The following is a 117,027-nucleotide window of genomic DNA, read 5'->3' as shown; positions in this document are numbered from 1 at the left end:
CCTCCATATTATTCACATCACACTGAGGTGCTATTCCATAGGATTCAGATTCTCATTTCTAATTTCAATATAACAAGAAAACTAAAATCTGTTTGATTATCAGTAGACACACAAACACATGCTCACACACACACACACACACACACACACACATACACACCAGTCCACTTGTAATCTTCTGAATAATCCACCATATACGTGAAAATCATTGCCAATATTAACATCTCTCCACTAGTCTTCTCCATCTTTTTCTCAAAAGTATTATTAAAAACAGAACAAAACAAAACAAAAAGGGGCAGCTAGGTTGTACAGTAGATAGAGGACTGTCCCTGGAGTCAGGAGGACCTGAGTTCAAATCCAGCCTTAGACACTTGAAACTTACTAGCTGTGTGACCCTGGGCAAGTCACTTTACCCCAATTGCCTCACCAAAAAAAAAATAGAAAAGAAAAAGCAAATCAAAGGTATTGTTTTCCAATTCTTCATTCTTTGTTTTTGTGGCTTTTCTTTGAATCCTCCTTAACTTTTGCTTGTTTCTCCTAATTTATAGAAACTCATAGCAGACATATATTCTAGAAAGAATGGGATAAATTGATCTTACCTAATTCAAAGGTCTAAAAGTTTAATCTGGGTGCACTAGGTCACTTCGAACTCACAAGACCTCTTGAGGGCAGAAGTGACCTGTCATTGACAATCAGACTCATAAAGTGACTCAGACAATGAGACATCAGACTCATAAGGATTCATAACCCATAAATATAAGAAGCATCTTAAAAAACTTAGCTGAAGAGGGAAGCAATAGTATCAAAGTGTTGGGTCTACAAGATGGGTAAGAACATAGCTGGGACAGAAACCACGAGTTAAGGAATGAGATAAGGTAGGTATTTTCAGTATAAAACCAACACACCCAGGGAGGACTAAGTGGGGATCAAGAGTCAACTTTGGCTTTTGATAAAAGATCTGGGTAGAGCCAAACTCTGCCAAAGTGAAAAAATAAGGGCAACAAACAAGACACACTACCTAGCTTCTGAAAGAAATGATCTCTTTTTAAGAATTGCAGTGGGGCTGGAGAAGAATGTAATGGCAGCTCTGTCTCTATTTAGAAAGGCCAGAACTGTGAGCTCCTCCAACCAGTGGGCACAAGGTTGCCCACTGACCACCCCAGCTCCTTTCTATCTTAAGGTTTTTAACTTGCCATTTCAAAGTTCAACATGAATACAGCTGTCTTCTTTGACAATGGCTTCAGAATGTACAAAGCTGAAAGTTGGCTTTGCTGGAGATAATGCCTCTGGGGCTTTTGACCCTGCCATCATTGAAAGCCTGAGGCAGCAGGGTATGGAGGTGGGTATGAACCAGAAAGGGAGAAGGCCCAGAGCAAAAACGGTATCCCACTGTACATGATATAGTCACCACCGGGGACGACTTGGAGAAGATCCAGCACCATGCTTTTCTACAGTGTGCTCCATGTAACCCTTGAAGAGCACCCTGGACTATTCACAGAAAGCAATTCAAGATGTCCAAAGACAACAGAAGAAATATTCCATAGATATTCAAGAGCTTCCATATCATTTATATTATCCAGACTGTGCTGCTGCTACCTCTAGTTATAACACTGGCATTGTGATGTCCACTCTTCATCTGCAGCTCTGCCTGGTTTCAACTCCACGGAATAAGAAGCCCCCATGCTAGGTCCCCCCTGATGTCTCCTCCCTCCCCAATTTCCAGCTTCTTTTGGTATGTGGTCTTCCTCCTTGGGGGGACAGGGACCGTTTTTCTTTCTTATTTGTATCACCAGCGTTTAGTAAAGTGCCTGGCAAGCAGTAGACACTTAACAATTGTTTATGGAATTGAATCGATATGATACAGTGATGGTGTGACCCACATTGGGCCTGTCTATGAAAGTTATGCCCTTCCCCCACACCATTCTTCATCTGGATCTGGCTAGCCATGACCCAAAGGACACACTTATGAAGACCTTGAGAGATGTGACAGCTTCACTAACATAGCTGAGAAGGAAATAGTACACAACATCAAGAAAAGTTGTGTTGTATGGCCATAGACTTTGCACAAAAAAGCCCATCTAGCTCTTGTTTAGAAAAGAACTTTGAGCTCTCTGATGGTCAGGTTATTACTATTGGTAATGAGAGCTTCCCAAATGCAATTAACACTGCCTAGAACTTAATAAATGCTAGTGATTGACTTATTCTTAAGGATAGAGTCTTGTGGTATCTATGAAGCTGCCTTCAACTCTATCATTTAGTGAGATGTTGGCAGCCAAAAGGATATGTATGCCAATAATGACTGATGATACCCCCAAGTACCCACTGCTGACAAATAGAGATTAAAGCCCTAGTCCCCAAGCTTTAATTTATTAATTAATAATTAATTAAGCAAGGTTAATGCTTTCACACACACCCCTGTCCTGAGCAGAAATCTAGAAAACAGGCTCCAACCTGGCCTCCCAGAACACTTTCCAGCAGATTTCGATCACAAAGCATAATAATAAATCCAAGCCCCCCAATGTCCACTGCAAATGCTTCTAAATGGAGTATCCTGGATTAGGTTTTTTTTTGGGGGGGGAGAGAGATGTTGTCTTTGTTTTTTTTTTTGTCAAAGAGTATAATATGATAATTGTCTCAAAAAGAGAGGTAAGTTTGGTATGACTTTATTTTGTTTTTTGGTGTATGATTTAGGATTAAAAACAAGAACAATGAGGGTTGCAAGGAGTCCAACTATGTTGGAAGCAAACATCCTCAGAGTTCTCCAGCATCTTCAAGCATCTGATTGTACATTTTTTTAAAAAGAGTTTTGCCAAATATCATGTAATGCCTTAACAGGAAGGTGCTTGCCTCTATGAACTCTGCCCTGCTCTATAAAAGAAGTGAATTACTTAAATCCAAACTAAAGAGGTGATAGTACTGACTACCTATAAATTATGTAATCCTAAAAAACAAAACAAAGCTTATTGTATCTTCTGCCTTAACTTGCTCCTTTTTTTTTGAAAATATAATTGTCTCTTTTATTATATTGGCTCTGTTTATCCATAAGCAATCAATATTTTCCCAGTTGTTTACATGTGACTTTATTTGTGTGAAAAGTATTTCATAAGTGTGTTCATATAGTTCCCAACTTTGTGTTGGCAGGTAGACTCCCAAATATTTTATATTGTCAATAGTCATTTTAAATGGAATTTTTTCTCCCAGCTCTTGCTGCTGGACTTTGCTGGTAATATATAGAAATGTTGATGAGTTGTGTGGGTTTAGTCGTTTGTTAAACTCTGGAGCAATATTTAGTCTTGTAAGGTTTTTAAAGGGTCATTGGTTATCATCTGGGCTTCTTCCCAAGACAAACCTTTTTTTTGTTGTTTTTGTTTTTTCCCAATGCTTAAATGAGGCCAAGTGCAAATCTTCCTTTTTAGTAGCTGAAGAGTCTTGGCTGGTGTCTACTGGGTGCTCCTCCAAGTCCAAGTTTCCTGTACACCATCATATTTGCTAGCCTCACTCTCTTCTTCCTCTGCTTCGTTCTTCTCACCTACCCCTCTCTTGTACTTATCTTTCTCCTCATCCTTGTCTCTAGCTTCCAATATCTTTGCAAGAAAACCCCAAATTGGGGTCATGAAAAGTCAGACACAAGGAAAATGACTGAATAACATCAAGTTTAAATAAGTCACTTAATTTCTGTCTGCCTCAGTTTCCTCAGCTGCAAAATGGGAATCATAATAGCACCTACTTCCAAGTGTTGTTGTGAAGATCAGTTGTGAAATGGTATTTGTAAATTGTAAAGCCCTGTGCCTGGCACATTCAAAGTGTTTGATAAGTGTTTGTCTAATCCCTTCTCTCTTGGTGACTAAGGGAAATTCAGGTTATAGAACATGTTTAGGGGGGTAAAGGTGAGCAAAGAATGCTACAGTGTCTTTTAATAGACAAATGCCAGGTGGGGAGAGTTGAAAAAAAGCAAAGCTTTTCTTCTGATGTCCCTCAGTCCTTGAGGAGGTAGATACAATTGGTGGCAGTAACTTGAGTCTTCTGCTCCTAAATGCTCTTCAGGCCAATGGCCCTCCTCAGCCTCCCCCTGCCCACCATAGCCCAGCCCTAATTTTTCTTTCTTTTTTTCTTCTATTCCCTCCATCTCTGTGGAGCTCAGCTCATGAGATCTCCACTCCTTCTTCGGTACTGCCATACCCCTTATTCTCTGGGTGCCAAACTTGTTTGCTGTTTTATACCAAACCCAGAGGGCATGGGTGGGTCTATCCAGCCAATCAAAACACGACTTCCTGTGTGGTATCTTAATCAAGGACTTTTTGCACTTGTATGAAGCCTACATTGATTGATTTCATAGATATATTTATATGTGTTCACATTTAATTCACACCTCTGCATAAGTATTGAAGCAGCAGAGCAAGACAGCTGTCATGCACTTTTCAATGAGTATTCTCAGCTGTTGATGATGAATGGAGTAAGACACTAGACTGCCAAACATTTGGTAAGTGTTTTATGCCAGGAGCAACACGGGATGATACCTACAGGGGACGGATGAATCGAGCGAGGGTTTTTGGAGGATGAAGGAGACATGAGAATGTTTGTATGTGATAAGGAAGCCACCACTTCCTTAGGGAGAGATAAAAAAAAAGTGAGAAGGAGGGGATGAAAGAGGGGTGGTAGTCTGCTGGAGATGGGATGAATAGGATCTCTTGTGCATGTAGAGGGCTTTGTCTTGGTCAGAAGGGCATGTGAGAAAAGGATGAAGTTAGGGATATTGGTAGAGGGCTGGGGTATCATAGGATGTCTAATACCAGTGTAATTGACAATATCAGGGTTAGGGGCTGTCACTGTATCAGGTGACACAGTGGATAGTGTAGAATGGGAGTAAGGAAAACCTAAATTGAAATTCTACCTCAGAAACTTTCTACCTCAGGGACCCTGGGCAAACCATTTAGCCTTTCACAGACTCAATTTCTTCATCTGTATAATGGGGATAATAATAACACCCACCTCCCAGGATTATCATGACAGTAAAACAAGATCAAGTTTGTAAAGTGCTTTTCTCACCTTAACATTTCATATAAATGTTAGCTAATATTACTAGGGTAACTTCAAATGATGGAATCAACAGTATACTTGCAATTGTGCAAGGAAAAGGAAACAGAGAAGGAAGTAAGGATAAAACCTAAGTCAAAACATCAAAAGGCTAAGGATTCCTGAAAAAGCTAGGAATTCCTACAGAAGGCAGGCTTAGTTGGCCACCACATCCCAGACCAAGAAAGACCTGCCCACAGTATCCAAGAGTAGTGGAGAGAGCAGAGTTTAACCCAAGCAAAAAGTCCCAATCCAGAAACTGAGGCTAGAGTTATGAATGAACAGACAATGCCAATCACAATGAAGAACTATAATGAACTGAGGGAGGCCTGAAAGGTAAATCCAGAAGAAAATTGTAACTTCATCACATGTCCAGATAGATCCTGGAAGAAAAGAGTGACGACCCCAAGAATTGTGAGAGTGTCTAGAATTAATGAAGAAGTACTGCAAAATGTAATGTTAATAAAATGAGAATCATGGAGAAAAGAATGGGAAAGAGAATTAATAGCTTTGAATAGAATGCAATAAACTTTATCTAGGAACTGAATTGTATGAAAACAATGACTCTGTGTGACACCAAGAAATATTAAAACAAAACAAAATAAAGAAGTTGAAAAAGCAGGAGAAAATTCACAGCATCATACTCCCCCAATGAGATATGTTCTCTTGTTAGGATAATTTTGATCTTTGACCCTTTATAAGTAAATCAGGTATTAAAGTAAAAAATGCTATTTGACATTAAGGCAATGTATTTAGAAACTGCAAAAATAAGTTTTGATGAAAATATAATTTGATCAAAAATATTCTATACTTGTCTTGAATACAGTAAGTATAGAATGCCAAAAGTTCTCAAATGGGAGTGATGTTCTTTGTAAGATCATTTGGAGGTTCATTCAACTGAAGTGATATCATTTCACTGGCACTATGTTTTGCTTCATGTTTTAAATCCATAATGTTATATATGTTGTTATTCTGTTTCAAAATTTTCTTCTACTGTGAATTTTAGAATTTAAGAAACATTAAGAGAATGATGCAATTGTATCATTGGAAAATTTAACTTATTTTGATATGATTTATTGCATGCTATCTTCAAAAAAATTCCATGCTGAAAATATATTTCAATATTTTCCATATTGTAAAGAATAACCAAATAAAGTTTCTCATATCCTACTTATGTGGTAGGTGAAAGATGAAATGACTGAGGAAACAAAGGTTCTAGCTTCCAAGCATACTGATTTGTTACAAAATACATGCCAATTGCCTAACAAATTGGAACCAGGCCCCCAGATACAGGGGAAAATAAATTTTTTTATGCATTAAAAGCAATCAATTAAATAGCACTGGCTAATTGAGAGAAAACAATTAACCAGGATACAAAATTGGGTAATCTGATTTCTAATTGGAGGAAAGATTAGGACTTAGGAGAGCAAGAGCAAATACAAGCAATTCCCTGAAATCAGAAAAAGTGTTGTCCTCCTCCCTCCTCTCCAAGTGTCAAATAATCAAAGTACATAGGAAAGATAACTGATTGATCAGTATGGGGCCAGTTTTCAGATAAGATATGTATTGATATACTTGAGATGTATGATTGTGATAAAACTCCATGCATCAATCTTTGGATCTGATTGGGTTTCTGGTCAGCACAATCTAGGTCTTTTGTTAAGGATATCTAAGCAGCAGATACGGATGGTCCACCTTCCTAGTCACAGAGGGATAGGTTTGAGCAATGCAACAAAACTTTCTCCCAATTCCTACAATTGAATAAAGTTTTCTCATAAAACAGAAATTGGACTAGACCCATAATTGAATAGAAATGGAACTGAGCTAGCTCCAGAATTGAATCACAAGATGGAGTCAGCACGATTCATTCAATTTCCACTACCACTTGTTATTCCATTCACTCTTTCAGTGCAAACAGATGGCAACTTTAACTTTCCACCCATTCCTCTCTCATCTCTACTTGCTTAAACTTACCTCTTCATTTCTTTTTATGTCTGTCTCAGTGGACTTAGATTCAATCCTTTCAAAATTTGCCCTTTCTTGTTTGCATGTTCCAATCAAACATTTCACTGCCTTTACTTTCTTGATTTCTCTAGTATTTATTTCCCAATCATATCCCATACTATCTAGAAAATTAATCTTCACTCCACTGAATTTCTCCTTCACAATTTAGCTCGTTTTTATTGTACAATAACAGTTAATTGCAATAGTGTTATCTTTTGAGTTGTTAAAAGTTTGCAAATGCATATTGTATTCCAAATTCTTTAGATGACTTTGCTTTCAGTTTACCTAAACAATTGAATTCTATTATATCATTGCCAGAAGAAAATACTGTGGCAAGGTAAGACATTTTCTCAAATTAATTTAACTTACTTTCAAGGTGCTCCCTCATTTAAACAAGCCTCTCTCTCTTCATGGTCAAGAGAAGTTAATAATAGGTGGTTCTTAAGCAGCAGATAAATTTAAACTGCAGACTGAAAACCCATCTATTTAAAAAAACTTTTAGATCTCATTGAGAATACTTTAAAACTCACTTCAGTTCTTTTTTTTTTTTAGTCAGTGAAATAACCTTTGGATGGGATGATGGTGATGGAGTATAGGCCCTGAAAACCTTCCCCTCTCCCAACTTCCTCAAACTTTCCCACATGGTCAAGTCTCTGGCAAATACCATGTAGGAAAGTTCAAGGAAGTTTGGCCCAGAACGGGGAAGTGGTGTTTCCAGGGTCTATATACCCTATCAATTGGACCTGGACCCTGAATTCTCCCATACATTTCAGTAGCCCAGATCACTGGTGCCTCTGCCCAAGGCATCTGGTTCACCAAAGCCCACCTGGATTACTTAATAAACTCGCTAAATCCTATCTAGATTTTTTCACTGTTGCACCTGCACTCCCAGGCTCTTTAGCATTCCTTTATTCCATCCAAATCTGAGTCTTTTTTTCGTATGTAAGTACCAATCTTACCACCACTAAATTGCTCAGATTCACTTAGAATCTAGCCTGCTTCTATTGGCCTCACAAATAAACCTCAATACTTTATCCGAGACAACGCTTGAGTGGTCAAATTCTTTTGAGGCAGACTCCTGTTCCCTTACATTTTGGGGTTCCCAGCACCCCAAACTGCAACACTTCCTCTCTTTCATTGAAGCAATAGTTGTCACTCTCCAGGGAAAGAAAGAGAACACCTAAATACTATTTTTGTGTAACTTTCACAAAGTTTTGTTTTTATTTTTCCTTAAAACAAATTCTAAAGTAATTCCCCAAAACTTATTAAGATATTGCTTTCAAACCAAATTTTAGAAATTCAAAGTAGAGAAATTACGTTTCAGTCACAAATTGAGTCTCAAGTTTATAATGCCTGCCATAATTTGTGCAGACTGGGGGAAAAAGATTACCTTTTTTCTTATCTGTCTTGTCTGCCATCCTAACTTGGCCAGAGTTATAAAAGAAGAGAGAGAGAGAGATGCTCTCTTTTTGGCAGGTTTCAGAAATTCTGTGGGAAAGTTTTCATCATTTACATCCTTTTCCTTTTGGCTGATCAGGACACAGGAAAACCTCAGCTGGACTTACCCACACAAAACACTGACATTGCTAACATAGTGGATATTACACAAAAAATATATACTTCTAGTTTCAGGCTACTAATTTTTTGCTCTTTCTAGTCCTGCTTAACATGAAGATCTTAAATTTTTACTATAGATGAACTTGTCAGAACTGAAACTCCACCCCCTGCATCCTTGCAAATGTCAAGCCCATTTTCTGCCTTGTAGCCATCACAGTGAAAAGTGAAACTGAAGTTAGGGAGCTTATCTCAGTCCCCCTATAGCTGGCTTGGCTGAGGTCACAAGTACATTACCTTGTCAAGGGAAGCCACTCCTAGGAACTGCTCCAAACATTCCTAAAGTCCCTCTATGAAGAAGGCATCCATACTCCATGAGGTCTGAACCATTGGACCCCTCTATCTTTGAAAGACATGGGGAAACTATGGTCCTTAAACACACAGGAGTCCTCTGGAATTTTTGCCCTCAGAGATGACTGTTAAAGTTCATTCTAAGTTATGTGTAAGTTCTACAAGTCCTGAAGCACACAGAACTCGGGAATGTTTGCCCTTGAAGGTGACTCTTAATTGTCACCCAAGTCTGCACACTAGGGTCTACCCTAGAACACCAGGACTTGTAAGCTGGAAAGCAGGCCAAAAACCAGGCAAGTACTATGCCTTTCAAACAACATAAGTCTTCACAGGTGATTGCCATAACTTTTCAAGTTTCTCTTAAGGCTTCCCATGAAATTTTCCTTAATGACTTTAGGTTACTGAGGATTGTTTGTCCAAATGGACTGCTTGCATTGTCCATATTATTCCAGCACCCTGCTGGCTGTCCCAGTTGTTTTGAACCAGTTCTCAGACAGAAGGGAGTCCCTCCCTGGAGGATGTAGGGTTCCCCTATTTACGCTGGCTTTCTACAACTGCCATATGCCTCCTGTCAGTGTGGCTGTAGGTGTGTACAGGTACCCAGTTTATGTCTAAGGAAAGACCAGTGGTCCAGCTAGAGATGTAGGGACAAACAGCCCCTTAATGAGTTCAGTGATCAGAATAACATGTAATACAATGGGACTCAATTCAATGCAAAATTTTATTGCAAGCAATGGGGAAGACAGAAAAGGGGAGAGAGAGGAAAAGGGGACCAGATATACAACTCAGGTACACATCCTAACATACAGTATGTCCCTTAAAGGCATCACTGAGTTGGGACACACAGAGACACCAGTCCATTCAGCAGAAGGGGAATATTCCAGCAGGAAGGTGTGCACCTGCTAAAGGGGATTTTGTTCCCCGAAGTACTCTACTGAGAGTGAGGTTCTTACACTTTGGCTTTGGATGGCTTCCCCAGAGTTGGCCAAATTGCATATCAGAGGACAGGGCAAAATATTCTTTTGGGGGTTTACATATCAAGGAGAAAAAACAAGCTGGTGGCAAACAAAATATAATTTGGAGGGCATAACTGTATCAACCTCCAAAAATGTTACTTTATTTTGCCATGAATGAGTTCTATAAGCTTACAGCCTCCATTACGGGGACACTGTCAGAGCGGTCTTAAGACCATTAGCCCTACTATTAAAACAATGGTTTCCATGCATAGACTACCTTAAGGGGAAACTGGTCCAATCTTAGAACAGCATATAATTTTTAAAAGTCCACCAAACAAAACTGACCTGGAAAACAAGACTCAGGATCATCAGACTACCTGAAAATCATAGCAAAAAATTCTGTTTAAACCTGTTTCCAGAATTGATAAATGAAACCTGTTCAGATCAATTAAAACCAGAGGGCAAAGGGCCAATTGAAATAATCCATTGGCTGCCTCCTGAGGGAAAAATAAATGAAAACTACCAGTAATATCATAGTCAAAATTCCAAACTAATGGGTCAAAGAAAAAATATTTCAAATAGCCAGAAAGAAAGAGTTCAGGTACCAAGGAACCATAGTTAATATGATATAAGACATGGCAGCTTTCAGAGATATCTTGGAATATGAAATTCCAAATGCAATGGATAAAAGCTTGCAACCAATAACATATTCTGTGAAACAGTGTAATTTTCCTATGGAGGAAAAATGGGCCTTTAATAATGTGCTTGGCTTTCAAGCATTACTGACAAATAAAAAAGATGAAAAAAAAATCTAAAGATTAAAATTTAGATAATTTAAAATTATTAATGTAAACAGACATTGAGATAACCACAAAGTCAGGGTGAGGGGGTGGCCATGGCGCTCAGTACTCGGTTTGATGCGATGGACTTTCTCGGAGATCACCCTCTTGCTCCGGACCTCTTCTAGACTCCTCTGTACAGCAGCAAAACAGAAAAATAATGGCCAAACTTAGAAGACGACTTGAATCAAAATGAACAGAAGACAGACAGTACCTCTACAGAAAAGACACTAACTGAAGACAAGGTCAGATTAGAAGAATAGCTGCAAGAAACCTGGGAGAAGTACAAGCGAGCCTTAGCAGATTTGGAGAACTTGCAAGAGGAAGTCAGAAATTAGTAGAAGAGGCAAATTCTATGGCGTTCAAGGTTTCTGTAAAGATTTAGTTAGAAGTTGCTGAAATTTTGGAAAAGGCAACAGCAAGTGTCCCAAAAGAGGAAATAAAGGAAGAAAACCCTCATTTGAAGAACCTGTATAAGGGTCTTGTCATGACTGAAGTCCACATTCAAAAAGTGTTCAAAAGGCATGGTTTGCTCGAACTAGATCCTGTTGGTACCAAATTTGATCCCTATGAACATGAAGCCTTGCTCCATACTCCAGTAGAGGGGAAGGAGGCTGGCACCATTGCACTAGTAACCAAAGTTGGGTATAAGCCACATGGGTGAACCTTGAGACCTGCTTTGGTAGGTGTTCTTAAAGAACTGTAGCAGTCTAACTTTCTAACTCTTTCTTCCCCACACTCAAATGTATACAGCTTATTAGATGGATATTTTCTCCTTCAAACACTTCTAACATTTTCTCACTCTTCATGGAAGTAACCAGTGGCTCAACAGAAAATTCACCCAGTCTTGAAATTGCATTGTTTAATGAATTGGATAATTTGGAAAGTTTGCACAATTGATTTAAGTATTGCATATCTAAAGAACAGAGCCTCTGAGGCAATCTTGTAACTGTACAGTATGTTCAATGATGTTTTTACTGTTAATAACCCTGGCTATTTGAAAGGTATGTTCAGTGAATAATATGTCTCCAGGAATTCTACAGTGTGACTGGCCAGACAGATTTATGGGGTTGTTTTTGTTTTCTATTTTATCATTCTGGAGGTTTTTTTCTTTTGTACTATGAAAAGGTTATGAGAAAAGCTCTTTGAAATTGATAAAATGATTAGATCAAACCAACAGATTTTCTCTCCGCAACAAATTTTATAATAATCTTTGAGAGAACTGTACTTCAGTTCCTTGTTTATGTTGCTGTCTTGCTGGCAAAAATTTTGGTGGCTTCTAGCTTTTCCTTGGGGTACACTGATATGTATACAGTGCTGTTTATTCTGAACCATTATGTGAACTTCAAAAAAGAAGCTATTTAAATGACATCTAAGTATGACATATTATCCAACTATCACTAATAATTTCTCCAATATTTGGGTTTTGTTTCAGACCTTTAGGTAAATAAACCATTGTTAGTAGTCCTTTTCATGTTTACAGTTATCATTTTGCCAGTTAAGTAATTTGATTTGGCCCTGAAAATCTGGGGAAATGTTTGCAGCCTTTTGAGTGTTATATTTAAAAGTAGAAGTACATTGAAATCAGTGTCTGAAATAATCTCAACAAATGGATTTAATTTTACATTCTTTGGTAAGTTCTACTTTCCCAGAGTTTAGGAACCAAGTACTGGGTGAGATTTTTAAAACATAGTTTAAATTTATTATTTAAAAGGATTAAAGCCCTAATTTGCACCAAAAAAAAAACCAGAGATAACCGCAAAGGTAAATAAATCTGAACTTTGGAAGGGAACACACAATGATGAAGTGTTTATATCCTATTAAAGAGACAAAACAAATATTCTTCCAGGGTTCCAATATACTCGATGGTTATTGAAGGATTTAAATGAGACAGAAGGTCTGCATGATTTTATTCTCTTTTGATGGTCTTAGAACACAGAAAAAGGGAAAAGAATGTCATGGGGAAGAAAGGAAGAGGAAGAGGAAACTTACTATCTCACATAATACGCTGCCTGAGATGAAAAATATATTGAAAGAGAGGGAAGTTGTATGGATACAGACGACCCATGAACCTCCCTCTCATCTTAATCCGGAAGAAGGATTTTACACACACACACACACACACACACACACACACCTTACTTGTATTTGTAGCCCCACTGTTTAGCACATTGCCTGGCCTATTGTAGGCACTTAAAGCACTTCATAAATGCTTTCGCTATTCATCTCTGTAAAAAAAAGAGGCAGGCCTTTGACAGCACTCGTCCTAACTCCAATCATCTTCTCTATCCAGTTAACCATCAAGCTGCCTCTTGAGAAAATAAAAGGCAGTTAAAAATTAAACTGCAAAGTAAAATAAACTTTAATCTGGAAGAGGTAAAGCCAAAGTATCTCTAATGAAACTGAAGTTGTTACATGGTGAAAGTTGTTTTCCACCTAAATCCTGTATGATGCTGAGAAAATCTCGGTGAGAAAGAAGGAGCATTTGGTTCTTCCTCAGGTTTGTCCTTAATATCTTCTGATTAAAATGTCCATTTTGGACTAAGGGGACCTGCCCCATCCTCTTTATCTAAGCAATACCTAATTAACTGAGCCTCTCTGATAAAGAACTTTATTCAAAGGTGAGAGGAATATTATGCAGCTGTCACACAGATTCCTTATATTTTACCCCCTCAAAGTAGATAAGAGGTAAAATAGGACAGGGAGTGAATCATTATTGTCATGGAGGTCAGGGGTTTATAAACCACAGTGATCTCTGGCTTAGAAACATCTCCAGAACACATCATAAAACTTGAAGGTCACTTTTGGCTATTAAGTTCTACTTTCAAAATGCCAGGGTCTCCTGGGATGAATCCTTTAGACCCTAAATGACCCCTGAAAAAGTGTCTTTTTGATTGCCGAGAGAGATTTGGAAGAAATAGTTTGGTGGGGGTGTAGGATACCAGACAGCCAAAGTGTGGTATGCGCACAATGAATGTGCTTGAGGTTGCATAATTAATAAAATTGATAATGATAATGATGATGATGATGATGATGATGATGATAAACTAGCTTTTACAAAGCACTTCAAGGTCTCAAAGAACATTACAAATGTAATCTCATCTGAACCCAGGGACCTGAGTTCAAATCCTGCCTCAGATATGTATTAATTGTGTGCCTAAGGGCAATGTAGGGAGGGAGGGAGGGAGGGAGAGAGGGAAGTAAGCATTTAAAAATACCAGGCACTGCCCTAAGTGTGCTTTACAAATATTATCTCATTTGCTCCTCATAATAACCCTTCAAACTAGGTGCTATTGTTATTCTCATTTTGTAGCTGTTCATGTGTTTTCAGTTGTGTCTGACTCTCCAATACCCAATTTGGGATTTTCTTGGCAGAGATACTGGAGTGGTTTGCCATTTCCTTCTCCAGATCATTTTACAGATGAGGAAACTGAGGTTAAGCAACTTGAGGTTAAATGACTCTGGTTAAGTGAGGCAAAGAGGACTAAGTGACTTGCCCAGAGTCACACAGCTGGTAAATGTGTGAGACCAAATTTGATCTGTGATCTTCCTGAGTCCACGCCTAGTGCCTGCTCTACTGTGCCATCAGCTGCCTCCAAATAACTTAAATTTCAAGTTCCTGGATCTTTTAAAAGGTAGAAGAAGCAACACCCAAAAGAGAGTCTACACCTGATCTCACTTATACTGGCCAGCAGGAACTGACCATTGGGGTGATGAGCTGAGGCTGGTGAGGGGATCTGATAACAAAAGGGGAGTGGGTACCTATGTTAGGAGAAAAAGGAGGCCCACAGAACATAAAAAGCCTCTACCTGCACAATGGGGTAAGAAATGACAACAGAGTGATAGCAGAGGTTCTCAAAGCTTATTTTATATCTGTTTTGGCAGCTGAAAAGTGAATAGCTTTTGTACCGGAAATGATTGTGCAAATTTGTAATACCTAATGAAGGAATCCATCCTACAGCAGCCCTGGGAAGTTCTAGTCCCTACTGTTGTTCAGGAACTTTCTGTACTCTGTTTTAAAGGTCACGATTCTCTGTTTTAAAGTACAATATTGGTATCCCTGTTTATTAAAAGCTGCCAGAATCATTAGTATAAGGTAGAATCTGGTGGTGATCAGGGCACCTCTTACAGGCCCCACAAGGGAAACCAATAAAGTGTTTTATATGGAAATCTTGCTATTTTAACAATAGCAATAACACAGGTAGTGATTTTAAAATTCTACTGCACTAGCTGGAAAGGGAATCAGAAAATGGACAACTGAGATTGGAAGAGGAACAATAGCCTTGAAAGAAATGAAGAACCAGCACCATCTGGCCATTATGTAATGAAGAGACTCATGATATCAAAAATAAGAGGAATACCGCAGAGAAATGTGATCTGACAGTCATAAACCAAAGTCCAAAAATGAGACTCTCTGTCATTACCTGGAGCATCTAGTTGGTGCAGTAGATAGTGTTGGGCTCCAAGCCAGGAACACTCACCTTCCTTGGTTCAACTTCACCTCAGACACTTACCTGCTGTGTGACCCTGGACACGTCACTTCACCCTGTTTACCTCAGTTTCCTCATCTGCAAAATGAGCTGAACAAGAAAATAGAAAACCACTCTATTATGTTTGCCAAGAAAACCCCAAATGGGGTCATAAAGAGGCAAACAGAACTGAAACAAATGAATAACAAAAACTAGCCTGATCTAAGCAAGCCATGACAAAGAGAAATCCAAAGGTGAAGGGAACCTCCTACAAGTACTTAGGATGCAAAACTGCCCAAGGCTCTTAGAGCTGCTGGCTGTCAGTCACGTTCAATGTCAGGGAATTCTACTTGTCTCTTGATTGCCTGGGGCCAAAGGTTTTAACCCTGGAAGTGTGAGAGGATAATCTGGTTCAATCCTTTCATTTTACCCAGAAGGAAGATGAGGACTAGAGAAGAGTAGTGACTCCTATAAGGTCACAGGGCTAGCAGAGCCAAGCCATGTATTAGTGGTTATATGGGCCCCTTGCTGTGCCTTGAGCACAACACTCTATATTCCAACTCCAGGTATTTGTCCTGGCCATCCCTATGTCTGTAATGCTATCCCTTCTTACCTCAGTGCACAGGCTTTCCTGGCTTCCTTCAAGTCTCAAGTAAAATCTGAGCTTCCCCATGAAGCCTTTCCTAACCCCTCTTAATTCTAGTGCTCTGTTATCTCCAATTAATCCTGTATATACTCTGCATATACACTACTGTCTCTCCCATGAGATTATAAATTCCTTGAAAGCTGGGACTATTTGGGGTTGGTTGGTTTCTTTGTTTCTTTAGGGACTGGCCTTTCTTTGTGTGTCCCGTCCCTGGAACACAATAAATAAGCATTTAATTAATGATTGTTGACTAACTGACCATTTGCACATTTAGAAATGGCAGTTCAAAGAAACATGCCCAAAATAAAACAGCCTCTGGAATGATATTCATACATATTTAAAGAGGTAGAGGACAGCAAACATCACAGAGGTGATTATAATTTACATGATTATCAAAATGCATCTTAAATGTCACAAATATGAATTTTAAAAGGCCAGCATGTGGGCTTTTGTGATGGTGGACAATGAGGATGATTTACAGAAAAGTACCCAGATACCTGACTGAGCCATGAGAAAGTTATATTTCAGAACTGCAGATGTCTGTGGACATTGTTCTTTCAGGAGGTGAAAGTCAACCCCTGGGAAAAGACCAGCGTGATGGATTCTTCAGACAATGCCAGCTCCTGTGTGATGGAGAACACCAATCCGCAGGAAGAGGATGGAAGAAAGCAGCAGCACCCAAAAGTGAAAAGTAAGGTCATAAAGTGCCATCCTCCCCACTCAAGCATGTCTCCCTGAAGAGCTCTTGAATTCCATCCAATTCATTTCAACAAATTTGTTGATTATTTCCTGGATGCAAAAAACTCTGCTAGGAACTATGGAAGATGCAGAGAGGGATAAGAAACACATCTTGTTCTCATGGAATTTTACAATGGAACGAATGAATAAATGAAATCATATTTGTGAAGTGCTTACTATGTACCGAGCACTGAGCTGAGTGCTAGGGATACACATACAATGTCAAAGGCAGGCCTTGTCCTCAAGGAACTTACATATTATTGGACCAAGGCAACAATTAAGAGGAGTACTGGTAGGAAGAGTATTTTGGTTTGGAAATGATCACCACAATGGCTAGCACTTATATAATGCTATAAGTATTATCTCATTTAATCCTCACAACCTTGCAAGTTTATTATCCCCATCTTAGAGCAGAAGGGCTGAAGGGGTTAAGTGACTTGCACAGGGGTCGCATAGTTATCTGAGGAAACATTGGAACTCAGGTCTTCCAAGTCTAGCATTCTATCCACTATGCCAACTAACTGTCAGATTTAAAGGGGATAGTTAAATAAATTCCTGAGTGTAGATTGACACACACTTCACAGAAATAATGGCAGTAAGAATTTGACTATGGTTTCCTGAACTAGAAGGCCAGTGGGTTAGAAGGGTAGCAGAGAGAACACTCAAGATTCTGTTCTCTCAGCCATGGTCTCAGGTCTTGGTGGCGAAATAAATGAAAGGAAGACAGAAAGGAGTAAAGTAGGAAGAAAAACTAAGATAGATAACAAATAACCATAACAGATGAGACAAAGTATGGTAAATGGATATAGTAATGGATCGATAGAGATAAATGCAAATAGTAATAGATAAAACAAAACATGGTCCACCACACCACTTCCCAAATATCTCTATCCTTTCCAGCATCTGCCTCAATCCAGAACTGAAGGTCCCACCCCTGTGGTTCTGGATTCTGATTGGCAAGGTCCTAGCCTGGCGCAGTCTCAGGTTCATGGCCATCTTCATACCTTTTGGTGGTGGATATACTCCCATCACCTTCTCACGAGCCTTTCCACTCTACCTCTAGAACAGCAATTAAATGCACGCTACCATTTCTGGGAAGGACACATCAATCAACCTTACCCTTACTCCAATCATCATTGTCTCTTGATTTCAACCTCCAAAACACCCATCTCTGGCTATTTCTATGCCTTGTTTCCCATGTTAGAATATAAGTTCCTTCAAAGCAGGGAATGTCTTGTTCTTCTGTATTTAGCCCCAGTGCAGAGGCTGGCACAGCAAGAGCTTGATAAATGCTTTTCTCATCCATTTATTCATTCACTCATAAAAACACAATTTATGGCATAGTATAAGTGTCTGAAGAGAGGTGCAAAGAAAGTACTTTGGGGATTTCTTAGATCATCCCCAAGTTCTATTACTACATTCAGGAATTCCAAAATTCCATTATCTCAGCACTATTATTGGTCATCTATCTCTCCTGATGTGTTATGACCTGTAATCCTATTTTTCCTCACCATAACCTCTAACACTTCCTGCCCCACTTCTTTCCCAGGACATTGCCCTTACATTGGCTATACTATTCTCCCTTCCCTATGCCCACTTCTTCATGTATGAATTTACCTCTACATAAATATCTACACTCAAATCCCTTTCCCCTTTCTCTGACCAACAGTCACACTTGCCAAACCCAAACTTGGTTACTGACAACATCATCATCATCATCATCATCATCATCATCGTCGTCATCTTCTTCATCAATAACAAAATTATAGCTAACACTTATGTAATGCCTAGTATCTGCTAGGCACTGTGCTAAACACATTACAAGTATTATCTTATTTGATCCTTACAATAAACTTCATGACAATCTGAGGTGCTATAATTATCCCCATTTTACAGATGAAGAAATAAGGCAAAGAGGAGTTATGTGATTTGCCCAGGTTCACACAGCTAATAAGTGTCAGGAAGATATCTTATTGTCTCTCCTATCTTCTTCAACCCCTCCTCGGCACTTTATAAAAGCAGGGGTTTGAGAGGTAAACAAATAAAGAGTTATTATTCTATCCACCCCAATGCTGCATCTGGTGTTGAGTATGTATTATGTGCTCAGACAAGTGTAGTGACAGAAATTTATCTGATTGATGAAATAAATTAATGACAAGGTTAATTAATGATGAAGTTTATTAACAACCCTAGTTTAGTGTTTTTTTCATTCATCTCGAAGTTATTAGGAATCATCACACAGGCACTTCTGTCTGCTTAGGATTAGTCCTACAGTTTCCAGAAAGAACAGAAGGAAGGACACTCTGAAATCTAGCTCTTACTTGAAATAGTGTGTAAGGAAGGACACATTCAATTCAATAAGCCCAAAAGGAAATCATAGATCCATACAAAAAAGTTCATTTGTGAGAAGCCCCTATCCCCAAGACTTAATGTGGCCCCTGTAAACTCAGAACTTTGTGGACAGAGAGAATAATTCAGGAAGGATGTATGAACTGTGCTGTTGATGTGTGTGCTTACACCTTCTATCAACATCTTTCGATGAAAGAATAAAGGCTTTATCTTTTAACACTGAAAACCTTGACCAGCTACCTCATGGTCATCCGCTCTGTATTAGTATAACAATCCACCCATTCCTCCAAGTTCTCCAGCTCTGGTGACAGTGTGTAGTCACAATGTAATGTTATTGAGCATCTTCTAATAGTAAGTGCTTGGTGCCTATTTGAAAAAGGAATGGTCAGTTTATTAGCAGCTAACCACCGTCAGCTTTCCAAACCTTTTCATCCCTCCTCAGTCCTCTTCTGGCTCTCCTTTACCACATCTTCCGATGGGAAGCTTGTCTCATATTTAACTGAAAGTACTGGGGCCATTTGCTCAGAACTCATTCTCCCCTCCTCTTCCTCTCATATCACTCAGATGTCTTCCCCCTCTATTTCCCCCTCTATCCCTCTTTCACTTGAAAAGGTCATCCTACTCCTTTTCAAAGTAAGACCCTGTAAATGCAAAAGTAATTTCCTTCCATCCCTTCTTCTCTACCAGATTGCCCTTTCTATCTTCCCCATCCTCTCACTTATCTTTAATATCTCCCAATCTACTAGGTGCTTTCCCATTGCCTAGAAATCACTTTCCTTCTCTTTACTTATCTTGCCTCTCTAATCCTCAAAAAAAAAAAGATCCACCTATCCCTGTTAAGTCATTTTATCTCTCCTTCCTTTTATAGCTGAACTCCTTTCCTCTCACTCTCAACTACCTGGAGAAAGTCTTCAAGCCTCATCATTCAACTAACACTGTTCTTTCCAGAGTTACCAATGATGTCTTTAATTTCCAACTCTAAAGGCCTTTTCACAATCTTCATCCTTTTGGACCCTCCGCAGCCTCTGATAAAGGCAATAATCTTCTCCTTGATATTCTCTTCTCTCTAGGTTTTTGTGACAGTGATGTCTCCCTGTCTGACCACTCTTCTCAGTGTCCTTTACTGGATCTTCATCCAGGTCATGACCACTAACTATGTGTGTTCTCCAATGCTCTGTCTTGGGTCCTCTTATCTCTATATACTATTTCATTTGACTCCCATTTCATCAACTCCCATGGATGCAATTACTATCTTTATGAAGATGATTCTTAGATCTATTTATCCAGTCCTAAACTCCAGTTTCATGTCTCCAACTGCCTTTTGGACATCTTATAGTCCAGGTGACCAAAACTAAACTCATTATCTTTCCCTTAAAGTTGTTTTCCTCTGTCTAGCTTACCTATTAATGAAAAGGATGCCACTAATCTTCTACTCTCCTAAACTCAAACATGTAGGGAGTCCTTGACTCCCTGCTCTCTCACCACCACCACCCCTGCATATCTCATCAGTTGCCAAGGCCTATGAATTCTACCTTTCTAACGTCTCTCACATATGTGCCTTTCTCTCCTCTGGCACTGATAGGACCCCCTTAGTGGCCCCATCACCTCATGCTTGGTCTATTTGCATAGACTGCTGCTTGATCTCCCTGTCTCAGGTCTCCCCACTCTGGTCCATCCTCCCCTCAGCTGTCAAATTCATCTTTCTAAAGTACAAGTCTGACTCTCTCTCTCTCTCTCTCTCTCTCTCTCTCTCTCTCTCTCCTCTCTCTCTCTCTCTCTCTCCTCTCTCACCACACACACACACACACACACACACACACACCCATTCAATAAACTAGAGTATCTCCCTATAACCTCAAGGATCAGGTATGAAACCCTCTGTTTGTCTTTTAAAGCTCTCGATAACCTGGCCACTTGGTACCTTTCCTTTCTTCTTAAACCTTTCTCTTGCCTTCTCTACAAACTCTGTGATCGAATAACTCACTGGGCTCCTTGCTATTCCTGCAACATAACAGTACATTTCCCATCTCTGAGCATTTTCATTGACTCTCCCCCATATCTGGAATGTTCTCCTTCCTGATCTCTACTTCCTAGTTTCCCTGGCTTGCTTTGAATCTCATCTACTCTCACCTTCTGTAAGGAGACTTTCCTGGCTCTCCCTTAATCTTAGTGTCTTCAATCTGAGATCCTCTCTAGCTTTTTCTCTCTTTATCCTGTTTGCACATAGTTTTTGCATGTTGTCCCCTCCCCTCATTAGACTATGTGCTCCTTGAAAGCAGAAACTGATTTTCTATCTTTCATAGTATCCCCTAAGTTTACACAGTGCCTGGCACAGAGCAGGTGCTTAATAAATGTTTGTTGATTTGGCCTAACTAGACTTGAATAGTTTCTTCTATATCCACCACAAATACTCAGTATAGTTCCAGGCACATGGTAGTTGTTTTGTTAAATCCAGCCTCACTCCCTCCTGAGCTTCAGTCCCACATCTCAAGTGCCTACTGAACATTTCAGACTGGTTTCTCCAGTAAAATTTTAAACAGTAGCATCTCTTAAAACTGAATCCATTATCTTTCCCTCAAAGGTCTCTACTTCCAAACTTCTTTCTGTTGAAGGAGCTGCCAATTCTTCAAGTCTGCCAAGTTTGTGACTTCAGCGTAACCTTTTAATGTCTCACTCCACATATCCAATCAGTTGCCAAATTTTACCTTTTCCTCCTTCATATTTCTCACATATGGCTCCTTTTTTCCCCCTCATCACACAGCTAACAATTTATTTCAGGCCCTTATCATCACTGACCTATGTTAGATAAAAGCCTAACAAAAGACTGTTCTCACTTCAATTCTCTCACTACTCCAGTCCATCCTACGCATTGCTGTCAAAGTAATGTTCCTTAAATACAGCTGGTCATCATGTATCCCTCTGCCCCCTGCACTACAGTGGCCTTTTATTGCCTTTAGGATAAAATATAAACTTCTCTATTTAGCAGTGAAACTCCTTCATAACTTAGTCCCTTGAGACTAACTAGATGATTACTTCCCCTCACACATTCTGTGATCCAAGATACAACTACATTGGATTTCTCTGTGTTCTTCACACAAGACACTCCTCCCATCCCTGTGCCTTTGCAGTGTCAGTCCCACATTCCTGAAATTCTTTGCATCCTTACTACCACCTCTTGGAGTCACTCACTCCCTTTAACACACGCCTCAAGCATCATCTTCTTTATGAAGTCTTTTCTAATCCCCCCAAGGTTAGTATCCTCCTTCCAAATCTATCTTGGGTTTATCTAATTTTACTGATTTTTATTTATTCACTTTATATTTTTGCAGTGTATATTTTTGTATGTACTTTTTTGTTTTCGTCATTAGGATATAAGTTCTTTCTAAGTAGAGATTATTTCATTCTTTAGACTTGTATCCCTACCACAGTGCCTAGCACATGATGGACACAGTAAATATTTGTTGATTGAATGATTGAATAAAAATACAACACTAGAAAGTTCATCTTATAAAATCATTATAGTCTTTGTGGGGTCCGTCTCTAAATTTTTTTTTTTTGGTGAGTCAGTCAGGGTTAAGTGATTTACCTATGGTCACACAGATTTGAACTCAGAATCTCCTGACTCCAAGGCTAGAGCCCTATCCCATGGACCACCTAGCTGCCCCCATCTCTATTTTTTTAAATAAAATATTTGTGAAGCAATGAGTGACATTTTTCCCAAACCACATGTATTCATTGAAGTGTATCTATAGAGGATAAGGTTGTTATGTCTTGGGGAAAATGTTGCTGGCTTTCATCCACTACTGGCATGCCTATCATAGGAAGCAGAGATATGGGGTCTTCCAACATGCTCCATCCATTATTGACCACAGGTGCCTATGAGTAGCTCTTCAGTTGCAGTGTATTATTATAAATAAATGTTCATTTAGGTCTTCCTTGTCAAAACCCTACTGCCAAATATCTATTAGCCATTCTTGGTCTGTCCCTTCTGGTCCAAAGATCTTTCTCCTTGGTATCTCTGCTTTTTTTCTACTATGAGTTATAATCTTCCTATCAATCCTGAACTGCAGTTCTACCCTTTAAAATAAAATTTCCTTTTTCCCTATTTATCTGTCCAATTTTTTTTAAAAATCTAAGTAAAGTGATGAGTTCCTTTTGCAGCCATATCAATATCCAAATCAGGCTTCTTAATCTGGAGTCCATGAACTTGTTTTTCTTTTTTTATTTCTCAGTAACTATATTTCAATATGATTATTTTCTTGGTAATCCTATGGATTTTTTTTACACATTCAAATACTTCCTGAGAAGAAATCTGTTCATGCCACCAGGGTGACAGAGGAATCCATGATATGAAAAAGGTGAAAAGCCACGAATCTAGATAATTCCACCTTTGCCTCCTCATTTGAAAACACTGTGGATTTTCAGAATTTTATGCTTAATACTTTTTCATCCCCCCTATGCTAACTTCCCCCTTTAAAGTCATTGTTTATGGAACCCTACATGTCCGTTCTCTTCCGTTTTTGAAAAATTTTCTATCCCTAAATCTAGAGTGCCTACTAGACTATGCCTAGGTTTCATTTCTCTCTCCCTCTCTCTTTCTCTCTCTATCTCTTTCTTTCTCTCTCTCTCTCCCCCCCACACACACGATGGTTACTTCCTACCCAACCCACTTTTGAGGTTCCTATCACTACCACTACAACAGCCAGTTCCTCCTTCTTAGTGAAAATAAAGTCCAGAATGGAATTTCCCTTTATTGGTTCCTCCACATTTTGAAAGATGAAATTATTATCAAGGATAATAAAAAAATAATAATAATAAAACTGCTCTGTTCAGGCAGAGATTTCCATCAAATGTCCAGATAATCAAACTCTCCCATGACTACTTATACTTGCCTGTAGACCAAGCTTTTGACTTGTTCTCAAATTCCTTCTTTCCATCAAGGCAGTTTCTAGAATCTACTCAGATGACAATATCAGTTCTAGTTCTACCAAATGCCTATGCTGCTTTCTGATCCTGGTACTAGATTTCTCCCCATACATCTCTTTTGTTGAATCCTCCACTTCTTCCTAACCTCTCTATTTGAATTTTCTGCAAAGTTCTTTCCCTCATCCTCCTTGCTTATCTTTTTATACTTTGTCCCTTTGCCAAATTTATTTACTTCTTTGGACTTAACCATATCCAAATGATTCCCAATTCTATACTATCATGATTGCCCTTTAACTTGGGCAACACACATACATCTCCAAATGTCTATAAGAGAATTCCACCTATAGGACACTTCTACCAATTGGAATGTCTCAAGAGCATCTAAAACTCAACATGTCCAAAGCCAAGCTTATTTTTGTTTTATCCTGATTTCATTATTTGTATCACTGATTCTACATTCATCTCACATTCTGTGATTCAAAATTAATATGTCATCTACCACCCAACTCCATTTCTCTTTTCTATAATACTTTTCTGTCCGGGTGGCAGCCAAAAACTATGTGAATCTAAATAGAAATTGAACAATCCCATGAGAGAGTTTATGATTTATTTTTTTATTTAAAAGAAAATTAGTCTGTTTATACAACTACTACATTATTGTTGTTCTTGGTCTTCTCTTGAAGGTTTCTGTTCAGTAAGATATGGCGTGGCCATCATGGTACATTTCTGTAGTCTAATAACAACTACACAATTTTCCAGTCTGAACATTGCCATCATTGCCATGGTGAACCACACAGACCAGTCAAGTCAATCCAATGTTTCCACAAAGAGATATCCTGGTGCCACCGCAGATACAGGGGTAAGTCAATGGCAGCTCCAACTTTTTTCATTCATTTAAACAACAGACATTTCTTGTACCTACTATATATGAAACATACATTGGTGTAGACACTAGACTAATAATAAATTAGACAAGATCCTTGCCATTTAAGAGTTTTTGATCTAATTGGTAATACATATATATGTGTACTGTTAGACTAGATGGACACTGAGATTCTTTATAATCTAAAGTTCTCTGATTCTGGGACATTAAAAATACATCAATAAATAAGAAATGTCAGAATGTAAGTATGTAAGAATTCACAATGCTCCAGCATCTGATAAGGGAAAAAAATCTCATAAAGGATAAGCTTCATGGATGATATGCCTTTTGAGTTGAACCATGAATGTCTTAAGGACTGATATTACGATGAGTAAGTATTGGTGAAGGGAATATTGTCAACGAAGGGATGAAAACATGAAACATGCTATTTTCAGGAGATGACAGATAGTTCAATTTGACTAGAGTAAAGAGTGCATAAGGGAATATTGGAGGCAGCTACATAGAATGTAGTGAACAGAGCACTAAACATGGAGTCAGGAAGACCTGAATCTAAATCTGACCTCAGACACTATCTGTGTGCCCATAGGCAAGTCACTTAACCTCTTTTGGCCTCAGTTTCCTCATCTATAAAATGAAGATAACAATAGCACCTACTTCTCATGGCTGTTGTGAAGATTAAATGAAATAATATTTGGAAAGTGCTTTCCAAACCTTAATCTACCTATATAAATACCATCTATTCTATAAGGCAGGAAATGCACTTTGGAACAAGATTCTGGAGGGTCCTGAAAGGCAGGTATATTAACTATATTCGGAAGAGAATGGAGAGCCGTTAAATATTTTTGAGAAATGGAATGACATAATCAGGGTTGTGTATTAAGAAGAATAGCCTAGATGGAATATATTGGATGAAATGGAAGGAGAAAGGAGAAAAACTAGGGTCAGAGAGAAGAGTTAATAAGTTGTTGTAAGTCCCTGGGAAGAAGTGAGGGCCTAAAGTGGAATACTGGCAGTACAAATAGAAAAGAGAGGGTAGAGGTAAGAAATAATGTGAGGAGAGAATTGGAAAAAAAATAGTACCCAATGGGAACTATGTCTGAAGGACACCAAAGAGTCACAAATGCCTACAAAGCTATGAGAATGCCTAACTGTTTGTAACTAGGGAAATGATCATGCTGTTGATAGAAACAGGAAAGATAAAGAGGAGACAGGAGATTTCAAATAGTAAGTTCCATTTAAGAAAAGTTGATCAAGAGCTGCCCATTTACCAGGGACAAAGGACACCCAAAAAGTTGTTGTTGTTCTTTGTGTTTCATTCTCTAAGAGGACCATGGCATCAGGAAGACAATGCCATGACTTGCCAGTGAATGGGGGTTAAGTAAGGGAGGGCTGTGCAAGGTCACCAGCCTCACTTTCTCCTCTGGTGCCATCTGGGTCCAGGGGCAAGATATAGATAAAGACAATGGGAGATGCCCCCCCCAAGAAAGTAGATGGAAATATCTACCAGGAGCTGAGCACAATCATGGAAAGAGATGCAAACCATTGCATCACAGAACACTATCATAATAGGTCCAGATCTGGGAAGGACCCTAAAGTTCACTTTGCCCAGGGCTTCTTAACCTGAAGTACATGAATTTAGTTTTTCAGAAGTATTTTGATGACTGTATTTCACCATAATCTGTTTCCTTTGCAATCATGAGCATTTTATTGTGTGCATTTAAAAACACAATTTTGAGGGGCATCTAGGTTGCACAGTACATAGAGTTTCAGTCTTGGAGTCAGGAGGACCTGAGGTCAAATCTGGCCTCAGACATATGACATTTACTAGCTGTGTGACCCTGGGCAAGTCACTTAACCCTGACTGCCTCACTAAACATATATATATATATATATATATATACCCAATTTTGAGAAGGGTTCCTAGGTATCACTAGATTGCCAAAGGGGTCCATGAAGCAAGAAGAGGTCAGGAATTCCTGATCTAGTTTAATCCCTTCCTTTTGTAAGTGAGGAAACCAAAGCCCAGACCTGGTAAGTGATTTGCCTGATGGAACAAAGCCAGGATTTAACCCAGGCACTTTCTTCACCCTAGGGTAGTGTTATTTATTTAGGAGTCAACTGCCTAGAAGTGAGAGTAATAAGCAGTAAGAATGGAATGAGCTCACCAGGGGCAAAGGGCAAGGGAGAGAGCAGAAGAGAGCTAAGTAAAGACTCATGAGGAATGCCTTTATGAGGTGATCAGGAGGAGAAAAGAGGATGCAGAGAAACAGAGCATGAGAAGGTGAAAGGGCAAGGAGAATAATACCTCATGCTACAAGAACATTAGGGGAGGGAGGCCCTCAGACACAGCAGTCAGGTTAAAGTATAATAGGTCCAAGAAAAGGTTACTGCATCCAGAACCACAAAGGTAATGCACCCGTGGGTTCAGATTCACTCAGACCACATCTGAAGTATTGCATATAGATCAGGAAGCTACATTTTGGACAAGACAGATAAGTTGGAAAATGTCACCAGGAGGGCAACCAAAATGTTGAAGGAGTCAAGATCGTGTTGTGTGAAGACCACCTGAAGGAACTGAAGATTTCTAGCATGGGGAAAGAGAAGACAACTGAAATCGTGATAGCCATCATGAATATATGTGAAATCCTTTCATTTTTTAGAGAGATTAGACTTATTTTCTATGGATCCTGGAAACAGAATTTAAAGCAATGGATAGAAGTTTAAAAAAATGCAGATTTAGGCTCAAAATAAGGAAACGTTTCCTACTTTCCTAAAACTGTTTTCTAGGGGCAGCTAGGTGGTGCAGTGGATAGAGCACTGGCCCTGAAGTCAGGAAGACCTGAGTTCAAATCCAACCTCAGACCAAACACTTGACATTTACTAGCTGTGTGACCCTGGGCAAGTCACTTAACCCTAATTACCTAAAAATAAAAAAAACATTTTTAAAAAAGATTTTCTAAAAACATTTTTCCCCAAAAAAATGAAGACTCATAGGCTGCCACAGGAGTCTTGAAGGTGCATATGCATGTATCTAAGTAGCATTATTGTGTTGTTGAGTTCTTTCAGTCATGTCCAACCCTTCATGACCCCTTGTGGGGTTTTCTTGGAAAAGATACTGGAGTGGTTTGCCATTTCCTTCTCCAGCTTATGAGGAAACTAAAGTGAACAAGGTTAAGTGACTTGCCCAGGGTCACACAGCTAGTAAGGGTCTCAGGTGGGATTTGAACTCTGGTCCTCGTGACTCTAGGGCAAGCACTCTGTGCACTGTGGTGCCACCTAGTGGCCATGTAAGTAGTTTTCTACATTACTATTACTATAATTGCAGAACGTTTTTCTATTACTTATCCCAAGGATTTCAACAAGTGTCTAAAAGTATCTCAGTCAGCTTCTTCCAACATAATATTCCATTCCCCCACCTTTGAACATTTGCATTGACTGAACATTTGAGTCCTTAATTACTCTCAAGCCCCAATGCTAACACCACTTTCTCCATGAGGTTTTTCCTGATGATCTCCTATGTTCTAGAGGCTCCCCCTCAAATTACCTTGTATGTATTTTGTATAAGCTTATATACAATATGTACATATTGATCTCCCACTGTTCCTCCCACTCAACCAGGTTTACATTGTCATCCTCAGCATCTCACCCAGATTTCATCCACATGTCCAATTTGCCTCCAAGTCTCATCATTTCGATCTTCACAACATCTATTCTATACATCCATTCTCCGGACTCATTTGTCCCTGTGTACATTCTCATCCCTTACACTGTGAATATTGCAATAATGTTCTTGTGGATTTCCCTGCCTTAAGCCTCCTTTCTACCTTTCCAATTTTTCTAGAGTTTACTTACACCCTGACCCCCATGCACTCTAAATCTACTTCCAATGGCATTCTTGTTCCTCAAACTAGCTCTCTCTCTCATACCTTAAATATTCTTCCTCCTAATCTCTTCCTCCTGGATTTCCTGGCTTCCTCCAAGACTCAGCTCAAAACCAAAATTTTGAAAGAGGCCTTTCCTAGCCTCTCCCCATTTCCTTCCATCTATAAGTCAGTCAATACTTGGTACTAAGTGCTTACTATGTGCCTTGCACTCTGCTAAGCCCTGGGATACAAAAAAAAGTAAAAGACAATCTTTGATTCTAAGGAGTTCAGAGTCTAATAAGTGAGACAACATGCACAACTATATACAGCCAAACCATACATATCTATCTATCTGACAAATCAGAAATAAGCAAAAAAAGGGAGACACTAGACTCAAGAGGAACTGGGAAAGGCTCCCTGTAGGTGAGATTTTAGTTAGAACTTGAAGGAAGTCAGGAAAGCCAGAAGGTAGAGATGAGGAAGGAAGAAATTTCAGGTTGTGGAAAGCCCAGCAAAAATACTCAGGGTAAAGAGATAGAGTGTTTTGTTCAAGGAACAGCAAGGAAATCAGTATAATTTGATCGCAAATTACAAGGGGGAGTGTAAAGTATGAGAAGAGTAGAAAAGTGGGAAGTGGGCCATGTTATTGAACAGACCAATATGTCATTACCAGATTCCAGCCCAGTCTAAAGCCTGCAGGGAAATAGTAAGGGCAGGAATTCCCAGAGCAAAGGGGAGGCTGCCGTTCTGTTCCTTTGAACCAGCAGAGCTTTCCAACTAATTGATAGTGGCTAAGTGCAGTAGCAGTCTTATGGAACTCTAACACAAGGTAAATCCAAAGGTGTGTTACTTAGACTCAAACTCAGGTTAGAAACATGCAGTGCTCATACCAGGAGGTCACAGATCAGATTTTGGTACACCGGAAGCTCTAAAAGTTTACAGGTCCCCAGACTGAACTGTACCCAGGAGATTGGAAAAACAGAACACTCAATACACCCCAAGAAAGTAGCAACAGAATGAGTCCAAACATTCTCTACAGATGTGTGTAGAGACCAGCCCTAATATCAGTTCTAAAGTCAGAAAGCAGGGGAGAATAATCAGCAAACATGGAAACCATATCCTACCATTAAAAGGTATCCTGTTCACAAGGACAAGACACAAAGTGAGAAGAGAATGACTCCAAAACATCTACAAGTAAAGTCTCAAAGACTGATACCAATTCAGTTAGAATTCTTAGAAGAGATAAAGTAAAAGTTATTTTATTTTATTTTATTTTATTTTTTAATAAAAGCAGGTAGGTGGAGAGAGGATTCTGGGAAGATGGCAAAGTAGGTCAGAAAATTTCAAGCTTTCCAGATTTCCTCCACAAAGAAGACAAAATAGTGCCTCAGGAAGAATGTAGAGCAGTAAAAATAATCAAAAGTTGGAGCAGAACAGTGGTCCTCCTGGGGCAATTGGAGAAGATCCAAGGTTTGGTCTCTGTGAAGTGAATACCTCCAGGCTACTTCCACTGAAACAGAAAGCAACAATCCCTGGGGCCACTTGTGTTTGGAGGCAGCCTTGGCTCCAGCCACAGGAATTTTCACCTCCCAGACAGTGTGAGGAGTTGGGCATCTGAGCAAGGGGAAGGTTGAGAGAACCTCTGCTGATAAGGCACACCAGGCCCAGCTGTGCTGCTGAAATACACACTGGGTGAGAAGGAACCAGAACACACCCTGGTGAGTGTAGGGATGCCTCCTGGCTGTGGACACTTACAGGAGAGAGAAGTTCTTGATTTCTGTTCCAGGCTAGAGGGGAGAACTGAAGGAGGAAATGAGGCCAGAGACACCATCCCCCATATCCGAGGACTAGAGGTAATCACAATAACGAGATGCTATGAATTTTTTTAAAAAGAAATAGGCAAAGGAGAATGAACTCCACCATAGAAAGTTGCTATATGAATAGAGAAGATCAGAGTTCATCTTCAGAGGAGGATAGTGAAGAAAAAGTAATCCTCTACTACCACAAACAGTAATGTCAAATGGTCACTTGCCCAAAAATAATTCAATGAAGAATTTTAAAAAAACTTTAAAAAATAAAATATCAGAGACTGAGGAAAAATTTTAAAAATAAGAACAATCCAAGAAAAAAACAAGATTGTGAAAAAAGTCAACCAACTACAAAAGGAGATCCAGAATCTTAAGGAAGAAAATAATTCCTTGAAAATTAGAATTGGGCAAGGGGAAGCTGGGGAAGTTAAGAGACCAAGAAATAACAAAACAAAATATAAAAAATGAAAAAATAGAAGAGAAAGTAAAACATCTCATAAGAAAAAACATCTAATCTGGAGAACAGATCAGGAAGAGAAAAAATAACCATAATCAGACTACCTGAAAACTGCAATCAGAAAAAGAATCTTGATATAATAGTACAAGATATTTCTTAAAGAAATATTAAAGAAAATTGTCCTGAAGTGTTAGAACAAGAGGGGAAAGTAGAAATAGGAAAAATCCACCAATCACCATCTGAAAGAGATCCTATGAGGAAAATCCACAGGAATATCATAGCTAGATTCTGAGACTCCCAGCTCAAGGAGAAAATATTATGAGCAACAAGGGAAAAAAAACATGCAAATATGGCAGAGCCTAAATTAGAATCACATAAGATCTAGCAGTGGCTACATTAAAAGACCACAGATCTTGGAACACTATATATGGAAGAGCAAAAGAACTGGGGTTGAAGCCGAAAACAGAATATCCATCAAAGTCAAGCATAATCTTGAATGAAAAAGGGTTTCCAGGAAAAGATGGAGTCCTTTCTTGAGCTGAATTATCAAGCATTCAAACTCTACTGCAGAGAGCGCAACTCAGATTTGCTGGCTGCATTGTTTCAATGCCAAACATGCATTTGTCTAAAAGAACTCACACAAGGCAAGTGATCACGTGGAGGTCAGAAGAAGCAACAGAAGGATATTTTAAAGGTGTTTGAAGAACTTTGGAATTGATTGTGAGACTTGGAAGACACTAGCACAGGTCACCCCAGCAAGGCATCCCTGCATCGAAGAAAGTGCTATGCTTTATGAGCAAAACAGAATTGCAGTAGCTCAAAAGAAACCTGAGATGCACACATTTAGGGACATCTCCACTCCAAATGTTCATATGAATTATCTGTGCCCAACCTACGGTAGAGCCTCCTTAGCTCATATTAGATTCATCAGCTATACTCAGACATACTGTACCTTGACCTTAACATAGTGATGTCAGTTTGATCCTTTTTGAGAATTATTGTTCATTCTCAACCAAAGGAAGCCAGGGAAATCAGTAGCTTGACTTCAGGATGCCATGTATTCCAGGAGTGGGAGTAAATGCCCAGAGTCAAGAGATGAAGGGTTTGTAGAACAGCCAGGAGGCCAGTGTCACTGCATCAGTACTTGTCAAGGAGTAAAGTATAAGCAGGCTGGCAGTGTAGGAGCCAGATAAGTGATGAAGGGCTTTGAATGCCAAACAGAGCATTTTGTATTTGATCCTAGATACAATAGGGAGCTACTAAAGTTTATTGAGTAGAAGAGTGACATGATTGAACCTGAGATTTAGGGAAATCACTTTGATGGCTGAATGGAGAAGGGATTGGAGTGGAGAGAGACTTCTAGGCAGAGCCACCAGCAACTATTGTGTGAGGTAATGAGGGTCTGTGGGCAGCTGGGTGGTGCACTGGATAGAACACTGTGCCCTAGTCAGAAAGACTCATTTTCCTCAATTCAAATCTGGCCTCAGACATTTACTAGCTGTGTGACCCTGCACAGGTCACTTCACCCCATCTGCCTCAGTTTCCCCATCTCTAAAATGAACTGAAGAATGAAATGGCAAACCACTCTAGTATCTTTGCCAAGAAAATCCCAAATGGGGTCACAAAGAGTTAGACACAATTGAACAATAACAATAATGAGGAGGGTCTGCACCAGTGTGAGGGCAGTGTCAGAGGAGAGAAGGGGGACTATATTAGGGATGCTTCACAAGTGAAATCAACAGGCCTTGGTAACAGCTTGGATATTGGAGTGAGGAGTCCAGAAGCCCAAAAGACTAGGAGGATGGTGTTGCCTTCTACAGTAATAGAGAAGATGGGAAGGGTAAGATGGTGTTTGGTTTTGGACAGGTTGAGATTAAGATTTCTACTGGACATCTCCAGTACAAGATGTCTACTTTCATCTACTTTCATCCAGACCTGGTTCCTGGCAAAATAAGGCAAAAGGATCACCTGTAAGTGCTATAGGTGTACCAGGCACTGTGCTTGGGGAAGGATCCAAGCTGTGTGACCTTGGGCAAACCACTCACCCTTCTCAGCCTCAGTTTCTTCATCTGTTAAATGAAAGTTGGACTTGATGATCTTTGAGGTTACTTTGAATTTTCAATCTATGATCCTGGGATATCAAGCACACACATACACACACACACACACACACACACACACACACACACACACCCCAATTCTACAACTATACTCTCAGATGCTAGCTGAACTGTTGACGTTCCTACAAGGTGACCATTTTAAAAAGTCCTTTCCCAGAAAAGGGAGGTGGGATAGAAGGAGGGAAGAAGTAGTAATGGTAAAGGGGAAGAAAAGGGAGGGGGCTAATAGAAGGGAGGTGGGACTGAGGGAGTCACTGGTCAAAAGCAAAACAGTAGTGAGCAGGGAAAAAGAGAAAGGAGAAAGAGAAGAATAAAAAGGGGGGGAAAGAATGTAGAGAAAGACACACATAGTAATCAATCATTATTGAGAATGTGAATGGGATTAACTCTCCCATGAAATGGAACTGGAGAGCAGAATTGATTAAAATGCTATCCACATCCAAAGAAAGAACTATGCAGTTTGAATGCAGATCGAAGCATACTATTTGCTATTTTTTTTTCCTCTGTTGTGTTTTGTTTCCTCTTTCTGGTGATTTCTCCAATTGGTTCTAACTCTTACTTGCAACATCACTAATGTGAAACTCTGTTTAATAGGAATATATACGCATACCCTATATCAGATTGTACACCATCTTAGGTATGGAGAGAGGGAGGGAGGTGGAGAAAAATTTAAAATTCAGAAGCTTATGGAAGTGATTGTTGATAAATCAAGATAAAAATTTTTTTAAAAAGTCATTTTGCTATCTTGCAGGTACCAGTGTATGACTGGAACCCAGAAATCCAGGGTCTCCTCCTCAGTGCTATGCTCTATGGCTCATTTATCACAACAATCCCAGGTGGTTATTTCTCTGGAGTTCTTGGAGGAAAGAAAATAGCTGGATTATCATTGCTTCTCTCCTCAGTTCTCAGCCTCTTGATACCATTAGCAGCAGACTCCGGACTGCCTTACTTGTTTCTTGTAAGGATAGTACAAGGCCTGGCTCAGGTACCAGCACACTTTCAAAGCAGGTGAGTAAGACAGATCATGTCTCAATTTCATTCACAGTTCAAAATGTCTTATCATCTTCATTTCAGGGGATGAACTTCAGCGCTCTGCCTGCATTTTGGCCAAGATGGGCTCCACCACTGGAACGTACTCAACTAAGTAACATTGGTTTATCTGGTAAAGACTCAGTTATAACAGCTGTATTACATTTCTATCCCTCCTTATCTTTCCCACTTCCATGTTGGTGTAATCAGAAAAAGAATTCTTTAGGGTAGGAACATAAATAAAATGGAATCACAGAAATTAAGAGCTAGAGAGCACATCAATGGTCATCTGGTCCAATTCATGCACAAAATTGGAATGCTAGAGACACAATACTTTGGGTCACCCTTTCTTACTTAACCTTATATTTTGTGCAGATTGGAAATATGACTTGTTCACACTCTCCTTAATTCCAATAGTTTAAAGAAAGCCTCAGAAACTTGAACTTCTAATGCTCTGACCCTGAACTTACTCTGTATCTGCAACTCAGGTGCAGTAATGGGAACTTTCACCGTGGTCATCGCGGGTGGTTTCCTCTGTGAGTCCCCAGGCTGGCCAAGTATCTTCTACATATTTGGTAAGTGACTTCATCTCAGATCCAACTGTTTCCATTTTTCAGGGTTTTACTCCTGGAAATCTGCATCCCTTATGATATCCATGTAGATTCCACATTAAAAGTTCATAAGTAATTAGGTTTAGAAAAGACAAGAAAGAATTTTACTCAAACTTCTAATCCAATGAGGAAAATTGGAGAAAGTTGAAATAATCTTTTCGAGGTCACACAGTAAGTTAGTGGCTGAATCAATATAACTAGGTTGCCTTCATTCTTTGTCCAGTGCTCTGGCTACTACAGCCTGGCTGATTCTAAAAACAATATTAAAAAAAAAAGTTTAAAACATTCTTGACCTGCATATTTCACAAATGTGCATTCAGTCAGTTAAGCAACTAGTATTTATTAAGCACCCACTATATGCCAGGCTCTGTGCTAAATGCTTGGAATATAAAGAAAGGCAAAAAGTAATCCTTGCTGTCAAGTCACTCATGGTCTAATGAGGAGATGTAAACAACTATGTAAAAGCAAACTATTGATAGAATGAATTAGAAATAATCTCAGGGGGAAGGCACTAGAATTAAGAGGGATCTAAAACCTTTCCTGTAGAAGGTGCAATTTTTGCTAGGGGTAAAAGGTAGAAGCAGCTACATGGTACAGTGGCTAGAGTGCTGGGCCTGGGGTCAGGAAGACTCACCTTCCTGAGTTCAAATCTGGCCTCAGACACTAGCTGTGTGACTCTGGGCAACTGACTTCACTCTGTGTGCCTCAGTTTCCTCATCTGTAAAATGAGCTGGAGAAGGAAATAGCAAACTGCTTCAGTATCTTTGTCAAGAAAATCCAAAAGGGGGTTGCAAGCTGTTGAACACAACTGAAAAATGCCTGAACAACAACAAAAAGAAGAGATGAGGAGGGAAAATATTCAAAGCATGTTGGACAACCAGTGCAAATGCCCAGGGTCAGGAAATGGAATGTTTTGTATGAGGAACAGCAAAGGAGTCAGTATCATCAGATCACAGAGGACGTGGGGTGGGGTGGGCAGAGAGAAGGGGTGAAGTGGTACAAGATGGAAAAGTAGGGGAGGACCAGGTCATGCATTTCAGCATGGAAATGTGAAACTACTAGAGTCAATTGAGTAGGGGGATAGGATAGTCAGATTTACATTTTAGGAAAATCATTTTGACACCTGAGTGATAGCTGGGCTGGAGTAGGAAAAGACTTGTGAGGAGATGACCAACCAGTAGGCAGTTACAAATCTAGGTGTGAGAGGATAATGGCTTACATCAGACTGGTGGCTGTGTCAGAAGAGAATGGGGTGTAGGGAACTATTTCATTATGCTGTTCAGAAAACATTAATTATTATATTGTTTGAGCTTAACTTTAGGGGGCTAGAAATTGTCTAGTCCAAAAGCTTACTGTACAGGTCAGACTGAACTCCGAGACACTCCAGAAAAGCTGGATGGCTTCAGGAAAGTCTTAGATACCACTCAGACCTTCTTTTGGGTCAACCCAATTCTTGCCTTTTGGGTTCCCCAAATTTAGATGTTTCTGTTTCTTGATATACTTCTCAATGGACTTTGTTTGGGAACTGTCCTCTCTGCAAAATTGCATGGCTGAATATTAGCGGTTCCTGTGCTGATATTCTTGTCTGAACCCTATAAAACATAAATCTTACAGAGACCCATAAGGGATCCACACCTTCTTCTCACTGTCTGCGTGCCAAACAACCTATTAAAATTCTTTCTAAAACGATTTCAGGCTTTGAGGTTCATTCTCATGAATAACAGGAGCATCAGGAGAGTTGTAATAAAGGTAAAATTGACAGGATGTGGTAACAAATTTGATGTAGAAGGTAAGACAGAGTGAAGGATCAAGGATTACACTAAGTCTTGAGGCTGTGGGACTGGAAAGGTAGTGGGACTCTCCACAGTAATAGAGAAGTTGGGAAGAAAGGAAGGTTTGGGGGGAAATATGATGAGTTCAGTTTTGGGTATGTTGAATTTAAAACGTCTGCAGATCACCCAGTTCAAGATGTCTGACAGGCAGTTACCAATGCAAGAATGAAAGAGAACAGAGAGGTCAAGATTACATAAGTAGATTTGAGAGTCATTAGCCTAGAGATGATAATTGCATCCATGGAAGCTAATGAGACCACCAAGTGAAATAGTATAAAGGGAGAAAAGACTAGGGGTCAGGGTTAAAAGGAGTGACCTAGATGAAGATCTAGCAATGGAGACAGAAAAGGAGTGGTCAGATAGGTAAGAGGAGAAACAGAAGAAAGCAGAAGCAGTGTCACCAAAACCTAAGAAGAAAAGAATATCAAAGAAAAGAGGGTGATCATCATTGTCAAGGTGAAAGGTCAAGAAGAATGAGGATTGTTAGAAGGTCATTGTTCTTCAGTCATTTCAGTCATGTCTGACTCTTTGTGACCCCATTTTGGGATTTTCTCAGCAAAGATACTGGACTGGTTTGCCATGTCCTTCTTCAGCTCATTTGATAGATGAAGAACTGAGTTTAACAGGGTTAAGTGACTTGCCCAGGATCACATAGCAAGTAAGTTTCTGAGGCTGGATTTGAATTCATGAAGTTGAGTCTTTCTAATTCCAAGCCCAGTGCCTTATCCACTGTGCCATGTAGTTTCCCAAAAGGTCATTAGATTTGTCCATTAAGAGAATATTAGGGCAGCCAGGTGGTGCAGTGGATAGAGCTCCAGCCTCAGACTCAAGAGGACCTGAGTTCAAATCCAGCCTCAAACACTTGACACTAGCTCTGTGACCCTAGGCAAGTCACTTAATACCAATTGCCTCATCAAAGAAAGGCAAGCAAAAGAGATTATTAATGATTTTAGATATAGCAGTTGCAGTTGAATGATCAAGTCAGAAGGCAGACTGTAGAGAGTTAATAGAGTGAAAGGAAAAGCAGCCAACACATCTAATGTAGACAGTCTTCTTGAGTGTAGATGGAGAGACATCAGCATGTTTATGGATAGTAAGGAAGCAGCTAGTAGACAGGGGAAGATTGAAGATTAATGAGAGAGTAGGGATGATAGGGAAACAGTGTGGTAGAGAGGACAGGATGAAATGGAATCATTATGCATGTTGAATGGTTTACCTTGGCAAGGAGAAGACCTACTCATGTGAAACAGGCAAGAAGAAGGAGATAGTGGCAGAAGGCATCTAAGTTATATGAAATGAAGTGGAGGGAAGAGAGAGCTCTCAGTGAATGGCCTCAATTTTTAAGTAAAATGTGAGGCAAGGTTCTCAGATGAGAGGATGGGAAGTCAGAGAGTCATAGGTTTGAGGAGGGATGAAAGAGCTACTGTGGTAAGTAGGATAGTGAGTTGAGTAGAGAAATGTAAAAGAATTGCATTGTCATAGGGAAGTTCCAGTTAAGGTCATAAGACATAAATTTATTGATGCTATGGGATATATAAATTTGTTGTGTAACCCATCAACAGAATTCCATGATTTTTCCCCCTACCTTCATTCATCGGCATGTATAAGAGTGTAAGCAGGATATGGATGAAGTGACCAAAGACTAAGGCTTTGTAGGGCAAGGTCAGCAATATGATAAGGGAGCAAGGGACTCAAGGGAAGTGTATCATTGAAGTGGTTCACAATCATTTCAAGATGGGCAAACGAGGAGAGTGTAGTGTAAGGGTGATGGGCTGGGAAAGAGCTGGTGAGCCAAGGTGGGTCAGAGCATGGATGAAGAACAGGGTTTGGGATTGCAAGGCAGAGAGAGAGGTAGAATGACAATAGATTGCAGTCAGATAAGGCAATGTTAGATTTCATCAACAGGGAAATGATGCTGATAGCCTTTGAACCAGCTCTAGTTTATCTATATATAAAGAAATCCTCTCATGGAGAGATCACTGGTGCTCCATATTGCCTCAACTAAATAGATCTTCTTAACACACACTGTTTAAAAAGGTGTCACCAGTGAAGGGAATTCTGAGCAATAGTCAAGAATCATGTAAGGTGATCAATGTAAATGCCAACATCTGTATCAATGGCTTCTGCTCCAACAAAATCACTCTAAGATTATCTGTTCTCAGGACATGAGCTGCCTTCAACAAACCTCTGCTTGAGATTCTAAAGAATGGGCCACTGATTTTTTTGTTAAGGTTCAAGTCTATGGATTTAACAACAGACATGTTTTAAATTTGTTTTCCTTGTAAATTTAACAATCATCAAGAAACACACATTTCAATGTACAAAGAATAAACTATGACATCCTATTGTTCTCATGTAAAAAGATAACTTATGGACCTCAGTACAGATTAATTATCTTCAATGAGGCTTCAGAGCACTCCAGAGTAATCTGTGCTTTTTCTGAGTATATGTGGTTGTTATAAAAAGTAAAAATAATAAGACATTATTTTTTTACTGCCTCTTAGCTTTACCAACCATTACAGCTGGGGCTATGTCAGGAGCCCAACATTTGGGTGAAAAGAAACCTCAGTTCCCTAAGTCCAAAAGCCCAAGATCTGCCCCATGTGACAAAATTCCAATATAAAAGAGTGACTCTAAGCAGTTTAAAAAAAAACCTTAGAATGATATTTCCTACAGGTCATTTCTTAAACATTTCTAAACCTGGCACCCATCCTCAGAATTATCTATGCTAAGCTTCCCAGGTACATGTGAAGAATACACATAGGAAAGAAGACATTACTCTAATTTCTGTTGCCACTTGTGATACTTAACAAGTTTCTTGATAATAAAAGTCTGCCACTTTGGAGGTGCTCCTAGAAACAAGCTTAGAGAATAAGATAAGTGGAGAATAATGATGTGAATTGGAAAGTTGAGTGAGTTGGGGTAAAATGAAAAAACAAAAGGGCAGTATTGGCTTATTAAGAAATGAGTAGAATTGTGTGCTTGATGGCTTTTACATGATGTGGGTGGAAGTATGTCATCTTGGGGCAGAGTCATACCAAATAAGACACAAATCTAAATTAACATGGGCCTCTTTTCCATAGGAGGCATTGGCTGCGTCTACTCTGTTATCTGGTTTTCTCTGGTTTTCGATGACCCTATGAAACACCCATTTATAAGTGACAGTGAAAGAGAATACATTATTTCTTCATTGGCTGAACAGGTGTGTTAAAAATAACAGCTGACTTGGGAAAACATCTTTGTATCAAATTTCTTAGATAATGATTTGGTATCCAAGACATGTAAACAACTAACAAATATATAAAAGACCAAAAGTAATTTCCCAATAGATAAGTAATCCAAGGTTATGAACAAATGATACTCAAAAGACAAATTGCAAACTATTAATGGCCTTGTAAAGAATGCTCTAAATTACTAAGAATGAGAAAAATGCAAATCAAAACAATACTGAAGTTTTACTTCACACCCAGAAATTGCCATAGATGACAAAAGATGGGAATAGTTAGGGTTGAACGACTTATGAAATGATAAACACATTGGTGCATTGGTGGCAGACCTGTGAGTTAGTACAAGCATTTTGGCCAGCAATTTAGAATTATGCGAATAAAGTGACTAAAATTCAATACCATTTGACCTAGAGATTCCACTACTAGGCATATACCTCAAGGAAGATAATGATAAAAGTAAAAGAGGCATGTACACCAAAGCATTTATAGATTTACTTTTTGCAAAGAACTGGAAACAACAAAAATGTCCGTGAATTGAGGAATAGCTAAACAAACCGTGACACATGAATGTAATGGAGTATTAGAGAAGTGTAAGAAATGACATGTGTGATAAGTACAGAGAAGCATGAAAACAGCTACATGAATGGATTAGAAAGAAGTCAGCAGAGCTAAGAAAACAATATACAAAATGAATACAAGAATGGAAATGGAAAGAACAACCATCACAAAACTACTGAAAGTTGGAAAGAGAACTAACAGCTTGGAACCAGAGGAACAAAACTTTACCTGAACAATGAACTCACTGAAAATTAAAATGGGCCCAAATGGACGATAATGACTACATGAGACAACAAAAATGTTAAAAACAAAGCCAAAGGACCAAGAAACTAGAAGAAATATGAAACGCAGCAAAAATATGACCAAAAAATAAAGGAGACAATTTAAGAAATTCGGGACTACCTGAACACTTTAACCAAGGTACTAGGAATAAAAAAGTTTTCATGAGAAAACATTAGAAAAGTTTTTCATATGGAAAGTTGAGAAAGCTCAGGGCTTAAACACATGGAACTCCAAAACTCTGAATATTCGGCCCAAGTCAAATCCAGAGTTGATGTTAAGAGGTGCTACAATATTTTTCAAAGTTTCAGCAGATGAAAAGTTTCTTTATATGTGTTGTCTTTTTTTAATTCTTTTTACTCCCTGTCATTTCTTCTTTCAATGAATGAATATGAGCAGTAGAGTTAGAGCGGGTATAAGAACATATAATAAAAATACCAACTAATACTGTAAACAATGGGGGGAAAGAGAAATGTATATGCGTAGAGAAGAGCGCTGGCAAATAAAAAACCAAGAACAAATCTCTAGGACTTTTTTTTGTCTAACATATTACTTCATCTAAAGGGAGCACAAAATTAATATTGGAGACATCCATAGCATGATTTTCCAATGAAAACATACCTTTGGTTTTATAGCCTTGTAGTCTTTTAAATATTCTGTACCTTAATACATTCTTTATTTTCTAACTATTTTATTGAAAGCTACTAGCAAAGCAAATAAATAAGACCTGCTCTAATTTTATGAAAAGAAAAGAAAAGTGAGTGCTTCAGAAATACAAAAACCAAGTATGGCCAAAGAAAAAATATTAGGAAGACATCTCCTTCAACCCCACTGCAGAGATGAGAGGTTTATTGAACATGGCATTTTCAGACTTTTGCAATATATTGATCAGTTTTATTGATTTCTTTTATTCTCTTCCTATTTTTCTTTTTAAAAATATTCTTTGTTATACAATAGGGCTCTCTGAAAAACAAGAAGAGGAGAGATATGAGAGAAATTTAGGCAATCTAAAAATGAAATATACTGGCAAAAATTATTTTTAAAATGAACAATAGCTTTTCCATAGCGTTTAATGCTTTAGAAAGTAAATTACATATATATATATATATATATATATATATATATATATATATATATATATATACACACACACACACACACACACACACATATACTATCCCTATTCTACAGGTGAAAAAAAGACTATAGCCAAATAAAATGAACTGACTTATCTCAGGTCACGCAGCTAATAAAGGACTGAGATGTCTTGAACTCAAGTCTCCTGTAGCCATGTTGAATGTTCTTTCCTCTACATCATGTAATCAGAATTGAATGGCTCTGAGGGCTCTTCCTTAAGTTGCACCTATATTGCTCACAAATGTTCAGCACATCAGAAGTGATAAGAAAAATGCTCCAAATCCCTAATAGCAGAAATGCAAATGAACACGATTAGAAGGATTGGACCTTACACCCATAAAATTCACTAAGTAAATAAGGGATGAAAACAATATACGTTGGAGGGACTGCAAAAAGACAAACCCACAGGTGCACCATGTATTAGTTGAACTCTGAATTGGCCCAACTGTTGTTGAAAATAATTTGAAATTATGTGAAAAAAGGTGATGAAAATATACAGAACTATTGAACTAGTATCACTACAGCAAGACATATTCACAGTGCCACTATTTCATAGTAACAAAAGCCTAGAAACAAAGTTGCCTACTGATTGGAGAATGGCTGGACAAGTATAAAGATGAACAAAATAGAATATTTTATTGTCATAAGTATTTGAAACTATACAGAATTCTAAAAAAAAAACCTCCAGAAGACTTGTTATCACCTGATGCAGAGCAAACAAAGCAGAAAAAAGAGAGCAATGTATGCACTGGCCACTATAATGCAAACAATCCAAAAGAGTATTAGAATTGGAATTAGGGCAAAGATCACTCTTGATTCCAGAGCTTTAAGGATGAAACAGGATGAAGAAACAAATAAATAATAAATTGTGAAGTCTGGAAACAGTATCAGCGTGCTTTACTTTTCTCCTCTCTGCTACAAGGGAGGAGTCCATGGAGCCGGGAAGGCCATATCAAGAGGGGACAGTGGTGTTTGAGGGAAGGGAGAGGGAGAGGAAAGACAGCAATACAATTTTTTAAAAATGACAATGTTTGTGACAGCCTGACCAAAGTATTGACAATTTTATTTTCCTTCTAGGCCACTTCTCCTAATTGGTCTTTGCCTTTCAAAGCTATGATGAAGACTCTGGCAATTTGGGCCATTATAATCCCTGCCATTTGTCGAGTCTGGTTAATTAGCAACTTAACAACATCACTGCCGACACTATTAGACAATATGTTTGATCTAAACTTTGGAAAGGTAAGTTCAAAATTCCTGCCTAGTGTTCATTTATCTAATGGACTTTTTAATCAAGCAAGCACTTATGATGTTCCAGGCACTGGTTAGGAACTGGGGATCCAAAGTAAAAAAAAAAAAAAACAGTCCCTACTGTCAAGCAATTTGCATTCTATTGGAGGAGACAATTTTAACTAAACATGAATATATGAAATAAATTCAAAATAGATACCAGGGAAATTGGGAGGAAGGGGACTAGTAGATGGAGGATCAGGAAAGGCTTCATATAGAAAATATCACATAACCAGAGGTTTAAAGGAAATAAGGGATTCTAAGAGGCAGAGATGAGGTGAAGAAGAGTATGTTTCAGGGATTAAAGAGACAGCCAGTGAAAAGGTACAGAGATGGTAGATTGAATGTTTGTATCATTCTTACAATTCTTACATTTGTAACATTAACAGCATTCTTATTTTTATGGAAAATACATCTTGTTTTGTAAGAAAACCAGGGAAGATCCAAGATGGTAGTCCCAGAGGCAAAAGTGTTAAATTGTCTGTGTTTTTGTTTCCATGGCAGTAACCCAGAAGAGAGGAAATTAGAGCTTGAACAATGTGGTGGCAACATTGAGTAGGGAGAAATGAATGGATGCAAGATACACAGCAGGGGTAGAAATGATAAGATTGGGCACGTGACCGTATATGTAAAGTTTCTGATCCGGGCCACTGGGATGATGGTAGTGTCCCAGACATAAATGGGAACATTCAGGAGAGGGATGGGTTTAAGGGAAAGAAAGTTGAGTACTGTTTTGGATGTGTTGAATTTTAGACGTCTAAGTTAGATATGTCCAACAGTCAGTTTAAGACGCATGGCCAGAAAAAATAAATAAATAAATGAATGAATAAAGAAAGAAAAAGATTCATGGCCAGAACTTGAGACAGACTCAAGTCGGATTATGGATCTGGGAGCTATTTTATGAAGATGCTAATTAAATCCATGAGAACCAATGAGGTCACCAGATGACTGAGTGTAAAGAGAGAAGAGAGCCCAGGATAAAGCTTTTCAGTCACACCTAAAGTTGTAAGGTGTGATGCAGAGGATGAAACAGCACCTGAGACTGAGAAGAAACAGTTCTACAAGTGGGGGGAAAGAGAGTACTGGTGCCATGAAAAGCCAAAGAGGAGCTAGGATCAGGTGGTTAATTGTCAAATGCTGAAGAGGTCAAGGATTATTTCAATTCTTAATAGATTCCCACACAGGCAACACACCTGACCTCGCTGAAACCACAAATCATTGAATGTTAGAGTTGGACAGGGCTCTTAAACCTGCCTGTGTCGTGGAGCCTTTCGGCAATTGGTCTGGTGAAACCTAAAGGCCCCTTCTTGGAATAATGTTTTAAAATGTATGCATTTTGGCACTCCTGGCACAGAGTAGGTTCTCAATAAATGTTGACTGATTTATATAGGATCATAAACGAAACCAATTTTATTGACATAGTTATCAAAATATTTTTTTAAAAGTACACCAATCTTAAATCTATAAATCAGATTTGGTCCAAAATCCCCACTTAAAAAGAAAAACAACATGAGCCCCAGAGGGGTAAAATTATTTATCCATGATTCCATAGTGATGGCAGAGTCAGGAACTAAATGAACCCAGTGTTTTTGGCTCCCAGTCCAATATTATCTTTATTACTTCAAGTTATCTGTATGACACTTCTTATAGCTCTCTCTCTCTCTCTCTCTCTCTCTCTCTCTCTCTCTTCTCTCTTTTTGAGGCAACGGGATTAAGTAACTCAGGGTCACACAACTAGTGAGTGTTATGTGTTTGAGATCAGATTGAAACTCAGGTCCTTCTCACTCCAAGGCCAGAGCTCTATCCACTGTGCCACCTACCTGCCCCCTTATACCTCTCTTGAAATACAACGGTTGAACTATAACCAAGGAGAATACACATGGACTCTACAACATTTGAATTAAGGACTTTAGAGTACTGTATATGAAACTATATCCTCTGCATACTATTGGAGTCCCTGTGATTTAGGAATCACTCCTTTAGATTTTTTCCTAACATAAGCATCTGTAATTTCTTTAAATGAAAATTCTTTTGGGAAGGGTGAGATACTAACTTGGGTAACAGTCATTGGAACCTTAGTGTGACTTAGGACTGCAAATTAGCAATGGACAAAGTCCATGGGGTCCTCTTGGCAAAAATACTGGAGTGGTTTACCATTTCCTTCTCATTTTATAGATGAGGAACTCAGGCAAATGAGGTTAAGTGACTTGCCCAGCGTCACACAGCTAGTAGGTGTCTGAGGCCACATTTGAACTCAGGAAGATGAATCTTCCTGACTCCAGACCCAGCACTCTATCCTCTTTGACACCTAGCTGCCCCAGGTTACCACTCAATTAGTTTAAGCACCATAACATAATGCTCTAACTCAAAAATAAGTGCTCTGTTCCAACCTCCTGTGCTGCTTTGCAACAGTTAGCTGAGAAGAGAGAGCTGAAGAAATTGGAGTTTTGATGGAAGGAGCTAAAAGGAATAATTTCAGGTTGTATAGTCCTGATGCCATTTACTACCAATGTGGGATGTATGGGATGTTAAAGGAGGACCGGCACCTCTAGTGTGAGGTCTTGCTGAGCTTTCTTCAGGGCTGATCATCCACCTCTGGTATCCACTTGTCATCCAACTCTTCTGTGTAACATATACAGTGGTCACGCCCCAGTAAAACCATCTTGGCAAATAGGCTAAACCAGGTTGAGGGTAACTGACAAGCCTCAAACACATTTGTGGTAGGGGGATGTCTGCCTCTAGTATGTGAACACCTCCCCCAGTGGCATGGGCAGATGAGAACAATTTGTCCCGATGGCCAAGAAGGCAGCTGAAGCAGGCACTGTGGAACACTTAGAGCTTGGTCAGACATTAAAGGTGCCAAGGTCATTCACTGCATCCCTGACCATTGCCAGTCATCTTGACTTTTGTCCTGCCACTGGACTTCAATGACTTGGGAATAGAGAGTGAGACTCATAACTTTTCCCAACTCTGCCTCATTAAGTCCAATTTACACACAAGTCAAGACGTCACCCATTATCCACTATTTTACCCCAATATCATGATGTCATTGGTCCTCTTTGAAAATGATACATGAACTACCTATGGGCTCTTGGGCCAGCCCCTTAAACCAATCTGAGCCTTAATTTTTACATCTATAAAAAGAGGTAGTTGAATTAGATAAATGTTAATGTCCCCTCTGGCCCTAAGTCTATGGACCTAAGGTAAAGGTAGGTTTCTCTGCTTTCTGAGTGCTAGAGGGGATCTGTGTTTTCTCCACGCCAACAACCAAAGATGGACACTTAAGAGGGAGACTGAATGAACCAAAGACAAATCTCATCTACTACTGTTGCCCAGCAGCCTGTCTCTGTGACCAGTTTAGATAAGAGTGCAGCTTGCTGCTATGAATGAATGAATGAATGAATAGAACGCTTATCCACCTTAATCCATTCTGCACAATTTCTTCTCCATAGAATGGGTTTCTGAGTGCACTGCCTCTTATTACTTCATGGATCAGTATGACTCTGGGAAGTAAAATAGCTGATTTCCTCCTGTCCAAGAAGATTCTCAGACTAATCACAGTTCGGAAACTCTTCACATTTGTGGGTAAGGACAGTGTCATATATTCCACCATTACAAGAGATTTCTTGCCATTCATTTCAAAAATGCATGGAGTAAATAATCATTTATTAAGCACACAGTATGCACAAGGTACGATGTACTCAAGATACAAAACAAAGGGGGCAGCTATGTGGCACAGTCGATAGAGCACTAGCCCTGGAGTTAAGAGGACCTGAGTTCAAATCTGGCCTCAGATGCATAACACTAATTAGCTGTGTGACTCTATACAAGTCACTCAACCCTAATTGACTCACAAAAAAAAAAATTACAAAAACAAACAAAAAGATAGTCCCTGTCCTCAAAGCTTATTTTCTAATGGGAAAGACAACATATGTATGCATTTTTGTGTGCTTTTGCTCTCCAGGAATGTTTTTCCCATCTTTATTCACCGTAGCTATCCCATATGTTGGCTCCACTACTGCTGTAACCTTTATGATACTGGCTAGCTCAGCAAGTGCCCTGTGTTACTCTGGATTCATCGTTAGTCCCCTAGACTTTGCTCCCAGGTAAGATGCTCTGCCTTCTCTCTTCTTCCTCTGGCAGTGCAGAATAGTGGAAAGAGGCTGGATGCAAATCCCAACTCTACACCCACTGTGTGATATTGGGGGGAAAAGGAGGGGAAAACCAATAAGATATGGCAGCTTAGGGTGTAAGAGAATGAGGAGTAAGTTAGATGTCCAAACCTGGAAGGACAATGATATGCTTAAAAAATAGGGAAAAACAAAGTTGGACACTGCTAAAAATAGAGATAATTGAACCCATGGGAGCTCATCTGTTAAGACAGGGAGCAGAGAGGGAAAAGGAAGGGAGATTGAGAAGGAGTGGTCAGAAAGGAGAAGGCGACAGTAATCAGGAATAGGAAGTGGTTAAGAATGTCCAAAACTACAAAGAAATCAAAGTAAGGTTAAAGAATAAATTAAAGATTCAGAAAAATCACCTAGATTTGCAATTGAGAAATTGTTGATAACCTAGAGAAGACTTGTACCCATTATGAGTGGTATTGGAAACCAGACTAGAATTAATGTAGATGGGACTGAGAAGTAAGAAAAAGGAGAGCAATGAGGGCAGTTGACACTTTCTAGACATTTGGGTGCAAAAGAGAAGGGGAGAAACAAGAAAGAGTTTGAGGGAATGGCAGGACAATGGGAAAGACTTTTAAAGATGGGGGGGAGGGAACCTAGGTATATTTCTAAGCAGAAAGGAAGAACCAGTAGAGATGGCAAAACTGATCATTAGACATAGTTCCCAGAGGAAAAGGGAGAGACAGCATCAAGGTCACAAGTAGAGGCATTGGCTTTGGTGAGGAGAAGGTGTGGTTCATTATCAGAGATGTGAGCAGAGGAGGAGAAGACAGTGCTGTGGAGGGGGACTGAAAAATAGGAAAGGAAAGTGAGTGAATGTGTGTGACAGCCAATTGGGAAGAATCAAAGGTGCATCAGGTAATGAAATGATTATGAAGATAATCCAGCATTTGGATTGGGCAGAGTACATGCAGCTATAGAACAAGGGAACAAGTCAACTAGCATTTACTAAGACCCTCCTATGTTTCAGGCACAGGGATAAGAGCTGGACCTACAAAGAGGAGCAAAAACAGCCCCTGCCCTCAGAGACAACATGAAAACAACTGTTACACATTATATATGTATATGACAAATGAGAGATTAATCTCAGAGGGAAAACAGTAGCACTAAAGAGGAAGCAGAAAAAGTTTCTTGCAGAAGGTAGGATTCTAGGTGTAGTACAGTGTGTAGCTTCATATCAGTTCGAGATACAAAGATGCTTGTTGAAATGCACTGAATTGAAGACAGTATTCATAATGCGTGGGCATGAAGTTTCTTTACAATCAACAAGTCTTTGGTTTCTCTCACTGCATTTTCCTCATCAATATTTCTCAACATACTTTTAACTGTCCTCTTCTGGTCCCATCTTGGCATTAGAATCCTGAAGTAGTGATATCTATGCTGATTTAATTTGGAAAGTCTTGTCCAATCCTTTATAGAATTCCTATTCCATTTCACCCTTTGAAGAAAAGTTAGTATGGAAACTACACTTTTTTTCATGGCACTTTTTTTTATAAACACTTAAATGGGCATGCAATGTGGGATTACTAAATATCCCATGAAAACCTGTTTCTTGTAGCCATTAGATGTAAGATAAAATCAGCTGCACCATCCCCTTCATTTGTTTATCCCAGGAGGCCTTTGAAACCATCTTTCAGTTCAACTGCGACTTCCTTCTGTCTTCTGCCTTCATTTACAGAGAGGATGACAAAACTGATACCATCCAATTCCTCCAACAGTATACCTATTTGGTTGGCTAGTGGACAAGGTTCTTACATGTAAGACAGCAAAGGCTAAATTCATAGTTGATACACAAGTGCTGTGATTCTTAGCCCATCGATTCCCTTTTCTGTCACCCTGTCTCTGTCATTGCAGAAACTAAAAATGGCTACACTCAAGTAAGGAGTATTTCCTATTTTTCTTTGTTTATTGGGTTGCTATTGCCAAATATCCCCATGCAAATAGCTCAATAAAGAGGAGCCACTCCATATTTATGTCACATTTGCTCTCTAGGAAGAAAACTCGATTTGTTGCCAGAATTTTAAAAACCCAGAGCCTTTCCATCATAGCAGAACCAGGCAAACCACTCTCTGCTAGGATAGGCTTCAAAAACCCAGGGTCCCTCATGTGTTGCAATCAGTCTACAGAATATGGCTTGGATGAGGCTTTTTAATCCTTTCCTTACATAGACTCCTATGTATTCTTTTGTATCTTCCACCCATTAATTGTGACGTTATGAACAGGGCACAAGATACTGGGATTATCATTTCATTTACGCCAGCTACCCCTCTTTTAATGTAGGGCAAAGTCATCATTATATTTGGCTTCACAGATTAGGTTAAAGCACAGACTCAGGTTTGGTGATTTACAGGAAGTTGGTACTCAGAAAGTTAGTCCAAACATGAGCTTTATTATTATGTGATGCAGTAAGAAGGCCAAAAGAAGGGGGTGGGGAAGCAAATACATGCATTGCATGGCAATACAGACAGCCAAAGGCTTGACCCCAAAGATGCAAAGAAACTCAACCAGCTCAAGGCAGAGGGAGATGTCTATGGTGGCAAAGATCTCAGTTGGAATGCATGTTTGGAGGGGAAGGTCTAAATAAATAAGTTTTATTAAATGGACTTACTTGAGAATAGGTTATCACACCACATGTAGTGGGAAATTCTCCAGGTCATTTATCAAAACCAGACTTGGGCAGAGTGAGTTTCTAAATCAGAAATTGGTCAAGGGTTGAGTTGGTCATCAGAGACCCAGGAATAGATGTGGCTCTGCAGTCGGCCTTGTAGTCTGATGAATCAGGACTTGTGATTAACTGCTTGACGTAGGATCAGAATAAGTCAGTGGAAAAGTAGAAGCTCTTGTCATTGCTTATATGTTTCTGGTTATGAGAACCACTCAGCCTAAGTGACTCCTTATTGGGGTTCTATCATTTATAACTACAACATCAAATAAACATCACATTTATCACAGTTGTATTAGCTTTCATGGTTGCTTGATAATGAGGATAGCATGTAGATGGATCTTTAATGTTTGGAAGCACTTTACAAATATTATTTTACTTTATCTTCATGGCAGCCCTGGGAGGTGGGTGCTATCATCATCCCCATTTACAGATGAGAAAATTAAGGCAAATAAAGGGTAAGTGATTTGCCCAGGATCACACAGCTAATAGGTATGTGGGGCCAGATCAGTTCAGGTCTTCTTGACTCTAGGTCCAGAATGCTATCCACCGTGCCTTCTAGCTGCCTAATATCATACTGGTGATAATAGGTAGGGAAACTATGGTTCACTAAAACCACCAGGTATTTTTCAGGCTAACCACATCTGCCCTATGTGTCTTATAAAGTTGGTATTTCATATGCACATATAAGACTTTACACTTATGCCATTTAATTTTCATAGTATTCAATTTGGCCCAACAATACTATCTTTGAAGATTATCTTTCTTTCATTTCCTTACTCTTGCATCCAGCCCCCAAGGTTTTGTTCTGGTTTTTAAAGAGGTTTTTTTTTTGACAATTTTTGAAATTTTAAAATTAAATACAAAGCAAGAGAAGAAAAAAGAAACAAACTTAAAACAAACTTAAATAAAACTAAAATGCAAAATAAAAAAGAGAAAAAATACCACCTGCACAACAGAACATAAAAAAAGATTCAAAATATGAAGCAATAAATTTCAATTTCAAGAAAACCTATACAATAAATATTATGCATTACGTTCAGAGCTGTCCTTCTCTTCTTTACTTCTGTGTAGACTTTATTTTGTTCTCTGCTGTGAACTTTTTACTTTGTTCGTTTTTTCTCCTTCCTCTGCCCCTTCCCCAAGAAGGTGACAATTAAGCATGCATATGTGTGTGTATACACACATACGTATATACATATATGCACACTTACACATAAATACAAACATATCCATACGTATACACGTATGTGCACTTAACACATACATATACATAGATATCTATAATCCCACACAAATATACACATATATATTCATATGCGTCTATGTACGATTGTACTATACTTGCTTGTAGTCTGTTTCTGTAAGGGTGGTTACCATCTTCCTTCATAAGTCCAAGTCTTTCCAAATTTTTCTAAATCCACCAACTCATCATTTCCTGCACCACAACAATATTCTGACCTTACACTGTCTAGTTATTTAAAATAGTCTAACAGAGCTGGGAAACCCACAGCCTTAAGGCCATATGTGGCCTTCTAGGTCCTTAAGTACAGCCTTTGGGCTGAACCCAAATTTTACTTCCTTTTAATAAAAGGATTTGTTCTGTAAAATTTGGATTCACCCACCCCTGGATCAATATTGATTAATATGGCTGAGATTGTGATTACTTTTTTCCCCTAACGAATTGTATTCCTGAATTTTATTTTATTTTATGCTTGTGTGTATCTCTTATTTCCTATCCCTCCTAACTCCTCTGCTTTTCTTCTACTTGCTATCTTGCCCTCCTATTACTTAACATATCTCCCCCTCCATAGCACAGATCCCTCCCTTATGCTTTCCTCCCCTTAATACTTCCCCCATACTTTCCCCTTGACCTCTTATTTCTATCTGAATTTTGAAGACTTTTATAGTCTTCCAAAATATATGTTATTCCCCTTCTATCCCGTTTATATTAATGTAGGCACTCTTCTATATCCCCCTTATCCTATTCCCTCACCCTCTTATTTCTTTATAAATGTAGAAGACTTGTATTCCCTTCTAAATGAATATGTTATTCTCTCTTTAACCCAGATCTGATGTGAGTAGGGTTCCCTCTAAAAATCTCCCCTTATCTTCTTCCCATCCCATCCCCTTAGCCTTTTACTGCTTGCTTTCTTCCTTCCTTCCTTCCTTTCTTTCTTCCTTTCTTTCTTTCTTTTTTAGGCAACCGGGGTTAAGTGACTTGCCCAGGGTCACACAGCTAGTAAGTGTCAAGTGTTTGGTCTGAGGCTGGATTTGAACTCAGGTCCTCCTGACTTCAGGGCCGGTGCTCTATCCACTGTGCCACCTAGCTGCCCCACTTTTATTTCTTTCTGAATTTAGAGGACTTTTATACACTTCTAGATACATATGTATTATTCCCTCTTTAACCCATTTCCAATGAGAGTAGGGTTCCAGAACTACCAGCCCTCCTTCATCCAATTCCTCTCTATCAGTTCTTCCTCTCACACTTCATTTATATAAGATGATTACTTTTTTACCTTTTCCTAGATGGTATTACTTTTTAGAATCATATCATACTCAGCTCTACCCCAATCTTTTCTTTCAAACTCCCACTTACTAATTAAAGTCTTAGAATACAGTTTATATTTGCTAGTATAAAAAGTAAAGTCTGTCCTTATTGAGTCCCTTGTAATTACTCTTTGATGTCTACCTTATATTTCTCTTGAATCTTGTGTGTCAAATATTCTATTGAGTTCAGGTCTTTTTGGCAATAAATCTTGAAAGTCTGGCAATTCATGGAATGCCACCCCCTTTTTTTCCATTCAAGATTATGCTTGACTTTGCTGGGTATGATATTTTTGGCCACAACTCCAGTTCTTTTGTTCTTCCAGATACACTGTTCCAAGAACACTTTTAGTATAGCCACTGCTAGGTCTTGTGTGATTCTAATTGTGGCTCTGCCTATATTGAATGTTGTTTTTTTTTCTTGTTGACCATATTTTCCCCTTCAGCTGGGAGTCTCAGAATCTAGCTATGATATTCCTGTAGGTCTTCCTCATAGAATCTCTTTCAGGAGGTGATTGGTGGATTTTTCCTATTTTTACTTTCCCCTCTTGTTTTAACGCTTCAGGACAATTTAACTATTTCTTGTATTATAGTATCAAGATTCTTTTTCTGATTGTAGCTTTCAGGTAGTCTGATCAATTGTTATGTTTTATCTTCTTGATCTGTTCTCCAGATCAGCTTTTTTTCCTTGTGAGATGTTTCACTTTCTCTTCTACTTTTTCATTGTTTGTTTTGTTTTGTTATTTCTTGTTCTCTTATATCTTCCCTGGCTTCCCCTTGCCCAGTTTTAATTTTCAAGCAGTTATTTTCTTCTTTTTTTCTTTTCTTTTTTTTTTAAGCAAGGCAATTGGGGTTAAATGACTTGCCCAAGGTCACACAGCTAGGAAGTGTCAAGTGTCTGGTCTGACATCTGATTTGAACTTAGGTCCTCCTGACTCCAAGGCTGATGGCTCTATAGCCACTGCACCACCTAGCTGCCCCTATTTTCTTCCTTAAGATTTGGGATCTCCATATCTAGTTGGTTGACTCTTTTTATAATCTTCTTGGGTTCTTTTGGATTGTTCTTTTCTTTATTTTTCCTCAATCTCTCTCATTTTAATTTTTAAAGTCTTTTTTTTAAGTTCTTCCATGAATTCTTTTTTTTTGGCAGGTGATTATTTGACATTACTTTTTAGAGTAGGAAAGGCTTTTTTAAAAGTTCAATATCCTTCTCTGCAGATGGACCCTGGTCTTCTCTACTCACATAATAACTTTCTATGGTTGGGTTCTTTTTTGCCTGCTCATTTTTTAAAAATATATAGCAAATTCTTGTTGTAATCACCTCTAGGCCTTGGATAAGGAGGATGGTGCCTCTGGCCTCAAGTCCTCCTGCAGTTCTCCCCTCTGGCCTGGAACTGAAACCAAGATCTCTGCCCTCCTGTAAGTGTCTACAGACAGGGGAGTCCCTAAAGTCCCAGAAGTGCAATGCTTCTGCACTTACCACACATGTGCTGGTTCCTTCTCACCCAGGGCTGTGTCTCAGTAGCACAGCTGGGCCTGACATCCCTTATCAGCAGAGGTTCCCTCAATCTTCCCCACTCAGATGCCCAACTCCCCACATTGTCCAGGAGGTGAAAATTCCTGGGGGTGAGGCCAAGGCTGCCTCCCAACACAGCTAGCAGCAGGGCTTGCTGCTTGCTATTTCAGCAGAACTAGCCTGTAGGTATTTACACTTCATAGGTTTTCTTCCAATCTTCTTTGGTTGTCTCAGAAGGACTACTGTTCTGTCCCAACTGTTGTTTATTTTTACCACTCTAAGTTCACTCTGAGACACTATTTTGTCTTTTTTGTAGGGGAAATCTGGAGAGCTTTGAATTTTCTAACCTACTCTACCTTCTTCCCAGAATCTTCCCCTCCCTGGTTTTTAATCATCTGTAAATTTGATTTAGATACTATGTATGAATCATAACCAGATACAGACCTCTTAGGCATTCCACCAAAGACCTCTTGACAAGTTGATGTCCAACCAGTAATTACTATTCTTTCTGTCTAATCACTCAACCGGTTTTAAATTCATCTTCCTGTTCTATCGCCTACCCAGGTCTTAACCATCTTTTCTACAAGAATAGCATGCAAGATTTTGCAAAGAGCTTTTATAAAATCTTGGCAAAGTTTTACTGTTATAATAGTTCCCTGATCTACATGTCTAGTAATCCTACCAAAAAGGGGAATGAAATTCAGTTTGCCATGACCTGTTCTTGATGGGGCCATGCTGGCTCTCTGTCATGACTACTTCCTTTTCTTTGGTGCTTATCAGCTATATCCTTAATAATGCATTCCAGATTTAGGGTCAGGAATTAGAATCAACCTCATGGACCCATAGTTTGCAGACCTCATTCTCTTCCCTTTTTTCATCTATTTTTTCATATTTTAGTTTCTGTTTGACTGATTCGTGCTCTCTCATAGAGACATTAGTTTCCATTTGTCCAATTCTAGTTTTTAACAGATTGTTTTCTTCTGTTAGTTTTTGTACTTCCTTCTTCAATTGGCCAATTGTGTTCTTTAGGGACTTGTTTTCTTCAGTGTACTCTTCTGTTAGTTTTTATCCTTCCTTCTTCAATTGGCCAATTGTGTTTTTTAGGGAGTTGTTTTCTTCAGTGTATTTTTTTTCCAACTGGCCAACTGTATTTTTGAAGGACTCTTTTACCTCTCTCATTTGACTGTTAAAATCCTTCTTGAGCTCTTCTTAGAAGGCTTTTTGGGCTTCAGACCAGTTCATATTCCTTTTTGTTGTTGCAGGTGTGGGTTTGTTGACAATGTTGTCCTCTTCAGAATTTCTGTCTTCATCTTCACTCTTCTTATAACATGCATCTATGGTACCTTTCTTTTTACTCATGGTGTTTCTTTATTCCCTGGCCTTTAAAGAGATTGAGTTCTCCTGCTGGGGAACAGAGGGTACTGACCCAAGCTTCTTGTGTTGGGAGCCTAGGTCTTGGTCACTGGCTTTGCATGCTGGGGCCTCTTATGCTGGGAATTGGAGGCTGTAGGTTTCTGGCAGCTTACCTTCTGTTGGGCTGGAATCAGCAAGGCTGGAACTTTCAGGCAATTCTAGGTTGCCTGCTTTTCCTTTCCTTTAGCTTTCTTCAGCTCCTTTTAGATGGGTGCTGCAGGATGTTTTTCCGCCTGGGGCTGCCTGCAGTGTTGTCTCCCTCGTTTCTGCTAATGCACTGGGAGATTCCTCCTTTTTGGTGGAGTGCCGAGGCTCCTGGGGGTTTTCTGAGCAGGTTTCCACTGGTTCCCCCCCACTCATTCAGGCACTCGGAGGTCCAGGTATTGGTGTTTCCTGCTGTACCACCTGGGCTTCAGGATTTCTTCACATTTGGGGGCTTCAGGGCTCCGACAGCTCACCTGGTGTTGGGTTGGAATCAGCAAGGCCAGGGCTTTAGGAAGCCTTTAGGTTGTTTTCTTCACCTCCTTTCAGATGAATGCCACAGGGTATTTGTCCGCCTGAGGCCCCTTGTAGTTCTGCCTCCCTTATTTTTGCTGAGGCACTGGGAGACCCGTTTGCTGGGCTGCTGCACTGCGGCTCCTGGTCTTTCTTCTAGTTCAGGTATTCCAGGGGTTTTTTTTCTGGGGTGATATTTTCTGGGTTTTCAGAGTTTGATAGGGGAGAGTGAGAGTGACTACCTTTTCACTCCACCATCTTGGCTTCTCTTCCCTTTTTTAATAATTGGGAAAATATGTATAGCTCTTCTTAACATTCTTCCAAAGATCAACCACAGTATTTCAGCAAAAACATCTACCTGTTCTTTCTGTGCTCAAGGGCATGATTTATTTGTGCCAGATGACTTGAACTTTTTAAAGCTAGGTAACTCAGTGGATAACATGGAAATTAGTCAGGAAGATGTGAATTCAAATCTTGCCTCACAAACTCACTTGCTGTGACCCTAAGCAAGTCAATTAACTTTTCTCTGTCTCAGTTCTTTCATCTGTAAAACTAGAATACTAATATATAGCTCACTAGGTTGTTGTGAAGCTCAAATGAGTTAACATGTATAAAGAAGAGCTTTGCACATCTTGAAGCACTATATAAATGTTAGCTATTATTATTTACTAGGTGCTCTTATCATTTATTTACTTATCTTGGGTATCATCTCCCAATAAGCTATTCTTTTCTGTCCTTTATAGTACAAAAAATAATTCTCTTTGGCAAACAGGCAAAAGAAAAAGTTGAGCAGCTCTGCCTTCTCTCCACTCTTAATCATCTTCTCATCCACCCCAAGCAGTAATCACCTCCCTTCCTTGAACATTCTCTCCCTAATACCACTGCAAAACTACTCAAACTTTATTATCCTAAACTATCTCACCAGCTCATATGCAAACATTTATTATGTACTGTCCATTCCATCTTTGCAATCTCCCTCAAATTCAGTCTCTGCTCTATTCTCACTAAAACCACCTTAGCAGTGGTTAGCATTGCCGCCTTCCTGGATTACTGCATTGTTATTCTAACATGACTTATTGCTTCAACTCTGACAGGCAGTGAGGTATAATTAATGGTTTATTTGATGTGGGATGCAAAAAATCAATGTTCAAATCATGCCTCTGATATTTTATATCCCTTCAATCATGGCAAAACCAAGTTGGTGGTCTTCAAGTTTTCTCATCTGTTAGATGGGCACATGAGTATCTACCTTGAGACTCAGATGAGAAAGTGTGTATAAAAGTTTGGGTAACTTTTAAAATGTTGTATAGTGATGAACTCTGAATGCAGTTTGAAGCATCCTTTTTTTTAACTTTTGATTTACTTTGTGTTTTCTTTTGCAACATGGCTAATATGGAAATGTGTTTTGCATGATCTCACATGTATAAGTAAAATAAAATTGCTTACCTTCTCAAGGGAGGGAGAGGGATGAGAAGGAGAGCATTTGGAACTCCAATTTTTTTTTAAGTGAGTGTTAATTTTTTCTACATGCAATTGGGAAAATTTAATGAAATAAAAAATTTGAAATTGAAATAATGCCATCTAAACATAAGCTAGCATTGTTTCTTTCCCTCCCAACTCACTTCAAATCTATCCTTTGCATGCTTCCCAAAATAATCTTTCCTTATGCACAGACTTGGTCAGGTTATTTTTCTTCTCAAAAAAAGGAAATCTTCAGTGACCCTCTACTGCTGACCAAAAGAAAATTTCAGTTTGGTTCAACAAATCCTTATTATTCACCTATTGCAGGCAAGTTACTGTACTAAGACAAAAATGAAAATCCCTGCACTCCAGGTATTTGAATTCTACTGGAGGAAGATGACACAAACTCAAATACAGAAGCTGAAGCTTATGTAAAGTAATAAAAAATAATTTCAAGGGGAAGAGAGAAATAAAGATCCAACCTCCCTCTCCCATTTTAAAGCATGGTAGGCTTTTCATAGTGCTTATATTTTCAGCCTTATATCATAGAAGATGCTTTTCTTATGCTCCAGTAAAACTGGATTGTTCTTCACCCTGGTGCCTGCCCTGTACTTTCCAGCCTTCCTGCTTTTGCTTAATTGTTCCCTATGACTAAGCTATCCTTCCATCTCCTTGTTACTTATTGAATTCCTACCCATCCTTTAACAATTCAAATGTCACTTTCTTCATGAAGTCTTCTGGGAGCTCCAATCTGTAACAGCATCTTCTCTTTCCTCCCAATACTCATAAGAACTAGTTCTGTTTGCCCACAAAAATCAGAATTAAAAGCGATGGAGAAGGGAAAGGAGGAGAAAAAAATGGAGAAAAGTTGCCAAGAAGCTGACTTGGCTTAATCCATTGAAAAAATGTATAATAGATTAGAGCTACTCAAAAGTGGACAAAAGATCCTCCCTTGGGAACTTATTTTCCTTTATAGATGGGCTTCAAAAGAAGCCTGGATAACCATTTGTCAGGGATATTAATAGTATTATATATCAAGAACTGCAAGAGACCACAGAGTCCACTTCATGTAACCCCTCACTTTACAGATAAGGAAACTTAGGCCCAGGAGGGTTATCTAAGGTCTCACAGGTAAAGTCAGTGGACTCCTGCCCAAGTGCCACTTGTAAGGGCCTTTCTAACTTTGATAGACAGTTCCCTAGGATTGAGAAATACATAGCATATGAAAGTAAGGAAAGAAGGAAGAGACAGACAGAAAAAGAGACAGAAAGAGAGACAGAGACAGAGAGACAGAGAGAAAGGAATTGAGAGAAATGGAGAGAGATTGAGAGAAAGAGGGAGACTGAGAGAAAGAGAGAGAGAGAGAATCAGTGCTCTGTTTGACCTAAAAATCTTTCTTCCCACAGATATGCTAGCTTTATCATGTCACTGGGAACTACTGCTATGTGGATTTCAGGGCTCATTTCTCCCTTCATAACTGGATACTTCATCAACCAGGTAAAGCTCTACACTTAAAAAGGATTTGAACTCTGTGCAGAATAAGGACTGGAAGGAGATAAACACAGAGCAGGAAGACGAAATAGACTCAAAGGACTGCAGAGTGTGGAGCAGGAAGAAACCTTAGAGATTAGCTGTTTTAACTCCTTTATTAACTTACAAAGAAAGTAAGACTCAGTGTGTTTAACTGACCTACACAAGTAATGAGCAGTAGAGTCCAAACTACAGGCCTTTCCCACCAGCCATGCTTTGATCTGGGATTGAGGAGGGAAGGGCACAGTTTAGGAGAAAACTATCAGGGGGAGTCCCAGAAACAGGGAAGGGAAGAGGTCATTCCTTAGGCCAGGACTCCAGCTTAGATTTCAGTGAGGAGGGAGAAGAGGAGCCGCACAGCCATAGGTCTCTTTACTGCATCGTTAGGAAGGGACTCTCTGCTGTCAGAGCCCATGTCTCCCTGTTACAATCTGTATAAACAGTTCTCACTAGGTGGCAACAGGTTCAGTTCTCTGGATGCCTTCTCCTCTAGCTTTTACCTCATATTAAAGGTAAAAGGCTCAAAAATCCTACAGCCTGGCACCACTCTACTGGGCAACTGGTAGGAGGGAAACTCAGGTGATAGGAGGCCACATGGAGGGAAGAGGATTCAGGCAAGTACAGAAAGAGTAGGAGAGACCATAGCTAAAAAAACAAGAGGACCAGGACCCACCACCTTCTCCAGCCCCACCTCTCCCCAACACACACACTCATACATACTCAGCTGAAGCAATATGAGGGTCTAAAGTCTATTTCCAGGAATCCCAAAAGTTCACATTAAAATTCCTCAATAAGAACAATTCATCTTTGTACAATGATGTGTGTGAATATGTATGAACCTGTAATGTCATCGACTTAGGGAACTCTCTGAGAGGACACTCCGTGCTCTGCAGCTAGAGTCGCAGAGTTACCTGAGTCACTGAGAACCTAAGTGATTTCACCAGGGGCCCAGACCTTAGTATGAGGCTGAAGAGAGACTTGAACACAAACCAGTGCTTCACCACTGCTTCTCCAATGGAGGATTAAAGTTTACAAATCACTCTCCTCACAACCAGCCTATGAAGCAAGTTGTGCTAGGTTATTATCGCCATATCTTTATAGATAAGGAAATGGAGGCTTTGACCAAACAGGTGCTCCATGGTGACAAGATGAGTGTCAGAGTCGGCATGTATACGACATTTCCTCACCCCAAATCCAAGACTCTGTCCACTGCATCTCAGTGCTTCCCAAACCCTTTGCTTCATCATGTTTTGAAGCTTCACTTAATTCACACTAACTCAATGAAAGGCACTTTAATTAAAACCAAAAATGATAATCTCATAGAAGGCCCTCCCTGACATGAAGAATTTCATGTGTTTTCTGAGAAGATTTAGGAAGGTAGAAACTTTTTTGGACCAATATTAAAACTTGAACTGACAATTTTTGTGCCCATAGGATAATACAACTGGCTGGAAGAATGTTTTCTTTCTATCATCTGCTATTAATGTATTAGGAATGATTTTCTACCTCATCTTTGGCCAGACAGACATCCAGAATTGGGCCAAAGAGCAGAGACTCACCCGCTTCTGAGGGGCCATGGGAAATGAACTGAAAATTCATCCTTAAGGATTTTTAAGGTCATCCTTGACTTCTCAACTCTCAGGCAATATACGCCATTGTCAAGCTTGTCTTTTTAATATCCACAACATCTCTTATGTGTGTCTGCTCTTCTCCACTCAGCCACCACCCTAGTTGAGGCCCTCATCACCCTTGCTTAATCTATTGGAATGACCTTTTGCATCTCCCTGCCTCATCTCTTCCCCACTCTGATGCATCCTCCACACAGCTGACAAAATGATTTTCCCAAAGCCCAAAACTGATCATGGCACTCACCTCTAATCAACAAATTCCACTATCTCCCAATTGCCCCTATTTTATATTTCTTCCCCATTTTGTATAATTGTTCCAGTCACATTTCTCCATCCTTGAGTTAAGCTCAGGAATACAGTTTTCTCTCTGAGTCAATTTAAAGGTATAGTTAAAAGGCAATGTTGTTATCACTCTGACCATTACCTCCTGGAACATCTGCTTGTCATCTATAAGTCCCAACCAGCTCAACCTGGTACCATCCCCAAAAACGTTTTCATCCTTGCCTGCAGTTAGAGGTGATTGGATATCCTCCAATAGGACCCCAAGGCCAGTGGTGCTGAACCCCTAGCAAATATTACAAAAGGTAGATGAGTGGCATGAAACAATTATCAGAGAGGGCCAAAGCACTTTTCTTAGTATAGCCAATTGTGGTCTTCCTCAAATAACCTGACCCCTCTTTTCCTGTGTTTCAATAAAGAGGATCTCTTCCTTCTCACTGGGGTCACTGGCCTTGCTAAGGTTGCCAGTCTGACCCACTTTGTTAACAATTATACACATCACTGTTAATAAATTGATTCTGCTCAAAGTCTGCACCTCAGTTTTCAGCTCAGTTATTTCAATCATGTCAGACTCTTTGTAACCATATTTGGAGGTTCCTTGGCAAAGATATTGGAGTGGATTGTCCTTTCCTTCTCCAGCTTATTTTACAGATGAGGAAATTGAGGCAAACAGGGTTAGGTGACTTGCCCAGGGTCATACAGCTACTAAGAAATCTGAAGCCAGATTTGCACTCAGGAAGATGAGTCTTCCTAAGTTCAGGCCCAGTACTCTATCCACTGTGCTGCATAGCCTGCCTGTTCCTCAGTTGATCTTTATTGAATTTACTCTAAACAGTACGCATTCTGTATATAGTCATGAGTATATGGCATCTCATTCATTAGGATATAAGTTCCTTGAGGGCAGGCTGTGTTTCATTCCTGTCTTCATATCCTCAGCATTTAGTCTAGTGCCTCCCACAGAGCAGACACTTAATCCATGCTTATTCATTGGTTTTAATCTTTTATTCCCTGACCTGCTGGCTCCTTAGCTATGAGTCTTGGTTCTGGATCCAGCCCTGTTCTTTAGAGATGTGGTCAACCTAAGCAGAGGGTACTCGGCTGATTCTATACATGTTTTACTATAGCCAGATGTCCCCACAAGATGAACACACAAGTGTCACAAAATTACAAAATATTGTACAAGGGACCCTGGTGATCATCTAGTCCAACCCTTGCATGAAAAGGAATACCCCAGGAATTAGGTTGGCAGAGGAGCAGAAAATAATGTAAAGAGGAGCTTTCTGCCGCACTCCCAAACAGATCTAGAAAACACATCAGACATCATACTGATGGCGAAATCCAAGGAAAAGTTATAGTACATGATTTTTCCAGCCCAGTTCAGCACAGGGTGACAAGGAGGTCTGTGAACACTGGAGGTGAAGTCACGACCAGCACCTTGCTGGACAGTATGCCAGCACCCAGAGCAAAGGTAAGAACTGGGGCAAGAAGAGGTCCTAGACCAATACAAGGTATCCCCAGACCTCTACCAAAGCACCAAGATGCTGGGACAGGTGAAAAGTGGCACCTTTGTTGCTCACTACCTAATCCCCCCAGCAACAGATGCACAGTAGACTAGGAGAGGACCTGCCTCAATCCACCGCACCCCAAATAGTCTCCAGCCCTGGTAGTATACTGAGAAGGAAGCAAGTTCAGAAGCAAGCAAAAGCAGTGTGTCTCAGACACCAGGAGCAGAACAGGTTATCAGGTCCAGCCTCCAGCATTATCTGAAGAAGGGAGAATAACCAGGCCATACCAGACCAAAGGGAAACCTGCAGTTCTGTCCTTCTGAACCAGCAGAGATTCCCAGGTGGCTAACAGTAACTGAGTCCAGCACCAGCCTCCTCTTTCTCAGACCCGAACCTAGGTCAGAAGTTTGAAGAGCTCAGAGCAGAGGGGTAGAAATCAGGCTTTGTCCTGAATCAGACCAATATGGAAGCTCTGAAAGCTTGCTGGTCCCCAGCCTGAGCTATCCCTGAGATCCTAGAACAATGCAACACATGACCCCCAAGAAAGCAGCAAAAGAACCAGCCACACATTCCCTACAGAGACTACCCGTAATATGAAGTCTGAAGTCAGAAGTAGGCTGGAAGAATGAGCAAACAAACAAAAAAGAATTCCACCACATACAGTGTTTATGGTGACAAAAATGCTCAAGACACAAATGCAAAGAATGACATCAAAATATCTACAAGCAAAGGTTCTGTGAAAAATACAGATTGAATAGAGTCTACACCAGATTGCACTCTGTCTTGGGGGAGAGGGGAGGAGAGAGAGGGGGAGGAAATTTAAAACTCAAAATCTTATATAAGTGAATGCTGAAAGCTAAAAATAAAATAATTGTTAAAAGAAAAGAAAACAATAGAATAAAAATACAGCTTGGGCATAAATTCAGCTAGAACTCCTGAGAGAGATAAGTAACAATTTGTTTTATTTTTTAAGAGTTGAAGGAAGCTGGGTGGTGCCATAGATAAAGCACTGGCCCTGGAGTCAGGAGAACTTGAGTTCAAATCCAGCCTCAGACAATTGACACTACTTGTGTTGTGTGACCCTGGCCAAGTCACTTAACCCCAGCCTCATAAAAAAAGTCTTCGAATCCAGACTCCTTTTATGAGGCAGCTAGGTGGCACAGTAGATAGATCTCTGGCCTTGGAGTTAGGAGGACCTGAGTTCAAATCTAGCCTGAGACACTTGAAACTGACTAGCTGTGTGACCCTAGGAGAGTCACTTAACCCCCGTTGCCTCACCAAAAAGCAAGAAAAAAAAACGATTTGAAAATGTTCTTGCCAATGAAATAAGCATGTTAGAGGAGGAAATGGGGAAGAAATGAAAGCTATGGAAGAAAGAATTGCAAAGGGAAGTAACAGCTTGACACAAGAGGTGCACAACTTTACCCAAGTAAAAAATTCCCTGAATATCAGAATGGAACAAACAGAAGCCAATGACTCCATAAGACAACAAGAAACATTAATACCTTAAAGTGCTAAATAAATGCTAATTGTCATCATCATTATTATTATTGATTATTCCTGGAAGTATTGCTTCTCTAATGGAGCCCAGGGTTCTATTGGCCTTTTGGGGTTCCCTTAAACACTGCTCACTCATATAGAGTTTTGCAGTCCCTTTAATCTTATTCACATACAATATTGAGGCCTAAATATGACTCTCAAGATTCTTCCTTCAATGCACTAGCTGGGCAGCTGCTCCTGAACTCTAACCCTTAGGGACAGTAATGAATTAATATGTCTTGTGCTTCTTTCAGATTTATGATTAATAAAAATGCCTTCCCATTTCAAGCTTTAAAAAGGAGGAATTCAGTTCTCATCAAAACTCCTTAAATAGGCTGATATATTTTGTATTCACTTTCTAGTGATGTTGCTCTAACCTGCCTCTTCTAAGTTTTTGAAACTGTGAGAAAAAACTGTAGGTGAGCCGTATAAGTAAAAAGAAAATATTGATAACTTTAGAGAGGGCACCTTCAGTTCAGTGGTAGGATTAGAAATCAGATTCAAAGGAGTGGAGAAGAAAGTAGGAAAAGAAGGAATAGATACAGTGAGCATAAGTAACTTCTCCCAGGAGTTTCGCAAAGAAAGACATATAGAATGACAGCTTGAAGGGATGGTAAAATAAAGTGAAGGATGGGGGAGAGGGGAGGACTTTAAAAGGTGGCAAAGATACCAATGAAAATAATTTTTTAAAAAGTTTGATGATTAGATAGTAGGAATGACTGATGTGGCAAAGTCCTGGAGGAAATAGTACAGAATGAATGAATGTCAGCTTGGGGGTTTATTGGTCTTACCTCCCACTTAGCAGTAAATGGTCTCTAAATGTGATCAGTAAGGAGTCACTCAAGGGAATAAAACACAGCCCATTTACAAAATTCACATTCTGCTATGGTGGTGGTGGCTGAATCATATTCAACTCCTTGTGACCCATTTGGGGTTTTCTTGGCAGATGCTAGAATGGTTTTCCATTTTCTTCTCCAGCTCATTTTACAGATGAGGAAACTGAAGCAGAGTTAAATGACTTGCTCAGGGTCACACAGCTAATGACTGAGGCTGCATTTGAACTCAAGTCATTCTGACTCCAGACCTTGTGCTCTATTCACTGTGCCGCCTAGTTGCCCAGAAATATAATAGATAATAGTAATAATAATTTTACATAAATTTGATAGAGCAAAGATGTCTTAAGATGCCTTCATCTCTGAAAAGCACAGTTCTAAGATCTTGCCGCCCCTGCTAATAGTTTACAGTGATTAAGTTAAAATGATTAATAGTGTTGGAATCTTGCAATATACTGATAATGGGGCAAAACTTCAATACTTCTCCATCAATTTCCACATCTAATCAGTTGCCAAGAATTGTTGACACTGCCTTCATGTCATTCACATCACCTTGAGGTGCTATTCCATAGGACTGAGATTCTCATCTTTAATTTCAATACAACAAACAAACAAAAATCTGTTTGATTCTCAGTAGACACAGAAACACACACACACACACACACCAATCCACTTGTAATCTTCTGAATAATCCACCATATACTTGAAAATCATATGCAATATTAACATCTCTCCACTAGTCTTCTCCATCTTTTTCTCAAAGGTATTGTTAAAAAAAAAAAAAGAAGAAGAAGAAGGGGCAGCTAGGTGGGGCAGTAGATAGAGCACAGTCCCTGGAGTCAGGAGGAAATGAGTTCAAATGCAGACTTAGGCACTTGAAACTTACTGGCTGTGTGACCCTAGGCGAGTCACTTATCCCAATGGCCTCACCAAAATAAAAAAAACTCAAAGGTATTGTTTTCCAATTCTTCATTCTTTGTTTTTGCGGCTTTTTTTGAATCCTCCTTATATTTCGCTTTTTTCTCCTAATTTGTAGAAACTCATAGCAGGCATATATTATAGAAAGAATGGGATAAATTGATCTTACCTAATTCAAAGGTCTAAAAGTTTAATTTGGGTGCACTAGGTCACTTCAAACTCACAAGACCTCTTGAGGGCAGAAGTGACCTGTCATCGACAATCAGACTCATAAAATGACTCAATCAGACATCAGTCTCACAAGGATTCATAACCCATAAATACAAGATGCATCTTGAAAAACTTAGCTGAAGAGGGAAGCAAGGGTATCACCATGTTGGGTCCACAAGATGGGTAAGAACATAGCTGGGACAGAAACCACGAGTTAAGGAATGAGATAAGGTAGGTGATTTCAGTATAAAACCAACACACCCAGGGAGGACTAAGTGGGGATCAAGAGTCAACTCTGGCTTATGATAAAAGATCTGGGTAGAGCCAAACTCTGCCAAAGTGAAAAAATAAGGGCAACAAACAAGACACACTACCTAGGTTCTGAAAGAAATGATGTATTTTTAAAAATTGCAGTGGGTCTGGAGAAGAATGTAATGGCAGCTCTGTCTCTATTTAGAAAGGCCAGAACTGTGAGCTCCTCCAACCAGTGGGCACAAGGTTGCCCACTGACCACCCCAGCTCCTTTCTATCTTATGGATTTTAACTTGCCATTTCAAAGTTCAACATGAATACAGCTGTCTTCTTTGACAATGGATTCAGAATGTACAAAGCTGAAAGTTGGCTTTGCTGGAGATAATGCCTCTGGGGCTTTTGACCCTGCCATCATTGAAAGCCTGAGGCAGCAGGGTATGGAGGTGGGTATGAACCAGAAAGGGAGAAGGCCCAGAGCAAAAGAGGTATCCCACTGTACATGATATAGTCACCACCGGGGGACGACTTGGAGAAGATCCAGCACCATGCTTTTCTACAGTGTGCTCCATGTGACCCTTGAAGAGCATCCTGGACTATTCACAGAAAGCAATTCAAGATGTCCAAAGACAACAGAAGAAATATTCCATAGATATTCAAGAGCTTCCATATCATTTATATTATCATCCAGGCTGTGCTGCTGCTGTATATCTCTAGTTATAACACTGGCATTGTGATGTCCACTCTTCATCTGCAGCTCTGCCTGGTTTCAACTCCACGGAATAAGAAGCCCCCATGCTAGGTCCCCCCTGATGTCTCCTCCCTCCCCAATTTCCAGCTTCTTTTGGTATGTGGTCTTCCTCCTTGGGGGGGACAGGGACCTTTTTTCTTTCTTATTTGTATCATCAGCATTTAGTAAAGTGCCTGGCAAGCAGTAGACACTTAACAATTGTTTATGGAATTGAATCAATATGCTACAGTGATGGTGTGACCCACATTGGGCCTGTCTATGAAAGTTATGCCCTTCCCCCACATCATTCTTCATCTGGATCTGGCTAGCCATAACCCAGTGGACTCACTTATGAAGACCTTGAGAGATGTGACAGCTTCACTAACATAGCTGAGAAGGAAATAGTGCACGACATCAAGAAAAGTTGTGTTGTATGGCCATAGACTTTGCACAAAAAAAGGACCACTGGCCATCTAGCTCTTGTCTGGAAAAGAACTTTGAGCTCTCTGATGGTCAGGTTATTACCACTGGTAATGAGAGCTTCCAGGATCCAATTAACAGTGCCTAGCACTTAATAAATGCTAGTGATTCACTAATTCTTAAGTATGGAATCTTGTGGTATCTATGAAGCCACCTTCAACTTTATCATTTAGTGAGATGTTGACAGCCAAAAGGATATGTATGCCAATAATGACTGATGATACCACCAAGTACCCACTGCTGACAGATAGAGATTAAAGCCCTAGTCCCCAAGCTTTAATTTATTAATTAATAATTAATTAAGCTAGATTCATACTTTCACACACACCCCTCTCCTGAGCACAAATCTGGAAAACAGGCTGCATCCTGGCCTCCCAGAACACTTTCCAGCAGATGTGGATCAGAAAGCATAATAATAAATCTAAGCCCTCCAACGTCCACTGCAAATGTTTCTAAATGGAGTATCTTGGGTTACATCTTTTTTTTGGGGGGGGGTCTTTTTTTTGTCAAAGAGGATAATATGATAATCGTCTCAAAAAGAGAGATGAGTTTGGTACGATTTTATTTTGGTTTTTAGTGTATGATTTAGGATTAAAAACAAGAACAATGAAGGTTGCAAGGAGTCCAACTATGTTGGAAGCAAACATCCCCAGGTTTCTCCAGCATCTTCAAGAATCTGATTGTATATTTTTTAAAAGAGTTGTGCCAAATATCATATAATGCCTTAACAGGAAGGTGCTTGCCTCTATGAACTCTGTCCTGCTCTATAAAAGAAGTGAATTACTTAAATCCAAACTAAAGAGGTGATAGTACTGACTACCTATAAATTATGTAATCCTAAAAAACAAAACAAAGCTTATTGTATCTTCTGCCTTAACTTGCTCCTTTTTTTCGAAGACGGAATTGTCTCTTTTATTATATTGGCTTAGTTTACCCATGAGCAATCGATATTTTCCCAGTTGTTTAAATGTGACTTTATTTGTGTGAAAAGTGTTTTATAAGTGTGTTCATATAGTTCCCAAGTTTGTGTTGGCAGGTAGACTCCCAAATATTTTACATTTTGCGAATAGTTCTTTTAAATTGAATTTTTTCTCCCTGCTCTTGCTGCTGGACTTTGCTGGTAATACATAGAAATGTTGATGAGTTGGGTGGGTTTAGTGGTTTGTTAAACTCTGGAGCAATATGTGGTCTTACAAGGTTTTTAAAGGGTCACTGGTTATCATCTGGGCTTCTTCCCAAGACAAACCTTGCTTTTTGTTGTTTTTGTTTTTTCCAGATGCTTAAATTAGGTCAAACAATTCTTCCTTTTTAGTAGCTGAAGACTCTTGGCTGCTATCCACTGGGTGCTCCTCCAAGTCCAAGTTGGCCTGTCCACCATCATATTTGGTGCCCTCACTCTCTTCTTCCTCTGCTTCATTCTTCTCACCTCTCTTGTACTTATCTTTCTCCTCATCTTTGTCTTTAGCTTCATCCAAGCTAGTATTTTTTTCAAACCTATCTTTTCTTTATAGCAGAACTTGCTCCTTTTAAAAAAAAATATTGTCAGACCTAAGGCCCCCTCTTTTCCCTTTCTGCTCCCCAGTATAGATGCAAATGAAGGGGGTTTTTTTAACAGTCTTTCCAGGAGTTCAGTGATATTGGTTCCAATCAGTAGTTGGGGTCTAGGAGGAGCTTTATTTGTATGCTGACAAGACCAGTTAAAATAAAAGTGCAAACCTTAAAGGGGTGGGGGGAGAGAAAAGGCTAGATGCCTGTCAGAGCTAATACTAAAAACTGGAAGCATGACCCACCTCCAGATAGAGAAGTGAAGGACTCAGGTTGCAAACTGAAACATTTATTTTTTCTTGGACGTGGTCAATGCAGAAATTTGTTTTGCTTGACTATATATGTTTGCAAGGAGCTTTGTTTTTCTTGTTCTCTCAAGGGACACAGTGAGAAAGAAAGAATTCAGTTGTGAAAAGACAGTTGAAAAGAGGAAAATTGGAAGCATGCCAAATTATTCAAGAGTGCTAGAGCACTGACATTCATCTGAATAACAACTCAGTCATGTGGTTATTCATAATTATATCAAAGTGTTTTCATAAAATCTTTTTAAAGGCAGCAATACCATATTTTTAATCATCATTTTACAGATGAGGAAATAGGCTGAGGGGAGTTAAGTGACTTAGCTATGATCACATAGTTAGTAAAGGCCAGGGTTGGTATTGGAAGCTCTGCATCATAAGTCCATCTCCCATGTCTACTATATCAGACATTTTATATCCTATTAAAAGAAACTAGATAATGTTGTGTTCTCTATTCCCCATCTACTGGACACAAGTTTTCCTCCTAGTAAACGTGAACTTTGTAGCTTTATTTCTTAGACGTTTTCAATTTTATTCCAACCCACCAAAGTGCTAAACCACCTCTCAGATTGTTTCAAAACCAAACTGCTAGAAAAAGTAATATTTGCATTTTACCTCACCTTCTTCACCTCCTATTTATTTTTCAATCTCTTAAAATCTGGCTTCCCACCCCACTTCTCAACTAAAATTGCTCTCCCTGAGGTTAGCAATTTCTTAAGTATGGTGTAAGAAATTTTATATATATATATATATACACACACACACACACACACACACACACACACACACACACACACATATATACACACATACATGGATGCATGGATGGATGGATGGATGCACAGATGTATACACATACATATATACATACATATTTACATATATAGATAGATATTTGTCTTTCATTCTTGAAGAGGACCATGAAATCAGGACATCAGGAAAGTGATGTCATGACTTGCAAATGAATTGGATTTAAGTGAGGGAGAGCTGAGCAAAGTCACCAGACTCACTTTTATCTCCAGAGCCATCTGTGTCCAATGGCAAGAAATAGGTCAGGACAACTGGAGATGGTCCTGGATACAGTGGGATAACTTGGTCTTTTTAAGCTGAGTTCCTTCCTGGGCTCAGTTTGACTGAGACAATGCCCATTCAGTAATTGAGGTTAGATAAGATATGAGGCAGAGAATGGCTACTTTCACCTAGTCAAAAAAAAATCAGTCTGAGAGGGGAAGATCTTCAGGATTTCTGGGCAAAACAGAAATAGTTGCTATTTACATTCACTCTGAGTCATTAGGGCCTAAACAATCAACAGGTGGGGCTTGAGCTGGGACCAATTGTTGGCCAATCAATGAGAGTCAGAGGGATGTGGATTTAAGGCCTGGTTCTTAAGAAAAAAATCTAGCACAAACCCCAAGATATTTTGGGAGGATTCAGCAATCAAAATTTACCCTTTTTTGGGCAGAGCACCTGCAGACGACGGCATTATACAGTTAGGGCAGGGCAGAGGAGAGGAGGGGACAGGAGAGAAGCTCAAATAGAAAGAGACCCCTGAAGCTGCATGTTGACTTAGAAAATCAAAATTAGCACTTTACCTATCTGGTACTGTATTTTAATTATTTTGTTAAACTTTCCCCAGTTGCATTTATATATGTATATTACAAAGAAGCATAGAAAGATCTACATGAACTAAAGTAGAGTGAAGCAGAGCTCCCCCCCAAAAAAGCAACATACACATATTCAATAATGTAAATTAAAAGAACTACACATGAAAAAATCATAGTGAACTTAGTGACATTGTATCACTCAAGACTGTCAAAAGACATGAGAAGATAACTTCCAACCTACTCCTTCATGGAGGTCTACAGATGTTACACATTGAACATATTTTGGACTTTTTTTTAATGTATTCATTGGTTGTACTGATTTCTTTTCTCTTCTTTTTCAAGTTTTTTTTATCTTTAAAAACATTATGTGTTCTATAAGAGGACTCTCTGGGAGAGTGAGGGGGAGGAATACTGAGGAAAAATGATGAGGCTCATTTCTCTCCCTGCTGCAGTCTACATTCCTCCTTCTAGACTTCCTCCTGCCCCCAGGAGTGTCATCAACAAGGACCTCATCATCCTGCAAGCTTGCATCAGACTTAGTTGGCTGGTTGGCTTCTGTCCTTTGTTCTGGAAAAGGACCAAAATGTTGACTCCACTATGTTAGAGTCAAGGTACAATGTTTTCTGTAGTGGCTGATCAGACCAATGTGAGCTTGGAAGGCTCCACTACCGGTTGGGAACAAATAGTCCATATAAACATTTGGAGTGGAGATGTCTTCAAATGTGCACATCTTGTGTTTCTTTTGAGCTACTGCAATTCTGCTTTGCTCATGGAGCACAGCACCTTCTTTGATGCAGACACACCATTCTAGGCAATTCGGTTCCAATGTCTCCCACGTCTCACAATCAATTCCAAAATTGTTCAGAGAGACTCTGAGAGTGTCCTTGTGTCATTTTTTCTGACCACAATGTGAGCACCGGCTTTGCATGAGGTCTCCATAAAATAGTTTTTTAGGCAAATGTACTGTTTTGCATTCAAACAATGTGGCCAGGGGCAGCTAAGTGGCACAGTGGAGGACCTGAGTTCAAATCCAGCCTCAGACACATAACACTTACTAGCTGTGTGACCCTGGGCAAGTCACTTAACCCCATCACCTAGCCAATAATAATAATAATAACAATAACAATAACAAACAATGTGGCCAGCCCACTGAAGATGTACTCTCTGCAGCGGAGTTTAAATGCTTGGCAGTTTAGCTTGAGAAAGAACCTTAGTGTCCAGTACCTTTTCTTGCTAGGTAATCTTCAGAATCTTCCTAAGACAATTCAAGTGTAACTGATTCCGTTTCCTGGTGTGGCATTGGTAGACTGTCCAGTTTTCACAGACAAACAACAATTTAGCCAACACAATGGCTCTATAGACCGTCAGTTTGGTAGGCAGCCTAATACATCCTCTCTCTCACACTTTCCTTCACAGCCTCCCAAACACTGAGCTAGCTCTGACAATGCATGCATCAATATCATCATCTACATGTACATGTGTATATTGCCACAGTAAGTGAACTTATCTATAGTGCTCAAATTTCTCCATTGCTGTAACTGATAGGGTGGTATTGTTTGGTGGTGTTTTCTTGGTGTTAATTATTAGACCAAAATTAGCACAAACAGCAGAGAATTGGTCCATACTTTGTTGCATCTCAGAATCCTAAAGCTGAAATGAGTGCACAATCATCTGGAAACAAAAAACCATGCACCAACACTCCCTCCACTTTAGTCTTGGCTTGTAGCCTTTTCAAGTTAGTTCACCATCAGTGTACTTAGAACTCAGACTCAGTTTACCTTCAGTAAACTCTGCCCCTCTAACTGCAGGACAGAGCAAACCCTACATTTAAGGAAGGCTGTCCAGGCCAAACATCTCTTCATTTCCCACTCAGCTGCAGGCTTCATGCCTTTGACTTTATCATGTGCCCTTAAGAGGTAACTTCCCCCCACTCAAGTCCCATACAACCCATGTTTCACCTTCCTTTTGTGTTTTGTCTTCCTTCATTAGATTAAAAGTTCTATAAGGGCAGAAATGAACTTTCTTTTTTGTGTTTTTAGCTCCAATGCTATACAATCCCTGGAGGATAGTAAGCACTTGATATATGTTTATTGACTGATTTAAAACATGCAATGTGTTGATAAAAATTTATTTTTTAAAAAAGAGACAAAACAGAATCATTACTAGGATTTGTATATTTGACTCTTTCTGTGACCCCCGATGAGGATGAGGTTCAGAAAGAATAAACAAATCATCCCCCATGTTTAAATGCAAGCAGTTTATGCTTATTTAGTTCTTTATCATTCGTGTTTACCTTATTTTTTCTCTTAACTGCTCTGTTTGAACTTCAAAGTTTCTAAGCAGCTCTGGTCTTTTCTTCAGGAATACTTGGAAGTCCTCTATTTCATTAAGGGTCTATTTTCCCCCCGTAGTCTTACACTGAGTTTTGCTGGATGAATTATTCTTGGCTATAAGCCAAAATCCTTTGCCTTCTGGAATAACGTACTCCAAGTTTTCCCCTGCTTTATAGTAGTAGCTGCTAGATTCCATGGGTGGTCCTGACTGTGGTTCCTTGGTACTGTGGGGATTAAAATTGCCCAGCCTACAATAAAAGCAGAGCTCTGAACCAATGACACTTTATTAAAAGGCCCCTGTTCCCCTCTAATGAAGTGTACCTCCAATCGTCCTCATGACCTGAGATGCTCCCTTCTTCCAGGACCTTGTATTATAGAGTTTGATACCCAAATATGCAGCAAGGGCATGGTAAAATACAGAATCTCATTGGTTGACAGAAGACACATGTGCTAAAAAAAAAAAGGCAAAAATGATCTGTCAGCAGGGTCACGAGTTGGGTGAAGCAGGAATATCTTCACTAGGTGGTTATAAGACGGATGGACTCCTTAGGTTAGGCAGGAGGAAATGGTACAAGCTATATATATATTCTCTAAGAACATATAGGGGTGAGGGAGGTAACTTTCCATACCATGCCACCACTCATGCTTGGTTTGGTCATAGAATTTGAGCAAAACGGGGTGGCTGATATATTTGTCAGCATTCTTGTGGTTGCACAAGTAAGCTCTATGGCTGGTAAACAAGTAATGAATGTTACATTAAAGTTTGAGACCTATTATAGGGCCCTTCTATTGGAATCTATATTCTTATGTGACTTATACAACATTTGGATTAACACATTGCTTATTCTTGTACCTACTATTAAGTGATTGACTAGATATGTATTACTAGATGAATATATTAAAAATAATTATTAACAACCATGTTTATAATATAATGATAAAATAATTATAACTCATGATTACAAAATTATAAAATCCCAAAAACTTACCACTGATTAGAGTTTGAGGAGGAGTCTTCTTTGAATCATTTCTCTCAGGACTTGAATTCTTTCTTTCTGGTTGCATGTAGGATTTTTTTCCAGACCAGAAAACTCTGAATTTTGGCTATAAAGTTCCTGAAATTTTCATTTTAGGGTTTCTCTCCGGAGGTGACCAGTAGCTTCCTTCTATTTCCACTCAACCCTCTGGTTCTAAGACATCTGATCAGTTTTCTTTTGAGATTCCTTGAAACATGCTATCTAGGCTCTTGTTTTGGTCATGGCTTTCAAGTAGTTCAAGGATTATCATTTTTTTTCCTTCCTCAGTGTTTTCCAGATTAATTGTTGTCTCATGGAGTCATTGACTTCTATTTGTTACATTCTATTTTTCAAAGAGTTTGATGTTTGGGCAAGATTTTATATTTCTTGTATCAAGTTAATTCTCTTTCCAATTCTTTTTTTCCATAGCTCATTTTCCCTCCAATTTCTTCTCTAACACTCTCATTTCATTGACAAAAATATTTTAAACTTTTTTAAGACTTTTGCTATATCTCCTCCAGGAATTTTAGTTAATTTTGTGCCCAAGCTGTTTTTCGCAGAGGCTTTGCTCATAGGTGTTTTGGTGCTGTTCTCTTCTAGTTTTGTCTTGAGTTTCCCTGCCACCATAAAAACCCTTCATGGTGGGTTTCTTTTTTTTTGTTTGCTCTTTCTTCTAGTCTACTTCCTGACTTCAGGTTCCATGTTATGGCTGGCCCTGTGCCCTTCTGTAGAGAGGGTCTCTGCATGGTCCCATTGCTACCTTCTTAGGGTATTAAGTACTTTTATTTCAGGATCACAGGGACAAATTAGGGACTTGCAAGCTTTAGGTGCTCCCAAAGTGATCTGATTCAAGGCAGTCTAATTGCTGCTTCCTTGATCTGAGCTCTGCAAGTTCCTGACCAGTGTTTCTTTTTTTTTCTTTTCTTTTTTTCTTTTCTTTTCTTTTTTTTTTTTTTTTGCTTTTAGGCAATTGGGGTTAAGTGACTTGCCCAGGGTCACACAGCTAGTAAGTGTCAAGTCTTTGGTCTGAGGCCAGATTTGAACTCAGGTCCTCCTGACTTCAGGGCCATGCTCTATCCACTGTGGCACATAGCTGCCCCCCTGACCAGCATTTCTACCTAACAACAGTAGGCTGCTATTAGACTCAGCCATTGTCAACTACCTGGGAAGCTCTGTTGGTTCAGAGTTACAAAATTGTAGGTTCTACTTTGGTCAGGGATTCCTGCCCTAGATACTCCTCTGTAGGCTGGGCTAGCCTCTGGAACTGACACCTGCTCTATTCTTGGATTTGAACCACACTGCTGTTACTTGCTTCTGAAATTCTTCCTTTCTCCATATACTCCAGCTGGATCTGTGACCCAGTTCAATAGCGGGTGACAAAGCTACCAGTTGGTACCTGTTCCATTTGTGGTGTTGTCATGATAAAAGTCTTTGATGAAGAGAAACTGAGGCACAAAGTCCAAGAATGATCATTTATTAGCAAGGCTAGCAGCTGCCAAATAAGTGAGATCCCAAAAGCCCCTCAGTAGCCAGGAATGCATTAAAGCAGACAGAGCAGTGTTTCAAGCAGTTAGCAAAGGTGTAGGGTGGGCTTACATTTAGCCTGATTATAAGAGGGGATTTCCAGGACCCATGACCACAGGGGAAAAAAGTTAATCATTCTCTGGAAATTCCAGTGTTAAACAATCTGTGACTTGTGACTGACCAAGCAGAACATCTTATGATTCCAGGAATTCTTTCCCTTCCTCCTACTATCTGGGGCAAAAGTCCAAACTGTAGTCCAGAAAAATAGGGAAGTAATACTCTAATAAAAAAGTCAAAACATCTTATATTCTGTCAAACTGTCCTTTAAATCAAACCAATTCCTAAGTCCAGTGATTAAATACAATTCTTAATCCATAATTAATAAACAATACAGAATAAAGTAAGGTATCAACTTTCAGTTTCACAGTGCCCCACTATGGATCTGGTACCATGGTTCAAAGGCTCTCCCTGGGTTTTGCAGTGCTCCACAGTGACATGCTCCTAGCCCAACCCTACTCCCAGTGTCTGCAGATAAATCCCTATGTCAATCTGGGCTAGAAAATGATTTTTTTGGATTTCTCCATCCAGATTCTATCTGATGCATTTTCTAGGTCTGTTTGGAGTTTTGTAGAGGGAAGATTGACTGTATTGCTTTCTACTGCTCTCTCATCTTAGCTCCCTGTCTCCATGGCCTTTGGGATGAATCTCAATGGTAATGCTTCAGAGACTTCTATGACTCATAGCCATAAAGCAACACCAAAAGAAACAAGGTTTTTAATGTCTTTTAAGTGTAGCTTGGGCCATCCCATAGGGCATGCATGCATGGGACTGAACTCTAGCCCATCCCAGTAGGCTACAAGAGCTCTGGCCCACTGCTAAAGGATATGTGAAACCAGCAGTTCCTGGTTAATGACTAAGCCAGGAAGAGCTACTCATTCTGTGGTCCATAATGAACTAGGAGTGATGCCTTTTAATCTCTTTCAAGGCAGCCTCTTCATTGGGACATGGGAAATGCCAGCTCTCCTGTGGACTTCTAGAAATTCCCCAGCAGCAAATAGATATATAAGGGAAATAATATATGGGGGGAAATAGATCTTTAATAAACTGTAGGCTTTCGTATCAGATCTGAGTATAAACTTTGAAATGCAAACACAAAGACTCAAGAGAAACCTAGAAAGATAAATTTATTTTAGCAAATAGGAAGGGCTATAAAATGTTGAAATACTAACAATTTAATTGAGGAGAGAAAACAAGTATCCTTTCAGAACATGGAAAAAGGAGTGGATGTAATGGCCATCAGAAGAACCCCATTCTTCACTCTGATATGAACCAGAACAAAGAAAGTTGAACATGTACACAGCATTAGGTGTGTAGAGACACACTCAACAGGCAAGTTCAGAGGTATAAACACCAAGGAGAGAATAACACCAAGGACTGAACAGTTTACAAGCAAAACAAATTTCAGTTTCAGGTGGACCCTAAACAAAGTATTAATGGGGAGGGGTTGGGAAGGGAGGGGAACACAGAGAATGTAAGAACCACTGATTAGGGTCTGAGTAAGATGGAGGAAGAGAGGAAGGGCAAAAGAGCAGAAGAAGCTTAATTCATCATAAACCACTGGTGTTGATCACATTCCTTCTTTTATATCACCTTAAAAACAAAAAAGACATGGGTGGGCGAGGAATTCTGTATTCTCCATTTTACATGAAAGTCCACCAGAAACTATTTTTTAAACTGACTAAATGGATTCTGAATATTCCCAGTTATACTGAGAGATCCAAAGAAGAGCAGTTAACTCCATACATAATAATTCTCCCTCAAATATCCTAACTACTCAGTTCCTCAACCTAATCACTTTTCATGAGCTACTCTTCCATCCCACCTCAACCACACACAAGGATGGCCATGCCCTTGACTTTACTGATCACCCACAAATGAACCACCTCCATGTCCAAGAATTGTGAAATCCCCTTATCTGACCAAAACTTATTGGCTTTTTACCTCTCCCATATGCCATCTTTTACATGCCCTACTCTTCATCCACATCATGACCTCTAAACCCTTGACTCTCAATTCTCTCCCAGGCCATCTCTTCTGCACTAGCCATTCTCTTAGGGGGCCATCTCCAGTCATCCTGATAATCTTTCCACAGGACCCAGATGGCTCCAGAGGAGTGAGTGAGGCTGGTGACTTTGCATAGCCTTCCCTCATTTAAATCCAATTCACTTGCAAGTCACGGCTTCACTTTCCTGATGTCATGGTCCTCTTTGATAATGAAGGACAAGGGCAGCTAGGTGGCACAGTGGATAAATCACCCACCCTAGAGTCAGGAGAACCTGAGTTCAAATCTGACCTCAGACTCTTACTAGCTGGGTGACCTTAGGCAAGTCACTTAACCCCAATTTCCTCCAAAAAAAATATAGTAAGTGTGAAAACGAAGGACAAACAACAGCTACTCTCTCATCATTTCCCCACCTTGACTCCTTGGTAGACCAATTCATTTCTATGCTATCCTCTTTTCTTGAGTTCCTAGACCCCTTATCATATTGCTGATTATGTCCAGACAAGCCTTAGCCTTGGATCACTCCCACCATTTGTTCCTTCCACTCCTATACAACTGCTGCTGAATGAATGTGGAGAAAATCATGCAACTGTTCTATGTCCACTACAAATTTGTTGCACAACCTCAGGTTGGGCCCTCACTACTGCTAGGCAATCCTACTCCCTAATCAACTCACTATTCCACTCTTCACAGTGGCTCTTCCAAACCTTCTCATAGCTCCTTAAACATCCCTTGGTTCTTCCTACCCCCACTCAGCTGAGAAACTTGCCTCATATTTTATAGAAAATATTGAAGCCATTCACTTTGAACTCCTTCTTCTTCATCTCTAATCACTCAGATACCTTCTATATCTCTCTCTTCGTTCACCCCTGTCTGACATGATGAAGTGTCTTTACTCCTTATCAAGGATCACCCTTTTGCTGACTCAAATGATCCCATTCCATCCCATTTCCTCCAATAGATTGCCTCCTCTATCATCACCACTATTTATGTATTTTCAATCTCTCCTGAACTGGCTCATTTCCTACTGTCTATAAATATGCCCATGTCTCTCCTATCCTGAAAAAGAATCCTCATTTGACTCTTCCATTTCCACCAATTCCTATATCTCTTCTGCTCTTTGTAGCTGAACTCATCAAAAAAGGTCTTCTACAGTGGGTGACTGTACTTTCTTTCCTCTCACTCTCTTCTTATCCCCTGGCTTCTGACCTTATCATTGCACCTAACCTACTCTCTCCAGAGTTACTAATGTTCTCTTAGTTGTCAAATCCAATGTTTTTTTTCAGTCCTCATTCTTCTTGACCTCTTTGTAGCTTTCTTCACAGCTGATCACTCTTTCTTGATATTTTCCTCTCTAGGTTTTCAGGTCAACACTCTCACTTGCAAAATTTTCCTCCTATCTGACTACCCTTCTCTGTCTCCTTTGCTGGATCCTCCAACTGAAGGTGTCCCTTGGGGTTCTGTCCTGGGCCCCTTCTATTCTCCCTCTATCCTAACTTCACTTGGTGATCTCATCAGCTCCCATGGATTCACTTACCCTCTCTATGCTGATAATTCCCAAATCTGCCTATCCTGCCTCAATCTTTCTGCTGACCATCTCTTATCTCCAACAGTCTTTCAGACATCTCAAACGGGAGGTCCAGAAGATATCTTAAACAACATATTCAAAACAAAATATATTATCTTTCCCCTTAAACCTCCCCACTTCCTAACTCCCCTATTATTGTAGAGAGCAACGTCACCCTCCCATCCCTCCTGCTCACAACCTAGGAGTCATTCTAGATTCTTCAGCATCTCTAATCACCTTCCCCTATATCCAATCTGTTGCCAAGGTCTATCAATTTCACCTTTACAACATCTCTCAAATACAATCCCTTCTCTCCCCTAAAATTGCCCCTACCCTGGTGCAGACTCTTATTACCTCATATCTTCATTATTGTAATGGTTCACTGGTCAGGGCCTGCCTTACTCCTCACTCTAATCCATCCTCCATTTGGCCACTGAAGTGATTTTCCTAAAGCACAGGTCTAATCGTGTCACTCCCTTACTCAATAAATTCCTGTGGCTTCTTCCTATTGTCTCTAGGAGCAAATGCAAAATTCTCTATCTGGCATTCAAAGACCTACATAACCTAGACCTCTCCTCCCTTTGCAGTCTCCTCTTTCCTTACTCCCCCAAACCTTTTCATCAATGCAGTGACACTGGCCTCCAGGCTGTTCTGCAAACAAAACATTTCCATCTCTCAGCTCTGGGCAGTCTCTCTGGCTGCCCCCCCTCCCATGCCTGGAATCCTTTCTCTCCTCTTCTCCAACTACTGACCTCCCTGGTTTTCTTTAAGTGCCAACTAAAATCTTACCTTCCCCAAAAACTCTTAATTCCAGTTCCTTTTCTCTGTTAATTATATATATATTTGTTTGCATATTGTCTCTCCCACTGGATTGTAAGCTCGTTGAGGGTAGGGGCTGTCTTTCACCTCTTTTTATATCCCCAGAGCTTAGCATGATACTTGGCACTGAGGAGGTGCTTAATAAATGTTTGATTGATAGCTTTGAAAATCTGTACCATTTTCAAGTCACAATGTATAGCATTCTGAGACCAAATTCTACAGTGAGAAAAAAATTATTGTGGAGCTCAGATGAAAGCTCAGTTAACATTTTGTTTCATCAAGGCGATTTTGTTTTTTGTTTTGATTTTGTTTCATTAACCACATAACATTTGGCACAGAGGATTGCTTTCTCCAAACCATTTAACCCCTCATCAGCCACTTTCTTCAAAAAACTCTGCTTTCCAGAAAGTTAAAGGTGAACCCAAAGGGATATTTCCATTAACTAAAGTAATCAAAGACTACTTCCTTCTCTTATACTTATCATTGCCCTAATCAGTAAAGATGTGGACAGAAAGTAGGTCCAGGCAAGGAGACAGAGTTCAACTCTCACACAGATCAACAAATGGCCTTTTTCTGATCACCTCCCTAATTTTATCAAAAGGCTATTCTCCCTAATTTTTTTTTACTGTTTCTTTAAGTACTAGGGTTTAGGTTATGAAGCAGGGGTAGGAATTGAAGGGAAGGACTGAGTACAGGACATTGCTTTGGAATTCACAGGTAAATACAGTTAAAATTTTTGATTCAGAGAATTCCAAAGTCTTCAGATTAGGAAACTGAGAAAAATGCTTTCTTAATATTTCTAAAAAGGGGGAGGGAAAGAAGGAAGAGTGATGCACCTCCTCAGGGGACAGTGTTGAAAGAAAATAACTGGAAAAATCACTGCAACAAGTTTCTTTGCTAAAAGTCTGATATTTAAGATATGGAAGAAAAAGAGCAATTCCTCAATAAATGGTCAAAGGATATAAACAAGAAGTTCTCACAGGAAGAAATCCAAGCTATTGACAGCCATATGAAAAAGTACTCCAGGGGGCAGCTAGGTGGCATAGTGGATAGATCACTGGCCCTGGATTCAGAAGGACCTGAGTTCAAATCCAGCCTCAGACACATAACACTTACTAGCTGTGTAACCCTGGGCAAATCACTTAACCCCATTGCCTAACCAAAAAAAAAAAAGAAAGAAAAGAAACAAAACCAAAAAAAAAGTACTCCAAATTACTAAAATTAGAGAAATATTAGAATCTAACACTTATAAACTGGGTGAACAAGGTTAATTTTATCTCTAAATACAACAAACAATATGGCTGGGGGGGAAATGTTGATATATTGACTCCCCTGTCACTATATGTCAGCTGTTGATATATTGATTTTCCTGTCAAGTCTGGATCAAATTTTCCCAACCTGATTAATTATATCCCCACAATTAATTTTCATGATGAAGTCTCTGACATGTGAAAAAAGTTTTCACTATATTCTCAACACCTTCTCATGGACCTATATTAATAGCTTTTTTCTCCAGTATTTTATCTGATGTATAGAAAAAGCATAATTTGAAGATGAAGGATGGCTTGAATCCTTTACATTTACATGGTTCCTCCCCGTGAATTCAAGGGCAGAATGGCATGAGGTAAAGAGCCTTTGTTGGACTCTTAAGATTTCATTTCCAGTTCCAGGTCTGCCACTTATCACCTTTGCTACCTTGGGCAAATCATTTTACTCTCCCTGCCCTCACGTCCCTCATCTATAAAATAAAGGGACTGAGATAAATAATTTCTGAGTTTTCTCCTAATTCTCCTACAATGCAATGATTTAATGTTCAGTAAGGTTTCTTTTGGTTGAAAATTTTCCCACATTCATTACACTGAAAGAATTTTTCTCCAGAACAATTTAATGAATTTGTCTTCTCACATTGACTGCATTAAGCAAGAGTTTCTATCCAGGATGAATTCCCTTAAGTTGTGTAAGATTTCCCCACATTGATTATGCTTAGGGAGTTTCTCTCCACTATGAATTTTATGATGCACTGTGAGATTCTCCTTCTTGCTAAAGGCTGTCCCACATTCACTAGATTTATATGGTCTCTCTGCAGTTTGAATTCTCTGATCTCCAGTAATACTTTTTTCTCTTACTGAAGGTTTTCCCACATGTATTGCATTTGTAAGGTTTCTCTCCAGTATGAACTCTCTGATGTAGAATAAGGTATCAGTTATACCTGAAGGATTTTGTACATTCATTAGATTTAAAGGGTTTCTTTCCAGCGTGAATTCTGTTATATTGAATAAGCCATCCTTTCAAACTGAAGGTTTTTCTACATTGCTTACATTTATGTTGTTTCTTTCTAGTATGAATTATCTGATGTGTAGCAAGATGTCCTCTCTGACAGAAAGCTTTCTTACATTCATGACATTTATATGGATTCTTTTTTTCCCTTTTTTTTTAACATTTAGTAGTATTTTATTTCTTTCCAATTACACATAAAGATAGTTTTCAACATTCACTTTGCAAGATTGTGAGTTAAAAATTTTTCTCCTTCTCTTCCTTCTCCCCTCCCCAAGACAGCAACCAATTTCATATAGGTTATATATGTATAATCATGTTATACATATTTCCACACTAGTCATGTTGTAAAAGAAGAATCAGAACACAAGGGGAAAACCACAAGAAAGAAAAAACAAAAAAAAATGTGAAAATAGTATGCTTTGATCTGCATTCAGACTCCATAGTTATTTCTTTGGATGTGGATAGCATTTTCCATCATAAGTCTTTTGGAATTGTCTTGGATCATTGTACTGCTGAGAAGAGCTAAGTCTATTATAGCTGATCATTGCACAACGTTGCTGTTACTGTGAACAATATTCTTCTGGTTTTTCTCACTTCACTCAGCATCAGTTCATATAAGTCCAGGTTTTTCTGAAATCTGTATATGGCTTCTTTCTAGTATGAATCTTCTAGTGTGTAATAAGGTTTCCCCTCCAGCTGAAAGCTTTCCTACATTCATGACATTCAAAAAACTTTTTCCAATATGAATTTTCTGGTGTTCTGACAAGTTTGTAATGCACTGGAAAGCTTTCCAACATTCATAAGACTTATGTGCACTACTAAGCTTCTGTTAGTTAAGAAGATTTTCCTTCTGGCTAAAATCTCTTCAACTTTCAAAACTTGGGTGATTGTCACTGAGAATGAAGTGAAGGGGGCTCAGGTCTAGAAATATACACTCTCCAGTGCATCTTTTCTGATACTGAATAAAGTCTGAATGAAAATTGAAGAGGTTTGTGGATTTATTATATTTATAAAGCTGCTCCTGTAAAAAGATTTTCTTATTTTTAATTAACTTTAAACATTGTTTAAGTTTTCTTTCATTTTGTTTTTTTCACATTTATGGAGGTTTTTTCCTATAGGATTTGACCTCTGATTCTCAAAAGTATCACAACCATTGAAACTCCTCTTCCAGAAGTGACTGTCATTTGCCTGGATTTTCTCTCATAGTGACCCTTTTGGCTCTTAGCTGGAACATCATATTTCCAAGCATCTGTAAACCCGGAATCCCAGAAATGCTGTGTTGTGGGTCTTGATTTAGAAGGCACTCTCCAACAGTTATCATTCTTTGGTACTGAATCCTTGGTTTCGCACCTACTCTCTTGGCAAAAGAGGCCTGGAAAAAAGATAAAAGCAACACTATTCCCTTTGAACTGTAAGAGAGAAAACTATTTCACAGTAAATTATAAATTCTGTCCACATTATCAAGGAGAATGATAATCAATTGGAAAGAGTAGAAAAAATATCAGTAATGAACACACAACTGAGAGGTGGCTGCCTGAGACTAAATGTTCACTCCACCGTATAGAAAGCATTTGCAAATATCATCAAATAATTACTGTTGGTAATATTGGAAAATATCTACCTTTTCAAAAAGGGAAAAACAGATTGATTCTGCAAATGACCTATTAGTAACCATAACACTGAACTTTGCCTCAACCTATCTCCCCAAATGGCCCTCCTGTAAATCAATTTCTGAGTACTTAGAAAGGCAAACTCTAAGGCTTGGGAGGAGTTGAATAAGAACAAAACATGCAAAACTAACATCATTCATCACATTAATAAAATCATTGAATTGGTTCATGAAGGGATACCATAGGAACTGAATGCATAAATTCCAGGTGATGTTTGGTGACAAAGTAAATATGTCTTTGTAGACAAGATACATAAATGTATATTGTGTGATAGAAGAGCTAGAAGATTTAGAGAGTCTACAAAGAATTCTTGATTAATGGATCCTCAATGGAGGGAAAAGGAAAGAGGGAGAAAAGAAATGCTTTTGCTAGATTTGACCCTGTCCCAAATGACATTTTTATCAATGCCATGGATGAAATCCTGTTGACTACACAAAGTTATGTGGCAGCTAATACAATAGATAGCTGATTCTAAGGTTTTAAAAAATCAACTCAACAGGCTAGAACAATAGATCAAACAAACAGAAAAGGAAATCTAATGAGCATTAGTCATAAATTTGTAAATTTATGCATGTGGTTAGCATTTTCCATCATGAGTCTTTTGGAATTGTCTTGGATCTAAGTCTATCATAGCTGCTCATCACACAATATTGCTGTTACTGTGAGCAATATTCTCCTGGTTTTTTTCACATCACTCAGCATCAATTCATATCAGTCTTTCCAGGTTTTTCTGAAATCTGTATATGTATACACACACGCACGCGCACACACACACATACAGAAGGCTTCAGTAGAAAAGGTTCAAAAATACTGCTAGATAGTCAATTAAGAAATAATCAGTTCCTATGGTATGTGGTGTAGTGGATTTGGAGTCAGGAAAGACTGGATTCAAATCCAGTGTCAGACACTTAATACTTCTGTAACACTGGATAAGTCATTTAATTTAACTCTGCCTCAGTTTCTTCATCTGCAAAGTGAGAGGGTTGTACTTGATGGTCTCTAAGTTCCCTTTGTGGTCTAAATCTATTATTATATTAGCCTTCCAGCACTCAGTATGCTCTCTGAGGTCTTTGTCATTATATCAGATGACAGAGGACTTAGAGTAGAATAAGTAAGAAGGCCCTGTCCCGTCCAAGGCTACAAGTAATTTCTGGCTCATTCCTAGTGACCCTTAGGACACAGAAATGACCTCATCCATTGAACAAAGAAGTAGAAACATTGGGTCTCTGTGGAAATAGCTGGGGGAGAAAATATAAGGAAAATAAGGGAGAGGGTTTCAATATTGGACTAATCTACATACTGTAACTGGGAGAATGCTGGTCTTTGAGTCAGGAAGACATGAATTTAAATCTTGTCCCAAACACTTACTAGCCGCATGACCTTGGGGAAGTCACTTAACCTCTGTGTGCCTTAGTTTCCCCATCTGCAAAATGAAAACAATAATAGCATCTACTTCATAAGATTATTGAGAAGCTCATGTGAGGTAACATATGAAAGATTGGTTTACTTATTCCTAGACTCTCTCTTTTCCAGTCCATTCTTCACATAGCTTCCAAAATAATCTTCCTCACATAGAAGTTTGACCATGTTACTTCTCCTCTTGCCCATCAAAAACCTTCCTTGTTGCTTAAGGATGCATAATGGGAATCTGGAGAATGCACAGAGCAGCTGGGATGGTATATCTCTTATGTGGAGAGGCCAGAGAACTTGCTGCCACCATAATCATGATAAGGGAAGGGTTTTGGAGAGACTATTGAAAGTAGATTTTGTAGGGCTAGGAGTGGTATGTTAAAATCTCATATAACTAACTACATTTTGTTCTGTACTAGCCACTTTGCTGTGTATGACCTCTGCATGAAGTGGGAGAGTAGCTGTAAGAGCTAGCTTCCCCCGATGTCTTCTTTCCTCCTGACCTAATGGGTACAAAAAGACTAAATTCCTACACAGGCTTTAGCAGCCCGTGATCTCTTCTCCTCCTGTATCTTCCCTGACAAGTGATGTATGGTTCATTTTGATTCAGCGCAACTGGCAATACTAACAAGGATGCATCCCTTCCTTATCCCCTGTAGCCAGTGATATACATTCTCCTTAAATGCACCCTTTTCCCTCTTTGTATAACTGGCTGCACTACAGTGAGTGGCCAGCTTTTTGCTTTGTCTCATATAATGTGTAAATTTTGTTCAGTTACATATGACCCTTTGTGACTCCATTTGTAGTTTTCTTGGTAAAGATACTGGCATGGTCTGCCATTTCCTTCTTGAGCTCATTTTACAGATGAAGAAACTGAGGCAAACAGGACTAAGTGACTTGCCCAGGGTCACAAAGCTAGTGTCTGAGGCCATATTTGAACTCAGGAAGATCAGTCTTCCTCCCTCCAGGTCTTACACTCTATTCACTGTGCCACCTAGCTGCCCAAATATATAAACAGTACTTCCTAAATGGTGAGTGACACACATTTCCATCAACTGCTGGTAGAACGTTTCACAGTGAATAAAATGCAGTTTTCCTGTCTTTGTGTTTGATGCTGGTTTATGGGCATCAACTAGCCAAATGAACAAGAAAATTCATGCGACAAGATCACGGAGTTATGTGTAGATTATTCTGTAATTTATGCTGTGCTACCTGAAAGAAGAACTCAGACATGTGGTCTCTAAACATCAGTTTTCTTTTTTAACTTACAAGGGAGATGCACAGAGATATCACTGAGTTCAAATTCAATTATATTTTTGCCCATGGGGTTTCTTTTATATAGAATAAAATCAAGGGAAATGCTTCACCTCTCTGGATTGGCTCCACTAACAACCTCCAGGAATGCATGGAGGCACAGCACAGCAGGGGTAAAAACCTCCTAGTTAAGGCAGAAACATCTGCTTTAAAAAGATATAGGTGATACATGGACAACTAAAGCAGAGGATAGATGACGTAGCATCAGCAGGCTAACTACGGAGGGAATACATTGATATACATTGCTTGGATGCTTTTACTCAGTGAACCAAGTTCTCCTCAGGTTTTCAGTTCAATGTCTGCTAAGCTCTGTTCTGCTTGGCATCTCTGGCCCTTCACCAACTGGCAAGTTATTTATTTCTCTAAAAATGTTTACTCATCTGTTAAATGAAAATAGTAATATCTCCACTCCCCTCCTTCTTCTTCCTCCTTCTTTAAAGGCTCCATAATCTAGGGGAGGGACAGTGTTAAATGGTCCAACCCCAGAGTTTAGAGTTTGCCACAGACATTTACATCCTGAACCTGTGGAGTGGGGTCTAAGATGGGCTGGGCTACATAGGGTGGAGTAAGGTTCCTGATTTCTGAAGGCAGATCTCCCAGAATAATCTCCTGTAACAGACTAACCATGAAGAAAGATGAAAGGCAAGATGAGTGAATACAGGTCAGAGGTCCCCTTTCTACCTGCTCCCTTTCTCCCTGCTCCTTTTCTGGTTATAAATCCCTGCTTCCAAGTTGTAAAGTCATATTTTATCACAGGTCTTCCTAAGGAATCCATCCATCCCCCAGTCCCTCCATAGCCACATTCTGGCTAAAGGACTCTTTTCAGATGAAAGGATTCTAGCTTCTCAGTGATGAATGCTGCTACTTCTCATCACCCTCTGACATGTAGTAGCTATGTGACCTCTGGGTCTATTTCATCTTCTGTAAAATGAGGGAGGTTGGATTAGAGTGTCTCCTAAATATAAATACACAATTCTAGGTTAACTCATTCTCTTCCCTCTTCCTCCTTCTTTTCAATTCTCCCTCACCACATCATCTGATCAATGAAAGAATCGTCAGAAACATTTGAGTAGCCCTGCCTGGGATTGGGAATGGAGATTAGCTCTGGGATCTGGACCTAGAATAACCTCGGGAGTAGAGCCCTGATGCTATTAAATCAGTGAATCAATCAGCGTTTGTTAAAACCAGAAAGCCTGAGTTCCTAGGCCTACCATTAGGTGGTGACCTTGGAAATAAAGTGGCTTTCAATGTGATAAAATAGGCAGCTTGGCATATTGGATTTGGATTCTGGAAGACCTGAGTTATATTCCTACCTGTGACATTAATTTTGTGAACCATGCTTGATTGGAGGGAGTTTCTGCATCAATAAAATCCTTGCTTTTTGGTAACTGCTTACCTAAGTAAGAGGCATCAGAGGGAGAGACCTGAAGCTGGAAGTTGAATCAGGAAGCTTTCCCAACAGTTCACAAAGGAGGTAATAAGTATCTGAACTTGGGTGATTGTCATTGAGAATGAAGTGAAAGGGACTAGTAGCAGGAAGGGGGACTATAAGCCATTTAGTCAATTCCCTCCTTTTACATATTAGGAAACTAAGGTCTGGAGGGGAGCTGTGCCTGTCTGAGACTGAATTGAAAACTGTTTTCTATTAATGCTGCTTGTGGAAGAAGAGTTCTAGGTAACTAGATGGTTTAAATGTTTTTAACTGTAGTCAGATTAGGGAAAGAGTGAATCAATCAACAAGCATTTGTTTTATTTTGAATTTTAAGATATTTTATTTTTTCCCAATTACATGTAAAGATAAATTTTAACATTCAGCTTTTAAAATTGAGTTCCAAATTCTCTCCCTCCCTCCCCACCTCTCCCCTCTTTGAAATGGTAAGCAATTTGATATAGGTTATACATGTGTAATCATGCAAAACATTTCTATATTAGTTAGTTGTGAAAGAAGACATAGACCAAAGAAGGACAAAACATGAAAAAGTGAAAAACAGTATGCAGTTTTTTGACACTGTTGACCACCCTATCCTCCTTGATTCTCCTTTCTAGGTTTTTGGGACATTGATGAGCCACTGCTCAGATTTTTAGAAATATAACAAGGTTTATGGTTGCTGGAACCCCAAAACCACAAAACTCGAGTCCTGTCTACAAGAATTCAACCCAAGCCTTCTTTCAGCCAAAAACAAGGTTTATTAAAGATCCTCCATATTACTAGACTCTTGAGGAATCTAAGACTCTACAAGTATTGGCTAGATTATAAGAATCTGAGCATCTTAATGGAGACAAGATGGACCTTATATACAGAAAGACTGTGGGAGGGATCTAGAAGAGGCCAAGTAGTTTGGGGTGACTGGAGGAGGGGTCTAAGGAAGATCTGAATGGGAGTGTGGGAAATGAGGGGGGGAATAGGGAGGGCTAGGTGACAGAATTGGGAGCTTTGGTGTAGCCACAAAGAAATGCCAGTTGATGGGATTATAGCCTCAGGTAAACTCCAGAGATTTGGCCATGTGGGAAAGTCCAGAGTGTTTTTTCTTTTTGGGTTTTAGCTCCCATCCTCAATCTCATCAGCTCCCATGGATTTAATTATCCTCTCTATACTGATGATTCTCAAATCTACTTATCTTGCCCCAAAATCCCTAATATATTCCCCCTTCTCTCCTCTAAGACTGCCAATGCTCTAGTGTAAGCCCTTTTCACTTAATACCTAAACTATTGCAATAATAGCCTGTTGGTGGGTCTGCCTGTCTCAAGTGTCTCTACTGAGTGGCCAAAGTAATTTTCCTAAAGCACAAATCCAATCATGTTGATTCAATTTGAGGTGCTGGCAACTCTAAAATATAAGGGCACAGGGCAACTGGCTACCTGGAAAGAATTTGAGCACACAAGCCTTTCAACCCAATTAGTAGGTTTATTGTAATGCCAATAGAGTTGGCTAGAGTCCCAGTAAATCTCTGGCTTGATATGGATGGGACTGATACTTATATAAAAAAAAAAGAGGGGTGGGGAAGGGTCAGTGAACAGATCTTGATAGGATTAAGGAATGGTAAATAGCCTGGGGTGGGCCAGGTGCAACAATGAAAAGACCTAGATGGGAGTAAAGAGTATTGAGTGATGAGGTTTCAGAGGTTCAGGGACCCCTCAAGAGCTGAAGTACAGGACAGGGTCATCTGGAATGAATCCATGGACTCAAATATTCTTTAAGTCAAGTTGGCAAGTGCTTATCATAATGTTAATGTGGCAGGCAGAACTCCTTAAGTGATTCTGAAACCTAACAGGAATAATGCTAAAGCTTATATAGGAAAAGCAGTGGATTATGTAGCAAGTATGCTAATTCAGTGATAACATACAACCTTTGTCACAGGCACCATTTACTACTGGAAATGGGGGAGGGGGGGAGGCAGGAGGGTAGAAGGGTTCCAAACGGTGGAAAGGTGTGTTTTTGTTCTGTTATGTCTGTAATTAGATAGCTTTGGGAGTTGATATGTATAACTTCACCTCTGGATCTCATACGATAACTGTGGGAATCAGTACATGATAGTTTTGTTGATAGAAGATAGCCTTGTTGTTACAAGGGCAATTCTGCAGAGGTCAGCTTGTTCTTGTAACGGGGAGAGATAATAAGATAGTTTACCTCACTGGGCCTACTCCTGAATCATTGCCAGACATAGGGTCATTGTTTGGGTTTTAATGGTTCAGAGTGAGTGTAAATAGTAATTGTTTCTGTTCTGGCCAGAAACCCTGGGGACCTTCCCCTCCCAGATTGATTTTTTTTTCTTTTTTTGAGTAGGTAAAAGAGGCTTTTTTTTTTGCCTCATTTCTTTACCTAGCCTTAATCACTAAGTGGATGTTGCTTCAGACAAACTGAGACCCAGGAAAGACCTTAGCTTAAAAAGGCCTAAGTCAATACAACCATTCTGGAGAGCAATTTGGAGCTATGCCCAAAGGGTTATTAAACTGTGCCTTTGATCCAGCAATACCACTACTAGGTCTGTGTCCCAAAGAGATCATAAAAACGGGAAAAGGACCCACATGTACAAAAATATATATAGCAGCTCTTTTCGTGGTTGGAAAGAATTGACAACTGAGGGGATGCCCATCCATTGGGGACTGGCTGAGCAAGCTGAGGTATATGAATGTGATGGAATACTACTGTTCCATAAGGAATGATGATGACCAGGCCAATTTTAGAAAAGGAAAAAAAACCTGGAAAGACTTACGTGAACTGATGCTAAGTGAAGTGAGCAGAACCAGGAGAACATTATACACAGTAACAGCAACGTTGTGCAATGACCAACTTTGATAGACTTAGCTCTTCTCAGTAGCAAGGATCTAAAACAGTTCCAAAAGACTCATGATGGAAAATGCCATCCACATCCAGAAAAAGAACCATGGAGTTTGAATGCAGATGGAAGCATACTACTTTCTCTTTTTTTTCTTTCTCGGGGTTTTTCCCTTTTGTCCCGATTTTTTTTTCACAACATGATAAATGTGGTAATATGGTTAATATGATTGTACATGTATAGCCTATGTCAAATTGCATGCCATCTTGGAGAGGGAGGGGGGAAGGGAGGAAGAAAATTTAGAAATCAAAGTCATTAAAGTGAATGTTGAAAATTTAAAATTTTTTTTTAAAGGCCAAGGTATCCTACTGCATCTGGGGCGAACTTCAGTTATCCTGATCTATGTCTTGCCACTGGACCCAGATGGCTCTGGAGGAGAAAGTGAAGCTGGTGACTTTGCACAGTCTTGCTTCACTTAAGTCCAATTCACTTACAAGCCAAGACATCATCTTACTGAGGTTATTGTCCTTTTCCAGAATGAAGGACAAACAACACTTTATCCTTCCAGAGTAGTACCTAGGAGACTGGTGTGATTAATTGATCAAAGGAGTAAACTTCCTTTCTTTGTTTCTGAGAAGTGAAAACAGTGGAGGCCCACAGACAATATCTCAGGGCTAAATGTAATTAACTGAGATGCTAAGGAGAAAGCTGAGAGAGAAGAAATCACTGAGGTGTGGGTCTTGCGAGATGAAGGGGGCTAAGAAGGGGATTTTCCCATTGTGCTACTCATTCTGAAAGTGAAAATTTATACCTTCTTAGTGTTAATGGGAAAGGGGAGGAGGTCCCTTAGAAAATTACTTGGAGCCAGCACCAGTTCATTTTGAGTCATTCTTGCTCAGAGCAGAGATTCCAACTGAAGCTGTGTTCCCCACTGAGAAGCCTCCTGGAAGGACGTTAGAGATAGGTTTCCTCCTGGGGAGATGCCTTTTTCTTTGACTTCTATGAAAATGGAGAGGTAGTCTATTTGAGGGACTGAGGAGAGATTGGCTTTGACAAAGTGCCTGAGGCATGGTTATAGTTACAAATTCCTTGCCCTGCCTAATCCCCAGTTTCCTGTTTTGTAAAAACAAGGCTTTTCCTTCCTACAATATCCTAACTGCCACAGGTTTATTAAAAAAAAACAGAAATCAGAGACTGGCAGTTAGTAGGCCGTGAGGTGAGCAGGATATCACAGGAGACCAGGTCCACTCAAGGGGAGCAGTGTCTGGATTTTGATCCCCTGATAATTAAAAGTGGAGTATCTGGGCTAGCTAGAATGGGTATTCACATTGAATTCATTAGGGAGCTCCTGAGCTAGGCTCCGAAAGACATTGGAGTAATCCCATATTGGTTGTTTTCACTGGGGGGACCTACAATGCACTCAACAGGCAGCCGACAAGCCAATACGGAGCACTTAGCATACACCAATCTGTGTGCTAAGTGCCAGGGAATTAGATGAAGAACCAGTCAAAAAGACTGGGAAGGAGGAGTTAGACCCCTAGAAGGAGACCTGGGAGAAGGCAGCGTTATGAGGGAGAGTTTATTTGATGGGGGAAAAGAGGGGTCTGTTTGTAGGCAGGAGCCAGTAGGTTGGGAAAGGATAGAGATTAGAGACAGGGGCATGCCTGAATGTACAGTCTGATGGGCAAGGATGGAAGGGTTGGGATGAATGGTAACTCTCGAGAGGTTTGTCCTGACAGAGAGAAGGGTTACTCTTCCAGAGAGAGAGGTAAGAGAAAACATCTTCCTGAGGAAGGGGTGGGGAGATTGATTTGAAGGAAGAATATAGGCAAAGGACTCTTGATCCAATGACTCAATATCATCCGGCTCAGAATGAGGTAGCATACTAAACTGAGGAAACAGGAGAGGACATGTTGAAGATGGCTTGAGGGTGAAAATGTTTATGGTAGCTGCCATGGGGAATTGGATTATGAATCAAATACAGAGTTGTGAAAGGATTAGTAAATGCTTACAAATTGAAAGAAATTTAGAAGTAATGATTTTTTTCTCTTTTTACCATGATATTTTCCACATGATTTTGTTCATACATTGGAAACAGTTGACTATACTCTATCCTTAGAAAATTCATTCTCTGTTTCTCCCTTTTCACAATCTAAATCTTAAGAAAAAAGAAATATGTAGTCTTTCTCTTCACCTTACCAAGATGGCAGCTATGTTTGAGCACACCCACAGCCAAGTTGTAGAGAGAAATGAAAACATGACAGAAGTGAGAGACAAAGAAAAAGAATTAGAGAAAGAAACTTAATCAAGCAGCAACAAACAAACAAATAAATAAATATAGCACATCTTTCAGCTCCACGGTGGCCAAAGGGGCCACCATGCTGACATTGAGGTGACCCAGAGAGTGGTACAAGCAAAGCGGTTCTGATTGACTTTCCTTTCTTTGGGCTGACTTTGCTACCTGTTTGTCTGAGAAAAATTTGAGATTTGGAAGATGCTCTTGTATGTCCCAGCCTCCCACTTACTGAAGAGGGCAATTAAACTAAAGACAACAACAAGGTTGACACATGGCAAGCATGACTGCAGCAACGAATACAGTGAGAGTTGCAGTCACCACAACCACGCTATGATGTCTACAGCAATGGCAATGCTGGCAGCCATGGTGGGTATGTAGAAGAGGTTCTGGGAGAGGCAAGGGATAACAATGTTTGAAATAATTGTTGTGGTGAATGGAGAATTGAAAGGATTAAGGACATATGCAAAGATTCTCTTTGTGCAGTGAAGGCTCAGCAGGAATGTTGTAACTTATATTTGTATTGAACCCAGTGCACAGTTCCATGACTTTCTCCAGCACAGAGAAAATTGTGTGTTGAATAGCACAGGAACAGGAGCAAAAATGGTGGCTGTGGTGGGACTAACCTATGGTTTCTGGTTAAAAAGGCATGATGTAAAATAGGACAAGGGGCAAAGCATTCCCCTCTAGAGAATAAAGGAGGATTGAACTGAGCTGCCCATCAGGTGTCTTTTGTTTGTTTGTTTTGGGGGGGGTTTGGAGGCAATAGGACTTAAGTGATTTGCCCAAAGTCATACAACTAGCAAGTGTCTGAGGTCAGAGTTGAACACAGGTCCTTCTGATTCTAGGACTGATTGATGATCTATGCACTGTACCACCTGGCTGCCCCTCTGATGAGTCAGTCTTTAAAAGTCTGACCAGGCTTTTCTAGAAAGCCTTGTACCCTAGCCAAAGGATTTTCTCCTTCCTGGAAGCAGTGTCTCCCAATGTAGCTGGCCAGGACAGTCTAGAGGCCAAGAATGTCATCTTGGTCAAAAGGACTAGTACTTGCTTGGGCCTCTTCTTACTCAAAATGGATAGATTCTAGAATATAGTAATTTAAATCAGGAAACCGGGCAATTCCTGTCAAAATCATATTTACACACTGACTCTTTACCTTACAATACAAACAGTGGTTTTAAATGTATGTCACTGAGTCCTGTATCATAGAAATAGCCTGGACTTGGAGTCCTAGGATGGGGAAAAAAAAGTTTTAGAGCTTCTCTGGTCCAACAATTCTCTTTTTGCTGAAGACAAAACTGAGAGAGGCAGAGAGTTTCAATTACTTGCACAAGATCACACAGTGAAACTGATAAGCTAGATGCCAATCCAGTTGCTCTGTCTCTGAGCTGTATCTAAGTGCTCTTTCCATAGCACTACATTGCCTCTTTTGATTGGCCTTGTTCATGGGAAGGCAAGCATTCCCCAGAGCAGGGTATTCTCATCTGCCTAAAAGCTTCCCTTTTTGCTGGGGGACATGGGACTTCCTGTATCATCCTTCTCATGAATCTCTCATCAAGAGCATATTTAAAGCAGCTTACAAAAATAATGAAAGGCTTGCTTAATTCTTAAAATATTTAAGTGATTCAAAAGTAATTATCATTATATTCTGTTCCTTTTTTCCCCTTGACATTTTCCATATAATTTTGTTCAAATGTTGAGGCTTTGACTCAGCCCTGTGCACAGCATGATCCAGCCTATTTCTTCCCTTTCACAGCTAAACTTGCAGAACAAGGAATGCACACAGGTTCCCTCCAATTTCACAACCTGGGAGCTACATTTGAGCTTACCCACAAAAGGTTATGGAGAAAGGTTAAAAGAAAGATTTGAAAGTGAGAGAAAAGGAGAAAGAATTGAAGAAAAAGAATAAATCAAGCAGCCGACAAAAAGATAATGAAAACGCCATTCAGGCTCCATTTTGCTTTCAAGTGTCCCAGAGAGTGGTAGACATGAAAAGAGTTGTAATGAAGAATTGACTGTGCTTCCTTCATCACTCTAGTTTATTCAGCAACAATTTGAAGATTTGGAAGATGCCCTTATATGTCCTAACCTTTCACCTTCCTACCAGATTGATGAAAGTAAAGACAATACCAATGTCCAGGTGACAGCAAAGACAAGCATGAAAACACGTCAAGTATGGTAGCAATGATAGCCATAATAGACACCAGTGGTGTCTACAGAAATGGCAGGGTTGAAGGACATAACAGAAATGGAGAAGTGGTGCTTCGTGGAAGTCTGAGAGTGGATGAAAATGTTTGGAATAGTTGCTGTGATGAATGGGTGAATGAATCTGTTAGAGAAGGTTTAAAAAAGGGTTAATTTTTGTAATGTTGAATTGATAATTACGTATTTTATTTTGACCATGACATTTCCCATATAACTGTGTTCCATTGTTGAAACCACTTGACTACACCCTCTTCTCACATGATCCATCCTTTTTTTCTTCCCTTTCAAAATCAAATTCCAAGAACAAGGAATTTGCACTGGTTGCTTCCACCTTCAAAACATGCAACTAAATTTGAGTGCAACCAAAGGAAAGCTATAGAAAGAGGTGGAAAAATTGCTCAGTAGGTAGAATCCTAAATATTTTATAACGTCTACAGTAACTTTAAATGGAATTTCTGTTTCTATCTCTTGCTGTTGGGCTTTGTTGGTAATAATGAATTCTTCATCAGCACTCTGTTCATTTCTACTGTTCTCTGGATCATTTGAAACTGTCACAGTGGCCTCTATGGCCAACATGGGGCCTGAGGTTGAGACTTCATTATCTCCAGGTTGGTTTCTTGATTCCTTCTTTTTCTATAATTCTTCTTCCTTCTCTTCCACTTCCACAACTTTTCCACTTCTTTCTACAGTTTGTCTTTTGGGATTCTGAAACATCTCTGCCTGGTTGAGAAAGTGGAGGTAAGCAATGTGCATTGCTTTGGAAGTTGGACTTTGAAAAGGATGAAGAAGAAAATAGATTATCATTAGAGAATAGGGTCATGTGTTCTCAACCATGAACAAAATTACATGGAAAATATTATGGTGACAAGCAAAAATGTTACTTTTAAATTGCTTTCTATTTGTGTAAGCATTTATTAGTCCTTTCACAACTCTGTATTTGATTCATAATCTCACTTCCCATAGCAACTAGCCTAAACATTTCCATTCCTCCCCTCCAGCCTATCTTAGGATGCCCTCTCCCTATTTCTTCAGCTTAAGGCCATTACCTCCTTCTGAAACTGCATGACATTGAAGCCATTGGATGAAGGTCCCTCTACCTATCTTTTTCCTCTCAAGTCAATTAGATGTTTTCCCCCACCTCCCTCCCTCTCTCTCTCTCTCTCTCTCTCTCTCTCTCTCTCTCTCTCTCTCTCTCTCTCTCTCTCTGTAACCCTTCTACCTTCTACAGGCATATCCTAACCCTTCCCTCTTTTCCCCAGTAGATTGTGCTTTCTATCATCCTCACTGTCTCTAATCTTTATCCTCTCCCAACCTACAAACAGGCCCGTCACTTCCCCCATCCTTCACAAATTTTCATGGAGGCTAACTCAGGAGCACCCCCCCCCATGCATTCAGTGTGAATACCCTTTCTAGCTAGCCCAGATACCCCACACTTCATTAGCAGGGGATCCATTTAGAGACACTGCTCTTCTTGAATGGCCCTGGTCTCCTGTCATCATCCTGTTCACCCCTTGGCCTAGGAACTGCCAGGCTGTAGATTGTTGAAGTGAAAGAGAAAAAAGTACACAAATAGTGTACATGAAGAAGTCAATTAAGCCAAAAGTTGAGGCTTCCATTCAGATAAATCATGTCACTTTCAAGTGGCCCAGAGAACAATGAAAGTGAAATGAATTCTGATGAAGGATTCTTTGGGTGTCCTTTGCCATCCCAACAGGTCCCAGGACAATTTGCAGATTTGGAAGATGCTTTTATGTGTCTGAAGTTCCCATCTGGCTACTAGATATGGAGCAATAGGGAGTCAGACCTTAATGGATGGGTGGAGCCAGAGCTGTGTCCCAGCTGTAGTTCCTCTTCTCTCATTACCTTTGCGGATTGAGCTGAGGGACACCTGGTGCAACTTTCCTAGGAGAGCAGGAAACCCCAGGCAGCCAATGTGCCCTCAGATGCTAGAGCCTCCCAGTGACCAGCAGAGATGCTGCAAGGGGGGTGATGGTGAGGCAAGTTGGGACACTTACCTCTGGGGCTTTCCTCAGATTCTCTCCCTCTTTCTCTCCTGCCTTTCTTTTCCACTAGTGCCTAATTGGAGAGAAGGGAAGTCTTTACACTAGGGAAGCCAGTATCAATGCACCTGCCTGCCCTATCCCTTTCTAAGGCAGTTTTTAAGGCCATGAAAAAGTCAGGCAAATGCCAAGAATCTCCCCTCCACCCCAAACAACAAAGCCAATAAATGCCCATGTGGCAAATTTATACAGAAAAGTCCATTCCCCAAAGAAGAGATAAGAGAAGACATCCCAACCCTATTATTTTGCAAATAATATATGTGTGTGTGTGTGTGTGTGTGTATGCATGCATACATATTTGTCTCAAATGGTAGCCATCTCTAGTGCAAGAGGGGTGGGAGTGGAGAAAATGGGACAAAGACATTTACACAGAAACTTTAGCATAGATTTAAAAGGAGTAGCAAGTTGTACATAATAGATTAAGAGTTTCCAGTGCAATCTTCATGTGCAATGAAGAGTTAGATGCCCTCAGGAAGTATCTCAGGCATAGAGGTGTTTAGATGGTGTCAGGGGGGAGTGGGGAGGGTGGAGATGGTGTGGAAGGGAAGAGAGCACTGAGGTTTGAATCTGGGAGAAGGGATTGGGGAAACAAAAGGATTTTTCTTCTATGGCACTCATTCTGAGGATGGGAGTTCACACCTTCTAAATGTAAATTTTACATGGCAGGAGATCCTTGGGAGAGAGCATATAAAAGGCTGGCACAAGCCCGTGTTCACACCTGATTCCTGCTCAGAGCAGAGATTGCAATTGCAGTGAGAAACCCCCAACAAGAATATCACAGGTAAGTTTGCTCCTGGGGAAATGCCTTTTCCTTTGACTTCTATGGAAGTGGAGAGGTAGTCTGTTTGAGGGACTGAGGAGAGATAGCCTGTGTAGAGGACTTGGAGTCAATGGAGTTACTGAGTTTGACTCAGTGCTTGGGACATGGTCCCAGGTCCCTGACTAGGGTCAAATTCCTGGCCTGTGTAAATTCAGTTCCATCCTCTGTCAAAGTTAGGCATTTCCTGCCTGCAATAGCCTCACTGTCTTACAGCTGTTTAGCATCAAACTGTAGAAAGAAGTGGAAAAGTTGTGGAAGTGGAAGAGAAGGAAGAAGAATTATAGAAAAAGAAGGAATCAAGAAACCAACCTGGAGATAATGAAGTCTCAACCTCAGGCCCCATGTTGGTCATAGAGGCCACTGTGACAATTTCAAATGATCCAGAGAACAGTAGAAATGAACAGAGTGCTGATGAAGAATTCATTATTACCAACAAAGCCCAACAGCAAGAGATAGAAACAGAAATTCCATTTAAAGTTACTGTAGACGTTATAAAATATTTAGGATTCTACCTACTGAAACAAAACCAGGAACTATATGAACACAATTACAAAACACTTTTCACACAAATAAAATCAGATCTAAATAACTGAAAAAATATCAGTTCCTTGTGGGTAGGCCAAGCTAATGTAATAAAAATGACAATTCTACCTAAACTAATTTAGTTATTCAGTGCCATACCAATCAAACTACAAAAAAAATTATTTTGTAGAGCTAAAGAAAATAACAAGATTCATTTGGAATAACAAAAGGTCCAGAATATCAAGGGAACTAATGAAAAGAAATGCAGGGGAAGGTGGCCTAGCTGTTCCAGAACTTAAATTGTATTATAAGGCAGCAGTCATCAAAACTGCTAGGTACTGGCTAAGAAATAGAGTGGTGGATCAGTGGAATAGGTTAAGTATGCAAGACACAGTAGCCAATGACCATCATAATCTATTATTTGACAAACCCAAAGACCCCAGCTTCTGGGACAAGAACTCACTCTTTGACAAAAATTGCTGGAAAAACTGGAAAAGAGCTTGGCAGAAACTAGGCATAGATCAAAATCTCACACCATATACCAAAATAAAGTTAAAATGGGTTCATGATTTAGATATAAAGGCCGATACTGTAAGCAAACTGGGAGAGAAAGAAATAGTATACCTACAGATTTATGGAAAACAGAAGAATTCATGATCAAACAGGAGAGAGAGAACATTACAAAATGCAAAATGGATAACTTTGATTACATTAAATTGAAAAGTTTTTGCACAAACAAAGCCAATGCAACCAAGATTAGGAGGGAAGCAAAAAACTGAAAGACTTTTTACAACCAGTCTCTCTGATTCTGATTCTCTAAAATGTATAGAGAATTAAGTCAAATTTATAAGACTACAAGTCATTCCCCAATTGATAAATGGTCAAAGGATATGAACAGAGAGTTCTCAGATGAAGAAATTAAAGCCATCTATAGTCATATGAAAAAATGCTCTAAATCACTATTGATTAGAGAAATGCAAATCAAAACAACTCTGAGGTACCATATCACACCTATCAGATTGGCCAACATGACAAAACAGGAAAATGATAAATGTTGAAGATGTGGGAAAATTGGAACACTAATGCATTATTGGTGGAGTTGTGAAATGATACAATCATTTTGGAGAACAATTTGGAACTATGCCCAATGGGTTATAAAAATGTACATACACTTTGACCCAGCAATAGCACTTCTAGGGCTATATCCCAGAGAGATCATACAAATGGGAAAAGGACCTACATCTACAAAAATATTTATAGCAGCTCTTTTTGTGGTGGCAAAGAATTGGAAATTGAGAGGATGCCCATGAATTGGGTAATGGCTGAGCAAGTTGTGGTATATGAATGTAATGGAATACTATTGTGCTGTAAGAAATGATGAACAGGTTGACTTCAGAAAAACCTGGAAAGACTTGTATGATCTGATGCTGAGTGAAGTGAGCAGAACCAGGAGAACATTGTACGCGGTTACAGACATGTTGTGCAATGACTTATATTGATAGACTTAACCCTTCTTGGCAATATAAGGATCTAAGACATCTCCAAAGGCCTCATGATGGAAAATGCTATCCACATATGAATAGAGAACTATGGAGTTTGAATGCAGATCAAAGCATACTATTTGCTATTTTTTTTCTTCTGTTGTGTTTTGTTTCCTCTTTCTGGTGTTTCCTCCTATTAGTTTTAATTCTTACTTATAACATCACTAATGTGAAAATATGTTTAATAGGAATGTATATGTATAGCCTATATCACATTGAAAGACATCTTGGGGAGGGAGGTGTGAAGGAAAGGGGAGAAAAAATTAAAATTCAAAAGCTTATGGAAGTTATTGTTGATAATTCAAAATAAATTAATTTTAAAAAATAATTCATCATGCTTCCTTTGCCACTCTCGTTGACATTTTGAAGACTTGAAAGCTGCCCTCATGTGTCCTGACCTCCCACCTGCCTACCAGATTAATGACAATAAAGACAAGAGCAGTGATGACAATGGTGTTGACAATTCTGATTACAGTAATGATAAGTATGGGCTCTGATTCTCATAATCTAGCCACTACTCAGATTTTTACAATCTAGCCAATAGCCCACAGATGCTCAGATTCCTTAAGAGTCTGGCTAAAATGTCAGATCTTTAATAAACCTTGTTTTTGGCTGAAAGAAAGTTTGGGTTGACTTCTTTTGCGCAGGACCTGCATGTCATGATTTTGGGTTTCCAGCCCCCCCTCACCTCTAGACCTCACCATATGGTTCCCTGAACCAGGAAAAACTGCCTAATACCAAGCAATGATGCGTATGACATCAGAAGTGATCACAGTGACTATCACAGCCATGAAGATCATGCCAATGATGTCTACAGCAATGGCTGTGGTGAATATGTCAGGAAGTGCTGGGAGAGGCTTGAGAAAGGCACAAAATGTTGAGAACAGAGTAAGTCTGTTAGGGAGGGTAAAAAAGGACTGGTTAATTTGGAAGTAATTCAGAAGTATTAATATTGAGATTTTCTTCATTTGTAAATATGGTTTTCCTCACACAATTTTGTGCCTGTGTTGAGACCACTTAAGTATACCCTCTCCTCAATGACCCATACTCCATTCTGTCTCTTTCACAGTCAAATTCCAAGAACAAGGAACTCAGTCAAAAGGCCCACCCAAGGACCTAGAAAGCCACATGTTTCTCCACCTCTAGTTTAGAAGATTCCATGAGATTAATTGATCAAAATTCATTGTTTCTGAGAGTGAATAGTTGGATTTCCCTCAAAAAGTATCTCAGGGCAAAGGTAACTAGGTAAGGTAATTAACAAAGGTAACTAGATGAGGTGCTCAAGAGGTAACAGGGTGGGTGGGGAGGGGGGAAAGAAGGGAAGTTCAGAGGTGTAAATTCTGGGAGGTACTGGAGAGACAAAAGCATTTTTCTCCTGTAGCACTCATTCTGACAATGGGGGTTCACACCTTCTAAATGTGAAGTTGGCATGGCAAGAGATCCCTGGGAGAAAGCATATAAAAGGCCAGCACCAGTCCATTTTCAGCATTCCTGCTCAGAGCAGAGATTGCAGTTGGAGTTCTGTTCCCCCCACCCCAGAAGCCTCCAGTAAGGACATCAAAGGTAAGTTTCCTCCTGGGGAGATGCCTTTTTCTTTGACTTCTATGAAAATGGAGAGGTAGTTTGTTTGAGGGACTGAGGAGAAACAGGGGGACTTAGGGGACTTGGAGTCAATGGAGTTACTGGGTTTGACTCAGTATTTGGGACATGGTTCTAGGTCCCTGACTAGGGTCAAATTCCTTGCCTGCCTAAACTTCAGTTCCATCCTCTGTCAAAATAGGGCATTTCCTGCCTGCAATAGCCTCACTCTCTCACAGCAATTTAGTATCAGCAACCTAGAGCCTGGCAGTGAGTAGGCCAGGACTTGAGGGGGATGGTGACAGGAGACCACGGCCATTTGAGGGGAGCAGTGTCTCTAAATGGATCCCCTCCTAATGAGGTGGGGAGTGTCTGGACTAGCTCAGAAAGGGTAATCCCATGGAATCCCTAGGGGAGTTCCAGAGCTGGCCTCCATGAGAATTTGTGAAGGATGGGGAAAGTGATGGGCCTGTTTGTAGAAAGAGGGTTAGCTGGAAAGACTTTATGGACTGATGCTGAGTAAAGAGCAGAAGCAGGCTGTTACATAGTAACAGCCACATTTGATAGATTTAGCTGTTCTCAGCAATGTAAGGATCTCAGACATCTCCAAAGGTCTCATGATGGAAAATTCTATCCATACCCAGAGAAAGAACTATGGAGTTTGAATGCAGATCAAAGCATACTATTTGCTCCTTTTTTCTGTTTTTTGGAATGCATATGTAAAGCCTATATCAGATTTCTCCCCTTATTGGGAAGGGAGGGGAAGAAAACTTTTAAACTCAAAAGCTTGTGGAAGTGATTGTTGATAAAAATAAAAATAAATTAATAAAAATTTTAAAACATTCAACAAAAAAAAGGTTAGGAGGCAGTAGGTTGGGAGAGAATAAAGATTAGAGACTGTGGGGATTATAGAATGCACAATCTGTTGGGGAAAAGAGGGAAGGGTTGGGCTTTGTCTTAGCAGGGAGAAGCATTACTTTTCAGGAGAAAGAGAGGTGAGGAAGACATCTAATTGATTTGAGAGGAAGAAGATAGGTAGAGGGACTTCCATGCAATGACATCAATGTCACCTAGTTCACAATGAGGCAATGGCCTGGAGCTGAGGAAATAGGGAGAGGACATGCTAAGAAAGGCTGAAGGGAAGGGGTGGAAATGTTTAGGATAGCTGCTATGGAGAGTGAGATGGGGAATCAAATACAAAATTCTGAAAGGACTGGTAAATGCATCCAAAATTTAAAGCCTCTAATGATTTAAAACCTCTAATGATAATCTCTTTTCTTCATCTTTTTCAAAGTTCAACTTCTAGAAAAAGGCAGCACACAGTGCTTACCTCCACTTTCTAAGCAGAAATATTTCAGAATTACAAAAGACAAACTGTAGAAAGAAGTGAAATTGTGGCAATGGGAGAGCAGGAAGAAGAATTACAGAAAGAGAAGGGATCAAGAAGTCAACCTGAAGATAATGAAGTCTCATCCTCAGGCTCCATAGGGGACACCATGAGAATTTCAAGTGACCCAGAGAATAGTGGAAGTGAACACAGTTCTGATGATGAATTCATTTTGGTTCTTTTGCCACCCAACTTTGTCCCAGGACATTTTGAATACTTGGAAGATGCCCTTATGTGTCCTGACCTCCCTCCTGCCTACCAGACTGATGACAGTAAAGACAAGAGCAGTGATGACAGTGATGGTGACAATTCTGATGACAGCACTGAGAATCATGACAGTAGCAGTGATCACAGTGACAATCACAGCCATGATGGTCATGCCAATGATGTCTACAGCAATGGCTGTGGTGAGTATGTGAGGGGGTGCTGGGAGAAGCTTGAGGAGGTCTCAGAATGTTGGGAATAGAGTAAATCTGTTAGGGAGGGTAAAAAGGATTGGTGAATTTGGAAATAATTCAGAAGTATTGATATTGACATTGTCTTCATTTGTGAATATGGTTTTCCTCACACAATTTTGTTTCTGTGTTGAGACCACTTGAGTGTACCCATTCCTCAATGACCCATTCCCCCTTTCTTCTCTTTCAGTCAAACTCCACCAACAAGGAATGCATACTGTTGGCTCCCACCTTCACAACATGCAAACTGAGTTAGAACAGAGCTGCACAAATGCTGTAGAGAGAAGTGGAAGAGCTGTAGAACCGGAAGAGGAAGAGGAAGAAGTGCACAAAGAGAATGAAGCAAGTCAGCAGACAGAGCAGGAAGCCCCACCTTCAGGCTCCACTTTGGATGATGGTGGCACCATGTCTGCTTCTAGTGACCTAGAGAGCTGTGAAAGTGAAGGGAGTCCTGATGAAGAATTATTGGTGCCTTCTTTGCCCCCCTCATTTATCCCAGGACAACTGGGAGATTTTGAAGATGACCTTTTGTATCCCAGGCTCCCACCTGTCTCTCAGATACCAAGCAATAGTGAGTCAGAACTTGCCAGATGGGAGAAGACAGAGCAGCAACCCAGCTTCAGTTCCTCTTGTGATCTTTGCCTTTGTAGGTTGATCTGAGGGAGATTTGGTGCCATTTCCCAATGCCAGCAGGAAACCCAAGGCAGCTAATGTGTATTCAGACTCTAGAGCCTGCTAGTGACCAGAAGAAATGCTACAAGGGGGTTGATGGTGAAACCACCACTTACCTCTGGGGCTTTCCTCAGATTCTCTCCTGTTTTTCTTTTTCTCAAGTGGCTAGCAGGATATAAGGGAAGTCTATACACTATGAAAGTCAGTTGATCTGCACCTTCCTGCTTTCTTCCTTCTTGAGGCAGCTTTTAAGACCACTAAAAATTTAAGTTAAGAATAACCTCAAAATAATAACAATGAATGAGGCAGAATGACACACAAAAACCCATCCCCAATGAAGGGATCAGGGAAGACTCCCTAACCCACCACTTTGAAGACATGGGAGGTTTTTGGTTTGGTGTGGATTTTTTTTTTATGTGTTGATCATTTGTACTGACTTTTCTCTTCCCTTTTTACCCTCTGAAGAAAAATCATTTGTTATCTGAGATGGCTGTCTGGAAGAGGATGGGGGAGGAATGTGGGTTAAGATTCTGGTGATAGAGAGAAAAAAAAACATTTCAATAAAATTTATTTTTTAAAATCACAGCTATCTTTGTAAGTAGTTACTGTTTATGTATTTTCTCTGTTTTTTCTGACAGTATCTAAATAGGTATGACCATTGCAATCTGTGTCAGTTCTACTTACTAGAATGAGAGTGGGATTGGGAATCAAGGGAAGTCCTTGAAGTCTGAAGTCCTGAAGAGGGGTTTGAGAGTTCTTAGGTTTTCTTACACCAGTTTGAATGTGCCAGGGCTGCTGGTGCAGCAACAAGCTCTCCTGGGACTGAAGCACCTCACAGGGTGGAAGAGGATACTCTTCAGGGGCTCAGACGCTTCATAGCTCATGACCACCCAGGGTTAGTCTGTTAATGGCTGTCTGACTCGGTTTCCTCAATTCTAAAATGGGATAATAGGAGCACTTCCCTCAGAAAGTTGTTTTGAGGGTCAAATGAGATAATACTGAAGAGGGCTTGGCCAGGCACTGGCACCTATCAAGTAGATGCTTAGTAATTCCTACCTCACTTTCCTCCTTCCTCCCTTTTCTTCCTTCTTTCTCTCCTCTCTTCCCTCCATACTTTCCTTCCTTTCTTCTCTCTGCTCTAGAGACACCAGTTGATAAGAATCTAGCTTAATTTCATTATCAAACTGTTGGCAGTAGCCATCTGGAGAGAAGAATGTTTAAAAGCAAGCCCATCATCCCTTGAGTATTGAATGACTTTAAGGAAAGCCAAGCCTCCACTAAGAGAGAGAAGGATTTCTGTCCCCAGTAAACTGACACACTTTATCAATAGCCCCACTTGCTGCTTATGGATCATTGTCTTTTCTTCTTCCACTTGGACTTTCCATATATTATTCATGATGTTAACCCAAGTAGCAAACAGAAATTCCTGAAGACTGTCTTGCAAGTTGACATCAATCCTTCAACAATTCCTTCTGGGCTTTGATCATTCAACCCAACTGCCAATATTTAGATATTGACTTAGCCTCCTCTTTGGCTTGTCCAGGAAAAAAAAAAGGAGGTGAAACATTGTCAATTGCTTTATAAAAAAGCTAGGTAAACAAATTTTAGTGGATTCCCTTGATCTTACACTCTAGTGACCCTCTCAAGACAGAATATGAGATCACCACTGGTGTTATTTTTTTTATGCTAGACAATGCAGTTAAGTGACTTGCTCAGGGTCACACAGCTAGTAAGAGTCAAGTGTCTGAGGCTGGATTTGAACTCGGGTCCTCCTGACTCCACAGCCAGTACTCTATCCACTCTGCCACCTAGCTGGCCCCAGTGGTGTTTGTTGGTGATCATACTCAGCCTGTAGAATTTGACAAGCATCAAAGTCAAGGTCACTAGTTTATTACTTCAGTTTCCTGATATCACTGAACAAAATCAAGCCTTTTTTTCTCCTTCAACAGTCAGAGAGCACCTCTCCTTTTCTCTGTCATCTTTCCCTCTGGAAAAAAAAATACTTCTTTTGTTTTGACATCATCTTCCTTCCAAATCAATTTCTTCTCTCCACACCATTACATATACAATGTGTGATGTCAAAAACAACATAGAAGAAATTAACTGTCAGATCTATTGATGGGGGAAGAGATCATGATCATAGAAGAAATAGAGTGCTTCACTGGAGGCAAAATAAATGAGTATGATTACATAAAATGAACGACTTTCTGCAAAAACAAAACAAAGGCAGCTAACATTAGAAGAAAAAAACAAGACAATTAGGGAGAATGTCTTGGCCTCAAGTTTGTCTGATGAAAGTCTTTTTAGATATCTAAAGAGCTGAGTCAAAATTGGGAGGTAAAAAATAAACATTCTCCAACTGAAAAGTGGTTAGAGAATAGGAAGAGCCCATTCTCAGAGGAGGAAATCAAAGGTACTAATAGCCATATGAAAAAATGCTCTGAATAACCAATGAGTAGAGAAATGCCCATTTCAAGTGCCCTGAGGTACTACCTAGCACCCCTCAGGTAGGGAAGAGAACCAATAAGGAAAGTGAGAAGTGTTGAAGGGCTTCAGGGACAACAGGCTCTCTAGTGGGCTGTTGGTAGAGTTGTGAACTAGTCCAAGCTTTCTGGAAAGCAGTTGGGAACTATGCCCCCAAATTTATTAGACAGCACGTTCTTTGACCCAGCAAGGTATACTGCTGTCAAGTCACACAACACAATGATATTACACATTGTAACATACCAAGGAATCTTTTAATCACTTAATACTGCCACTGTCTTAAAGTTACTTATCTTTTCCCAAGCACGGGGAATGAACTCACATTCCTTTGGGTCAGACATGGGCAAAGTGCATCCTTTCCCCTCAGATCTTAGATTTTAAAGAGACTAAAGTTCCATTTTGAATCCAAATATGTTTGCTACTTTCAAATGCTTTGGAGGTTCATTTAATTGTTTAAATATTCCAGGGCTTTACAAGTGAAATAATTTGTATTTCCTGTTCAGGGCATGCCATGCACTCTACCAAATAGTTTTTCCCTCTCTCCCAGATTGCTAGATCACATGTTCCAGCTATATCATTAAGATCAAATGGACCACCACTTAATTCTCCACCTGGGAAACACCTCACTTTCCATTGACTCAGGAACACTTGTCCTGGGTTCATGAAAACATGGACAGGGTTGTTTGGATACCACCTTTCTTTGGACTCCCTGAGATCCCAAGGCTCTGAATTTTCCTCCAGAGTCTGTCCCAGCCAGTTCCTAAAAAATGGTAGTTTGATTCCTCTCCACTCGGCAACATAGATGGACTAGGTGATGAGACAAACTGAATCCCATGTCTTCCATTTGCCCTGGACATCAAAGGGCTGGAGCAAATAAAAGCTCTTCATTATCTGCTTGTCTTTCCTGAGCTTTGCTATCAACTCTTTTTGTTTTGTTTTCTCTTTCTGAGAAGTGACTTCACCACTGTATCTGTTTTAAGGAGTGGGGAGCTAAATTACCAGTCAAAGGGCACACCTAATCAAAAACTCTTCGGGTAGAATGCTGCTCTTGGGGCATCAGGAACACCTGAGTTTCAATCCTACCTCAGAAATTTAGTATGTGGGAGAACCTGGGCAAGTTACTTGAGCTACTGAGCACCCTTCAGCCTCTTTTCTCATCCATAAAATGGGTTTAATAGTACCTACTTGAAAAGGTAGTCATCAAATGCAAGGGAAATCATAAGTTTAAAGGGACCTTAGCATAGTTCAAAATGCTATATAAATATCAGCTATTAGCATAGCCATGTCTGTGTCTAGGAGAAGCCTGAGGCACATGGGCTGGGTATTCAGCTTTGAAATGAGCATGGCCCTTGTGAGCTATTGCTTGTATATTTTTCACTGAGATGGGCATGGCCCTTATCAGAAGGCACACCCTCAGCCCCAGTCACATTCATTCTGCCTGTTGTCCTAGCAGTCTACACTTCCAGGGGATTCACTCCCTTAAACTGAATCCTGTAGCCTCCCCCAGAATCTCAGCTAGCTCCATTTCCACCCCTCTCAAGGACTATTCCTGAGACTAGGGAAGCCCCTTTCTGTTTGTCCCTCCAGTACATTGTTTCCTGGTGGCATGGCTGCACCACATGGACCACAAGACACATGGGCTTCAAGGACTAGGTTGACTGATGATGATTTGACTCCCTCCATCTAGAAGCTGGTAATTGTCTAGTCCCAAGATCGGAACAGGTGAAGCTTGAGCCTGGGCTGCATTCCCTAGATGTATTGGAATGCAACTGTCAGATGGCAAGAATCTGTGTAAACACTTGGTGTGAAAGCTCTCTTCACTGAAAGAAACCAGGAGACCTCCATTCTCTAAGCACTTGACCCTTGGTAAGTGTTTAGGAGACTCGAGTTGCCACTCCCCCTTGACCGCCACATTTGCCAACAGGACCCAGCTTTGGTTTCCCCAATGAAGAAAAGGCCAGGGAGCACCAAAGAGCCCTAGGGCCATCACCTACTATGGAGCCTGAGCTAACTAAAGTTGGAAGGAGGCTATGGTGTCCAGCAGTAACTGGTTGTCTGGGATGACCATTGTGCTGGTGATGGCCTACAAAAGCTTAGTATTTGTGCTGCTGTTCATTTTTGTAAAGAGTTTTGCTATGAAGTTTCCAAGAGGCCCTCACATCCCTTTGGGGCACAACACTCCAGAGGATCTGAAGGAAGAGATTGATATCTGGCTGTCCAAAGTCCAGGTTGTAAAGTATGAACCCCAGCTTATTGAAGAGGATGATGCTAGACTTTTGCAGCTGGAGACACCAGGAAATCAACATTGATACAACTACCTGTACAGGATGAAAACACTGGGTGCCATTCATGCCTCTGAGATCCCATTCCATTCAGAAGGCTGGCATCCTCATTTCCTGATGCGCAAGAACTTCCACTCTTATCTGCTGGAGTTTGGAAACACAAGTACCCCCTTCAAGGGTGTCCTCAAAGCTCTCATTGGTACCCTGCTAAATGGCTATGAGACAGCTTGAAGTGGAACTGGAGTCTTTGGCCAGATTGAATATCTCCACTGCCAGGAAGCACCAAGTAAACTGGCTGCCCCTGTCAAAGCCCATGGTGGGAGCTCCCAGCATCAGCTAGGGATCTAACCCCTTCTTCTGAAGTTTCCTCCCCAGCAATGAGCCAGGTCACCTACCTGCCCTCCAGCCAGAAGAGTAAAAGAGCCAAGCATTTCCTAGAGCTGCAGAGTTTTAAGGATAACTACAAACACACTAGCGAGCACCCTCTGACTGAATTTGGGGATAGCCATGGTCAACATGGCTCCAATAGGAGAATCTAGTCTGTACCCAGGGATGTCTCCAGGGCAGGAGACACAGCAGCAGTAGACAGCATCGATAGCATTATGCCCAGAATTCTTGAAATGTGTGTCTGGAGATCCTTTCTTAGCTTTTATCCCTCTGGTCTGTTGAACTAAAGTTCCATGAGGCCCTCCTTCCCTCTCCAGTAGCTTTTTTATGGAGTTGAATCCACATATTTTAAATCTGTCCATGTCATTTCCTCCTTACCCCAACTTGTTTTCAATCATGGTTACTTTTTGCCATCTCCCAAAGTTAATTTTATCCTAAATAGATGAGTGGGAGTGGTGAAGAAGGGCATTTATGATATTAGAAATGGAAACCACAGAGCCCCTATCTTACCCACTTGGATGAGGACTCTAGCCCACAGACATGTCATTGAAAGTTGTGGAGCGAGAAAGGCAGATGGGAACTAGGGTGTTGTACTTCAACCAAGCTCTGTTGAGATTTGTGTTGTGTTCAGTGCACTGGCTTGCCCTTCTCTTCACATACTGTATAGATCAAGATGTGACTGAGGGACATTACCAGTGATATAGGCACTAATTCCATATTCCCCTAAAAAGTCACTACACTGGTCTGCCTTTATAAACCAGTTATTTAATAAAAACAGCTGTAAAACTGAAAAAATAAATAAAAATAAAATAAGTATGTAGGAGACTCATGAGATTGATTGATCAAGATCAATTGTTTCTGGGGAATGAATTGCTGGACTGCCCTCAGCAAGTATCTCAGGGCCAAAGTAACTAGATGAGGTGCTAAGGAGAGAGCTGAGTGGGGAGGGTAGAAAGCAGAGGGGTGTAAATCTTGGGGAAGGAGTGGAGGGACAAAAGGATTTTTCTCCTGTGGCACTCATTCAGAGGATGGGGATTCACATCTTCTCAATGTAAATGGGATAAGGCAAGAGAGACCTGGAAGAAAATATAAAAGGCCAACACCAGCTTATTCTGGTGATTCCTACTGGAGCTGTGTTCCTGGCTGAGAAGCCTCCTGGAAAGACATCACAGGTAAGTTTCCTTCTGGGGAGATGCCTTTTCCTTTGACTTCTGTGAAAATGGAGAGGTAGTCTGTTTAAGGGGCTGAGGGGAGATCCTCTGATTAGGGGGCTTGAAGTCAATGGAGTTACTGGGTTTGACTCAGTGCTTGGGACATGGTCCTAGGACCCTGAGCAGAGCCAAATTCCTTGCCTGGCTAAACTTCAGTTCCAGTTCCATCCTCTGTCAAAATAGGGCATTTCCTGCCTACAATATCCTCAGTCTTTCATAGCCTTTCAGTGTCAAATATCCAGAGATTGGCAGTTCTAGGCCATAAGGTGAGCAGCATGATAACAAGAGACCAGGCCCACTCAAGGGAAGCTGTGTGTCTATCTGGATCCCCTGCTAATTAGGTGTGGAGTATCTGGGCTAGCTAGAGTGGGATTCACACTGAATTCAGAAGGAGCTCCTGAGCTAGCCACCAAAAGACACTGGAGTGCTTTCTTTGTGAAGACCTTCTATGACCTCAGTAGGCAGCCAGTCAGTCAACAAGCTAGTATAGAGCGCTTAGCATGTGCCAGTCTGTGTACTAAGAACAGGGGATTCAGTGAAGACACAGCCAAAAAGACTGTGAAGTCAGACCCCTAGAAGGAGACTTGGGAGAAAGCAGGATCATGAGAGAGTTTGTTAAGGATTGGGGAAGGACTGGGCCTGTTTTGTTGGCAGAGGACTAAGAACCAGCAGGGTGGAAGAGAATGAAGATTAGAGACAATGGGGATGATAGAATACACAATCTGCTGCAGAAGGAGGGAAGGGTTAGGATCAAGGATGCCTATGGAGGCATTTGTCTTAGCAGGGAGCTCTTCATCAGAGAGGTGGGGGAAAACATCTAATTGATTTGAGAGGAAGAAGATAGGCAGAGGGACCTTCATCCAATGACTTCAGTGTTACCTAGTTCAGAAAGAGGAAATGGCCTTGAGCTGAGAAAAGAGGAGAGGACATGCTGAGAAAGGCTGGGAGGGATGGAAATGCTTAGGCTAGCTGCTATGGGGAATGAGATTATGAATCAAATACAGAGTTGTGAAAGGACTAGTAAATGTTTACAAAATGTAAAGCAATTCAACGTTAGTAAATTTTTTTTGTTTTCACTGTAGTATTTTCCATGTAATTCCATTCATAGTTGTGAACACATGAGAACTATTCTCTAATGATAATTTATTTTCTTCTTCATCCTTTTTAAAATCCAACTTCTTAGCAAAAATGTTCAGTGCTCACCTCTCCTTTCTCAACCAAGCAGAGATGTTTCAGAACTCCAAAAGAAAAACTGTAAAAAGAAGTAAAAAAGTTGTGGCAGTAGGAGAGAAGGAAGGAGAATTACAGAAAGAGAAGGAATCAAGAAACCAACCTGGAGATAATGAAGCCTCACCCTCAGGCTCCGTGTTGGCCACAGGGGCCATCATGACAGTTTCAAGTGACCCAGAGAACAGTGGAAGTGAAGAGAGTGCTGATGAAGAATTCATCCTGCTTCCTTTGCCACCCCAGTGTGTCCCAGGACATTTTGAAGACTTAGAAGATGCCCTTAAGTGCACTAACCTCCCTCCTGCCTACCAGACTGATGACAATAAAGACAAGAGCAGAGATGACAGTGGTGGTGACAATTCTGATGACAGCTATGAGAAGTATGACAGAAGAAGTGATGACAGTGACAATCACAGCCATGATGGTTATGCCAATGATGTCTACGCAATGGCTGTGGTGAGTATAAAGAGGGGGTGCTGGGAGAGGCTTGAGGAGGGCTCAAAAGGTTGGGAATAGAGTAAATCTGTTAAGGAGGGTAAAAAGGATTAATGAATTTGGAAGCAATTCAGAAGTACTGATATTGACATTTTCTTCATTTGTAAATATGGTTTTCCTCACACAATTTTGTTCTGTGTTGAAACCACCTAAGTGTACCCTCTCCTCAACGACTCATCTTCCATTTCTTCTCTTTCAGTCAAACTCCACCAACAAGGAATGCACACTGGTGGCTTCCACCTTCACAGTATGCACACTATGTTAGAATACAGCTACAGAAGAGCTGTACAGAAGTGGAAAAACTATAAAAGTGAACGAGAAGTTGGCAGAAGTTCACAAAGAAAGTGAAGCAAGAAGTCAACAGAAATATCAGGAAGTCCCACCTTCAGGCTCACTTTGAATGGTGGTGTGGGTGTGGGTGTTTTATGTCAAGTCTTTCTGACTTTTCTCTTCCCCTTTCACACTCTTTTTGGTTTTTTTTTTGGGGGGGAGGGTTTTGGCTAGGCAATGGGGTTAAGTGACTTGCCCAGGGTCACACAGCTAGTGTTATGTGTCTGAGGCTGCATTTGAACTAGGGTCCAGGGCTGGTGCTCTATCCACTGCGCCACCTAGAAGGCCCTGGTTTTTTTTTTGTTTTGTTTTGTTTTTTGCCACTTTCACACTCTTAATAAAAATCATTTGTAATCTGAGATTTCTGTCTGGGAAAGGATGGGGAAGGAATACTGGTTGAAATTCTGGTAATGGGGAAAAATATTTCAATAAAATTTATTTTTAAAAACATACTATCTTTGTAAGTCGTATTGCTTTGGTATTTTCTCTGTTTCTAATAATATTCTAAATATGTATCGGCATTAAAATCTGTCAGTTCTACTTAGAATGTGTGAGAGACTGGGAATCAATGGAAAATTGTCCTGAAGCAATGAGCAGAACCAGGAGAACACTGCACACAGTAACAGCCACATTGCGTGATGACTAACTTTCATAGACTTGGCTCTTCTCAAAAATGCAAGGATCCAAGATAAATCCAAAAGACTCATGATGGAAAATGCTGTCTAAGGGCAGCTAGGTGGCACAGTGGATAGAGCACCAGTCCTGGACTCAGGAGGACCTGAGTTCAAATCTGGCCTCAGACACAACACTTACTAGCTGTATGACCCTGGGCAAGTCACTTAATCTCATTGCCCAGAAAAAAAAAATGTCATCCACATCCAGAGAAAGAATTATGGAGTCCAAATGCAGATAGAAGCAGACCATTTGCTGTCTTTTCTTCTTGAGTGTTTCATCTTTCTCCTGGTTTCTCCCTTTGGTCCTGTCTTCTTTACAACCTGACTAATGTGAAAATATGTTCTAAAACACTGAAATTAAGAAAACTATTGAACTAATAAATAAAACTAAGAGCTTGTTTTATGGGGGAGGGGGGAATAGATAAACCTTTAAAAAGAAATTGAAGCCATCTCCTTAAGAAAAAATCTCCAGGGCCAGATGGATTTACAAGTGAATTCTACCAAACATTTAAAGAACAGTTTCCATACTTTATAAACTATTTGAAAGAATAGGCAATAAAGGAGTCCTAACAATTTCTTTCTATGACACAAGCATGGTGCTGATACCTAAACCAGGAAGAGCCAAAACAGAAAATTACAGACTAATTTCCCTAATGACAATGCAAAATTATTAAAAATTTATGTTAGCAAAGAGTTTGCAGTTTATTACCTAGATAATACACTATGACCAGGTGGGATTTATATCAGGAATGCAAGGCTGGTTCAATATCAGGAAAACTATCAGGATAATTTTCCTCCAAGGTCTATCTCAGCCAGTTCCTCATACCTAGCAGTTTGATTCCTCACTGCTCAGAAACACAAATGGACACTGTGATGAGACAAACTGAACCAAATTTCTTCCATGTGCCCTAGGCATCATGCCAGGTCTGCAGCCAAATAAAAACCCTTCCTTGCCTGTTTGTCTTTCTTGGGCCTTGTCGAAGATTATCAACTCTTTACACAATTGTTGTTTTCTGAGAAGGGAGCTCTCTAACAGCTCTGTGGTCCTGAGGAGTGGGGTGCTAAGCTATTGGCCTGAGAGCCCACCCAATCAAAGACTCTTAGGGAAAGTGCTACTCTTGGCATCAGGAACACTTGAGTTTCAATCTTGCCTCAGAAACTTAGCATGTGAGAGAAGTTGAGCAAGTTACTTAAATGACTGAGCCTCCTACTGTGCCTTTCTCCATCTGTAAAATGGATATAATAGCACCTACCTGAAAAGGTACCTGTCAGATAGAAGTGAAATCAGATGGTTTTTTAAAATATTTTTATTAATTTATTTTGATTTGTCAACAATCACTTCCATAAGCTTTTGAGTTTTAAATGTTTCTCCCTTTCCCTCCCCAAGATGGTGCACAATCTGATATAGGCTATACATTCCTATTAAACATATTTTCACATTAATCATGTTGTAAGGATTAGAACCAACAGGAGGAACCATAAGAAAGAGGAAACAAAACGAAACAGAAGAAAAAAATAGCAAATAGTCTGCTTCAATCTGCATTCAAACTCCATAGTTCTTTCTTTGGATGCGGATAGCATTTTCCATCATGAGACTTTTGGAAATGTCTTAGATCCTTGCATTGCTGAGAAGGGCTAAGTCTATCAGAGTTAGTCCTCACACCACCTGGCTGTTGCTGTGTACAGTGTTCTCCTGGTTCTGCTCATTTCACTCCACATCAGACCATACAAGTCTTCCCAGGTTTTTCTGAAGTCAGCCTGTTCATTATTTCTTAGAGCACAATAGTATTCCATTATATTCACATACCAAAACCTGTTCAGCCATTCCCCAATTGATGTGCATCCCCTCAACTTCCAATTCTTTGCCACTACATATAGAGCTGCTATGAATATTTTTGTACATGTGGGTCCTTTTCCCATTTGTAAGATCTCTTTGGGATACAGCCCTAGAATTGTTACTGCTGGGGCAAAAGGTATGCACATTTTTATAGCCCTTTGGGCATAGATCCAAATTGCTCTCCAAAATGGTTGGATCATTTCACAGCTCCACCAACAATGCATTAGTGTCCCTATTTTCCCATATCTTCTCTAACATTTATCATTTACCTGTTTTGTTATGTTGGCCAATCTGATAGGTGTGATATGGTATCTCAGAGTTGTTTTGATTTGCATTTCTCTAATCAATAATGATTTAGAGGATTATTACTATAGATGGCATTAATTTCTTCATCTGAGAACTGCCTCTTCATATCCTTTGACCATTTATCAATTGGAGAATGACTTGTATTCTTATAAATTAGATTTAGTTTTATATATATATATTTTAGAAATGAGGCCCTTATCAGATACTCTGGTTGTAAAAAGTCTTTCCTAGTTTTCTGCTTCTCTCCCAATCTTGGTTGCATTGGCTTTGTTTGTGCAAAAACTTTTCAATTTAATGTAATCAAAGTTATCCATTTTGCATTTCATAATATTCTCTATTTCCTGTTTGGTCATAAATTCTTCTATTCTCCATAAATCTGACACGTAAACTATTCCTTGATCTCCCAGTTTGCTTATAGTATCAGCCTTTATATCTAAATCATGAACCCATTTTAACTTTATTTTGGTGTATGTTGTGAGACTTTGTTCTATGCCTAGTTTCTGCCACATTCTTTTCCAGTTTTCCCAGCAATTTTTGTCAAAGAGTGAGTTCTTGTCCCAGAAGCTGAGGTCTTTGGGTTTATCAAATAATAGATTAGTATAGTCATTGACTACCGTGTCTTGCATACCTAACCTTCCACTGATATACTACTCTGTTTCCTTAGCCTGTACCAAGTAGTTTTGATGACTGCTGCCTTATAATACAATTTAAGTTCTGGAACAGCTAGGCCACCTTCCCCTGCATTTCTTTTCATTAGTTCCCTTGATATTCTGGACCTTTTGTCATTCCAAATGAATCTTGTTATTTTTCCAGCTCTATGAAATAATTTTTTGGTAGTTTGATTGATATGGCACTGAATAAGTAATTTAGTTTAGGTAGAATTGTCATTTTTATTATATTAGTTTGGTCTACCCACAAGCAACTAATGTTTTTCCAATTATTTAGATCTGACTTTATTTGTGTGAAAAGTGGTTTGTAATTGTTTTCATATAGTTTCTGGGTTTGTTTTGGCAGATAGACACTGAAATATTTTATAATGTCTACAGTAACTTTAAATGGAATTTCTCTTTCTATCTCTTGCTGTTGGGCTTTGTTGGTAATATATAGAAATGCCAATGATTTATATAGGTTTATTTTATAGCCTGCAACTTTACTAAATCTATTTATTATTTCAAGTAGGTTTTTACTTCATTCTTTATGATTCTTTAAGTATATCATCATATCATCTGTAAAGAGTGATAGGTTAATTTCTTTTTCTATTCTAATACTTCAATTTCTTTATCTTTTCTTATTGCTAAAGCTACCGTTTCCAGTACCATATTGAACAACAGTGGCGATAATGGACATCCTTGTTTCACTCCCAATCTTATTG

At 39.8% G+C, this 117,027-nt stretch overlaps 2 protein-coding genes and 2 pseudogenes across 7 annotated transcripts; all 4 read left to right on the top strand.

Moving 5' to 3' along the window:
* Positions 1-1,234: 1,234 nt before the first annotated feature.
* Positions 1,235-11,483, top strand: LOC110219882 (grpE protein homolog 1, mitochondrial pseudogene; annotated as a pseudogene).
* A 1,671-nt stretch (positions 11,484-13,154) lies between these two features.
* On the top strand, positions 13,155-61,242 carry LOC110219756 (putative small intestine urate exporter). 3 transcript variants are annotated; one of them, XM_078145953.1, is made up of 12 exons: positions 13,155-13,277; positions 16,454-16,583; positions 24,589-24,764; positions 33,788-34,021; positions 34,111-34,198; positions 34,554-34,640; positions 39,592-39,710; positions 42,787-42,948; positions 46,449-46,581; positions 46,991-47,102; positions 58,678-58,768; positions 60,236-61,242. In XM_078145953.1, the coding sequence occupies exons 2-12, from the start codon at positions 16,490-16,492 to the stop codon at positions 60,368-60,370; spliced, it is 1,431 nt and encodes a 476-aa protein (XP_078002079.1). In that variant the 5' UTR covers positions 13,155-13,277; positions 16,454-16,489; the 3' UTR covers positions 60,371-61,242. The 3 variants fall into 3 exon arrangements, with proteins under 3 accessions (XP_078002079.1, XP_020859049.1, XP_078002080.1); XM_021003390.2 differs by having other exon boundaries at positions 46,961-47,102; XM_078145954.1 differs by lacking the exon at positions 33,788-34,021 and having other exon boundaries at positions 13,156-13,277; positions 46,961-47,102.
* Positions 61,243-87,077: 25,835 nt separating this feature from the next.
* Positions 87,078-105,007, top strand: LOC110219759 (uncharacterized). Of its 4 annotated transcripts, none has more exons than XM_078145964.1 (7): positions 87,078-87,273; positions 91,244-91,407; positions 98,114-98,228; positions 101,400-101,575; positions 101,712-101,893; positions 103,203-103,702; positions 103,941-105,007. In XM_078145964.1, the coding sequence occupies exons 6-7, from the start codon at positions 103,309-103,311 to the stop codon at positions 104,408-104,410; spliced, it is 864 nt and encodes a 287-aa protein (XP_078002090.1). In that variant the 5' UTR covers positions 87,078-87,273; positions 91,244-91,407; positions 98,114-98,228; positions 101,400-101,575; positions 101,712-101,893; positions 103,203-103,308; the 3' UTR covers positions 104,411-105,007. The 4 variants fall into 4 exon arrangements, with proteins under 4 accessions (XP_078002090.1, XP_078002089.1, XP_078002088.1 ...); XM_078145963.1 differs by lacking the exon at positions 101,400-101,575 and adding an exon at positions 88,198-88,796; XM_078145962.1 differs by lacking the exons at positions 91,244-91,407; positions 101,400-101,575 and adding an exon at positions 94,939-95,322.
* Positions 105,008-108,936: 3,929 nt separating this feature from the next.
* Positions 108,937-109,727, top strand: LOC110219884 (protein C1orf43 homolog pseudogene; annotated as a pseudogene).
* The last annotated feature ends 7,300 nt before the right edge of the window (positions 109,728-117,027 follow it).

This window comes from Phascolarctos cinereus, unplaced genomic scaffold (assembly GCF_003287225.1).
Source record: "Phascolarctos cinereus isolate Bilbo 61053 unplaced genomic scaffold, phaCin_HiC Scaffold_726;HRSCAF=1367, whole genome shotgun sequence".
Lineage (NCBI taxonomy): Eukaryota > Metazoa > Chordata > Mammalia > Diprotodontia > Phascolarctidae > Phascolarctos > Phascolarctos cinereus.
The sequence above is the reverse complement of the archived record's forward strand: the minus strand, read 5'-3'. Positions and strand labels throughout refer to the sequence as shown.

Coding starts and splice junctions, on each gene's coding strand:
- LOC110219756 (XM_021003390.2), top strand. CDS start 16,490: ATGGATTCTTCAGACAATGCCAGCTCCTGTGTGATGGAGAACACCAAT. Junction 34,641..39,591: donor AAGTATCTTCTACATATTTG/GTAAGTGACTTC, acceptor TCTTTTCCATAG/GAGGCATTGGCTGCGTCTAC. Junction 58,769..60,235: donor CTGGATACTTCATCAACCAG/GTAAAGCTCTAC, acceptor TTGTGCCCATAG/GATAATACAACTGGCTGGAA.
- LOC110219759 (XM_078145962.1), top strand. CDS start 103,309: ATGGGAGAGCAGGAAGAAGAATTACAGAAAGAGAAGGGATCAAGAAGT. Junction 103,703..103,940: donor TGTCTACAGCAATGGCTGTG/GTGAGTATGTGA, acceptor CTTCTCTTTCAG/TCAAACTCCACCAACAAGGA.